Source organism: Parus major, chromosome 8, assembly GCF_001522545.3.
Source record: "Parus major isolate Abel chromosome 8, Parus_major1.1, whole genome shotgun sequence".
NCBI lineage: Eukaryota > Metazoa > Chordata > Aves > Passeriformes > Paridae > Parus > Parus major.
In genome coordinates this window covers 5,618,904-5,748,051 of record NC_031777.1, presented here as the reverse complement: position 1 = coordinate 5,748,051, position 129,148 = coordinate 5,618,904, and the positions used below count along the sequence as shown (strand labels likewise).

The 129,148-nt window shown below is 43.2% G+C and overlaps 1 protein-coding gene across 2 annotated transcripts; it reads left to right on the top strand.

Moving 5' to 3' along the window:
- Nucleotides 1-9,780: 9,780 nt before the first annotated feature.
- PLA2G4A (phospholipase A2 group IVA) lies at nt 9,781-80,978 on the top strand. 2 transcript variants are annotated; one of them, XM_015636328.2, is made up of 19 exons: nt 9,781-9,859; nt 25,859-25,961; nt 26,114-26,252; nt 32,574-32,655; nt 46,777-46,925; nt 49,389-49,502; nt 51,920-51,957; nt 53,688-53,826; nt 58,814-58,950; nt 62,397-62,619; nt 63,253-63,367; nt 65,374-65,511; nt 66,458-66,550; nt 67,896-67,967; nt 69,722-69,973; nt 75,075-75,259; nt 78,138-78,333; nt 78,536-78,693; nt 79,516-80,978. In XM_015636328.2, the coding sequence occupies exons 3-19, from the start codon at nt 26,220-26,222 to the stop codon at nt 79,645-79,647; spliced, it is 2,256 nt and encodes a 751-aa protein (XP_015491814.1). In that variant the 5' UTR covers nt 9,781-9,859; nt 25,859-25,961; nt 26,114-26,219; the 3' UTR covers nt 79,648-80,978. The 2 variants fall into 2 exon arrangements, with proteins under 2 accessions (XP_015491814.1, XP_015491815.1); XM_015636329.3 differs by lacking the exon at nt 9,781-9,859 and adding an exon at nt 9,977-10,083.
- The last annotated feature ends 48,170 nt before the right edge of the window (nt 80,979-129,148 follow it).

The following is a 129,148-nucleotide window of genomic DNA, read 5'->3' as shown; positions in this document are numbered from 1 at the left end:
CCAGGGGTTTGTGAAGCAAAGCCTTTGTCCCATCCCTTCCCGTCCGGGCCGAGCCGCCATTACCGCGTGCTCCCCGAGCCCGCGCCACAGCGCCCCCTGCAGCCGCGGGGGAATCATCGCCCCCGCCCCGCCCGCCGGGAGCAGCAGCGCCCCTGCCGGCCGTGCCCGGAACTGCACCCAGGGGAAAGTGCCTGCGGCCGAGAAGGGTCACTGGGTTCCTGCTCTGTTTGGTGGTAATGACGGAGTTGTTTGCTTTATTGTACATACCTGTAAAGAACTGCTATTCCTAGCCTCATATCTTTGCCTGGAAACCTTTTAATTTCAAAATTATAGTAACTGGGAGGGAAGGTGGTTATATTTTTCATTCCAAGGGAGGCTCCTGCCTTCCTTAGTAGACACCTGTCTTTCGAACCAAGACAGTGGGTGATATTCCTAAAGGGAAAACAGAAATCAGAGGCCTTGAGAACCACACTGGAGAGGTGGAGTATGGGTGAAAAAGGCAGAAGAACTTGTTTGGTGACCTTTACCCCTCAGTAGTGTTATAATAAATTCTAAGGAAACACATAGGAAATTGGATGTTTGTAGCAAGTAATGGCCTGGAAGAACAGCCTGCAGCCTTAGGCAAAGCTGAAAACCAAAGACGTAGCAAATTAATCATTAAGCATGGTAATGGTTTGTTTTCAACAGTTTATTATAAGAAATGTAGTTTTTTATTGTCAGATACTCATGCTTTAGGATTTTCTGCTGCTTAGGCTTAGGATGGTTTACACACAGAAAATGCAGAAACAATTTGGTCTTGGAAAAATGAGTGTGCTAATGAGAATCAATTCCCCGATGGAAATGATCCCGCAGGATTCAGAACAAATAGAGAAGGTGGCCATTTGTGACCCATTTCAGACCAGCCTTTAAGCGTACAATTAAAATTAAGTGTATGTTTATATTTCTTTGACGTCAGTCGGACTTCAACAGGGCTTTAGTGATGTCCTAACTAGAGAAGCTTCCATCACCTCATAGTTCTGCTGATTTAAACCTGGACTGAAACAGATGTCCTTAAAGCCGCCATGCATTTTTATGTGATGTTCAATCCCACTGGTAAATGTGTACACAATAGAATAAAAACGCAGTGCCAAGTCGTATTCAGAACCAGAGCTGGCTGCAGGATTGATGGCAAGATTTTATACAGCTTTGTAACAATTTGTCTCTACAGGAAGCATTGTTTGGGAGTGTAAAGGGAGAGGTCTCATTAGGGAAAAGGCAGCAGGGAATCTTTTTATATTCCTTGAATGAGGTGCCATCCCTCAAGTGGAAAGGGAAGAGGTGGCCAGCAAGGAAAAAAGGGTTTGTTCTGATAAGCAAAGTACTGTAATAAGCTCTGTGTGCTTGGCATAAGATGAGAGGGGATCCTGATGTAAACTGTGCTGAACCTGCTCTCAGGGCTGGTTTGCTGTGCCTGCTTGCTGAGGTCTGGGTATTGACAAGGATTGGTGAATGCTAGTAATGGTTTATGCTGCTTCAGTGTTTAAAAAAAAAGGCAAGCAGAGCAAAAGGAGAAAGATTGGGGTCTGCAGGCCCAGGAGTGGAGGGTGCAGCTGCAGGAGAGGGCCCTACTCTGCAGTCGGCATTGTTTCACCAGGATAGCTGGGTGGAATTCCTCCAAACAAAAAGCGTAACAAAGAAAAGAGAAATTCTACAAATGTTTCAAGCACAAGAACTGTTCTCCTAATGTTCTGCATCCTGACTATTTCTAACAATCTGCATACCTGGGTACCTTGTTACCATGATGGTTCTTCTCCGGGATCTTTATGAAATTACCAATACTATCTGTGAGCTGTTTTTCTCATGTGTTTTGTTCACTTGCCTACTTCTGCAAGTGTCACAGGACTGTGTCCTTCTGCCACTAGCAGGCTGGTTTGTCATACTGAAACATTCCTTTGTCACATACTGACAAAAATACAGTTTATGTTTCAATCTGTGTGTATTTTTTCTTCAGCTGTTTCACTTGGCATCTCCACAGGAGTAAGCCCTGTTGGACTTATGGTAAATACAGTTACGCCCCTTGACAGAATGTATTTTGGGAATATCCTGAGATGTAAAGAAGCATAATCATTGAGGACTAAGCTGTTGCACCCATTTAGTCATTAATATAAAGGATTATGCTCTATCAAATAATAACATCGTCTACTAATTCCTGTTTAAGGTTTGTTTTCTCTTTGGCAAATTGCTGTGTATTCTTTTCCAGTAGATAGTGATACCTGTAAGGGGTGAGTAGATAAGGTATGAATCATTGGGTCAGACAATATCCTGAGTGGGCCCACAGATGATCATGGAGTCCAACCCCTGGCCCTGCACAGACACCCCAACAATCCCACCCTGTCCATCCCTGGGAGCATTGTCCAAATACTCCTGGAGCTCTGGCAGCCTTGGGGCCGTGTCCATTCCCTGGGGAGCCTGGGCAGTGCCCACCACCCTCTGGGGGAAGAACCTTTCTCTGATCTCCAGCCTGACCCTCCTGTTCTGGTGTTCTGCACTCTGATCTTTGGTTCTCCCCCAAGGCAATGGGTGAGACAGAGATGGAGTTTAAAGGCAGGATGGTGGAGAGAAGCCCTCTCAGAAGAGACACTGCTTGTGGGGAAGAAGCCTCCTTTTTCACAGAATCATAGGGATCTCCTCAATTTTCTTATGTAACAAAAACCCATATCCTGGCAGGGTCCAGTTAATTACTGTGAGAGTTAAGAGTAAAAATCCCAAGGCACAGCTCATGTTTAGGAATCATTCACCAGAGATTTTAATTCCTTAGGAATTTTGCTGCCTTAGACCCCCGCCACCCCCCAGACCGCTCTGTCCCAGCACAGAGCATGAGTCCCTGGAGCTACAGATCAGGGATTACAGGGCTGAAAGCCTTTCCTTGCCTCATACTGCTTTGAGCAGCAGCACCAGGGATGCCAGGCTGGGGTCAGAAGACCCCAAAAGTTTAAGAGAATGGGGGAAGATATAGGAAAATTACCCAGAATATTTCTGTAACTCAACATTGTGAAAAAAAGCCTATTTGGATAGTCAGTTCCTGAGACACAAAATGCACATTTTTTCTTGCTGTATTGGAATGCTAAGGTTTGTCTGTAGAGCTGTAAAAAAATCCTTCTCCATGCACCATATATCTATCATCTGTTCTGTGTCGATTCTCTATGTGATGGTGGCTTTGAATATTTTCAGGTATTAGTTCTGTTTCTTAGCTTCTACTTGCAAAATGATGTGTCAGATTGTTATTCTGGGGAGACTTATGGCTTGCTACTGGGCAGGGTGGTGTGGGTGTTTGCTTCATCCTAATGTTTTCCAGCTATTTCTGGGAGCAGATGTCTTTAATCACAAGGATCCTCTACTTCAGAAATAAATAACGGAAATATTCATCACTGAGTAGAATTGACTGCCAAGGATCAATCTGATAAGGAACAGCAACTTACAAATTCAGTTGTCAGTGAGAAATCTTTAGATTTGCTCTTACTCCAGCATGCCTTTGACCATTTATAAGATAGAGAAAAGATTTCATAGTTTCTCAGGGAGACATGTGCAAGTCTGTACAATACCTGAGAAATCAGCTGGCTCCTGATTTCCTTGTTTTTATTAGTATATTAAGGCAAACATGTTTAACTTCCAGCTGACTTATTCCATCAAACAAAAAACAAGTGTGAAAAAAATAAAATTTCCTCATTCTGCAGATGTAAAAAATTGTTCACTTTTCTGTGTATTCTGCAAATTTGGACTCAATTCTTCCTGAAACAGCAGGTTGGGAGATTGCTCCACAAAAAGACTTATTTTTGATTATTTGATGCTTGGTACCAGACTGAATATGTATTTTGAGGTTCTTCTGCTCTAGAAGTACTTTGAAAATTCAAATTCAGCCTCAGCACACAAAAATTCCTTTTTTTCCTCTGATGGAAAAGGACTGAGGGTCCATAACTCCTACTGGTTATTACTGGTCTTATTTGAGTTTAACTTGTTTTACAGAGTGTTTCTTTGTGGTTAGGGAATGTTTTTATGTGCTTTGCCTTTGTCATAATAATATAATAGATTTAGGGCATTAGAGAATAAGGTTTCCTGATAGTCAAAAACTTTGATGGTATCTAGGAACTTTCCTGAATAATAGGACATATTTAAAATAAACCCAACCCTCTGCCTTGTGTTGTGTCTCATATCAGCCTTTGATGTTGGGTTTTCATGTCTAACTTAGTTTATGGGTTTGAGACAGACAAATTAACAGTCAGGAGAATGAGGAAAAGATAACCTAAAGAGATGAAGAGATGTTTATCAACAGAAGATGCAAAACTCAGCAGCATTTCTCCAGAGTTTCTCATTGTTCTGTCACACCTGGAGTTTTGCACTGCTCCTGGATTTCCATTAAAATTTCTGATGTGGAACCTAGTCTCTCCTGGTCACAACAGAGCTCAGATTGATTTTAGTTAACAGAGAAGCCGAAGAGTAATGGCTGTATGGAAAGAAAAGGAAGGCATTAGAACAGAAATGGCCTCATTTGAGAGAGGAAATGTACAAGTTACCCTTTAAGTGGAGTGTTGTCTTTGAAGAGCCTGAATGAACCATAAAACCAGTGACCCATGATGTTAATAAGAGAGTGTGAGTGTGATGGTGCCATTACTCTCCAAAGGGCAAACAAGGTTGTCCAAACACCTTCAGTTATTTAATAAAAATATATCTCCTCAAAAGTATAACTTCAATATAGTCTCTGGGTTCCTCTCAGTTTTCTTGCACTTCTTAGGAGTGGGGTTGACTTATTTTCTTTTGATTTATGTATTGATCACAAGGTCTTCATTAGTTACTGATTTTGAGTTTGAATTTCAAACTGAATTCTATTTCTTGTAGCTATTGGCACATATAAAGAGAAAAGTTTGCACTGACTTTTTCTCTAATAATGGTTACAGGACAGGGCTGAGACTTCTGGACCTGTGAGTCCTCACTTCTTCCCGGGGAACATAAAATTATATCTATAAATATGTGATAACCATATGATTTTTTCAAGGGGAAATCAAAGGGAAACAGCTGGCCACAATTGTCAACAAGGTACTGGGCAAGAAGACAGGTGGGAAATGACAGTGAGGACAACAGATCTTCAGAATAATGAGATTCATGCCATTCATGTTCTTAAAATGTTTGGGGTTTTTGTCTATTGCCTCTTTTGGTGACTGATTTTTGTTTAGACTAAGGCCATTTTATTCATATCCATAATGTAAATGGTATTCCTGGGTAGAATTTAATAAAATATTTGATCCTGTACTGATCTGATTTAAAATATCCTAGTATAAATAGGATCACTCTCGGTATAAAATTATTCTAATTTGTTGAAAAGTCACAAGTCAAAGTCACATGAAAAGCCAGTTTCCTGTCAAGGAAAGCTGGGTATATCAAGCCCTGGGCAATCTGGTATGACCCAGAGCTGTCTCTCCTTTGAGTTGGATAGGAGCCACTTGAGGTCCTTTTCAGCCAGTTCTCCTGTGATCCTGTCATTTCATGAGGCCAGACACCCTAGATACAATAGCAGGCAATTATAGGCACTGACTTCTCCCTTAATATGAAGGTTACCCCCGACATGCTGCACTTCAGGCACTCCGGGGATATTTCAGGATCACAGGATTGTGACCAAAACCTTATGTTATTTTAGTCCTTTATGTTTGTTTCCATAAGTGGCATGGGTAACTTGCCACAGCCCCAGAAAGTCACCTTGTAGGTGGAAGCAGGGAGAGAAGGAAGGAGAGGGATATCAAAGAATCACACATGATTGAGAACTCCCTTCAGAAGTCCCTTGTGGTGAAAAGTTTTCTCATTCACAGTGGAAAGTCTTCCAGAATTATTACTTATTTTTTATGTCATAGGGGAAATATTTCTATGTGGGAGTGGGGAAGTAAGGGCAGAGGCAAATTGGCTTGGAGGAAAAGCCATTTTTCTGCAGCCCTCACATATCAGATAAATGGTCTTAAGGAGCAAAGTAGAAAAAAGGAATGCATTTTCTCTGCCAGATGTCAATGATAGAAGGCACCAGCTTGAAAATCCTGCTCTAGGCAGAGCCCCAGCTAAACCATATCAGGTTATGCAATGGATAAGCAAATGGCTATTTTTCGCTAGGAGAAATCTTAATAGCAAGTTCACAGTTGCCCCCCTCACCTCATGGTGCTATGGATAATGATTTTCACCAAAGGAGGAGAGATATTTTATCTTGACAAGAGCAAATGTCAGCCTTCCATGGAACACCTCATGTTTTGTAAGCCTGATCAAAGAGTGATTTTTCTCTGATACATGGTGAAATGTCTGGAAGAAAATAGTTGGTTTGTGTGAAGCATCTGACAAAATACCCTTTTTTGTTTACTTAATTGCGTGTTTGTCCTGCTATTCCCACTCTCCCTTTACATGGTTTGCCTGAAGCTATGCCCTTGAGAACACACTAAGAGTGCCCCTGTAATTTGGCACGGCTTTCCTTGAAGTTCTGCTTCAGGAGGGACCTCTGTGTGCTCGGTGCCTCTAAAGGCCCTTTTCCACACCCTGTCATTGCCTCACCGCAGGGCTCATTTCCACTGCGGAGCAGCCGCAGGAAGGGAGGGAAGCCGAGGGGGCAGCGCAAGGTCTGGGGGCTCCGGCAGCCCTCGACACACACACGGCAGGCGGACAGGTCAGGGACACTGCAGCAGGCAGCTCTTAGCGAGCTGAAATACCCTGAAATTCCAAAAACAAACTCCACATAAGAGACAAGGGGAAGAGGTTTCTTAACCCATTCCAAGGTTAGTTGATGAGGCGCCCCACAATGCAGGACCTGCATTGTGTGGGGAAGAATGAAGGCTGGAGGAAGGCAGCTACTAAACTTCATTTGTCACAGGGAAAATAAATAAATCATGAAACCCTACCCATAATTTCCTTGAAGAAACAGCATTAAGACCAAAAATAATTATACAAAATAACAAGAACAGTCACAATGTATAAAAAAAGCTTTTTATTTCTCCTTGCGTCAACAAGAAGGGAAGAGGAATTCTTGACTTTTAGTTACTCAGCTCCTTATCAGGAGTCTGAGTTGTTTCCTTGACCGGGAAGAAATCAGAGTTTTGTTAACAAAACTAACTCTGGGAGTTCTAATGGAAATACTGGAGTTCCCCTGTTTGCTGGGGGCTGTGTTTATTCCGGCATTTGCTATCTGTAAAACCACAAAAACTATAGCCCCTGGGAATTGCACTTTGGAGAGATTTAAAATGCCGAGAAAGAGAGTCAGAGATAAGCCCTGGGTTTGCAGATGCCCCCTCTTTAGCAGAGTTCAGGGGCAGATGATCAAGCCTGTCAGCAGCACGTGGCTCCACACAAGCCTGTGGCTGGAGCAGTACTGTGCCAGGGAGAAGGTGGAGCAGGAGGTCCCCCAGGAATGTGGCTCACATTTGCCCTGGACACTCACAGGCACCTCTGAGTGCTGGGAACTCTGCTTCTCTTGTGCTCAGCAGGGCAACTCTTGGGCACTTCAAATAAGTACATTTGGAAGATTTAGAGCACAGATAAGGGGGTTGGACCTTCAGCCTAGTTGGTCAATCCCTAGTCAAAGGGGAAAGGGTAACTAACTTGATGAGAACAATTTTATTCATGCTTTTGTCATCTCTACATGTCTCCAGACCAATACTTAGCTTGTCTGACACATTTCAGAGTCCTTTCCTACCAAGAGACGAGGGAGGTGGTCTTCAGACAGTGGTTGATGTGGAAGACAAAAGGACCCAAATAACAGCACCATTATTCCAAAATTCGCTGCATTTTTCTGGTTAATGTTCCCTCAAATGGCACATTGAGGATGTGGAGGAGGAGGCTGCCACATCAAACAGGCACTTTCTGAGCTGGCAGTCCTAGGCTGGTTTTCTAAACATACACTTGCCCTTCTTTGTGACAACACTTACAGGGCAGCTCTTCCCTACCCTGCTTTTTTCCCTCACAAATGAGACAGACCACTAGGTCATCAGTAGTGGCCAGAGTGGCTCAGCCCCTCAGTGCATCACAGCAGGGGACCAGTAAGATAATGGAGAAAATGAGGTTTTTGGCTTGCTTTGTGTGGAGGACTGGCTTGCTGTCCTCTAATTGTGGCTACTGCTTTGCCAGACACTTAACTTTATTAATACAATGTGAATGCCACCTACGTGCCCCTCGCTTGTAGAACAGTATCCTTTGGTTTGCTGCGCTTTGAGGAGGTCTTGGTTGAGTCATTTAAGCTTTTTCTTCCCCTCTTCATCTTTGCTTTTTTATGACCGCATTTTTCAAAGAAGTGAGTTCCAGTTTAGGCACTGAGTTTGTGCAAAGCCCCATTGTTAAAATGGGTCTTTGGAAAGAGCTTGATGTCAATGTTGAAGTGAAACTCAGTCTTGTCTTTTGGTGTGTCTGGAGAAGAACTGATATCTTTGAGAGGTCATGTTAAGAGTGCAGGTTGTGGGTGAGCAGCAGCTGAGGTTTGAGCCTGTCAGACTCTCCCACTGACTCACTGTGAACTCCAAAAGCACAGATGGGAAATACTTTTTTGGGTGTTAATCAAAGGATCATAACTTATGGAATAGTTTGGGTTAGAAGGGACCCTAAAGCCCATCCAGTGCTACCCCTGCCATGGGCAAGGACACATTCTGCTATCCCAGGGTGCTCCAAGCCCCATCCAGCCTGGCCTTGGACACTTCCAGGGATCCAGGGGCAGCCACAGCTTCTCTGGGCACCCTGTGCCAGGGCCTCTCCACCCTCACAGGGAACAATTATTTTTTAATCTAAACCTGCCCTCCTTCAATTTAAAGCCCACACCCTGTTTAGCAGGAAACAATGCAGCAAGTAGTACAATACAAATTAGAAATACATTTTCCCATTTCAGTGTATTTCAAAACCCTTCAATTTTAAATCTACTATAGCAAAACAGAAAAAATGTGAATGAATGGAAGGGAAATCTAAGGTCTTCTTTAATCATCATGAAGGGCAAAAGTGATAGCATTAATAATGACTTAAAATTCCACTTTTTAGATGGAAATCTAAAGGGGAATGGGTGATCACACAACACCTTGATGGACCTGGCCGAGGCTCACGGCAGAGTCACCGCTGTTTCAACACCCACCGTTTCAAAACGAAGTCTGTAAGTGAAAGTGTTGCACGTGCAAATGTTCGCGAGTACTTGCAGGGAATGAAAGTGTTTTGTGGTCACACCTGCTGAATCAAGCACCTTGAGGAAGGCATGTTCCCACAGTAACACCCACCGAGGCCGCCACAGCAAGGGGTATATAAAGCAAGGGACATCTTAATGCAAATTCCATTTATTTGATTGCTATTTTCTGCCATATCAGTCGCTGACTCCGGCTCCGGCCAAGCGCTGCCCGCCCGCCTCTCTCCTCACGGCAGTGTCCGGGGCTCCTCCGTCCCCTCGGCCCGGTCACCGCAGCTCCCAGAGGGACAGAGCCGCCGCAGCCCTGCCGCTGTCCCCTCACACACCCGCTGTGTCCCCTCACAGCCGCTGTCCCCTCACACACCCGCTGTGTCACTCATGCCCCCTGTGCCCCCTCACGGCCCTGCCCCCTCACAGCCGCTGTCTCCTCACACAGCCGCTGTGCCCCCACATTACCGCTGTGCCCCCTCTCATAGCCGCTGTCCCTCTCATGCTCCCTGTCCCTTCTCACAGCCGCTGTCCCCCTCACACCCCTTGTCCCCCGTACGCCCCCTATCCCCCTCACAGCTACTGTCCCCTACAGCCCCGGCCGGCGCCTGGATCCTCCTTAAGAGGCGGTGGCGGCGCGGGCCCCTCCCCGCCCGGAGCGTGGAGTCGCCCGCGGCTGGAACGGGAGCGGGACGCGCCCGGCGGAGCCCGGCAGCCGTAAGCGCAGGGTGGGAACGGGGGTCACCGGGGCCGGGCGCGGCTGGAGCGGCCGTAGGGGCGGGCGAGGAGCGGCAGCGGCGCCGGGGCCGGCGCGGAGCCGCCCCCGCGGCGGGACAGGACGGTCCGGCTCGGGGGCGGCGGAGCCCCCAAGAGGAGCAGTCCCTGCGCGGACACCCCCGGCCGCGCCGGTCCCGCTCGCTCCAAGGCGAGGGCTCCGAGAGGTACGGGGGAGGCAGCGCGGGGAGAGCAGGGTGGGAGCGGGACCGCGGGGTCCCTGCACAGGTCCCGCAGCTCCATCCCCAGCCGGGGCGGGGGTGCGTGCTCGGACCCTGTCCCCGCGGCTAGCACTGGCACGGGCACCGGCGGTGAAGATGTCGGCCGTGGGAGCTGTGGGGAAGTGCGGCAAGGTGGCTGCAGAGAGAACATACCACAAAGAGTGTGCGAGAGCAGCTTTTTCTCATGGGTCTGATGTGAGAGAAATGTCGAAGAGTTCCTGGTCATGGCCTTTAGCAGGTTTCTGTTCAGTTACATTGGTGTGATCACGGACCAAAATCAAGGAATGCTTTGGGTTGGAAAAGACCCTAAAGCCCATCCTGTCACACCCACTGCCACCTTCCACTATCCCAGGTTGCTCCAAGCCCCGTTCAACCTGCCCTGGAACAGCCTGGTTTTCATGGGGCTCCCTGTGCCTCTTTGGGACCAGGCTCCCACACTTACAGGTGCAGGGTAATTTGCTCTGTCCGGCCTCTGGCCAGTCCTGCTGCACCGGCACAGAAGTTGCTGCCTCAGTGGTGGGACCAATTCCTGTGCTGGTGGTCGTGCTCCCCCCAGCAGCTCAGGGGTTTGCACTGGGGAGCTGGTGTGAGTTGGAGCTGCTGGGCCTGTGTGATCCCTGCCCAGAGCTTGTCCGCAGGCACCTTGTGCCTTCCCTTTGGGGAAAATCCCTTCCACTGCCTGAATTGCTGAGTGTGGAATTTCCCATATGGGTGCTGGGATGCAGACTCCCGGTTTAAGCTTCCAACCCCTGGGCAGGAGCAGTGGTGTGGTAGGACCTGTAACTGCAGTGGATGTTCCTGGCAGAAGATGCTATTCTGTACCTCAGTGGGGTGAAATACATGTGAAGCTATTGATACATAGGATCAGCTGCTTTGTGGTTACCAAGAGCTGTTCAGCCTGCTAAGGATTCTAAACAGGAAGCATGAATCTAAAACTGATGTGCTTATTTTATTTTCTTTTTGTTAGTGAGAGGTTTCCAATATTTAGTGTGGAGATAAATGCTCTTCTAGCACTGTTGTCTCTCCAAATCTTCATGTTGGCCCTGTCTACTTTTCTGCACTCTCTTGTTCCCCTATAGCAGGGATCCATAACAAAAGCAAAATGCAAATATTGATTTATGCTTGAATCACATAAATTAATCTCTTTCTGCATGACCAGTCAATCTTCACTGGAAAAACACCAGTTTTTTGACTCTTGGCACCAAGTGCTGTTTATGACTTGTTTTTCTTAAAAAAATTACAAAAAAAAGCCAAAAAAAAAAAAAGAAAAGGTAAAAAAGAAAAGTTATCCAATGCTGCTGTGTCACTAGGGTTGCATACTTGATTTCAGCTTAACTTGACTATGTTCCATTGAACATTGTTATCATAAGTATAATTTTTATGGCACTTTGAATAGATTACTTTTGCCACTTGGCCTGAAACAGCTAGAATGGGAAATATTTCAGGTTTTGCAATAGTTTTTCCCCCTTCAGTTCATGAATTTTCATCCTACAAAGGGGAAAATCACCAGCATGGGGTGAACACTGAGTATTTCCCTCAGAGGTATTCCTGCAAAGCCATTGAGCAAACTTCACTGACACTTTGGATAACCTCAGTTCTTCCTGACAATGCCAAGGGCTGAACCCAGTGCAATGCAGAAATTACCTCCTGGGTGCACACTGCTGCAGGAATAATGGGAATGGCTCTGCTGGAGTGTTTGAATTAATGTGCAATATTCAGGGATATGGGAACCTTGGTGACTTCTATGTGGGTTGGAGTAGGACAGTGTTGGCAGTGGAACTGGAGACTTGGGAACTTTGAATTCAAATCACATGATGTTAATTGAATGGCTTTGGATGGAGAATTCCAGGGATAGCAGCAAGTAGCATCCAGTGAAGGAAGTGTCTCCCCCTTGTACTCAGAAGTTCAAGTACATGAAAACTAACTACAAAATATGAGAAAATACTTAGTTTTCCATGGGAGATTTCTAGCTTGAGAGGTAAAAGCCCTGAGTATGGTATGGTCTGTGGTGAATTTGGAGTTGAGAGATTAAATTCCAATTTACTTTTTACCTGGCACATAATACTGCTGTGGAACAGTCTCCCTATCCTTCAGGGCATGCATCCTCTGTATCTGTGGAAGGGGAGTGTCCTTGAGGGAGCAAAACTGAATTCTTAACTAACTGTTTAGTTGACACTGATGGGCAAGTATGTGTCAAAAATATTGGTGTCTTGGAATCTGGACATCATTTAAGCAATTAAAGCAGGTCCTTCCTGGAAGGAAGCTAGGGATTCAGCTTCCAGTTAAAGCCTGGGGCCCACTCATGAGACACTTTTAAACTGTGTTTGCAACTGGTCTGGCTTTATTTCATTTGTTTCTTTCTAAACAGAAGCTCCACATAATTTGTGGAAGAATTTGTCTTTGATTTGATGGGCAAGAGCAGCAGGATCTTGCTGCAAGATGATGAACTCTTGTCTGTGTTTGCTGTGGCACTGTGATATAACTGTGTCTTTCTCAGTAATCTGAAAAACAAATCCCAGAACCTGCCTTGGTAATGGAAATTACCTCATCACTGCCCTAGGTTATAACAACGTGATGTAGTAACAGAATACTTTCAAAAGAATTCTTCCTTTTTTAAAAAGAAGAAAAAAGCAGACCCTCACTACCTTGGTATTCAGACTTTCCTGAGAGTTTTCATTTACTGTTTACCTCAGAGAGATGACCCAAATTTCCTGACTGTACCAATTTCCAGTAGCCTGTGTGTCAACGTCTGGAGCAGAGTTACTCAGCCCATGAGGCAGGGATGGGAGGTGGGCTCTAGGACAGGGGAAAGTGGTCCCCAAAACAAGACCAAACTAAGCACCAAAAGCTTTCCAATATTTTATTTTATTTTTTAAAACAGATTGGGAGGAAAGCAAAAGGAACTAGTGAACATTTAAACTTTAATTTTTTTTAAATTAAAAATATTGTGGCAATACTGCAAGTGAGAATTCATGGACATTTTTGAGAAATACCAATTAGTTCTCCAGCTTGAACACATTGTGGAGGTGTCCAAGGCCTGGTTGGATGGGGCTTGGAGCAACCTGGGCAGGTGGAAGGTGTCCCTGCCCATGGCAGGGGTGGAACTGGATGGGCTTTAAGGTCCCTTCCAACCCAGATCACTCTGGGTTTCTGTGGTATTATATAGAATGACACAGCTCCTATAAAAAAGAAGCCCACAGTGTTGGTGAGGGGAAAATATCAGCCATATATTGATAGATGTACAGATTTGATTAATTTTCTCATGGGTTTATTATGGGTTGTCAGCAGTGGTGCTTCCTCAGCCGGTGCTGGTCCTGTCTGGACAGCTGGCCAGGGGACACTGCAGCTTTTCTCTCAGAACGTTTTCTTTTCCCAGAGAGTGGGCTGTGGGGATTACACTTCCATCTCAGCTCATGCTTTTGCTGTGTGCTGGTAATTCCAAGACTCTCAGCATGTAGGGAAGGATGTTTTTGGGATCTGGCCTGAGTACAGCTAGTGTAGGAGTCAGTGTGGGAGTGTCCCAGACTCTTTAAGTGATCCCTGGAGGAAAAACAGGTGTTTCCATGATAAAGTCCATGTGATTCCAAACAGATATTCCCCCAGAGCACAGAGATGATGTGCTGGGAGTGCCCTTTGCTCTGTGCAAGGGGCACAGTATCTTGGGGTTGATGTCAGAGCTGGAGTGAGTGGTGCCTGTGGTGTCTCTGAGCACTGGGCTGCTGTCCAGGCTGCACAGCTCTGTTGGCAAGTCCTCCTTAATTGTGATGTTTAACCTCCTTCCAGATGAATGGTAGCACTGGTAACTTGGAGAGAAGGATACAGAGCTGTTTTTTCTCCTGATAATAACATTACTTCAGCTTAGAATGCTGAACGTGTATTTTTCAAAATGTAGCTAAGCCTGCAAACAAAAATCTTTGTCTTTCCATCTTTCCAGCTTCCCAAAATATGCAAGTTTAGGAAGGAGACACAAAATACAGGGTCAAAAGCTTCCATACACACAAGTTCTGAACTATTTGAGGTGTATCAGTCACATCTGGTTTTTTGCAGTTACCCGATAATAAAGCTGACTCATCTTTGATATTCATCTGGTATTTTCTTTAGAATGATTTCAGCATAAATCAGTAAGACTATAATTTGTTTTCCTACTAGTATTATCAGTGCTCATATCCTTTGCCAAGATGTGTAGGAATGTGCAATTCTACAATAAATTATCCTTTTACATAAAGGTCCTTATTTTCTGTAAGTGGCAGTTCCAGTCACCAAGGGATTGCATTTTATTAAACATGCATGAAGGACAGGACAGGACTGATAAGTGGAATATTGGGACAGATGGAGCTGATGGAGTAAGAATTGAATGTCCAGGTTGTCTCATTCCATCTGCTCCATGGCCTTTGCCAGACCAATAAGTAGAAAGATTTGGCCTTACAATTTTGGTTTGAAGTTACTTTTGATTTGATGGTGCTTTCCCCTCACCCTCAGCCCCATTACCATTTCTGTTTCTCAAGGGTGGGGATTATAAATAGGGTTTAATTACTAAAACTGTGTTTCTCATTCATTTAACTTACTGCACTGTCAAGTGGATGCTAAAAATAAATGCCCCCAAGCAGAGGTTTCATTTTGTCCCATTTCAGGGGAAACAGAACCTGTGGATGACTGCACTGAACAGAGAGCAGCTCTGGCTGTGGCATGCACCATCACTTTGCATGTTCCATCCCAAAAACTGTGCCTTCGGACCTCACATGCAAAACTGGAGCTCTATGCAAAGCCAGCAGCTGCTGCCTGATCTGGCAGTCCTGGAAGAAGCAATGTAAAACTGCCTTTTGGGGAGAAGGTGGTTCTAAACCTCTGGAATGGGACTAAACAGAAACTTTCTGGTTGATACTCTTGTGTTCTGGTTTTCAAAACTAGCCTATAATTGAGAATTATAAAAGACTTTTGAGGCACATCTGTACTTTAATTTGATCAGTATGGGTATGTGTTTAAGTCAACATTCCAATAGTGGTCATCTCTTGTCGTAGACAATTTCTATAAAATGCATAACTAACTATTCATGTGCTGCTGTTCTGTTTGAATCTTTTTCCTCCTTAATCCAAGCAGAATGGATAATGAGTTTCTAACCATAGAACATAGTGCTGAATGTAACAGCCCTTTACCTCCTGATAAAGGCAGGACTCTAATTTTCACAAACCTGGTGTTTTTGGACTGTTGTATTGTGAAGAAAAAGTAGTTTTCCCTCTGTAACCAAAGCCCTACAGCTGTGACTTAAGGACAGTGCTGGTGAAAAACCTGACATAAATGGGAACAGGAGCTTGTACAGCTTCTGGGAAGCAGCTCCTGGCTTTCCCTAAATCTCAAGTATTTTTATGGGTGTATGTTTGTTTCAGTGACGATACTTTCAGACTCCCTGCTTTTTCCCAGCACTGTAAGATCCCCATAGGGAGCTGCTGTGAAGCCTGTGCTAATGGTAATGAGAACCAGCTCTTTGCTAATGGCAAAGCTTGCCAACATCTTGCATTTCTCTGGCATTTTCCACTTGGAACAGCACATGTCCATACAGGCTTTCTTGGTGAGTGATTGCATTCACCTGGGACATGCTTCCAAGGGTTATTTTGCTTTTTATACTTAAATTCCTTTTTCCAAGAATTCCAAATGCATTAACTCAGTGTGCTATTCAATGAGCTCTTCAACTTCCCTGTGGCCTGGAGAATGCAGGTTAAATTTTTATAAGGGTGTTTTTGATATAGAGAAAATTATATTGGATATTAGGAAGAAATCCTTCCATGTGAGCATAGGAAGGCCCTGGCACAGGGTGCCCAGGGAAGCTGTGGCTGCCCCGTCCCTGGAAGTGACCAAGGCCAGGTTGAACAGGGCTGACTTGGAGCCACCTGGGATAGTGGAAGATGCCTCTGCCCGTGGCAGGGGTGGGTGGCACTGGATGGGCTTCAAGGTCACTTCAAACCTTCTATGATTCTGTGAAATTAAATAGCTTCTTTTGAGGCATTAAGTCAAATATGAATCAAAATCACGATCTGAAAGGAATGGTGTGGGCCAAGGCCATCTTCTCCATCTGAGAGTGACCTTTCGTGGCTACTTAGTGGCTCTTTCCATTTAAGTGCTGTTTTGAGTAAAAGTGGGGTTAAGCTCTCCCCCAAACAGTTTTATTTAAACTGATGTAGTTCTCTTCTGACAACCTCATGCTTTGGCAAGTTGACATTTTCTTTATAAAAAATCTTTTTGGAAAGTGCTCAAACACCTGCACTATGTGATCTCTGCCCTGTAACGTGTCAGTCATTTCCCTTTCACCCCAGAGACAACATGTCCATGGGTGTTTAATATGCTGAGAGAGAGTCTGAGTTGGCAAGGGAGGTAGTAAGCCCTCAGTGTCTTAAGAAATAGTTAAATTAGAAACTTAGGTAGTTTGGTAAGAGAGTAGTCATAGTTGATTAAGTTTCCTGAACCAATCCTCTGTGCCTCAGAGAGAAGCATGAAAGTCCCCCTTGTGTCCCAGATTTTGCAAAGCTCTTTTAACAAGGGGATATGTAAATTTGGGGATTCTTCCTCCCTTTGACTGCTGTCCTTTTACTTTTGAAATTATTGTTTGCAGCTCCTTAGTAACTGAGAGTTACTGTATCACACTCCTGAAGTTGCTGTGTTTTTTATGGGTTTTGTTACTTCTCTGGTTTTTTTTCTGCTTTGTGTATCCACTGATGGAATTAACCTCCTGGTACTGGTAGAATCACCAGTACCAGGTGAAGAGAATTAAAGAGAAATTATTTTATTTTTTTTTTATTACGATAGAGAAAATTTTCCAAGAATTGTATAAAGATGTTATTTTCAGTTTTAATCCATCTCCAAAGCTTTAGTTGGGAATGTTGGGCATTCATTTGTAGTGGCTTCAGTCCTTCCCTTTATCTTCTCAGGGTCTGTGTGTCTTGTGGATAACAGTTATCTAAAAATGAAGTGGCACCTGATACAAAGCTTTCTTCCTAAATCAGCAGGGGTGGCACTGTAGATCGTGCTACAGCTTGGCGTTTTAACTGTTGGCACTCTGACTCTGTCTGAAATGGTGAGGCAGAAAACTGAAGCCCTTGGGAAAGAGCAGGAGCAGGAACTTGTCTGTGGGGCAGGGCTGGCAGAACTGGCCAGGGAACAGAGAACTTGGGGAAGTTGTGAGAGCCACAGCACAGGAAGAGGAAGGAGCTCAGGCAGTGGCAGTGAGGCACCGCTCCCAGTGTGGTCTCTGAGCAGGAAGGTGCCACTGCTTGCCCTCTCCAACAGGACAGGAGGGTGGAGGAGAGCTCAGCCAAGTCTTTCAGAGAAAATCAAACCCCCTGTGCAAATGCTTTGCCAAGATGAAGCTGCCTTCAAACACAAGCTGGCAGCTCAGGAGCTGCTTGGTCCTGAGAGGCTGTGGCTGCCCCATCCCTGGAAATCTCCCAAGACCAGTGTGGATAGGACTTGGAGCAACCTGGGATAGTGAGTGGCATCCCTGTGGGTGGAAGGAGATAGTGTTTAAGGCCCATTCGAATCCAGATCAGTCTGGGATTCTGTGTAACAGCTCAGATCCACGGCTGAAGGTCTGCTTGGCCAGTGGCTTGGCTGTGAGGAGCCAGGTGGGGTTTGCTCCAGGTCTGGCTTTGTTCAGCATGCAAGGGCTGGATACAAGACAAAGATCACTGTTATAGAAGTACTTAATCTTTCCTCTCAAAAATATAATGTATGTGTTGGGCATGTCTATGTTTGTGTCTGTGTGTAAAACATATATTTATGTTACTTACTCAGACTCCAGCTTGTCAATAGCCATGAAATATTTCCATATAAATTTTACTCTCAGCATATAAAGAGGCTGAAAAATGTCAGCGTCAGAAGTTTGTTCATGACTACTTTTACTAGAAAGTCCAGACAGATTTCCTTGAGTCACTCCAACTTTGTCATGCTTTAAATGCTGTGACCATAGAGACCAAAGGAAGTGCTGCACAATTGTCCCCTTGGCTGCAGACAGTGACCAGAGCTAGTGTTTGGAGTGAAGAGCTCAAAACCAGAAAGTTGAGTCACATTGTGCAGACATGACGAGTGGGAGATGACAAAACACACCTTGTGTGTGCAACCCTTCCTCCAGCCTGGCAGTGCCAGCAGCCTGGCTGGGGCTACAGCCTGTGCCAAAATACCAGGAAATCCTGAAAACTAATACCAATTAAACTGAAAAAGAATGAAAAATACATTGGAAGGAAATATTTACCTTATGTTCAGCTAAATTTGTTTTACCTGCATTATCTGACCAGAAGCTAGCTGTTAAATTTTACCAGCTTGTTCCATTTTTGGCTGTTTTTGTTGGGTTTTTGTGTGAAACCACTGTTTTGCTGTATTACAGGACTGTCAGCTGCAGTTGAAGCCTGAGTGCATCAGGCACCTTTACATGTTGGATTCTTCCCCCAAAACCCCACAAACACTTAAATAAAAGCTTACTCTAATGTTTTCCCTAGAGTTTTTGTTTTTAAACCATTCCTACTTTCCCTTTGCAGGGAAGCAAAAGAAGGGGAATGAAGGCATAGATAAATTAAAGATATGTAAGAACCAAACCCTCATGATTTTAATAAAATCTTTAAAAGGCATTGGCCCAGAAACACTTAGAAGTTGTCTGAGCTAGGTGCTGTCCCCAAGGGACAGGAATGGATTTGGAATGAGATTTTTGGAGGCTGATTATAGAGCTCTAAATCATGCAGCAACAGTTCTTTCCATGGTACCAGTGAGGCATCTGGGAAGGGGATCCTGAGGTTTTGGCAGGCAGCAGCTCTTAACCACAGTGCAGCAGAGCAAGTGGAAAGTTTTGCCAATGCTCCAGGTAAGAAAGAAATGCAGCGGAGGTTTTTTCCTTCTTTTCCCCCCTTCACAGAAACATTAAAGGAATATAGTCAACAAAAAGCTCTGCCCAGTCAGGTGTTGTAATTGAGATGTCTATCGCTTAATTTTAGGAGTTCTTGCATAACTGTTTGGATTTCTGGCAAGACTTCGGAAGCTGCCACTGGCAGTGAGGTTTTCCATTTTAGAGAGCCTGGCACTGGGTACTTGGGGCACCCAGTATCTTGAAATTTGAAAGTGAGCCTTAAACTGTGCTTCCAAAGTGAAAATACCTTTAAACAAATAACTGACAAACATCCCTGGAAGTGTCCAAGGCCAGGATGGACAGGGCTGGGAGCAACCTGGGATACTGGGAGGTGTCCCTGCCCATGAAAAGGGGTGGCACTGGATGACCTTCAAGGTCCCTTCCAACTCACATCATTCCAGGATTATATGATGGAAGGTTCGTTTGTGGAATAACTAGGTTCCAAATTACTACTGGATAGAAATGTTGGGCACTTTTCCATCTTCTTTTCCTAATTGCACTGTGCTCATAGTAAATTACCTGCAGGTATGATCTTGAAATGACACAAGTAATAGGTGGACTTGAGTAGTGCATTCTAATTGTTTTAGGTCTGTATCCTAATAATTATTTTTCAAGCAACTTCCATCAGATTTTTCACATTTCTCTTTGTTTCTTGGCTTTCTCGCTGGAAAACAAGTGAGCTGCTTCCTATGTAAGCCTGACCTACTCAGTGGTGATTCCTGGTCAGCTGCCTGAGGTTTTTTGATGAATTTTGAGACTCTGCCATCTAAACTCTCTGCCTTGTGGCTTTGATTTCTGTAGCAAAGGATAGTGATTGTTGCCATTTTTAAAGTGTATTCTTGGCATCTCTCAACTGACTTTGTTTTTCCCTCTCAAGGCTGTTTTTTATTTCCAGTGCAATTTCAGTTGAAGTAAAATATGATGTTGAAGAAGAGTTATTTAAAGGTATTAACTCAAGGGGCTCTTTCGTTCCTTGAATAAATGAACTCCTTTACTCTTTTGCTCAGTTTCACATTGAAGTCCTCCTGTGAATTTGTCATACAGTGAGTTCACTTATGGTGACATGGGTTTTTCTCATAACCTCACAGGCTGTTGCAGCAAGTGATTCTTGTTAGAGCTCCTTTGTGTAAGCAGGATAATTGTAACATAAACCATTGTGCCCTGAATCAATTGCCTCAGACTTGCAGATGCTGTCTATGGGGAAACTACAGCATGTGACTGGGTTTTCAGTCCAGGGAACTTCCATGGCCAACGTGACACAGGTGTGGGTATTCAGGCAGAGATGCTTCCAGCCTCTTGAATATTCCTGGTGGGGAGGTCATTCCTTGCAGAATGTAAGATAGGGGAGATGTTTTGAATCCAGCCTAATTCAAGTTTATTAAAGGACCATGTCTGATGCCCCTGATTAACCAAGTCTTGCCTCCTGTAACATAGAGCATTATTCCATGTGTATGGAATATATGAAGTGTATGGAGTGTATCCAGTGTATCTGTGGCCTAATAATTTTTCTTCCTCACTTTGGGCCTCTGAAGTAGTCTTCAGCAGTAGAAAAGGTGAAACTTTACACTGGTGGTGATTGTTGGGACTTTTCCGGAGTTTCAGTCCTGCTAGAGTGTTTTACAGCCCTCCTTCCACTGTTGCTGTGTCACCTGTATTTTCAGTAACTGCTTATAGGCTGACAAGTCATCTTTAAAAAAAATTTCCTATCTTTTCATCTATTACCTCCCCTATAGCAGGAAGTCAAGTCATAAAATCTCCTGTCTAGCTATGCTATGTCATCTTCCTTGATAAGCTTCACCCCATGGTGTCCTCTGAAAATGTGGCACAAAGGTTGAACTTTTTGTCCTTTTGCTCAGAATCCTTTCTCCCACCCGTGCTTCCTTAGCAAGGTGTGGGGAGAGCAGTCATAGAACTACAGAATCATTGCAGTTGGAAAAGGCTTGTAACCGATTCCTACCTTGTTACAAGCCCAGAGCACTTCCCTGGTCACCTCCAGGGATGGGGACTCCACTATGGACAGTCTGTTCCAATGTCTGACAACCTTTTCTATGAGGAAGTTCCTCCTGATGTCCAACCTCACAACTTGAGGCCACTCCCTCTCATCCTGTTCCTTGGGAGCAGAGCCTGACCCAGCCCCCCCAGCTGCCTCCTCCTGTCAGGGAATTGTGCAGAGCCAGAAGGTCCCCCCTGAGCCTCCTTTTCTCCAGGCTGAGCCCCTTTCCCAACTCCCTCAGCTGCTCCTGGGGCTCCAGACCCTTCCCCAGCTCTGTTCCCTTCCCGGGACCCGCTCCAGCCCCTCAAGGTATGTCTGGTCATGAAGGCCTGGAACTGGGCAGAGAACTCAAGGTCCCTCAGCTGTGCCAGCACAGGGGGCAGCCACTGCCCTGGGCCTGTGGCCACATCAAGGCTGGGACAGCCCAGGGCCCATTGGCCCCTGGTCCACCTAGGCTCATTTTTAAGTTCTGTCTCCAACACCCCCAGGGTCTTGTCCAGCTTTCCAGCCACTCTTCCCCTCAGCCTGGTGCTGCAGGGGGTTGGGGTGACCCAAGGCCAGGACCCAGCACTTGTCCTTGTTGATCCTCATCCCTTTGGGCTTGGCCCATGGGTCTACTTGGCACATCAGCAGAACACCTACTTTTCCTTTTGTGGTGGAAGTGGAGTGATGGGTGCTCTACATGGAGTCAGAGGCTCCTTGTGTGGGAAGCCCTAAATTAAAAAATAACATTACAGTGATTTTCCAGGATGCTAGGCAAAGTCATGTAGAAACAGTATTTGTTATTTCTGTTATACAATCACAGGATCAATCTAACCAAATAAAATGCTGTAATCTGATTTGATAGAAATGGAGGGTGACATTCATACAAAAAGCCTGAGTCATTACTTAGCTTATTCTCTACCTCTTACTTTTCTCCTAATAGATTGAAAGTTAATGACTGTGCTGGTGAATCACACTTATTATTTTAAAAATTGTTCGTGTCTTTGATTTTTTTAAGAAGAATTGGACAGCTTGATATAAACAATCTCCATCTAATGATTTTTCTTACACTCGTGAAGACGTATTCTGGTGATGATATTGTGCTGTGTTTACTCATTTTCAGGTCTTTTCCACTCAGTGAGACTAACTCTGGAGTAAGCTTGTGCTCAGCATGGGAAATATCTCATTATTCTTTTCTTTTGACATATCCTGTACAAATGAATTATCTGTAGGAATGTACTAAGAATGAAAATGTTCCAGTAATATTCTCTGATTGTGTATGTGTGTGTAGCTTTTTTTTGTGAGTTACTCTGTTACAGTTGGTCTTCCAAGACAATAATCCCTTCTCTGCTTCAGTCTGTCACCTCAAGTGAGTATGAGCTGAGATCACAGAAGACCCTTGACTCGAGGAGTGATCCAGCTATCCACTGATAGCTCGGTATTGATAGTGTTTGAAGCTGTGCCTAGCAATGAAACACCCTTGTTCACTTTTGGGTGAAAGTGAGATTTGGGCACTTAGGGAAAGGCTGGCTCTCCATGACAATGCTGAGATTTATGGCAGCTGGAGAAAGGGAAAGGCTGGCTCTCCATGATGGGGCCGGGCTAAACTGTGGTCTGTTTGCTGTGTGATTTGTAAATTTGGACATTGACCAATAAAACAATGAGAATCAGAGGGTCATGGAATGATTTGGATTGGAAGGGACTTTAATGCCCATCCAGTGGCACTCCCTGCCGTGGGTAGGGATACTTTCCTAGGTTGCTCCAAGCCCTATCCAATCTAGCCTTCAACACTTCCAGGGATCCAGGGGCAGCCACAGCTTCTTGGGGCACCCTGTGCCAGGGCCCCATCACCGTCAGAGGGAAGAATATCTTCTGTATGTCAAACCTAAATTTTCCCTCAGTCAGTTTGAAGCCATTCCCTCTTGCTCGTGTCACTATAATTCCTGACGCAGAGTCCCCCTCTGGCTTCCTTGTAGGCTCCTTCGCATCCTGAAAAGCTGCTGGAAGGTCTCCACACAACCCTCTGTTCTCCAGTTCACTTAATCTCTTCTTTGATTACCTATGATATACAGTTAAACGATCTGGCCAGCTTAGTTAATTTTGGTAGTGCTGCCTGTGAGGTGCTTTTCCTTTAGGAAGGAATGCTGTCAGCCCTGACAACAACATAGTTACAGATGGTGTGATACCACCAGATATCAGGGAAACAAAACAATCTGTGTTGGGAATATCAAAGTGTCCTTGAAGATATGTTTAGAGGCACTGCTTCCCCTGCCAAGGGGAGGCCCCCTGCCAAGGGCAGGGCTCACCAACCCCAGCTCAAATGCAGGATTTTGTATGTGCTTGTGATACAGCCCTGAATTAGTTAGGATCAGCCTGGGGAAGAGGAGGCTGAAGGCAGAGCTCACTGGCGGCTGCAGCTTCTCCTGAAGGGACAGCTCCAATCTCTGCTCCCTGTGGCTGGGGACAGGACCCAGGGAATGGTTGCAGCTGGGCCAGAGGAAGGTTTTCCTGGATACAGGAAAAGCTTCTTTCCCCAGAGGGTGATCAGGCACTGATCAGACTGCCCAGGGAATGGGCATGCCCCCAAGGCTGCCAGAGCTTCAGGATCATTTTGGCCAACTCTCTCAGGGATGCATAGGGTGGGATTGTTGGGGTGCCAGTGCAGAGCCAGGGATCAGACTGGATGATCCTTGGGGGTTTCTTCCCACTCAGGACATTCTGTGATTCCATGAAGACTTTTCCATTCGGCCATGTGGAATGAACAGTGTGTAGTGGAGGTATTAAGCAAAATAATTTTGGGATCACAGCTCTATTTGCTGCAGATGTTTGCAGTAAACATTTTTCAAGACTTTCTTCACTGCTCTTGATGAATGTAATCAGGATTTCTTGGTAGTGCTGTTTTTGGCTCCTCTGCCACACTACGATTTTTACATGTAGAAATCTTTGTGTGCTTTACCCAAACTCTATTGTAATGTAGTACGAGCTTCCAGAGGGTGTGGTGTAATTAACTGATTTGAATTAAATCCACTGTAAGGGATTAAGTATTCAAGTAACTTAAACGTCTGCTTTTTCTTGAGGTGTCCTGCTGGTACTGGGATGAGCATGGATAGCTGTCCCTCTGCCAGCCCTGGGCCCCTGAAATGGCACCTGGGCCTGTGCTTGGGTACTTGCCTGTGGTTATCACATCCCGAGAGACTCTGATTAACACAGCAAGCCAGGAGCTCCCATGTGGAGTAACATGATATGGGCAGGGCTGGGATGTGCAATGCTGATGGTTGGAGCTGTGTGGGAACCTGGGCTCCAAGGCTTTGTGTATGAGGTCGCCTTGCTCCCTGGCTCTGCTGTCCCTGCTGAGAGCACTGCCTGTCGCCTGCACTCTGCGTGGGTGTTGGGATGCAGTTGTTGATGACGTGGTTGCATTTTTGTCCATCTGCATGATCTTTGCCTCATCCAGCATGGAGGACAGATGGCGCCTGGGGACTTATCCTGGCCCTGTAGCCGAAGAGACTGTTGTCTGCAGCATCACAAATGCGCTTCCTGCAGATGTTGAAACAAATGAGGTGGGGGGTTGTAGGGAGACAAGCATGATCTCATGTCTGAACCAGCTAAGGGATCATCTGGGGAACTGGAACTCTGCCTTTAGGATGCAGGACATTAACTCAAACCTGGCTTTTCATCCTGGGTCTAACCTGTTCTCTTATTTCCCCAGACAGAGAAGTATCCTTGGCTTGGTTTTGTGTATCCTCTTAAAGTGAGCGTGGTAGTTGGCTGTGCACTTAGGCAAAATGAGTATTTTCTTGTTTTACAAATTTACTCTCCATTATGGTGATTGGGTAGCTCCTCTTGTTCCCTTTCCTGGATTGCCTTCCAAGATGGCAGCAGTTCCTCCAGAAATTATATAGCTGGACACCTTTACCATGATTCTCCAATGGTGAAGTCTTTCTTATTCACATTTCCTCAGATAAAAATTAATAAATAAACCCAGGATGATTCCTAGCCTCAAACCATAATTAGGTCTGACTGTAAAGAATAGTCAGGCATGACCAGGGAAGTGATGGAATTTCTGTCTCCGGAAGTGTTCAGAAAACATGTGGGATATGGTGCATTTGGACATGGTTTAATGATGAACCTGGCAGTGCTGTTAATGGATGGACTTGATGATCTTGGAGGGCTTATCCAGCCTTAATGATTCATTAACTAAAGAAAGAACATTGTAATGTTCTAGTGATCGTAATGAAACTAAATTTTTATTTTCATGCCTTCCTGAGTTTCTCAAGAACAAAGGTTTGGGAGTGACATAAATCATTGTTTAGGGCTCATCCTGCTATTTCAGAATTTAGCATTAGGAATCATTCCCTTCAGACCAAACCCCACACAGTGCTTCACATCTTTTCACTTTGGATTAGATCACATTAGATCTGCTAATGGTTCAGGTCTGACCATGGTCCAGCTGGATCTGAGAACTGATCCTGTCCAGCAGTTCCCAGGGTTTTTAGAGATGCAGAAAGGAATAATGTCTGTTACTTTGGTAGTTGAAAGCAGTTCTGATTTTGAAGGCCTCTGGTGGCCCCTGATCTTCACAGAGTGCTCAGAAAGCAGTCGCCTATGGAGAGCCTGTTGAAGAGACATGAAGTCCTGGTTTTCAGTTTGCCCCTCTAAGCTTCTGGAACATTTCCAGACAGCCAGGGTTGGCTGGGAGGTTACATACAGCTGCAGCTGGAATTCCCTTTCAGGATTTACAGAGGGCAGTATTGCTGCTCCTGCAGAGCTCACAATCATAACTAGGATTGTAATGCATGGAAGCATAAACACTACAATTTACAGGATAAATGTAATTCCTCATTTCTTTTGTTTATCTGTAGAGCTGCTAGAAACACTGGGATGACTGGAATTTAAGATACTTGATTCCTGCTCTTACCTGGAAGTAGAGGAAATAAGCACGAGAAATTTTTCCAGCTCAGGCAGGTAAATACCTTTATCTCCATAGCTTATGTGAAATTAAGTTCTTGGTTAACAAATGAATTGTGGAAGCCTTCATAATGAGTAGGAATTTATTTGCTCTGTAAAATACAGTTTAAAAGGAACAGATTAATTTTATCTTCTTCTTTATTTATTAGTTAAAGGACCTTTCATACGGAGCTCTGTTCTGAAAAAAGGGGAAGTCTCTCCTGTGTGGGATTGAAATACATACTTGGCAGTTGCCTTGAATAAACTAAGGCAAAAATGTCTATCATAGATCCTTATCAACACATTGTGGTAAGTAGCAGCACTGCATCTCTGATATACATTGTCTTGTATAATGACCTCCCTGCTGGAAGTTACTCCAATGTTATGTGCTTATTTAGAGTTGTTACTATTTCCTTCACGAAGTGGTTGGTGTGTCTAGCTTTCTTCTTTACAGTGCAGTTTTGGGGGGTGGGGACAGATTTGTACTCTTTTTCTTTTCATTAGTATGAATAGAGGGGCAAGCTGACAATTTGGGATATTTAGATCTTAAAGTGGTGTATATCACTAATGTTGGTTCAAAGAGAATCCTCAAAATATATCATGCAAGCTCTGAGTGAGATGATCTGTGCTACTCAGCAGCACACTGTTCCCCTGCTCTTTTCCTTCTGCTTTATTCCAGTTTTCAAGCTGCATCCTTGTCCCAGCTGTCACACCTTTGGGATGGCAGTGAGCCAATGGATCCCACTAAATGAGCAAAAATCCGGTTCAATACAAAAAAAGACAAAGTTTTCTTAGGAAAAAATCTTCCCTGTGAGGGTGGAAAGGCCCTGGCACAGGGTGCCCAGAGAAGCTGTGGCTGCCCCTGGATCCCTGGCAGTGTCCAAGGCCAGGCTGGACAGGGCTTGGAGCAACCTGGGATTGTGGAAGGTGTTCCTGCCCAGGAGAGGGGGTGAAGGGGTGCCACTGAATGAGCTTTAAGATCCTCCCAGCCCAAACCATTCTGGGATTCCATGGAAGGGTTAGAAAATCCATTCTATGCTGTTGGAGCTGCCCCAAGGGGAGAGTGAGCTCAGCCTGTGAAAGTGTAGAAATAGGAACAAGGGAAGCAGGAGGGAAATGGGAGCAGAGCTGCCCTTTGGCAAGCCTGTGGCTCATCAGCCCCTGAATGCAGCTGTGCTGGAAGTGAGTTTCCAAAGCAAACACTGTAATGGCAATTCCTGCCCAAGCCGAAATGTGGAGCCACACAGGGGGTGTTCCTGTCAGGGGCTTCTTGTAACAGTGCCAGGCTGACAGCAAGCAGCAGTGAGATGTCCCCAGAGATAGCTGCCACATACTTGTCACAGTGTTTTACTTTCACATGGCTAAAAATACTCCCTCTGCTTCCTAGAAGTGATCTCTTATCAACCCTGTGGTTTTTGCCCCATGTACTCACATCCTCCATGGCAGTGTGCAGCCAGAAGATGTCAAACTGGCTTTTACTCCCTCCCCAGTCCTGTGAACTGCTGAGAGGGAGGACAAACCTCAGGGTGATTTCTGTGTTAAAACAATACTGACTTAATTCCTTTCAGCATCAGTGCCCTCTCCTGGATGGATTGCTTGGAATGATGATGTACTTTTATGAGAGGTCTCTGAGGCACTTGGTTATATTTTATTAAGTCACTTACATAAAAGGACTTTTTGATGCCAATAATCAACAAAATGGAGCTGACCTACATATACAATACAACAAATAAAAAGTGTTTTTAGTAAATGTAGTTACAACTCCCTAGGAATGCTGAACTGTTGCTGTGGGAATGTTGCTAATTCCAGAATCAACACTGTTTGTGCAAGAGCTGATCCTTTAATTGCTTAGAAAGTGAATGGAAATCTTTGAAGGTTTTTAATTTGAAAACTGAAATCCTGTGAAAAGTTTTACTGAAATTTGGAACAGTCATGGGCAGCAAGCTTACATCAATGCAAAAATCTTGGATATAAATGATATTTGGTATTAAATTACTCAAAAAGATTCTGCATTTTCCAGAAATCCTTGTGCTGATTGTTGTGTATTTTCTGATTTTTTTTTTCTCATTTTATGAAAGACTCTGAGGTATAAATTAAGATGTTCAGAAACCTTGTGCAGATACAGACAGAACTTACTATTACAAAAATGCAAATAATTGAAATGTGTAATACATCTTCATTTATTTTGATATGGGGGATAAATATTATAGCAATGGAAAAAAAGCACTTCAAGATAAAATTTGTGTATGGGCAAAAAAGTTTGTCTTAATTGTAATACCCTGTGAAAGAAGAGCATGAACTCCATTAAATCGATTACTTAAGTAAACAGGCAAATATTTTCATTTGTCCAGCCCCATTGTTAGCTCAAGTGTCCTTAACATGAAGGAAGTAAACTCGTTTAATATTTGTGCAGTCTGCCTGTGCCAGAGCTTCCTGACTGCTTGGCACACAGAATGCCAATGTCCTGGTGGAGCTCTGCTCCGTGATTCAGCATTCTGGAATATGACAAATGTGATATTGAACACATGCAAATCCCTGCCTTTCTGGGCACGTCTGGAAGGGCAGCAGGCAAAACCCTCCCGTAATGTTACGGGAGATTGCTGGGTCCCAGCCCCTGGTGGGAAGGGGGTGGTATTTGTGTGCTCACAAATGTAGGGATATCTAAAAGAGAGCAAAGCAGATAATTAGGGAAATTTTACTAAGGGAAAGGAAAGCATTCAAAGGTGAGAGGAACAAAGGAGGCAGGGAGAGCTAAGGTGAGGTGTGAAAACAGGAGATGCTGAACCATGGCAATTCCAGTCATGAAAAACCTTGTGGATTGAACAGTGAACACTATCCATTCGAGTTTCCATAACTCAGAATATTCTGACATATTCTGACAGGGCACAGTGAAAACTTTTTGGTTCTTCTTTTCTCTCTCAATTTATGGAGAAAGAGGAAATGAAATGAAAGATGTGTAAAGCAAGATCACTTTGGATGGTGTATTTTAGTTTCTTAAATCCATAGAATCCCATAATGGATTGAGTTGGATGGGACCTTAAATCCCATCCCACCTCACTGCCATGGGCAGGGACAACTTGCACTGGAGTTAATTCTGAGTTTTTGAAATTTTTAACCTGTCCTAGATTTTTAAAGGAATGTAGATGTTGCTCCTCTCAGTGTTGCAATGTTGAAGTGATTTATTTGCCATCATCTGTTTTTCAGAAGTACTTGAGGAATTTGTACAGATTTTTATCAAGACTTAAGGTGAACATAAGTCACTTGAAAAAAGGCAACTTAGTCATCTAAACTAGTAAGGGCTGGATTTGTAAAGCATTCAGAGTCAATACATTTCTCATGGTGTTTTCAGGGGACTTCTTCAGAACTCCTTCTGAAAAACTAATAAAAGAAATTCTTCTGAAATATGGACATTTAGGCCTTTTGATCTCCTCAGAAACTGGACTCTAAGTGGAAAATTGCCTTAATTTCCGCTTGCACTTAATTTGCATGAAAAACATTTATTTTAGTGTAAGAAGAGATCTAGACTTTCAAGCTTCCTGTGTGTATCTGTGTATTTATTTTTCTTCTACTGAGAAGGAGATTGTTTATTTCAGTAGTGACAAATTTCCTCCAAGTGTATAACTATGGCCAAATATTAATAACTGTGTATAATTGTAATCCTCAGTGTGTTGTTTTGGGTGAGGCACAGGGAAAGAAGATACTGCTTTACTGTTTTGCCAGGCCTCTGTGTTCTCACATGTCTTTCAGAGGATCCCAGTCCTAAACCAGACTTAATTTTCCTGGCAGTACAACAGCTGGAATGATGGGGGTTGTTGCTTAAGTCAATAAAAAGCAATTTTTGCAATGGCATTAGAAAAACAGTTATCAGCTTGTAATAGAAATAGTGGCGATCTCTGTACTGCCGGGAGGAGAGCAAGGTAAGTGATGACTTGGCCTTGCTTTGATGCTAGGCATATGAATTTAGGCATACGAGTTTAGGCATATGGGAGATGCAAGCAAATTGCTTCACAGAGTGCTTGTTGTCAGGAAGTATGGTGTAGTATCCCCCTTTTCCGGCCAGAGCTGTGGGACATAAGAATTGCACTTGAATTTCACCTATCAGGTGAGAACTAAACCCAGCACGCCCACGTCCCATCTTTGTTGCTCAATTATAGCTCCTCTTCACTGTAAAATGCTCATGATCTCTGATTTGTGGTCTCCAGGGAGGACAAGCTCTTTCTTGACAGCTGAGAAAAAGGAAGAGGGTGGTGTGTTTGGACTTTGGGGTGTTTCTTTTAATTACAAGGTTGGATATGACAAAGGAAATGCTTCAGTCTGTATGAAGAAACTGAGGCCAGTTGTGAAACCAACTTCATCAATCTGACATAGTTGGGAGATAATATAATAGGGAGATAATAAAGCAGCTTTGAGCATTTTCAGACAGCAAACTGAAAATAGGGGGCAGTGAGCGCAGGTAGGCTCTGGAGAGTCATAGCTTGTAAAAGTTCTTGGGGCAGGGTAAATGACAGAGCTGGGATGACTTTACATAGTTGTGTTCCCAACCCTTCACAGATACCCATGAAAATCCCCATTTACCCTGCTGTGGAGGAAGACTCCCGACTTCTTTTTGCCCTGTGGCAGGGGCAGAAATTTGTTCAGGGAGAAGTCACATCCTCCTTCCTGTTCATCCTTCTTGGAAGCTGCAGTGCAGAAGGTGATGGATGTCACTCAGTCATTGGGATGTCTCATGTGAGCCCATGGAAGGCTGTTGAATAGGTGTTGCTCCTTAGGAACTCTGGGTTCCCAAAGCTGAACCCTCTCTGCTGGGTCTGATGCTTTCCAGGTGATCAACATCCCACTGGGAGTATCCAGAAGAGTCTGAATTCCCCTTTTCCTGTGGTTACTGAACCACTTGCTGTGCCATGATGGTTTCAGTAAACTACATTGCCACAGTTTCCACCTGCCCACTTATTTGGTCTTGGATCCAGATAACTCCTATGGCTGTCAGGGGAAAATTCCAGAGACAGATAGACAGTCCTGGCTGGAGCCTCCAGCAGCTGGCACGGCGTGGGGGTGATTACAGTCAGATAAAGCTGATAAACTCGGTGTCTGGGTCAGGTAGTGGCTGCAGTGAAGTCACCCCCTGTATCACTGTGGACATTTTCTCCTGGATCTTTTGCCATGGGGATGTGGCTGTGCCTATGGCCTTGCCTCGGGCTTCTGCAGGAGTTGTGTCGGTATCACTGGAGGTGCTTTTTAATGAGTCCTGACTCAAATGCCACTTAAGCACTCACAAGTCACTTTTGCTGTCTTTAGAAGATTAGTTTTTTTTTTGTTTGGTTGGTTTTTTTTTTGTTTGGTTTTTTTTTTTTTGTGGAAGTGGTTTGTATCCTACAAGACATTAACTTTTTTCTTTATTCATATGAGAGGGATCCAGTTTGGCTCAGGTCTCTGGGTGTGAGCTGTAGACACAAAATAAGGAGGCTTGGCTGAAACAACCAGTTCTGAAAAGAAAAAAGAAAAAGGAAAAAAAAAAAAAAAGCATCCAGATGAAAAAATAGCAGGAAAGCACCAGTCAGAGCCTGAATAAGCATGTCCCATAGCAAGGGTATGGTCTATGATTTTAAATGAATTTCAGTGAATTTCCTGATTGTGCCCTTCTCTCTAGTTGTTTTGGTCCCAGTGACTGATTGGCTGTGTTTATTTTAGTGCACTTAACAAGGTTGGCGGATGGTTAGGAAAAGATAGAAAGTATACAATTGTGTGAGACCTGATCCTTGCTCGAATTCCTCACATTTCCTCCCAATCTCTGTGTCCCTGTAAAGCCAAGTATTGGCTGCCCTGCAGTCTGCACTGGTGATTCTCAGTGGTATCCAGCTGGTTGGTCAAACTCGGGGCTATGTAGATAAAGCAACAATACAGCTGAGTTGGTGACCTCTTTTTATTAAGGCTTTTACATTTTGTTTCTTAATTTCACATCTTGTCCTACTTCCCCAGTTTGTTGAGGACACACCTGCTCCTAGGGAGGCAGCTCCTGCTGTGTGTTTGGGCTTTGCAGGAAACAAGAACCTCTAGAAAGTGCATGAAGTGTGCTGGTAGCTGTTTCAACAGCTTGCTTTGCACCTTCCTTACATTGTATTGAGGCTGCTTTCACACTGAATATTGATGTGTACTAGAAGGTACCGCATTAACTCTTCCCCTTGCTTTTGCAGTGTGCATTTATCTGCTCCAGAATACAGACTTTGAAGTAATTCCTGCTATTCTTTTTAGCAGGGAAGGCAATTAGCAAGACAAGCTGTAAAATACCCTGTTTTTATTTTTCCCTTGCTGAGTACAGCAAGGGAAAAATAAAAGTCAATGGTTCCTGCCTGACTAAATGCCTCAGAGCAGGTTCTGTGGTGAGGGGGAGTGTTGTTGGTTGAGATTAGTAGGTGTGGCTGCAGGAAAATCCAGCAGCCCCAGTGCAGGTACCTCTTGGTAAAGCTCCAGGGTGCAGTTCAGCTTTAGGATGCTCTATCCAGTATGAGTTTCCCTTACGTTTTGACTGGGTGACTTCTCTCTCTCTGATTTTGGACAAAATGAAACCTTATTTTGATAAATAGGTTTTTTTTGGTTCTGGAGCTTAATCATCTCTCACTCTCTGACTTTTAGGTGGAACACCAATACTCACACATATTCACTGTGACAGTAAGGAAAGCCACAAATGTCACCAAAGGAGCCATTGGTGACATGCGTGAGTATCTCTCTTACTATTTTGCCTTTCTTCTATAAGTCTGTTGCTGTGGGCAGGGGGAGATGGTGAATCATTTTGCATTAAATGGTTGTTAGTGGGCTGGTGGTGGGTTTCTGTCTGTCTTGTTTAAAGCCAGGGCAGCGTCCCCATGTCACTGCTCACTCTCACTCAGGGAGCAGATCTGCCGCTCCTTCTTTCCATTGATCCAGAAGGGCTTAGTGAGTTGTAAACGATTTGCCTACAAGCCAGCAACACCTACAATTAGCTTTTTGGCTCGGTCAGAAGTGCTGTCTGAGTGCAGTGAAACTGGAAATTGCTGCCACCTCACAGGGCTGTGGTTTGGTGGGGAAAAGAAAGAGCCCAGAGCTCTGCTGAGTCAGTGCAGAAAGCAAAAAAAAAAATGTAAGGCCATTAAGTAAAAAAAAACACTCAAATGGGTCAGCAGATCTTGTGGTGGGGAGATGGATGACACCAGCACTTCTTCCTCTTTCTGGGAGGCTGCTGGGCCTCTGGACTTTGCAGCTGAAGAGGAAACCACTAGGAAGAACAACTCTGATCTTCTCTTAAGGAGGGAAGAGGGAGAGACTATTGCCTGAATTTGCAGAAAGAATATTTCTGCTTCCTTGGGTCTCTCTGCTTTGCAGCCAGGCCATCTTTCCCTTTTCCCAGTTCTCCCTGAGGCTTGCAGGCTGAGACAGGGAGGATGAGTGTGAACCTTGCCTCCTGCTCTCCCATCAAGCTGACTGGACATACAAGTGTTTCCCAACTCCTGGAAACTACTTTTGTGTCAAACTATAGCAGTTGCTCTGACCCAGTTTTGCTTCAGGCGTTTTTTGTAATTGAAGTCTACTGTTGATGCTAAAATTGCAGGAGGGTTACTAGAGAGGGGGATATTCAACAGCCACTAGTACAAGGAAAGAGAGGGGAGCCCTGGCAAAGGGGAAAAGAGGGAATTGGGAGTCTATCATCCCCTGTGGGGTAAGGGTCACACAGAGAAGATGCAGTGGGGTGTGTGTATACAGATATATGTAATTTCATATATATGGTGGTCTTTAGATAAGAAGACCTCAGGAAAAGTGCTGTAAGAGTGGAACAAGGAACTCATGAGTCTGTATGTGTAAGAAGATGAGTTAAATGGAAATATATGGGTTCTACACAGGTTCTTGGATACAGGTGTCTGTCATGAGACAGTGTGGACAACATGGGCAGGGAAAAAAGGGAGGCTGAATCGATATGATATTAAAGGGAGTATGAAAAGGGTGATGAAAGCCAGAAGATCATGGCAGCTTTGTGCACCAGAGCAAATATGGCCCTATAGTATAAACTTCAAATATTACCTATCAATATAATTGTATTTTTTTCCTAGGAAAAAAATCCTCTTATCTTAGCAAGTCATCAAAATCAAGAAGCTGCTCAGGAAGAACATTTTATTTTGATAAAACCTGCCAGAGTAATGCTGTAGGACCACTGAAACCTGCATGGCTTCTTGTCTGAGGAGGCTGCCAGAGCTTAGTAATCTGAGTCACCCCTATCTCTGGGTGATCTTCCAAGGACTCAGGGCTGGTCCTTGGGGTCCTGGCAAATCCCCCAAAGCAAGAAAAACAGATTGTTGGTTTTTTTGTTTTTTTGTGTTTTTTTTTTTTTATTTTGGAAAAATTAAAAGTGTTTTTATTCCCTGTCATGGGAGCCTGGCAGCTACTTGATCAAATGAATGATTGTGTTAATTACTGTGGGGAGGTGCTTGAAGCTGTGAGTGTGGAACGACATTACAGTTGATTGTGCCAACCTATACATATATATATTTGTTTTATTTGATTTGCCAAAAATTGAACTTGTTGAGGGAATTGCTGAATTTTTGCATCAGGTTTTCTGTTTCAAGGACAGGAAGATGGCTGTGACAGACCATGTGTGATCCCTGTTTGGGGTGGGTGCCTGAATTTCATTTGCCTCATGGACACTCCCAAGCTGTTGACTCTTCTGGGGGATTGCCCTTAATTTTTTCTGTTGTTGTTGTTCCAGGTTATGAACCAGAAGTGCTCTGGGAAGAAGAGGGTTACTTTTATATTGTGGAGTGGTAGAGGCCTGGGGGAACATGAGGGATTTTGTTTGTTTTGATGTTCTTTTTTCCCTATCAGCCTTTCCAAGACTTTCTGGAACAGCTCTGAGAGATTGGAGCAAATCTAAGTTTATGAAATATGCTGAAGTGCTTTGTGTGATATTTTTTATCTGGGGGCTCTGAACTCTACCTGTCCTGAAGGAGTTTTAGCTGGCAGGTCTGGTGTGTGTGGTGCCCCACAAAAGGGGTGGCATGGAGGCAGTAACTCTGAATGGCAGTGTAAATGTTTGTGTCATCCTCAGGCCATTTTGTCATTCTGTGAATCCTTGTGTGGGGATGATAAATGAGATTTCCTGTAAGAACTCACCACCTTGGATGGTGGGGAGGGGGGCAAAAGAAGTTTGAGGGCAGACCCCTTCTTTCCCAGCAGTTCATTCAAGTCCCTTCTTATTTCAGATGTCTGCCCATTTACTGTTGCCTCTGTAGAAGTCCTTCCTTTACTGGTGTCACTTGTTTCAGTTTTAGTGTCCCTGTCTGGGTGACTCCCATGTCCTGGATACTGTATTGTCAACATCCAGGTGATGCAGCTGCAGCTTAACAAAGGTTTAAATCCTGGTTTAGAGGCTGCTGCTCTGGTAGGTGTGCTCAGCTTCTTTCCAGGCTGGAAGGTTCGTGAGCTGAGTAAGTGCAGCAGATGGGAGCTGGGTGACCTTGGCTGGCTGCTCTGACACTCCCTCTGTCAACAAGACAGGGAGAGAACATGACGAAAGGGTTAGCATGAGGACAGGGACAGCTCTCACCTCTTACCCACATAGGAAAACGGGCTCAGTTTGAGGAAATGACTGCAATTTGCCAGTTAATTGTATCACAGTAGGATAGTCAGAAATAAAGCTAAACCTACCTCCTACTTCACACCTTTCCTTCTTTCCTGCTGCATCCCTCTACCAGCTATCAATGGGATTGGAGTCAGCCAATGCACCCTGCTGAATTGGCAGAACCACAGTTCAATGAAAAAGAAGACAAAACAATGTATTAGGAAGAGATTGTTCCCTGTGGTGGGGGGGACAGGCCCTGGCACAGGGTGCCCAGAGAAGCTGTGGCTGCCCCTGGATCCCTGGAAGTGTCTGAGGCCAGGCTGGACAGGGCTTGGAGCAGCCTGGGATAAGGGAGGGCATCCCTGTCCATGGCAGGGAGAGCTTTACAGTCCCTTTAAACCCAAACCATTCTAGGATTCCATGCCCCTGCTGCTCAAAACCTGCTACATAAAGCTATTACAAGATGAAAAATCAGACAACTTGCATGGCTTTGGCGAGGATTTCATTATCTTAATTGTTTAGCTTGCTGCTGATTGCAGACCTTGTAAAATCACTTCTCTTGACTGGACGTCTTGAAGGAGAACTTGCCTCTGGCACAGTGAGTTCCTATATAGTAGATGTGTAGTTTTGAGTCTACTCAGATGCCACTCAAACTGTAGAGCCTTTCCTTACTTCCATGATAGTACAAGAACTGCTAGGAAAAAAGACCAGAGGCCCAAACTGCAGCATTGTGGAAGAGAAGTGCTTGCAAACTGGGTCTCCTTTCCATAGCATCTCTCCCCTTCTGGACTTTTAGGGATCTTGGTGGAAAACTGGGTCAGAGGAAGCATTGTAAAATTTGTCTTCTATCTTTAAACGTGTATTTAAGTGTACTGGCTTTCACAACAAATGGTGGCATCTACAGAGAAAACCAGTTGTGTGACTCTGCTCTTAACAATCACTCATCTTGCTTAATCGTGTTTGGGATTTGCAGCTTTTCCTTGCTTCATCTTCTTTTGCTGCTGTGGTAATGAACAGTGTCATTCTGGGTAATTTGAGGAAAAAATTCCCTTCTTAAAGATGTTTAAAGTTTGGTAGCTCACAGCACTGGTACTCAGCTTCTCTCCCAGTTGCTGTCCACCCTGTTTGAATCAAGGATGCATTTCTACTGCTCTTAAACTGCTCAGATAAACAAGTGCTGGGAGCAGTGCAGTCTCCAGAGCTCAACTCTGGTTGCAAAACTTGTCTAAATAGAGCTGGGAGGCAGCTCTTGGGTGCTTCTTGGCATGGTCAGTCCATGTCACTGCAGCCAGCTGTGGACATCCTCTCAAGTTCAAGAGATGCCCTTCCTCATTTCTTCCTGCATCTCCAAAGAAAACTGGGATGGGAACACACCTTTACCTGTCTGGCCTTGGCTCTGGGATCTGGGAATGAGGAAGGGATGTCCAACATGCTCTGTTTGTTCCTCACACCCCCGTGCCCTGGGGCTGTTCCCCATGAGCCAGAGCTCCTGGGGTTCAAGCTGGCTTGGTTAAACCCAAGTCACAGCAGTCCAGGCAGATGTGAGCGGGGGTTTTAAACCTGGCCTAGCTGAAAGGAAGGAGTTGGTGATTTGTTTGCTTGTATTATGGTTTGTGTTACAGCAGCTCATTCAGGACTCTGGAGTTCAGCTCTGTTCTCTGGAGTACAGCTGGCCAGTCCTGCACCCTGAATTAGCTACAGCACACTTACCTGTTGGAGTGCCATCAGATAAGGCTCTTTGTGCAAGGCCCTGGAGCAGGTCCTGATTTTTGCAAGGGAAAAACAAACTAAGCAGCTCCCCTTTTCCAGCCTAACATCTTAGGAAAAGTAGGTCAGAATGACCAATCCTCCACATCCTACAAGCTGCATGTGCAAGTCTTCATGTGGGTGAAATATGGATCCATGAAAGATGGATAAAAGAAAAAATCTTAAATTACCTATGTTGCTAACAACTGTTCAAGATGTCTGCTGTAGATCTCAGTCTAGCACTGAGGCAACCAATTGCTAGATTTCAGTTTCCTTGGCACACCCAGTATCCTTTCCGTTTTGTAGGGATATCCACTACTGGGAAGTGGAAGTCATGTTGGAAACATGCTCCAACAGTGAAACTGATCCAGATAATACTGCTCTTCCCAGCTGCAAAAATATAATTTTGATGAGAAATTCTGTCTGCAAGTGCTTGCTATGGAGTTACTGAAGGGAGGACTTTCAGTTAGTATTTCTGTGAGAGGTTCATGAAAACTTGTTCCAATCCTAGAGGAAGCTCACCCATGACTGCATTATGCCATGATGGTGACATGGAGCACTGCTGGCTCAGGCCTGGGATCCATCTTGTGTGGCTGGAGAACCCCCTGTCCCTGCTCCAGGCCCTGCCAGACTGTGACCAGCCCATGAGCTTCGTGGTGGCTGGGAGCTGCTCCTGTTCCATGTGCTATCCTGTCTCCAGGCAGAGCTTCCTGGTGGGTCTCCCCTCCAGGGCCTGTGGACAGCACTGTTCCTCCAGCTTAAGCCTTTCAATCCCTCCATTTAGGAGGAGGCTCCCTCTGTTTATGCCATTTGTCCCCTGTGACAATTTGACTTCTTGCTTTTGATTCTTTTCCCTCTCATTCCCTGTCCTAGGAGTGCTTTGAAGTTGTGTTAGGGTTGGGCTAATGCCTGATCCAAGGGAGAATTGGGAAGAACATCAGTGATGGTGAGATGTAAAGGAAAAATATGAACAGGGTAAGAATGTGATGCTTCCCACTTGATCCTGTCCTCTCCTCAGCTGCCTTCAGTGAGACTCCTTGAGATGGATATGCCTTTGGGGGGGGTAATCAGCTATCACTGAATTTCTCTTCCCGAAAATTCACTGTTTTTCCTTTAATCCACATAGGTCTTCTCATCCACAGATCCTTGGGTAAGGAGTTCTGCAGGTTTCTGCCTGAAGGAGACTTTTAATTAGTTTTGAAAATATTACTTTAAAAGCATGAGCTGGGGACTCAGAGCTGGGGTCAGTTTGGGGTGCTTCACAACAAGAGAGATACTGAGAAGCTGGAGCCAAGGAAGGGAATGGAGCTGGGGAAGGGTATGATGTCTCAGGAGTGGCTGAGGGGGCTGGGAAAGGGGCTCAGCCTGGAGAAAAGGAGGCTCAGGGGGGACCTTCTGGCTCTGCACAACTCCCTGAAAGGAGGGGACAGCCAGGGTGGGTCAGGCTCTGCTCCCAGGGAACAGGGATAGGAGGAGAGGGAAAGGTCTCAGACTGTGTGAGGGGAGGCTCAGGTTGGACATCAGGAGGAATTTCTTCCTGGAAAGGGTGGTCAGACATTGTCAGGGCAGTGGTGGAGTGTTACTGCTGAGGATGAATAGATCACGCCAACACAGGTCGAGGTGTGGTGAAAGAAAAAGAGCAGAGTTTATTTTTCCTCCCAGGATTTATAGGCTTGTGACCATGGCCAGGGATTGGATGGGCAGGATAACACTTTCTCACTGCACTGGCCATGAGAGATGCCCATCACAAGACGTGTAACAGAAAGAATGTACACATATCTATGTTTACAGTTACTGTCCTGGGAAAGTCCTTAGAAAACCATGTTAGCAAGCTCAGAAGTTGAGTTTTCAGGGCGACAGTGGAGGCCACAGCCCTAGAGGTGTTCAAAAGCTATATTCATGTGGCACCTGGGGACAAGGTTTAGTGGTGAACATGGTGGTAATGCTGGGCTGATATTTGAGCTTGATGGTCTTGGGAGATCTTTTCCAACCTCACCCATTCTGTGATTCATCATCTGAGTACTGCCTTCTGTTTTGATTCCAACTGTCCCACAGATCCATCTGTACCAAAGAAAAGCTCTTACAACTCAAGAATGTTCATTTATGTATTTCTGACTGCATGTGTTCTGAAAGGGAGGGAGAAAATGATCAGCCTTCCTCACATTTGCCACCACAGGAACGAACATGTTTGTTCAAACATGAAGGATGGTTTTTAGTGACAGGCTTTATCAAAGCATCCAGCCAAGAGTGTTACAGGGTAGTTGAAATCCAGGGAATGTGTGCTCAGTGCTGGGTGTTTGAAGCATTCCTGACAGTTGTCTGAATTAAAAAGTCAAGGGAAGAGACTCTTCTCCCTTGCAGGCCCTGAGGCTGCACTTCAGCAATATGGGAAATCAAGCTCAGGGGCCGCTGGGAGAGTCCCAAAACCTCTAAAGCCCCCTGATAACAAACACAGACCCAGTGTAAACTTGCTTTCCCAATTCAGAAAACGCTGCCAGTGTAAATCTGTATTAGTAGAGTTTATGCCAGACTGGGAGTAATCTGTACTCCATCAGATAGCATAAATGTGGACTAAAAATCATACTGCGGGTTTGGAGTAATTCAGCAGGAATGATGACATACCTGTACTTGCTGCAGACCAAATTAGCCTGTTCAGGTCTGGCATTTCCATGGACCCACAGTCAGAGCTGAGCCAGGCCTCCTTCTGTCTTTCTCATGTCTTTGGTGGTGGACTGTCATGGTTTGATGCTGGCCAAATGCCAGGCACCCACCAAAGTCACTCACTCACCCTCACCTGCCACAGGTGGGCAAAGAAAAATTTAATGAAGGGTTCATGAGTTGAGATGAGGACCAGGAGAAAACACTCCAAGGCCAAAACAGACTCGGCTTAGAAAGACAAAGTGAATTTATTACTAGCAGAATCAGAGGAGGAAAATGAGAAGTAAAATAAACCCTTAAAACACCTTTTATTACCCAGCCCCTCCCTCCTTCCCACCGACAGCACAGGGAGACAGGGCCTGTGGGTTTTGGTCAGTTCATCACTGAGATTTTCTTCCCCTGCTCAGGGAGTGGAGTCCTTCCCCTGAGAGACCGTGGGGTCTCTCCCACAGGAGACAGTTCTCTGTGAACTTCTCCAGCATGGGTGCACTCTCAAGGCAGCAGCCACAGCACACCGCCCATAATGTGAGTCCCTCACACGGCAGACAGCCCTCCCAAAACTGCTGCAACTCAACTCTCTCTTTCCACAGGGTGCAGCCCTCCAAGGACAGGCTGATCCAGCCTGGAAGCAGGGCCCTTTCTCCACCAGGTCTCCCACTGGATCACATCCTCCTCCAGGCATCCATCCACTCCTGTGTGAGTGTTGCCCCGAAAATTAAGCCTTCTGATAATGTTTTCATAGTTTTAGTTACTTTCCCATGAAAGTTCAATAAGCATAAGTTGTTTGTCACATTCCTTCTAAGAAACATCTTTTGATGGATGTTTCTCATGACTAGTGTGCTTGGAAAAGTGGTAACTTAGTTATCCAATCCCTGATCATTGTTGAGAATCTATAAATACTGGAGTCAGAGAATAAAGGTGACTTTTTCTGTTCTGACACTGAGAGGTATTCGTGTAAATCATTTCGTGTCCTCTAGTGACACGTGAGCACCTACCCTATGGGCTGCAGGTGGATCCACATGGGCTGTGGATGGATCTCTGCATCCCTGTGGATCTCCATTCGCTGTGGCTGTATCTCTGCATCGCTATGGACCTCCATGGGATGTGGGTGGATCTCTGCGTCCCCCGTGGATCCCCAGGGGCTGCAGGGGCACAGCTGCTTCTCCATGGTCTCATCACAGTCTGCAGCACTTCTTGGCTCTGGCACCTGGAGCTCCTCCTCCCTCTCCTTCTCCACTTCACATGTTCTCACCTTCTCCTCTTCTCTGACTAGGAAAAAAGCTGTGCCCCGCTTTGTTTTGATTGTTTTCTTAAATACACACAGAATAATCACAGAGGCATTAACAGCCTCTCTCATTGGCCCAGTTTTGGCCAGCAGCATGTCCATCTTCAAAGCCATCAGGGATTGACTCTGCCAGACATGGTGGAAGCTTCCAGCAGCTTCCCACAGAAACCACCTCTGTGGCCCCCCTGCTACCAAAACCCAGACTGTGCAAAACCAACATGTGGAGTAAGATATCTCACTGGTTTAACAGTGAGAACTAGGCATTTAAATTCATTAAAAAAAAAAACAACTAAACCCCTTAGACTCTGGCACACTACTAGAAAAATGTTATTTTGCTTAATGCTTCAGTCACTTTTCAGTGTGTGTCTGCAAATGGGTGTGTACAGATAACCTAGAGAAGGCAGTGTTTCTTTGTCCTAGGCACTTCTACAAATGTGGTTGGACCAAAAGCTGACTTGTTTGGGGTTTTTTTGCCCTTTCAAGACTGAAGCAATGGTGTCCCACATCAGTGAACTGGGTGATAGTGCAGTGCCTGTGCTGGGAGCTGGTTCTTCCCTCCACTGAGGTAACTCCAGAGATGAAAAAAGCACTGTCATAAAAGGCACAAATAGTTTTTAATGAAGGTGTTACCTAATCCCAGGATTTCTCAAAGCATAGCTGCTTCTTCAGAGCTGCCTTACTTCCCTTGGAGTCACCTTCCGCTCATGAAATCTGGCACTGCATCACCCCTTTGCAAAATCCCCAAAGCCACTAGCCCTGACATTCCCTGTGGTGCCTTAAACACAAGCAGCAGTGAGTACTTCTGGGGTTTTTAGGTTGCTGTGGCCTTCTGGCAGGTCTCCTGGCATCTGCATTACTGCTAGACTATAGATTTGTCTGGAGCATCTCAAGATCTGTTCCTTGATTGGAGGGACAGTTATTGATAAGTACAGGTTTTAAGAATTCCCTTTTTAAAATCTGAAAAATCACATGAAACTGGGAAAACCCATGAATTTAAAATTCACTGCTTTCTCCAGACCATGGCAGAGACACCAACTCATATTTCTGTGCCACTGTGCCCCATAAAATTTACAGTTTGAATAGAAATTCTGTCTTTATTTAGCTTCCTTCCCCTTCGAGGAAAGAGAGGTCATCTAGCAATTCCCCTTATTGACTTGACCTCAGCCAGACTGCTCAGCTGTATGTGCTAAACAAGTTGTACTGGGGTGCAGCAAGCCAAAAAAATGGTGGGAAATACACAAAGACAGTCATTTGGGATCAAATAAGTTTTTATCAATGGGATTGCTCTTAATGGTGGATAATTCAAGGGTTATTACAACTTTTTATTTTGAGATAGTCATGTATCTATGTCAGTATTATATTTGAACAGGCTTTCTATAGTTTCTTTTTGTTAATTATACTGTTGAAGTAATTGAAATTGGAATGACTGAAATATAAATCATGTATCTGAAATATTAATCATAGTAATATGGAGGCCTGATGACAGCCATCTCACCAGACTAATAACATAAGATCAAATGGTTTCCAGTCATTGCAGAAAATTTTACAGGTTTCCCTAATAGCCAGATTGCTTAAAGCATTACTCATTTTTCACTGTGAAAATGTTTGACCCTAATTACTGTCCACTGTGTGTTTCACTTGGTGATTCATAATGTAATTTAAAGGGAGAATCCTATAGCCATGACTTAACCAGGAGGTAAATCAAGTGAGGAAAAGTCAATGAATCCTTACTTTCTACCTCTCAGCCATTCCTAAAGTAGCAGTTTAAAAACATCGATGTGAATGCTGACTTTGCTCTCATTTTTGGATGTGTGTCTTCAACTCCTGGAGCTTTGGGTGGGGGGCCATAAATCTGAATTATCACCAACATTTTGTTAAATACCCGAGACTTCATCTGCCTTCAAGCTGCTAATTGCAGGACCCTCGTTAGCATCAGTGCTGAAAGCCTTAATTCTGTTTTTTAGTGTGTAGGTAAGGTTTGAGAAACTTGTGCTTGATCGTTGGTTCAGCATGCCTTGTTTCTGAGAAATGGTGATGGAGTGGCAGCACTTGCATAAGGAACACCCCGAGCAGGGCTGAGCTGCAGAGAAACTCTTTCCTCAGAAATGTCCTGAGGACAATTGCAAATTCCCGCAGGTGGCTGCTGCTGAGGATGCTGTGCTTGGTATCTCAGGCAAATGCTGCAACAAAAGACCAGTTCCCCAGCAGGGCTGCCCCAGCACAAAATCCTTAAGGCTGGAAAAGGCCTTTAGGATCATCAGATTCAGAGATAATTCTCAGACATAGATTATTGTCTTGTTGTGATTGAACATCAGCTTTTGACCCATACATCATAATGATTCTTCCTTTTAAAATCAAAATATAGATGGTAGCTTTCCAGTGCCTGAAGGGGCTCCAGGAGAGCAGGAGAGGAATGTGTGACAAGGGTCTGGAGAGACAGGACAACAGTGAATGGCTTCCCACTGCCAGAGGGCAGGGTTAGATGGGATACTGGGGAGGAATCCTTCCCTGTGAGGGTGGGGAGGTCCTGGCATGGGGTGCCCAGAGAAGCTGTGGCTGCCCCTGGATGCCTGGCAGTGTCCAAAGCCAGGCTGGACAAGTCTTGGGGCAAGCTGGGATAGTGGAAGGTCTTCCTGCCCATGGCAGGGGATGGCACTGGATGGGCTTTAATGTTACTCCCTACCCAAACCATTCTGGGGTTCTGTGATGACGGTGGTGATCGAGCTATTTTTAGTTATGTTTTCAGCTTAGTTTAGTTTTTTTAACATTACCTGGCAAATCAATTAGCAGAAGGCCAGGCAGGAATAAAAACACCCATGCTGAGAGTGCATGCTGTCTGTTTAATGTACATTTGCTAACTTCAGTGTTTTGAAATACATTAAATGAATACTTCTGTGTTATTTGTCAGGTTGCTGGTAGTTCTTGGTCCCCATCCAAGGAGTGAGGTTTTGATTAATATATCTTAAAGAAGTATTTAGTATCGCTTATAGCAATATCTTAATCAGAGCAAGCAAGTCAGTCTTCCTGTATATTTTCTCTTCATCTAAAAAGGAAGTTAATAATAGATTCTCATTTTCTTAGCTGAAAATAGCTCCAAATAAACTTTGAAACATGAAAGGGCAGGTGATTAAATACTTGCCCTGGGTTAAAAAGCTAATAAAGAGATGGAGTGAGGTGATTTGGCAATACTGAACTACCAAGACTGATTTTTCCAAGTTTAGTTAATCCATGCCTTGGTTTTAGTTTTTGTTTCAACACTTACCAGGGTTTGCCTGATAGGAATTTAGTAAAGGAACTGCATGTCAGAGGTCTGGGGTTTCTACATGCTTTGGGTAGGAAACCATTTGCTGTTTTTATTGATAAGAAAAATCAGTTTTTTGTAACAGAGTTGGGACTGATCACAGCATGATTAGAATGGAGAGGGAGGCATTGATGTTTTCCTCAGAATTCTGATCAGCTATCAGGATTTTGTCTAAAATCCATGTTTTTGTAGGCAACTTCATTCTCTTGGCAGAGCAAGACTGGGTGTTTATTGCCAAATCGTCCTGGATATCAAGACTTTGCAAATGAGACCTTGTCACTTGATGGATTTTTAGTTTCAAAGAGCCTTGTTTCTCTTGATTTTTTGTGGCAGAGCTTTGTGTAATAGTTGAAAGGAACTTATGGAAAAGTAGGCAGGTTGGAACATCTGCCTGTGAGGAAAGACTTGGGGCTTGATCCCCCAGTTCCCCTGCCCATAAGAAAGAGACAAGATCAGACATAATTCCTCAGGAGCTAATAAAGGTTGCTATTTAAAGGCTTTCCACACTGATCCCCAGCTTTAAATACCTGCTTCTTTGTTATTCAAGGAGCACTGAGACCACCTCAATGGAGCAACTAGCTTAACCCCACAGGTATCGAGCACAGTGGAAAACTACTTGAGAACTTGGATTAGGATAACACTGAATAGGATTTCCCAGGGACGCATTCGGAACCTTGTGACTGGTTTCCAAAAGCCTTTTGTTTGGTTGTTGGTCAGGGTTTTTTTTCCAAAAGACATTTGATTTGATTTGAAATTATCCAACTTCTTTGTTTTCCTCTTTTCTTTCTTCTCCCAGCAGGCGGGAGAAGTGGTTCTGGGCCTCAAGAATCTCATTGATAAGGTCTTATTGAACTCCCAGTTTCTAAAATTTGCCTTTATTGAAAAAAGGTATCTTTAGACTTAAAATGTGTGCAAGGGAGAATGTTTGGACTTGTTTTTCCTTATGATAGGATTTAATCTCTTTCCAAAAGAGGCCTTTAAGGAATTGTTTGTGGTGGGTATTGGTTTGCTTTATAATGTTTCACTAAAGCAGAGGACAAACTTGGAGGAGAGGATTCAGCTTCCTCCTGAGGAACAGCTGTGGTCTCAGCTCACTCTGGCCAGGGACAGGACCTGGGGAATGGCTGGAGCTGAGGCAGGGCAGGGTCAGGCCAGAGATAAGGGAAAGGTTCTTCCCCCAGAGGGTGGTGGGCACTGCCCAGGCTCCCCAGGGAATGGACACGGCCCCAAGGCTGCCAGAGCTCCAGGAGTGTTTGGACAATGCTCCCAGGGATGGACAGGGTGAGATTGTTGGGATGTCTGTGCAGGGCCAGGAATTGGACTGATGATCCCTGTGGATCCCTTCCAGCTCACGATATTCTGTGATGCCATGTTTCAGTGTTGGAAGATGTGGGTGTTTTACCACAGCAGAGCAGGAGGCTTTTCATGATCCATCACAACCGCAGAAATAACCTCCCCTGCTCTCCTGGGAAGCATCTGGGCCCTGGCCCCGTTTGACACAAACACACCCCCTCTGCCCCCCGCCATTGTACAGAAAACCCCTGCATGCTTTAACTTGTTAGAAAGTGCATTTTTAGGGCTACATTCTGTGCTCTCAGGAATGGCTATTTTTAGACACATACAATGGGATATCCCAATGTTTCCTTTTCTCCCCCGGTAATTTGTATCAGCTGCAGTTGCCATATCTCTGCTTTCAGTCAGGGTTCTTCTGTGTAAATAAGGTCCTGATCCTGTGGTGACTCCCCAGAGCTGTGATAATGGCAGTGTTTCAGAGCTGCGTGCTCCTTATGCTGTGTGCAGCACTGCAGTGCTGTGACTGATTTCCTCAATCACTCCCAAACCAGCAAAGGGTGAAAGAGGATCCAAAACCCACAGAAAACTGCTTGTTTTCATTGTTTTGTGGAATACTTGCTACTGCGACATGAGCCAAAGCCATTAAAGGCTAGAAAGAGAGGAGGAAGATAAAGCTTTTAAAAACACCACTGCCTGACAGATGTTTTCGTATTACCAATAAACTTGACTCAGTCCCTATGCCATTCTGTTTACTCAAGGCTTCCCCCTTCCCTCCTAAAAGCCTAATGTTTCTGTTGTGGAAATTATTGGAATAATTGTATCATTCCTGTCATTACATTTGTGTAATTTATAGAGTTGGATATCTTTCTGTCCCTGACCATGAGGGGATCTGGTTTCACACAATTATATCAATTATTCCAGCCCTAGCTGAAGTTTTCCCTTGCCTGACCTGTATTCTACTCCACAGTTGACACTCCAGATCCCTACGTGGAGTTGTTCATCCCCACTGCCCCCGACTGCAGGAAGAGAACTAAGCACTTCAACAACGACATCAACCCCGTGTGGAATGAGACCTTTGAGTTCATTCTGGACCCCAATCTGGAGAATATTCTGGAGGTAAATCCCATGGCTGGGCTGGGAGATAAAGGGTAGAATAACAGTGGCTTACACATGTGTGGCATCTGATGTTTCAGGATCACCCCTTTGTTTAAAATGTTAAACCTGGTTTTAGCCATGGTCCTAAGCAAGAGGTGTTGGACAAATTGAATTATTCAAGGGGTAGCCTGAAGAGTCATTACAAGATATGCCTGTGAGTCATCTCTTGGACAGCTCCTGAGGGATAGAAGCTTGTTATCCCTCACATCAGCTGTGGAGTACTCCCTGCTTCCTACCCTGATTCAGCTCTTACCGACAGGGAATATGTGGGGCTTAAGTCAAGTGCCCATGGAGACAAAGCAAAAGGCTGATTCTGCTGTGTCCTCCTCACCTGGAGCCCACCCAGGGCTCTTCTGGGGACCATTTAATATGCAGCCTTGTTGGCCAGGCCACTGTTCAGTCTCAGTGGGTTAAACTTCTCCGGACTGTGTACAAGAGCTGAATGTTAGGTCTAAGTGTTTTCTGAGTGGGCATGACAAGGATTTAAGGTTAGCTCGGGTTCTTTTTGAGCTCTGTTCTTCATAGAGGATGGCTCTGCCATCTGCTGTCTTCTGACCAAAGATTACAGAGTTCAGTCTAAATTGGCCAACTGGGACACAGGCTGAGCTTGTGACCATCAGGCCTTGGGTCACAATGAAAGGGAATTGTGCTTCCTACAAGGTCCCTTTGTTCCTGGAGAAGGCTTTTGCCAGTTTGAGCATTACATGCATGGTTTGCTTGTTGGATCATGAGGAACTATCCCATGTATCCTGCACTAGAGACAAAAGATATTAAGGACTAATTCAGGAAAATTATTTCCTGGGTATCACTTCCCTGAGCCTGGTCCTCTGGTGCCATTCCTGGGTTTCCTGGAGCAGAGCCTGGGCCCTGCTCTCAGCTCCCTCACACTTAGGCAGCTTCCCTAGGAATGTTTGAATTTGTTGAGGACAAAATTTGGTTCAAGGGTTTTGAAAAGGATAAAACTACTACAGTCACAGACACAGCAAGATGGATTATAGGTAGAAGTGTATCTTTACAGTAACTAAAGGCTGTTGCTGGTTCTGAGATAGTGCAATAAAATTCCTTGAAAATTGCCTGCAAAGAGTAGATGACAACATTTAATAATGGTTAATTGTGGACCTGGTATTGTAGGTAAGAACCTTTGCATTCTGCAATGGAGTGCAGTGTAAACTCCCCACCCAAACCCTCTGTGAATTCTGAAGCTCAGACTCCACAATCCTTGTGACTCCTTGGATTGTTTTAATCTGCAGCTTTAACCCAAGTGCAGTTTTCCCTCTGAAGTGTAAGCAGCTCTTCAAAATCCCACTAGGAAGGTTTTACTTTTGGTTTTAAGAGACAGCACTCAGAGATTGCAGGAATGGGCATAAAGTCCTGCAAGGAAACAGAGCAGTGTAAATACCATTAAAATAATGAGCTCTGTCCTAAAATAAAGAGAATTAATAATTTCAAAGTGTTGCTTGTGGCACAGGATGAAGAAGATTCTTTATAGCTGAGAAGAGGCTGATCCCAGATGTTAATTATTCAGTGCTAATTATTCAAGTGAATGTATCTTGATTCCTTTTGTTTTCTGCAAAAGATACAGTCCAAGCCACAAACATGTGATATTTTAGAAGATATAATGCCACAAAGTAAAAAAAAAACCCACGTAAGTCAAATGAATTTGGATATCTCATTTAATAAAAACCGTGTAAATGATAATTTGAAATTCTGAATATCTTACTTGAGGACTTGGAAATCTGCCACTGGGGAAAAAAGTCTGCTAAACATAGATCCACATGGATTAGAGCAAAAGCATGGAATGGTGCTCTGCCATATCCACATCCATCTTTGGATATTATCACATTTTGGTGAGGTCTCTGCTCCAACATGGAGGGTATGAGAAGAGACTTGAAGGTCTGGCTGGATACAGAGAGCAGCTTTGTATAAATTGGAATGCTGCACACTTTGCCAAATCACTGCTGTAACAATCTTTGTCTGTAGAGTCCAGGCTGAGGCTGGGGTATGTGGATTCCATCTTCTCTGAAAAGTTGCTGGAATTTTTTTGGCCTATCACAGAGTTATACAAGTTTCTCCATCGGGAAATTTTGCTGACTGCAAATTTGAAGATACTATGTTTTATATGTAGAATTTGAAGGTATTAGAAAGATGGTGAGATTTGCTGCCAGAAGGGTGCTGGGATGAAAATCCTGTTGTGAATAATCCTGGTGTACTCCTGCAGTTCAGTTCCTTCAAGTGCCACCTCCACTGCCCATGTGCTTATCCTGGTTTAAAAGAAATGTTAGTTGGCACTGGGCATTGGTTGGGTGGGGCCAGACCCATTCTTTTTCCATATAATTTTTTTTTTTTGTTGTTTGAGGCATAGGCTTGATGGAATTAAAAAGGGATTTCTTGCAGTAGAATTGAATATCCAGATATCTCTTCCAGGTTACTCTCATGGATGCCAACTATGTTATGGACGAGACTCTTGGCACATCCACATTTCCCATCTCTTCTCTGAAGCTGGGAGAGAAGAAGGAGGTCCAGTTAACTTTCAATGATGTAAGTTGGACATTCATGACTGCCCAGGTCAGAAGTTTTCTGAGCATTTACTGTTGCCCATGGATAAACACAGATTCTAAAAACACTTTTAAGCCTTAATTATTTATCTTCTTTCAACCCTGCTGAGAGGAGAATTAAGCAAAACAGCACCACTGAATGCCTTGGTGTCCCTGCTGGAAGAATCCTCTTTAAAAGTCTAGTTTGGAACTTTCTCTGCCTAGAGCAGTTTCTTCAACTTTAGTGTAGTTTAGTTTCATGGTCTGAGTTAGTGTGAAGTTACTCAGAGTTTACTGGTCAGTGCATTACCCCTTCTGCTGCTGCCTGTGGCTTCCAGAAAGCTGAAGGAATTACTTTATTATTGTATGTTTCACTTTCTGTAAGTGGCTTGTTGTAACACAGCCCTGGTTAACATGCAATGATGCAGTAATTGGATTATTCCCTTTAAACACGTCTGCAAACCAGATGGAATCACTTGAACAGGGCTTGTCTGCCTGCACTGTAACTGCTGGAAACTGTTGTTAAATCTGGGTGGATTTGAGTTTATTCTGCACATATTAAAATCGATAAATACTATCTGCATTTCTGGTTTGGACTATAGTTTATTGTATGATCCAAGATCTTGATTTGTCACCAGTCTGCTGTTCTCCATGTGATACAACTTTAAAAGTGTAATTACAGCAAATAACTGGTTAAGAGCCTATTTATTGGAGACCAGAGAGTTTCATATGTGAGGTTTAGCATTTGATTTGGCACAGCCTTAGGGCAGTTGGAATTTTGATACCCTCCATTATTTTTCCTTTTTAAAATAACAGCATTTTTTGAAGTTTCTGCATATTTATTTCATTAAGTGTTTCAGTAACTCTTGGGCTTCCAGAGCATGGGCTAAGAGCAGGTCTTGGTTCTGTCAGGTGTGAGGTGGGGCAGTGAGAAAGAACTGATGAATACATTTTGCAAACACAGTTCACAAAACTCATTTCATTAATACAAGGCCTTGCCTTGCTTGAACTTCTCATCAGTGCTCAACAAAGCTTGGTAGAGAGTCACAGGGGAAAAAAACACTGCAAAAAAGGCAAATATACTCTGAAATTTATAAGCGCATAATTAAGGGGAGATGAAATGATGTTGAGCCTGTTGTAGGCAATGTATACATAGCACGTATTCCTGAAATGTCTGTGTAAGTCTGTATAAGGTATAGAATATGCCATGATATCTCCTTGTTGGAATGCTTCCCTCCAAGGGTTTATTTCATGTGCATACATTTTTCTAAGCATTGGATCACTGCATGGTTTCTGGAGTGCTTTCTAAATTAGTAATACCAGGTGTGGAATAATGTAATTGCTTCCCTGCCTTTGAAGTGCTTCCTCAGTGACTCTTCACTCTGTTTCTTCATGTCCTCCCTTTGTTGTTTCTTTGCCTGTTCTTTTTCCCCCCACCTTGCTCATGCCCTACCTCATTTGCAATTCCCTCATTTGCATTTCAGGATTTGGGTCTGCATGTGGGAGTCAGAGGCAGCTTTGCATCCCAGATCCTTCACTGCTATCTGAAGGTCAAGCAGACATTCAGTCAGGGGTATTGTGGCTCCATCCTTGGTGCTCACATGCTCCAAGTAAGGAGGAGAATCTGGTTTTACAGAGAGGACAATCTGTATCTGTCACTCCTCCAGGGCTGCACCATCAAAGCCATTGCACAGAGAGAGGGTGAAAATACCTCTCTGTTCTGTCTTAGTTCCGCAGCCAGTACTCCTGGATTGTGCCTGACAAGGAATTAGTGCTTTAATCATAATCTTTTAACTTCTCGCTTGCATGCAACCCTCTCAGTGCACTGTGAAAGGCAGGGGAGACCAACCTAGCTTGTGGCTAGGGAGTTCAGTGTGGTTGGCAAGTGAAGCCATTGTGCAGTGACATTTATTGCATTTTCCAGCAAGTTGTAAGCAATCACCCTTCCTGATTGCTCATTAAGGCATGTTTATCAGTGAAGAGATACTTGGTGGCTCCTGTGGAACACAGAGCAGCAATTCTCTCACACAGGTGGCACTTAGATGTGGTCTCCTGGTTCTCCTGCCAGCCATGAGTGGGTGAAGAGAATCAGATCCCCTCAGGATAGAGATGAGTTGCACTGTCAGAAAAGGATTAGCAGTGCAAGAAAGGCAAGACAGTAGGATCTGAGGAATGAAAGTCAGCACTTACCAACATTTTCCACTGTATTCAGTGCTAATGGTGTATTTTGTATTTTGCTTTAAAAAAAAATCCACAGAAAAGAATCTCATACACATGTGCCAAAAATATCCTCCTTTTTTAAAAAAAGTGAAGATGAAAGTAAGAGAGAAAAGTTCTGACAGTAGAAGTTGATGTTCCAGGTGTGTTTGTGGGTCTTCCCTCTCTAAGTGCTGTAACCATAATTAACTATTTCTTGTTTAGGTCACAGAAATGTCTTTGGAATTGTCTCTGGAAGTATGGTGAGTATCTTATATATATTTTTTTTTAAAGGGTGAAAATATACCAGCAGGAAAGGATTTTATTTTATTTTTTTTATTTTAAACTGTTTATTAAAAACTTCATAGAATCACAAAATATCCTAAATTGGAAGGGATCCACAACGATCATCAAAGTCCAACTCCTGACCCTGCACAGGACACCCCAAGAGTCCCATCCTGCTGGATTTTTCAAAAAACATGTGAAGTAGAGTGCAAAAATTCCTTGTTGTAGCATAGAAATACCAGATACTGTAAAAGTGAGGAAATTTTACAGCTTTGGTTTATTTTCATGTTGTAATTCTGTTATTGACTAAACACCCTTACTGGGACTAAGAGGTGTGACCCTTCCAAATGTTTGCAGGAATGAGGCCATCCCATGGAGATCTTGCAGCCTGGTTTATATGAAGGCCTTTTCTTCTCAAGGGCTTTTTTTCTAAAAAACTCACAGACCTCACTTGGGTGCAGCTTCATCCTTACTGTTTTACCTTCTCTGGGAACTTGCCCCCCCACATGAACTTTCAGCTGCTGTTACAGAGCTGTCCCTAAAATGTATTTAAATATAAATACCACACAGTGGATCTAGGTGAAGATTTAGGGCCAGGAGTTCCTCATGTAAAAGCTAAGCAGATGCCTACCTTTATTTGTCTCTTTTTTTTCCCCTCTCTAGCTGTCTTTCTCCCTCATTCTTCACCTATCCTGGTGAAAGACTAAAAATCTCATTGAGGCATAATCAGAACAATACATTTCAAGTCTAAAAATGTTTTTCTGAGTGCAAGCAATTTAAGGAATCATTTTTTGTCTGTACCTATAAATAGGAACAATGAGCACTGTAAAAGTCAAATTATTTCCTGATTACTCTGGAGGCTGACAAACATCCCCCAGGGATAATTTCTGCTCATCATGTTGTACAAGGAAAATGTATTTGTGGGTGGTCCTTGAGACCACCCTGAACGAGTTAGGCTTTGTACATTACAAACGTTTTGTATCTCTGACATTAAATAAACAGAAGATGCTTGGCTGTGTCTTCTTAGGCTTTGAAATGTAAAGGATCTTATCAAGTTCTGCTGTTAGTCCCTGATATCCATGCAGATTGTGGATATCTTCATGGAACATTGCTTCTTGGGAGTCTTTTCTCCCCTTTTCTTAATCCTATATTTTATTACATGTTAGGTTGTTTTAAAAATCTGGGGAATTATTATCTGAGTCTAAATGGATCCATTTCACCATTGTGTGTTTTTCAGTGGGTACCAGGGTGGATTTGTCCACTCCCCGTCTCTGCTGTCCATGGAAAGTGGCAGCTGAAGTTGTACATTTATTCAAGTACAGTGCTGAGATCCTTACACAGCCTTGTGTACATGTTTTGTACCGCAATGTGGGGAAAAATACAGAGAAAAGGGCTTAGTTTTTCCTGTGGTATGCCAGTATGATCTGTGCTGTAGACTTATAATTGTATGTGATTAGAGAACTTACTTGCTGTATTTATTTATTTGCTTTTAATGCATTCTGTATATAAATGCTTGTCTTAAAGACACGCTGGACTTTGCCTCCATCACTTCAGAGCTGATGGATGGTGTCACATGAAAAATACAATTTCATTTCATTTTATGTAAGTGGGTGAGTATTTTCTGTTTGTGCCTGCTCATTTCCCAGTGACGTTTGTGATCCTGTTTGGAATTGAGCCTCTTGTGACAGCCTGTCCCTTTTCCAAACAGCTCCTCAACAGACCTGCGGTTCAGTATGGCCCTGTGCGATGAGGAGAAGAGGTTCCGGCAGCAGCGCAGAGACAACATCATGCACAGCATCAAATCATTTCTAGGGGAGAACAGCCAGAACCTGACCACTTCCCGTGATGTAAGTTCGGAGAGTTTCCATCAGGATTAGCATCCCCTTTGGAATCCTTCATTTGTCTGTGAGAGGAAAGAATGAGGCATGCAAGGTGGAAGGGTTTGATACAGAAAGATTGTAGATTATAAAAATTCTTTTCCTTCTATGAAGATGCAATATTTAGCCTAGAGAGTAATTTTTCTTGGTTCTAAATTTATAAATTAAAGTTTCTGACTGGGGGAACCTATAAAAAGAGATATTTAGATTAGATACTAGGAAGAAATTCTTCCCTGTGAGGGTGGTGAGGCCCTGGCACAGGTTGCCCAGGAAAGCTGTGGCTGCCCCACCCCTGGAAATGTCCAAGACCAGTTTGGATGGGGCTTGGAGCAGCCTGGGATAGTGGAAAATGTCCTTAGGATGACAATGGATGAGTTTTGATGTCCCTTCCAACCAAATTATTCTGGGGTTCTGTGATTCATTGGCCCCTTGAACAAACTGCTCCAGTTTTTCCCCTTGAATCCCAGGCTTGGTTAAGGTGTTGGCTCTGAGGGGAGATTGCCATCTGAAAAGTGCCTCAGGGTGTGTGAAATACCTGCTGAATCCTGCAGTAGCTCTGGGCACTCACCAAGCACAGAATGTGCCCCTGCATGCCCAGTACCCATCCTGTGCTCTGTGACCTTCTTCTCTGAAAGGCTAGGCAGGAAATGAGCTGGTTTAAATTTAGAGTCAGCCTGGAAATGAGTTTATTTCTTTCCTTCCTTCTTTTTCTCCTTTTAACTGGATTAGTGTTATGAAGTTTTATTTCTCTGAAACATGAGGAAGTGTAGCTTTCCTTGACTTGCTGGTGCTTTGAACTAGGCCAAGAGGAAGGGATGCCAGCAGATCTGAGTGGGCTGATGGTGCCTTGGGTCGTATCACAGAATCAGGGAATGGTTTGGGTGGGAAGGGACTGTAAGGATCATCCAGTTCCACCCCCTGCCATGGGCAGGGACACCTTCCTCTAGCCTAGGTTGCTCCAAGCCCCATTCACCCTGGCCTTGGACACTTCTAGGGATCCAGAGGCAGCCACAGCTTCTCTGGTTACCCTGTGCCAAGGCCTCACACCACAGTGAGGAAGGGGCCCAGATCCTACTGAGCTTTTCAGTGATTTCATAAAGCACTGCTTTATTTAGAGTTAATTAAGAATCCACTTAGTACAGATCTACTAATTTTGTTGTAGCAACAGCGATTTTTGTTGTTGAAGCTCTTCCTTCCTTGCCCCTTCCCTCTCCTGTGCTGCTTCGAGAACTGTGACAGGAGAATTTTGTGCCTGTGGGGGTCTCAAGCAATGAACAGTCCATGAATTAATTTGGGTTGATTCCTTCATTGGCATTTATTCCTTTTGTGCGTTTTTAGTATAAAGAGAACGTGACAGTCTTCTGCAACCAGCACTGAAGAATATCTTACATTTCCATGAAGTTTTGAGCGGGTTGTAAATGTTTTATTGTTGTGTACTTTGGAACTATGTCTTGTTTTGTGAGTGTTCTTCTGTGAACTTTCTGAGAAACATGAAAGAATTTAACAAGTATTGCACATATTTTAATTGGACTGAGATAAATTGTGTGTATTGTGAAGGAACATTTTCAAGGTTTCTTAATTTTCAGATCAGTTATTTTAATCTTAACACATGCAGATCTTATCAGAGTAGGAATCTGTCAGTGTGACATTGGTGTGACCTAGAGCAGAATAGGATCTTCCTCAGAAAGGATGTGGATATTCTGCCAAGCTCCATTTGGAACTGGAGTGATAATCAGTGCCTCAGGTCTCAGTTCCATGTAGGTGGTATCTGTGCATGAATTATTACAAATGGTAGCTAAGATCTCTTATTCTTTGTGTCATCATCTTCCCTTGGTATCCCTCACTGACTCCAATACTGAAATTTTATCAGTGAAATTGCATCTTCCCAGACAGTAACTGTAGGTATCCTCCCATTCTTCGTATGTCAAATGTGTATTTCTAAGCTGACTTGTCAGAATTTTTATCTATTTCTAGCAATGAAAAAACCCTTTTTGTTCAAATTCAGCTGTAGTTTTACTTTTATTGCTACAGATGGAAGATATCAGGAGGATTTAAGGGTTGTTTGAAGTCTTAACGTGAAGCTGGGAGACATTGAGTAGTCTTAGCTGTCTGTGGGCCTTGTTTAATCTTGGACAAGTCACATACTCAAAGTTCACCCAGGTTGCTTCATCTGTGAGTAGCTTGTGCTTTGCAGGGATGTTGAGAGACTGCTACCTCTGAATTCATTACACATGTCTGGATGGGGAAGTGAGTAGTTCCAAATTTCCTAACTTAATCCTGAGGCACATTCTGGAAACACAGAGGTAGAGATTTCTTGTACTTCTGTTCTTGCTCAGTTTATTTTTAAAATTTTTGCTGCTTCAAGCAATTTTCCAAAAATACCATAATCTTCTAAAGAAAGCATATAGTTCTCTATGACTGGATTTGCAGAACATGTTTTTATTAATCACTTGTGTGCCCTATGGCATTCTTTTTCCACCACAGGTATTCAGATTTTGTGCACTGTGTTTCCAGGGCATTTGGATAAAGGCATCTACACTACTCATTCCCAAAACAAGATTTAGTGTGGTTTAGTTTTTTCTTGCCTGATTACTGGAAGATATGATTAAGAACCTTTTAGTTTGAGTGAACTCATGTGCTATTGTTTCTGTACAAAGGATTTGGGGCTCAATAGAGGAATGTGCAGCCCTTGGTAGCCTCTTTTATCTGTTCTTCATCAGGATATGGTTTCTTGGTTCTTGGCTCTGGGTGCTCTGGCTGAAGTTCCTTCCCCTCTTCCCTGCCTCTGCCCTATTTATCCCATAGAGCAAATTGCAGGATTGATGTAGTTCATTTTGATTTTTACTGTTTTGTGGCCTTAAATATGTCAGAAACTGAATTGGAGCTAAAAAGCTGGTTTAACAAAACCTTCCTGCTTCCTCTGCAGAGCAGGAGAGGACTCTGAACCTGCCTCACTTGATTTATGCTGCAGCTCAACTTCTTTTGAAATAAATTAGTGGAAATATGTAGTAGGCGCTTCTCTTCAGTTATTTTTTGTCATATTTTTAAAGCTTTATTTATTTATTGTGCAATGCCCACGTGTGCTGGGGAGGCCCAGCCTGGAGAAAAGGAGGCTCAGGGAGGACCTTCTGGCTCTGCACAACTCCCTGACAGGAGGGGACAGCCAAGGGGGTCGGGCTCTGCTCCCAAAAAATAGGGACAGGGTGAGAGGGAACAGCCTTGAGCTGTGCCAGGCAAGGGTCCAGTTGGATGTTTGGGAAAATTTCTTCATGGAAAGGGGTGCAAAGCATTGGAAAGGGCTGCTCAGGGCAGTGGTGGAATTATCATCCCTGGAGGTGTTCAAAAATGTGTGGATGTGGCACCTGGGGACAAGGTTTAGTGGTGAACACGGTGGTGGTGCTGGGCTGATGGTTGGACTTGATGATCTTGGTCTCCATAGCAGATTCCTCTGCCTCCTGAGGGACACTCCCATTTTCCCTTGTGCCAGTGCACTGATGAGTGGAGCAGTGGTGCTCTGGAAGTGTTCTCACATACCTTCTCCAGGCTTGCATCTGCAGGTGACATCTCAATCCTGTTGGGATGTGTCTGCTCAGGCTGAATGGGCAGTGCTCCTGACTAGTTTTCAAAGCCTCCCCATGTTATTAAAGGAGTGATTACTGACATGGCTCTTCCTTCAAAGCAGCTGCTCCATTTTTGGGGTGTTGGCTTAACAAAACATATCCCAAATCCTTCCCTGGGCTGTGTCATTTTTGGGATAGATCTCTATCTCTGGAGCTGCATGATGAATGCAGGGCCAGGGAATACCTGTGGTTTCTGTAACTAAAGCTGAACATTTATGAAGGAGGTAACAAAATAATCTCACTGCATCAAGAATAAGCAGTTTTGGGGAGTGGAAGCCTCAAGAAACATCGTGAGTGCCTTGGTCATTGTTCACGGGCATTTCCTTGTAACAGTCAGTCCTCAGGTGAGTTTCATGGCTTGGAGCATGGAGTCTGCAGAAATAACAGGACTGTCTAGTCACATGAATCCTTTTCTTGTCAGTAATCCTATCTATTGGCACCTGAAATTGCCTTTCAGGGAGATTTTTGACAGATTAACAGTTTGATCAGATAGGGGCTTTCTGCACAGCTGTGTGATTCTTCTTATGCTCAGTAACAACCAAGAGATAGTTCCTTTGTCACCATGGAACAGTGGAAAATCCTCCTGGGTTTTGGAAACTGGGAACCAGATGAGCCCTTTACTTAGGTTAAAACATATGATGGTGGGAGCAAAGGAATTTTTATTTTATTTTGTTTTCTTTTTGGATACCTGGGGAAGCTGTGCAGTTGAGGGGAACAGCCTGGATGTCAGGGCTGGGCAGTAAGGAGGAGAAAAGTGTAAAATAAACCCCTGTGGACACAATTTTAACCTGATGCCACAATAAACATATCTGGTTCTGCTCACTTCTCTCTTGGTGGCTGAGCAGTTGTCCAGATCCTCATGAATTCCCATTACCTCTTCGTTAGTTTTTGCAAAGTAGTGATAAAATTGATACCGTCTTCATGTTATGTAGTAATACTGTATGTTTTTATTATTAAACCTGTTTTTAAACTCCAGTCAAAATATTATTTGTCTCTGTTCTGTTTCTCATTAGTAAATTTTACTGCCTTTGGCTCTGTCACAATGATATGAATTGGATTAAAGTTTGTGTTTAGGTTGCTTTAAAAATATTTGTGGTCTTGAAATTAAATAGCTCATTTAATAACTAAATTTAATATCTCCTCTATTTTGGATTGTGGATAAGAAGGACAGACATCCTAAAGAAATTCTGAGTGTATTTTTGTTTAGAAATCTTGCTATAAGTGGTGACTTCTTCAAATAAATTCTAATTCTTCTTGGAGTGTCCAGGGGTTGGACTGGGTGCTCCCAGGCTGTGTCCCTTGTCACGGATGTGGTTGTGTTGCTCTCATCCCTGCAGGTGCCGGTGATTGCTGTGCTGGGCTCGGGAGGGGGTTTCCGGGCCATGGTGGGCTTTGCTGGAGTCATGAAAGCACTTTTTGAGTCAGGAGTCCTGGACTGTGCCACGTACATTGCTGGGCTCTCTGGATCTACCTGGTAAGGCCTTCCTCTTGGTTATCTTCAGCTTCCCTGCAGCAAGATCTGAAGGAATTGTCACAAGAGCTGACTTATTTCTTTGGTTGTAATTCACAGCACATTTTACACATCCAAATCTGCTGGGGGAGGTGTTTTGGATGCCCCAAAGGGCAAGGACAGCTCAGGCTCCAGGTGCTCTTCCAGGAGCTTTGAGAACAGGAATGGATGAAAAGATGTGCCAACATACGTACCCATATTTCTATATCAACACTAATGTGTGTTGTTTTATTTTCCTGATGAAATGTGAAAACCAAAAAAAAAAATCCCTTGTGATTTGAAGCTGATGACTCAATGAGCCCACAATGCTTTGGGAGGACTTTCAGAGCTCCTCAAAATCACTGAAAGATCTTTTGCTCTGTTTTACACTCGGTGTAAAATCCTAGTGTATTTACTGCAAATGTCTGGGGCCTGCCTGCCACCCTGCAGGGCATCCCATAGTGGATTACCCACTGCCTCAGTTCCACTGGCACTGTTTAATTTAGACAGTACATCAGGTTCTAAAATAGCCTTGAGGAGCAGGCACAGGTATTGATGGGGGAGATCTTACTGTTATCTTCAGTTCCTAATAAGTTTCTAATACCTGTGAAGAAAAGAGATTCTTTTTGGAGATGCCCAGAGAAAGGACAAGGAGTAATTGGATTAACTGTTAGGGAAACTATGTTGCAGTGAGAGTGGCCAAGCACTGTAATGTGTTGAGCCATCCTCACCTGAGTAGGCTGGGGATGGTGTCATCCTCTCAGTCTGACTCAGGCAGTGCTCATGTGAAAGCTGAACTTGACTGAGCACAGCCCTGAGCAGCCTCATCTGACTTAGGCTGGCTCTGCCTTGAGCAGGAGGCCGGAGCAGAGACCTCCAGGATCCTTTCAGACTCACGGGTGAAATTATTCAAATGTTTCAATTCTTTGAGAGAAAAAGACTTGTAATATAAATGAGCATGGAATCTGCCTTGGATTGAGTTTTATCACCTGGTTTAGGTGTAAGGAAGCACATGAATTTTAATTTCACACTCTAACCCCGAAGTTCACTATTGAAGGAGATAATGGTCAGTTCTGTTCCTTGTATGGATTTTTTTGTCAATTATTTCTCATGTGTGAAGCTTGATTCCGCCCTCCCAGACTAGAGGGAAGCTTTCAGAATGCCAGGATGTTTTGAAGTGCCAGAAGTGTCTGTGAACTAGATAGATTCCTCCTTTAGACTGGACTATTAACGGTTGGAACCTGTGTTTTCTATCACTGGTGGTGGGGGCAGATTTATCACTGTCCATTGAGAGAGATGGATGGACTTGTGTCACAGCTGTGAAGAGCAGAAGGTGGATGAAGAGTGGTGGAATAGTGCAATGTGGTGTTAAAACATTCCCTGTGTTTCTAGGGAAGGGTTTGCAATCCCTGCTCAGGACAAATGTCACTCTGCTGGCTATGAGGTCTCTTTTGGGGAAAACCCAGGGGTGAATACATAGTTGATCTAATGTAAACCTACAAAATCTGAGTTAAAATAGCAAGATTATCTGAACTGCTTCAGTCAGAAACAGATTGGAGACAGCTGTGTTTGAACAAATTTGCTTTTACTTTCTGATGTCATCCTTCAGTCTTTCCTTGCTTGATGAATAAATAAATAAATGTACACTTTGGCACTCCCTTTCTTTTTCTTTTTCATGCAGTCTGTCACTTGGGAATAATTCTCTTTTCTTCCTGAAGGGTGGAGAATTCCTTTCCTGGCAGGAGAGGCAGGTTTTTACTTGTCCCCTCAGCTGCATGCGTAGCCTTGGAGCAATGCTTTTCTGCCATCTTGCTTCAACCTTGTACTGACTTCTCCAGCTGCATTCTCCTTTCCTGTGCCCAGGAACTGACGTGGAGCCTGTGGATAGAGTCCTGGCAGCCCATGTGGGACGGGGTTAGTTCTGCTATCAGAGAAATGGCTGGGCATGACCTCAGGACCAGGCTGGCACTGTGTGTGTCTCAGAGCTGTGCCTGGAATAAGGGATGTGTACCTGAGCCAGGTCACTGGGTAAATAATAGTAAATGAGCCTCTCATAGATTAGAAGGGCATGTCTTGAGTCTTGGTGTGGCCTAACCCAAGCAAGTGGAAGCCAGGGCTGCCAGCACGTGTGTCTGAGCTTGATTTGCAGTAAAACTTAACTTGTTTCTCTGTAACAAACTCATGATTTGCCTCTTCCACATCCTCACAGTCAACTAACTCGCTGCAAAGGTTGTAGTTTCTGTGCTTCAGTTTATTATGGAAACATCATATCCTGGAAAGTGGGTCCATATTGAGGCCAGAATCCCCTCAGCCCAGGGCTGAGCCCTCAGCATGGGTGGCAGGAAAGGGTTTGGGATTCTGCCCCTCTGCCCTGTTCAGGTGAGATGCCACCTGCAGAGCTGCCCCAGCCCTGGGGCTCAGCACAGGAAGGATGTGGAGATGCTGGAGAGAGTCCAGAGGAGGCATCAGGATGATCAGAGGGATGGAGCAGCTCTGCTGGGAGGAAAGGCTGGGAGAGCTGGGATTGTTCACCTGGAGAGGAGGAGCTTTGGGTTGACCTCACTGTGACCATGCAGTGCCTGAAGGAGCCAACAGAAAAGATGGAGAGAGACAATTTCAAAGGGATGGAGTGGTAGGACAATGGGAAATGGCTTCCCAGTGGCAGAGAGTAGATTTAGTTGGGATATTGGGAAGAAATTCTTTTCTGTGAAGGTGGTGAGGCCCTGGCACAGTGGCTGCCCCTGGATCCCTGGAAGTGTCTAAGACCAGGTTGGATGGGACTTGGAGCACCCCGGGCTAGTGGAGCATGTTCCTGGAGTGGCTCTTGAGGGGCTTTAAGGTCCCTTTCAACCCAAACCATTCTGGGATTCTGTGATACACTGAGATATTTTAGGAATTTCTCAGTAGTGATAATGAAAAAAGACTGGATGTGGCACTCATTGCCATGGTCTAGTTGTGGTGTCAGGGCATGGGTTGGACTCAACGATCTTGGAGATCTCTTCCAGCCTAGTAATTCTGTTGAATTCTGCTGTTGGAAACTGGAGGGCAGAGAGGTCCCTCTTAGAGGGAGAGAACTGCATGTGTCATAGGACTTCCAGTCTGCCAAACAGCTATGCTAACTGGAGAAACTCCTTTCAGTTTAGGATGTTCTGTTATCCCTTAAACTGAAAAATGAGGACTCTAAATAATTTACTTCATACACATTATGGAAAATGCATCTTGAGTTTTTGATACTATGCATATATTTAGAACAAATTGCTCAGCTTTCTGGGCTTTGAGAAAAAGGAAATGATAATTTCCTGTATAAATGGAGAGTTAATTAACCTGATTTAATAAGTAACTGTGTCAACTCATTTATGAGCATTTTGTAGCTTTCAGGCCGCTGACACCACAGCAGGTTTGAAGCTCACAGAGCCTGTTTGCCATTGCAGGTATATGTCAACTCTGTATTCCCACCCGGATTTCCCAGCCAAGGGCCCAAAGGAGATCAATGAGGAGCTGATGAACTCTGTGAGCCACAACCCCCTGCTACTGCTCACCCCTCAAAAGGTCAAGCGCTACATCGAGGCTCTGTGGAACAAGAAGAGCTCAGGGCAGCCTGTCACCTTCACAGACATCTTTGGGATGCTCATAGGGGAAACGCTGATCCATGATGTGAGTGCTCACTTTTGATGCTGTTAAAGCTGTCAAACTCTTGTATAATTCCCACTGTTACTATTTTTTTGAAATTACCTAAGTGACATTTAATAAAGGGTGCACATTTTACTATAAGAAACAGCATTTGCTTAAAAAAGTCCTAATTTCAACATGAAAGATCCCCTTGATTTTTTTGAAAAAAAGACAACAGGAGAGCTTCATACTGTTGTATTCTATAATTGAAAATTCCTAATTGGCTGAATCAGGCACAAAGACTTCCAGTTCTAATGACTCAGGTGAGCAGCAGTTGGATTTGATCTTGTGGCAAGATTGAAATGTGTCAATAGATTTGCAGATGTGTTTTATACACTTCTGTCCCCCATGAGTGTACACTGATAGTGGGTTTTACACAATTTAAAACTGAAAAAGACACAACACAGCTTTTAGTGGCAGATGTATATAATTCTGTTGCTGAAGGGCTGTTAATGTTTGTGTGAGGTTGTTGAAAGTCCCTGTTCACCAGGGGATGAAAAAAATGCACAGATGTTTAATTTAAATTAGAACCTGACACATTAGTGAAAAACTTTATATAAATGTATCAGCAGGCCTTTACAGGATGTGTTTGGGACCAATGTCTTTCTTTTCCTGCAGAGGATGGACACCACTCTGAGCAATATGAAAGAGAAGGTCAGTAATGCCCAGTGTGCTCTGCCACTCTTCACCTGTCTACATGTCAAACCAGATGTCTCAGAGCTGATGTTTGCAGGTGTGTTCTCAATCTGTGTTGAGTCACTTGTGGCAAGGAGAGAGGTGTGTGGCTGGTTAAAAACCCTTTTTTTTTTAATGCACCTGAGAATAATTGCATCTGACTTCTGGGAATCGGACAGTGATAAGAAGTTACTCAGGGATGGGTGATCACGTATTCAGGTAGGAGTGCCGAGCCAAAGAGAAACCTGGTGACTCCAACAGGGAAAAGATGTTTAAATTAGTATGTCAAACAGGGAAAGGAAGATGTCTCAGTCACCTTCTCTTTTAGAGAAGGGTGAAATGAACAGTTAGACTCAATGATCTTGGAGGCCTTTACCAACTTTAATGGTTTTGTGATTAAAACTGGACAAACAAATAATGCCTCTTTTTCACTTCTTGCCCAGTGTGAAGTGCTGTTGGTAACACAGAAAATCCCTTTTACTTGTATTTATTAGATAGGTTTTAATCCCCTCTGGTAACTTCAGTTGAGAGTGGGTCCAGTTGTGGAAGATGTTATACAAAGATAAGGATGTGTGTATCTATATATAGTTATATACAAGAGTGGAATGGGAAGTGCCAGGTGGTTTGCCTCAGGTTTATACATCATTGTATTTCCTAAAATAGTTATTTGGAGATGTTGCTGTCAAAGTTTTGTTGGAAATGAAAATGAGGAATTGTAAATTAGGCTATTTCATGGGAAAATGTGTCTTGAACTTTGCTACTTAGGAAACTGGTACCTTTTTGTTTGAAAATAGGAATATTTTGGGTTTTAGATGAACTACTTAATTCTATTTCTCAGTTCAGGTTTGCTGTCACTCTGTTTCTGAATACATATATGTTAATTCATGTTTACACAGATAAAAGGAAATATGAAATTCCTGAACTTGGTCTTTAGAGGAATTTCCTTCTGTTCCAGTGAATGTGAAGATTTGTGGGTGATATTTGGAAAATAGGATGTTGTGTTTGACTTAACTCAGCAGATAAGCAGATAAGCATTACCCTGTGAAATTAAACTCCCAGCAGTCATGATTAAATCTTTCCTTTTCAGGACAAGTGTTCACCTCCTGCCCCACATGTCAGCAGGAATATCCTGAGGGTGGATGGCATTCCATGACATGTGGGGATGTTTCAAAGCTGTCTCTTTTGCTGTTCTTTTTCAGAATTCCTTCTGATTTATTTCCAATCAAATCAATCCCTGCTAAAAATAGGGAAGGTGAAATAGATGAATGAGTGAAATGCTAAAAAGAGAAGATATGTTTTGTTTGTTATTTGCTTCCTTTTTGAACTCTCTGATGGAAGCAACTCCACTGGTATCAAAAAAAGTGTTTCCAAGTCAGCTAAGACTGAGTCAGCTAAGGCCATTTTCAAAGGCCTGCATCAATAGAATGCAAATCACTTCTGATATTTTCTGCTAAGATCAGAAAATGCATTTGAACATTTTACTCCATATTTTTCTTGAGCTCTTTGTTCAATAAAATAGACTTTTAAAGATCTTTGGCAATGTTTGAATTGATAAGTTTATCAGCTGCCTCTCACCTTTGCCTTTTGATATTGGATTTCCCAGGAAACTTTAGTTTTGGGTAGAATCCAAATGTCTCTGCTAGAATATTTCACAACCCTTGGCATATTCAATGATTGGTTTTGTGCCACCTCTGTCACTGCTCTCCATATTTTTAGTGGAATTGCATTGAAGGAAAGGCAGCTTGGAGCTGAGACCCACATGTGGCAGGGAATCATGCTGAAGCAGGGGATGAAAACCAGACGTCACTGTGTGTTCCTCATTTGTGATCTCCCCTTTTATACCTCTGCTTTTCCAACCTCATTCTTTTCACCGAAGTTTACTGTGGTAAGAGAGAATGAGGATTCTTTCCCTGCTGATCAAATCACTGACCTTGATTTGATATTCCTAATGGTTATTTGGCTTCCCATTTCACTAAGTTTTCTTTGCATTTCTGTGTTTTCCTTCTCTGTTTCTATTCAGGCTAAGATTTCTGACTGAGCACAGTTTTGTTTCTGACTTTGCAGACTGGGTGGAATTCAGTCCATATGAAATTGGAATGGCCAAGTATGGTACTTTCATGTCTCCTGATTTGTTTGGAAGCAAGTTTTTTATGGGGACAGTGGTGAAGAAATACGCCGAAAATCCCTTGCATTTCCTGATGGGTGAGTATGTGACAGAAAGAGGCTTAAAAATACAAGCAATTTCAGTAGTTCATGGACTTTAAATGCAGTCACACAAAATGTGAGACAAGAAGTTGGCGCTCCCCTGGAGAGCTTCATCATAGGCCAGGCACTTTCCCTCACAGTGAGAAAAGTGTCTCTCCCAGAAACCCTTTGGTGTTACATGTTAAACTGTTGCACCCCACAGGCGTTCTTCCCCATCACTCCATCCTGTTACATATCCAAGTTTTCCCCGCCCCTCTCCTATCCTATATAAACCCTAGTTTTTCCCCATTTGAGTGGAGCTTCTGTGCTAGCCCCCTTTGCAGAGGGCCCTGTACTAATAAAGGCTGATCTCTCTGTGGAATTGCTAGCCAGAGCTCTAGCTAGAGAGCTCTAGTCCTTTCTTCCCTGCGTCGCCTGGGAGAGAGCTGCTGCCGAGCCGGACACCTTTTGCAAGGCCAGGAGAAGGACGTGCCTGTGCCTCTGAGAGCCGTCCTTCTCAGGACGCATTTTCAGGAAGGTCGTGACACCCCAACATCCACCCTGCTGCGGCAAGTGGCGCCCAACGTGGGGCACTCAAACAGTCCCTGAAGAAGTGTCCGCCTGTTAGTTCTCACTGTGGTGTGTGCCGCTGTTGGAGCTGCCACCCCCTGAGGAGAACCCCTTGCGTTTTAGCTAGGGGCAATCTGAAAGGAGCTCTCAGTTCGTTGGAAGACATTAATTTCAAAGATTTCAGAGATATGTATGGATTTGCATTGTTTATTTGTTTCTTATTTCCATGGGTTTCTGTTCTGATTTGGACATCTGAGCTTATGACTTGGCCTGCTCCAAACTCAGAGGCGTGTTCAGAGGGCAAACAACTGCTTAAATAGTGCTTATTAAAATACATGGAGTTCATTTTCCTTTTGCCAAGCACCATTCACTGTTTTTTTTTTTCCTCTTTCAGGTGTCTGGGGCAGTGCATTTTCAATCTTATTTAACAGAGTCCTTGGTGTCTCCAATTCTCAGAATAAAGGGCCCACCATGGAAGAAGAACTAGGTACCATTAGTAAATAATTCCATTATGCAGAGAAATTACTAGGAAGATTCTCCCTCTGTGAAAGGATGGCACTGCTGGTAGTCATTTAAGAATGTGGAATTAATTACCTTTAGTTGCTGGCACTGCTGGATGCTACTGATGTGGGGAATGAGCGTTGGGAACTTTCTTTCAATTTTGTTTCTGGTCAGTCATAACTGCTGAAAGTCACATGCATCTATCCAGCTCTTTTCTGGTAGTTAATAGAATCCTATCTTTATGTTGTGTAATTTTTGGAGAGCAGAAGCTGACAAGCATTTGATAGTTACTTGTGTAGTCTCTTGACATTGGGCTGTGTTATTAAAGGGATTAGCAGAAAGCACCTGAACGTTCTTATCTCTGGGTTGTTAAATTGCTCCATTCTAATCAAAGCCTGTTGGTGTCTGATCCTTTGCTTGCAAATTGATTGCAAATTTAGTTTCACTCCTGGCACACAAATGGCAAGATGACTGTAAAGAAACAGATGTGGCTTGGTTTGGATGGACTTTATCAAATTTTATTTGAGAATGTAGTTAATGATTAAAGGGTTTTTATGTTTTTGTTTCCTATTGAGAAGGCAGCATTACAGGGGAAGATCTGACCAATAAATAAATTGTCCTAGACAGCCAGATCTTTCTGAAGAGCAAGAAGAGAAAATGTAGATTGAGATAGTTTTTAAATAATAACCTCTGTCTGCCTCCTAATGGATAGAATTCAGCTGTTTGATAATCTCTTCTTTATGGGTAAGAATGAGACCTTCAGGTTCCTATTTCTGATACAACCCATGAGTGTTAACACCTCCTCACAGAGGATCCCTATCAATAAATGTGATCATGGAAAAGTCTGCTTTTGAAAGATAGTGAGACATAAAATGTTATCTGTCATCTGTGACTCGTTTCACATATAATTTAAAAAATATTCTTTGAAGTGGGATCAGATGTAAAAATACTCACATGACTTGAACCACAGTTTGGACCAGAGCTGGAGATATCCCAGTGCCACCCTGGCACCACTGTAATGTTTTCCTAGTTCAATAAGAGCTACTGAGAGGACAGAAACTAAACATCTACATTTTAATGAAGGTGAATAAGGTGTGTCAGGTATATGATGTAGAGGGGAGTGGGAGGTACTGTTTTAGGGTTACATTTTCTTTTTCAGCCCAAAAATTGCAGGTTAAATCCAATACCTGCTGCTCACATTCTAATGTCCACAGCTCTATTTTCTATTACAAAGATGATGAAAATTTTATGACTCAGATTGTTTTGAAATTCTTAACTGTTCTGCCAGTTAAACCCCAGAAGTTTAAAGGAATTTATATTTCTTTCAACAGAAAATATTAGGCTAAAGCACCTTGTGAGCAACGACAGCTCAGACAGTGAAGATGAATCACAGCATCCAAAAGGTAAGAAAATGCTCAGATTTCATTTCATCATTTCCTTTTTCCATCAGCTGTGGTGTGCCTCAGCAAAATAGAGAACAAAAGACCCCAGGAGGCTCCGGGCTTCACTTCATGTCTCCTGCTCAAGCTAATCATCAGGTGATTTTCTCACACGTGTCTGGAATTCCACATAAATGTGGAAACACCAAAAACGTTGTTTGCTGGGCCAGAGCTCTCCAGAAGTCCGTTTCCAGGAAACTGCTGAGCTCAGAGGCACCTAGGAATTGCTGCCAGCCCCCTAAACCAACACTATCCATTGTTTTCAAGGGTTTCCTGATCCAATATTTACCTGAGAATGGTTTAATGTGTATTTCCAACATTCACAGGTGTCTTCTAGGACCTTTACAAATGCCATCTGATACAGGAAATTCCTCATGCATGGCACAATGTTTGTAACAATGCCCAAATCCAGGTGCCCAGAAGAGGCACAACCAAAAGGGAATGTTGGGCAGTGGGAAGAAAAGTTTATTTACAATTATCTCTAATTACCTAAAGTACCTGGAGATTTCTGGTGTCTTAGTCAGCTTTCTGTATTTGATGATATTTTTGGGATGATTTTCACCTGCAAAAATCTGGTTTTATTTTTAACAAGTGGAACAAAGATGGGAATGCAGCTGTTTATGATTTCAGTATCTACAGAAGAAAAGAAAATCCTGTGTGGTGAGACAGTGAATTATGTCATTAGCTCAGCTCAGTGATTGCCTCTTCAAGTCCCCTTATGTGTAAAACCGTAGGTGGTACCAGGTTTTGTGTTTATTTGTGGATTTCCTGTTTAGACACTACAGCCAGCACCAAACACACTTCTCTCCTAGTTTGTAGCCATAGTGAACAACCAACAAATCTGGGACTGTAAACACTTGGAAATCCTTCTCACTTCATAGAATGTTATTGGAGAGATGTTGGACTTCTCTGATGCTTGTTTTCTCTCTACTTATATAAAGCTCAGCTCTTATAAAGCTTGGGTTAAAGAGGCAAGTTAAAAGCTGGATTTAAAGTATGAAGGTTGAGTCTGAATTATTTTCTTATCCAAAACACCCCAAAAAGTCAAGTTTTGACAGGTAAATGAATGCAGGGTGGTGCCAGTCCAGGTAATTTTTACTGCAAGCTCCAACTGCTGACATCTAAGTCTGGATCTTTCATTGTACTCTCTAGTTAATTAAAGCCATATATTAATTGTAGTTTACAGTTTACTGTAATGATAATGTCAGGTATTTTATAATTCCTATGCTATAACATTATCTTTTATGCAGACTAACTCTGCTTTCTTGAGGAAAGCTGGATTTGTAATAGGCAGGAAAGATGGAGAAGGCTGTCAATGTACATCTAGATGAATTTATGTCTACATCAAGTGTGGATCATATTAGCTCAGGTCTGTCCCTGAGCCCGGCAGAGCTTACAGAGAAAGCCCTCAGACTAATTAAGTCTTGCTCAGGTCATCTAATATTCCCAGTCTATTTTCCTGATGAACACATCCACACTATTGTGGTGTAAATGAAAGGTTTCACAGGGCTGTGAAGTTGAAAGAATGGATTCTCTGCACTCCTCTGAAATCACTGTGGCAAAGCTCCATCATCCAGCCCCTGGCTTGTTGAAAGAAGTTTTGTATTTTCGAAAGTCCTTTATTTTATAGCCCTGAAATGCTGAGGTAACACTTTCTATGTTTAAATACCTGTTTATATAAATGTTTCAATGCTGGGTGTTTTCTATTTTGTGTGCAGGCACTGAGGGCGCTGAGGCAAAGCGGGAGTGCCGGGAGAGGCTGCAGGAGAGCAGCCAGGAGAGCTGGGTGCAGCGCATGCTGATGGCCCTGGTGGGGGACAGCGCCCTGTTCAACACGCGCGAGGGCCGTGCTGGCAAGGTGCACAACTTCATGCTGGGGCTCAACCTCAACAGCTGCTACCCCCTTTCCCCTCTGGCAGAGCTGCTTACCCAGGAGTCCCTGGAAGAGGAGGAGCCAGCAGCAGTCGCAGGTCAGTTCCCAGAACACTGGTGCTGTGTTTGGTTTTTAATTAAGCCAGAGGCAGCCAGCAGTTCCTGGCGTGGTAACATCACACCAGGAGGGTCACAACAGCACCATGGGGACTGTAGAGCTTATGAGGGGACTGGGAGGCTCAAAGGGCATCACACAGTGACTTCTGTCTGCTCCCTGCCCTGTCCCTTGACACAGCATGTGAAACAGCCACTAGAGGGACAGTGGCTCTTCGTTTGGCAGAAGGGGTCCAAACTGCTTTTCTGTATGGTGCCCTTTGTTACATCCACTTTCTCACTGTCTTTGTCTTCTCAAAGGGTATCCAGGTTTTTCCTTGGTTCTTAATAATTCTAAGCCTGCTGGTGGAAATTAAATCTTTCCTTGTTCTCCTGCAGGGCTTCCCTGTTGCAAAACCTTTTTAGCTCATCTGCTGTCTTTGTCTTTTGAAAAACCCCTGGAGGCAACACACTTCTTCACTTGTAGGATCGCAGAATCAGTGAATTTTAGAAGGGATCCACCAGGATCATGGAGTCCAACCACTGGCCCTGCCCAGACACCCCAACAGTCCCACCCTGTGCATCCCTGAGAGTGTTGTCCAAAAGCTCCTGGAGCTCTGGCAGTCTTGCGTCTGTCATTCACAGTCATTCACAGGGGAACCTGGCCACTCTCTAGAGGAAGAACCTTTCCCTAAGCTGCAGCCTGACCCTGCCCTGACACAGCTGATAGATTCTTACTTTGCTGACACCATGTTCTTCCCAGTGTGAATCCACCTGACAAACCACTCCCATTCCATGGTCCCTGATATGCAGGTGCATCCACATTTCATATTGGCTTAAGCAAGAGTGCAGATAGATGATAAGAATTTCAAAAAAATATGCATTTGCAAAAGAAGTTCAAAGTCTTCCCCTACTCCATGAGGGATGTGGTGTGTGGGACAGTAGCTGTGAAGAATAATTGCATTAGGTTAGGATTTTGGAGCCTTTGCCTTAGTGTTCACTGCAATCTGCTCAGTGAAAGGTAGTTCATTTCTTAGTGTTCTTCTGGCACTGGAAGTGTCCAAGACCAGGCTGGACAGAGCTGGGAGCAGCCTGGGATAGTGGAAGGCATCTCTGCCCATGGCAGGGGTGGCACTGAGCAGTTTCAAGGTCCCTTCCATCCCATCCCATCCCATCCCATCCCATCCCATCCCATCCCATCCCATCCCATCCCATCCCATCCCATCCCATGATTCTGTGATCCATCAAGCAAAGAACAACTACAGCTCTCTGAAGGGGGTGTTCCTTCCAGGATGTTCCTCACAGCACAGTCCTACCAACCATCCCTGGTGACAGCACATTCTCCTCAGCACTCATTTCCTATTCAGGGGAAGGAGATTGTCCCAACCCCTCATTAAACAACAGTAAATACCAGATGTCATTTAAAAGCTTAAGTAGCAGCCATACTCTAATGTGTATTTGTTAATGTAACAAATCCCTTGCAGGGCTTGAAGAGTAATTTCCATCTGGATTCCACTTTCTAAATATTTCTGTCATCTCAGAGGTGTTTACAACTGGGTAGTCTTAATATTTATAGTACTTAGAAAAAGAGGCAGGAAAGTGGGTAGGAAATTTATGGTTGGAAAAAATGACAGTTGATGAGAATTTTGCATAATTAAGACACGTGGATAGTCTTCTGAATGAACTATCAACTTCCTGGGATTTGATTTAGATGGAAACAAAATGCTGGTTTGACAGAGCACCTCTGACACAATTACTTAGGATTGCCTGAAACTTCTGTGGGTTAACATGGGAAAAGTTTGATATGACTGCAGTTTTTTGCTGTTAGCCAGAGCCCACATTCATAAACCTGCAGTAACAACTCAGATCTGACAACTGTGAGTGGTTGCAGTATAGTCAAGAATAGTTAAAATCCCCTTGAAATGTCAGTAGTTAAAATAAAATGTAGTCATTCAGTAATGTGATGAGTATCCACATTTTAGTGCTGTGAGTTTTCCTAATACATGGAAGAGCTGAGGAGCCCAGAGGCACAGATAAAAGGAGACTGTGGTGTAAAATTTAAATCCTTAGATTACTGTGGCACTGCATGCATTTAAGTTGTGCATATTTATTCCTAACACTGGCAGTTTACCTGTCAGCTTGAGTGCAGAGAGAAGTCCATATTGCTTTAAGACTTACTCTCCTTTATTTCCAGACACTCCAAAGGAGAAATAAGTGAATCAAAAAGGATATCAATAATACTTTCCATCTCCAGTTGTCCCAAACCCTCTGCAGAGGATGAACTGTGGCTGACCTGAGGCAATCTTACAGTCATTACTGAGGATTGAATTTAGGCTCTGCAGTGCCTGCAGCAGAGATCCCAGCTGTTTGGTCTGGAAGTAAAACCCTTGGCTTTGCTTTTCCACAGATTCTATTTGTGGAGATAATGCTAAGCATTTTCTTATTTCATCAGGAATGATTTCATTGTGAACTCAGAGTTGTTCTGTTTCTTTTCTTGGTGTTACAACACACCAGAACAATTTGAGAAGATGCCAAGTGCATAACAATGGGGAAAAATAACCCCTAATCTCTGCTTCCTTATTTCAGTATTTATGGAAACAGTTGTAGTAGAAGGACGTCAGTAGCAAATGCCCTTCTCCTCATTTCACTGGAGCTGCCATCTGTGGAAGATGTGGTCTCTAGGACATGCCCTCTTTATGATTTCCTAACAAATATCTGTCTGTGTATCCCATTGCTGGGACTGAGCTGGCTAAACATAGAGCTGGACTAGTAAACACAGACCCACAGATTTGTTACGTCTGGAAAAGACCTTTAAGATCATCATATCCAACCATCAACCCAGCACTGCCACTAAATCCTGTCCTCAACTGCCACATCCTCCCATTTTCTCCCAGCTTGCTGTTTGATGGGCTGAAAGGTGCTGGAATAGGAATGCATCTTTCCTAAAAGGCTGAAAATTCATGTTCCAGGTTGGGATTCCGGGATTCTATAAAGACTGTGATTACTGAAACCCACTTAGATGGCTGTTATAAATTTATTGACAATATTAAGATGTTTTCTCCGTTAAAATATAGTGATTTTATTTTGATAAATTTGCTTATAAGGTCATATGGACTGTAAGCAATAGGATTCATCTCGTTCTTCAGTGTTGGGAGGAAGTTTGTGTGGCAGTAATAATAATCCCATCACAAACACTGTTATAGATGATGCTGTTCTTGATTAAAGGATCTTTGAAATTTATTTTTTGTAACTTAAGAAAAGACAAAACCTGAACAAATATATTTTTGCAATTCCTTAGAAGTTCTAGTGAGAGCAAGGGTTAAATTATGTTTAACATGTCTTTGAACAAGAAGAAGAAAACCAAATTGGTCTACGTGTGCTAAAGTGAACTGTAGTCAGTGTGGGTTTTTTACTGTTTTTTTTAAATTGTGATGAATTTGATAAATACTGATATATTTTCATTCATTTATGCTAATTCATGATTATTAAATATATCTGCTTCTAAAATAGGTTTATAAACACACATAGCCCTTTAGCAATAGGCAATGATTTAGAAATGTTCTTTCCTTTAGAAATCAAGGCAAATAGTAGGGAAATGGTGCCTCATTACTTAGAAAAAGGTCCTCTTGTAAATAGCAACAGAAAAAAAAAAAGGAATTTGTTTTAAGATTTTGTTTGTTGCTCACAACATGATGTTCCTGAAATGACAGGGACAAGAGTAAGAATTATTTTTGATGGATTTTATTTGCTTAAAAAATACCTTTTTTTTCCCCTTTTCAGATTACTATCATTGTCAATAAGTAGGTGCCAGGAAATTCAATTGTAGCAGAAATAATTATATTTTTCTATCCAGCATTCCTTACATTACACTGCCCTCTACAGATATGAGCATTAGATCTTTGTTAAAAAGCAAAACCATGCACTGGAAATATTTGTAAGGCCTGGAACAAGAAAAGACTGTGAGGGGAAAAGTTTTAAGTACAGCAGGGATAGTTTAGTAGTATCCACAGACTTTCATTTTCTGGTATCCATAGTGTGTGAAGACACACAGGAAAAATGATTGGTTTTTCCTGAGCTGCACCCAAGGGAATGTTTGAGTTAGAGGAAACATCAGGTAGGGCTTAGAGAGAAGAGCAGTGGATACCACACTGGCACAGCACCAGCAGCAAGTGGCTGACAGGGAATTCTGTCCAGTGCCTAAGTTATAGATATGGGTCACTAATTCTTTTTGTTCCTGGGAGACTGATGAGTGTGAGGTCATTAGGTCTGGTGCAGGTTTGAAAACAAGACCTGATAGTCCCAATTTAATGAGCAGAACCAGACACGGACGAGAGTCATGGGAGGGCAGAGCCACATTAAGGATTTTTGGACAAATTTGGGAGAGCTGGGAATAATGTGGGGTTGGGAGGGAACCTAGGAGAATAGGTTTGGGCAGGTGTTATAGGACACTGAGGGAACCACAGAATATTAGGGTTGGAAGATCTCTGGAGATCACCCAGACCAGCCCCCTGCCCAGGCAGGGTTACCCAGAGCAGGTGACACAGGGGCACATCCAGGTGGGTTTGGGATGTTTCCAGAGAGTTCTGTGCCCTTCCTGGGCGGCTGTTCCAGGGCTCTGCACCCTTCAAGGAAAGGAGTTCTTCCTTGTGTTGAGGTGGAACTTGTGCTTTGGTTTATGGCCATTGCTCCTCATCCTGTCACTGGCACCACTGAACAGAGTCTGGGACCATCTTGTGACACCCCTGATGTCTCTGAATATCCCATAAACTTTTTCCTTTGTGTATTGATTGTTTGGGATGATGAAGTGAGGGTGGGAGGGCTGGGATCAAACCTGGGTGTTTGTCCCTTTTGGTTCACCTCAAGCCACCTCTGGGTCTGCCTCTTGCACTTGGCCTCCTGAGGGCCCTTCTAGTTCTGGCTTTTCACCTCATTTTCCAGTTTTTAAGAGTTTTAGTTACACTTGAATTCATGGTGTGTTTACCTGGGATACACTCTGCAGTTCAAATTCCATGCTCTCTCCAGAACTAAGGGAGACACTGGAAAGCTCATGAGAGCCTCAGTTCTTAAGTCAGATGTCCCTGCTTGGTTTTCCTGTGTTCCATGCAGATCCTGATGAGTTTGAGAGGATCTATGAGCCCCTGGATGTGAAGAGCAAGAAGATCCACATCGTGGACAGTGGGCTGACCTTTAACCTGCCCTACCCCCTCATCCTAAGGCCCCAAAGAGGAGTGGATCTCATCATCTCCTTTGATTTCTCAGCCAGGCCCAGTGACTCCAGCCCTCCTTTCAAAGTAAGTGACACAGGCCCTTCCTTTCCTGGGTTCAGGAGTTTAAGGTGACTCAGTTCTATCCCACATGGTCCCAGAAAGGCCTACAGCTTTTTGTATCTACAGCTCTGGAATATTTCTTTCCACATCAAGGCAGAATATTGCCCTGTGCCTCAGTTCCTGTTTACATGCCTTCCATGAGGCAACTGGCACAAAGAGGGATAATGACATTCCTTTGAAGCAGGAGCTTGGTTGTTTTTATGGAAGTTTTGCTTTGGCACTGATTGCAGAGTTTTATTTTCTGTCAGAATTAAACAATTAAGTCATTTTCCCTGCTGTACTCTCCCTCTGCCCAGCTGCTGTCCTCTGTGTGCTGTGATGTAAATGGATGCTTTCATGTCATCATCTTGCAGAAATGCATCATCTCAGGATTGCTAAATAACCTTTGGGAATCAGTGCTAACTGTTCATTTACATCTCACCAGGATAATCCCAGCACTGGTTTAAGTGGGACTCTTAAATCCATCCAGAACAGAGCAAAGCAGCAACAGGAAAACAGGGAGCAAGTGCCATGGCTGCCATGCAGAGGTGCAGAAAGCACAGCTGTCAGTCTGTATAACCTGCAGGTCACAGAGCTCCAACTGATCCCAAAGCCTTTACATGGATCATTCTGGAAACAAACATGGATCATTTTGGAAACAGTTACAGAAAAACTAGCACTTCAGAGACTTCTGTGAGGTTCTCACTTTGTGCTGTGGTTTAGTGGGCATGGCAGGATTTGGTGGATCTGTGTGATCTTGGAGGTGTTTTTGAATGTTAGTGATTCTACCATCCTCAAAAATGAGGCTTTATTTATTTCAAACCCAAATGGATTTTTAAAATAATTTTTAAGGGAACTCAGGAAACATTCCTGTTTGAGAAACAACTGGCATTCCTTGTTGCTTTACAGATTAATTTCAGTTAGAACAAACAGAAAATTCTTTTCCTTCACCTGCCATGGAGTGACAAAACCCCCAGAAAAACATTAGAAAATAACAGCAGTAGCAAAATGAGTTTGAGATGAGTGCTGCCAACTGTAAAGCCAAATTACAGGAGAATAAAATGGAGAAATTTCTGTAATCTCTAGGTCTCTTGGGGCTACTGTAGAGAATAGAGCACTGAGAAGACTTCTAGTGCTTGAGATCCTTTGTTTTCACTTAAATGACTGAATCCCAGAGTCTGTTTTCCTTTAATATTCTATTTGCATAAGAATGTATCTCCTTTTTTTGTGAAGTATTTGCCCCAGCAGCCAAATTTGCTGATACAGCACTGCTATTGTCTCTGAAACATCTTTTTCCTCCCTTTTTTAACATTCCACAGGTGGAGTCTGTGCAAAAGGCTGTATATGGTCACCCCTGCTACCCTTAGCGTTCTGTCTTTGTCAGCTGCAATTTTCTGAGTTGTTTTGGGGAACATAGATTTATTAGCAGTCAGGTGGCATCCTGAAGGTTTTTCTCTAAACTGTGATTTTCAAAAGGCAAAAGATTCCTTAACCCAGTAAAAAATGGTGGGAAAATTAGATGGTGCCTCAGGTTTTCCAGAAGCCTTTGTTGAAGGGAATGGTCCATTGTTTACGGAGCACAAGTAGATGTGTGCTGAGTCAGACACAGGTGTATTCCTGAGGCAGAGGACAGGAACAGGAACCAGTTCTGTCCCATTGATGCATTGCAAAGGGAAAATGCCACTTTAGAAGTGGGTCTGTATCTATGGTAGCACTCTAATATTTTACTCCATTGGGAAATTAGCCAGCTGAACTCAATGACTCGAGCCTTGGTTTACCATTTTACACCCACTATCTCCTAATCTCTTGCGTATCCAAAACAGTCGTCCAAAGAAGGGTCCTATTTCATTTAAAACCAAGATTAAAGATGTTTGACCTTCCCTCTCCTCCCTCTCACACACCCTCATTACATGCTTTTGACTCATTATTTACAAATTATCTTGTTTACTGAGTTGTCACGAGGAAAAAGTAGCCTGTTTTCCAGAGCTCTTCACACAGTGTGCTTTGAGAGGCTGCTGTGTGCGGGGATTGACTCTGAGTACAACAATGTGTAGCCTGATGTTTAGGATCTCTCAGTGGTTGCCACAGCACTGGTACTGCTTTGCAAAGTAAAATTATGGATGGCTTTTCCCTCACTGTCAACTCTGTAAATTCACCCCCAGGTTTCTGGGGCAGACCACATTCCTTCCTGTGACTCATGTGGCAGGTGGTAGAGCCTGGGCAGGGTGAGTGAGGTGATCAGTTGGTCTTGTTGGGTCATCTGCACTGAGATGGACTTGATTAGTCCTGAGAACTACAGGATGGTTTGGTCTGGAAGGGATGTTAACCTCATCCCACCCCTGCCATGGGCAGGGACACCTTCCACTAGCCCAGGGTGCTCCAAGCCCCATCCAACCTGGCCTTGAACACTCCCAGGGATGGGGCAGCCACAGCTTCTCTGGTCAACCTGTACCAGGGCCTAACCACCCTCACAGGGAAGGATTTCTTCCCAATATCCCATCTAGCCCTGCCCTCTGCCAGTGGGAAGCCATTCCACCCTCGTCCTGTCACTCCATCCCTCGTAAACAGTCTCTCTCCATGTTTCCTGTTGGCTCCTTCAGGCCCTGGAAGGCCACAGTGAGGTCACCCCAAAGCTTCACCTCTCCAGGCTGAACAATCCTAGCTCTCGCAGCCTTTCCTCCCAGCAGAGCTGTTCCACCCCTCTGATCATCCTGGTGGCTCCTCTGGGCTCCCTCCATGTCTTCCTGTGTTGGAGACTTCATAATTTATGGATTACATTAACCAGCCCACATGATCCCTGTCTCTGCAAACCTCTTGACTTTGCAGTGGAAGCTTTTATGCACCTGCATCTTTCTCTTTCCAGGAAATCCTGCTGGCTGAAAAATGGGCCAAAATGAACAAGCTTCCTTTCCCCAAGATAGACCCCAACGTGTTTGACCGGGAGGGCATGAAAGAGTGCTATGTTTTCAAACCAAAGGACACCTCCTCGGAGAAGGACTGTCCAACCATCATCCACTTTGTGCTGGCCAACATCAACTTCAGGAAGTACAAAGCTCCAGGTGAGCTCACAAGTCCTGATGCTGAATCCATCTGTTCCTCTGGAATCACTTGATGGTTATATACTAGGAATGTTTTGCCTCTGAAACAACTCAAGCTTTGTCTGCAGTCCTTAGAGAAATAATTCAAAGGAACCGTTAAAAATAAGGTAATAAATCCTCAGCCCTAGCATTTGGATGGAATTTTTGTGTTTGTCCTGTGCAGGCGTTCCCAGAGAAACACAAGAAGAGAAGGATTTTGCAGACTTTGATATTTTTGATGATCCAGATACACCTTTCTCTACCTTCAACTTCCAGTATCCTAATGAGGCTTTCAAAAGGCTCCATGACCTCATGGAGTTCAACACCCTAAATAACATGGATGTAAGTATGGGGGGTTAAAGGGCCTGGATTGTTACAGGGAGATGAGTGGGTGATGTAAGTAAAGCCCTAAATCTGCCCTACAGAAGGTACAGGGTTTTGCCTCAGTGTTTGCCTGATTTTCTTAGTTCTTGGTTCTCGGTTCTTGCCTTAGTTTTGCCATTTTACCATCCAAAGCCACTGAAGATTAACTGAGCAAAGGTGACTTAAAGATGTAAACATGATGTGCAGGATTTTATACTTGGGTATTTTGTCTAATTGAACAAAAAGGACACTACAAGTTTTCTCTGAAGGAAATTTCTTTATCAGCTAACTCAGTAACAGTTATTTGTAATTGATAATTGGCAAAACATGACATCATGATCCCAACATCTGCGGAGTGACAAGTGTAATTATCATCCCAGATAAAATATGGGGGTTTTAATCAATATTGTGAAGAAAAATTGTTACGTCAGCACAAAGGAAATAAAAGTGAAGATTTAATTGTTCTCAACATAATTACTTTCTACATTCTTGAAATATGGATTTTCTTAGTGCTTGGATTTACCCTTCTGAGTTTCACTGGGGTTTTTTAAATACTGTGTATTTCCATGTGATTTCTTTACTGTTAGTGGCCTCCCTCATATTTTTATTAACCACATTAAAATCAGTGTTTTATACACTCAAGAAATACTGTTTGTACTAAAACTCATCAATCCCTTTGCTCAGTGATGGAGCAGAGCTAAAAGTGGGAGCAGCTGCTGTTAACAGGAGAAGGGGCTGTTCCTGCCCATTGCAAAGTGGTTCAAATGTGACTTTTCCTGCTGGCTCTGTTGTTCCCTGCAGGTGATCAAGGAGGCGATGATGGAAAGCATCGAGTACAGGAAGCAGAACCCCTCACGCTGCTCTGTGTCCCTCAGCAGTGTGGAGGCCAGGAGGTTCTTCAACAAGAGCAACCTCAACAACAACCACATGTAGAGGCTGTACCTGGCCCTGCCCCACCCAGAAACTGTTCCTGCCTTTGGAACTGGAGTCAAAAGGACTTGAGTGAAGTGTCCCTGCTCCTCACAGGGCTGTGCAACACTCCTGAACATGTCTTCTTGCGAATGTTCACGTTCCAATAGCAGTTTGTAATGCTTTTTTTAAGAACTAAAAACATTTCAGTAGGCTGAGATCCTAGTTTTTAAAACTGTGGACTTAGTTGGAGATCATTGGGTTCAGTGTCTTTTTGTTTTCTTACAAAACTGTAAACACTGGTTTCTTTTGGGGGGGGTAATTGATTTTTAATTGATGTTAACTGGGCATAGCTTCAAGGATAAGATGGAATTAGGAAAAAAAATTGAAATCTACTTTACTGCTATATGAGAATGTCTGTACTGCTCAGCAAAAACTAAACCTCTGATATTTTCTTTTTCTTATTTAATTCTCAAAATTACATTGCTTGAACTCTTGAGCTACTGGCAACCATGTGTTAAATTATTGTCAGTTTGTGTATTTCTGACCTGAATGTTTCTTCATAAATTGACAGTGATTTTGAATTTGAGCATGATTAAAACAACACATTTCTACAAAGGGACAGTGGCAATGTGTACTGGGGATTGGTAAAATGTGCCCAGGTAAGAATGTGAAGCCTTAAGGGCTATTTAAAAAATATATTCTTAGTACTTTGAATAATGAAAGACTGTGCATAGACAGAGATTATTTTAGTACCATCTCAACCAGTATTGCTGTAACTCTACAAATGCACAGAAAATGCAGCTGCACCTCTGAAAACTTTAATTGCTAAAATCAGTAAATCTTTGGAAAGGGAAATAATTACAATGCATTTATTTTAACAGCCACTGCACCTAAGAATTGTGGAATGGTTGGGGTGGAAGGGACCTTAAAATTGATTTCATTCCACCCACTGCCATGGGCAGGGGCACCTCCACCAGCCTAGGTTGATCCAAGTCTACATGCAAAGTTCTGTGGTTAAATAACATTTCCTGTATTATCAATAAGTTTTATTTCTGTTTGAGTTAGTGCATGTTTAAAATCATCAAGAGAGAAAATAGAAGTAACTTATCTTAGTGCTGCATAATTTAAACATTTTTCATAAATTCTGGAATACAGAAAGGAAATGGTACCATTTATTATTGTAATATTTTCTTTTAAATGTCATCTTTCCTTTTGGTAATGTAATATTTGTATTTTTTATTTTATAATATGTACCTACTCTGTTTTATGGAAGAGTTTTATCATGCTTTATACAGTTTATATTATCACAGTATTACCAGATGATAAAAAATAAAACTATATTTGTCACCTGCTGTTTTCAGACAGTTTTATTATGATAATTTGTGGGCTATTTTCAGTTCTTCTGTGAAGAGATGTGGAGCAGCTTGATGGTGTGGGGCAACTCACAAGACTGACAGTGCAAAGGGTGAGTCTTTGCTGCCTTTAATCTTGGATTCCTTACAAAGCAGGAAAGTTCCTTAGACATTATTTAAAATAATGTGGAGGGAGAATAATAGTGCAGGAAAAACCCTCTTCTGACACACAATCTGACACCAACCACATGTAGTTTTCCCATACCTAAAAATGTAATCCTTTGTTTCTCATTTTCCCTCCCTTTAATGCAGGTTCTTCTGCTTTCTGTGTACAGTATTTTTTTCCAACTCAGTGTGTGGTCCATAGGAGGCAGAAAAAGGTGGATTTAGAGAATTAATTATTTTGGGCTTCAAACATTACTGTAGGGGTAGTACATGGAAGATCCTTCATGCCTGAAGGACATGGAAGTATCACCCTGCACTGGTGAAGATGGTGTAGCCTTAGGGGTGAGCTCAGGTCCTGGGAAACATCTCTGGTATGGTCTGAAAACCAGCTCTGGTGGGCTCTGGAATCAGCTCTGGTGGGCCCTGGAAACAGCTCTGGTCTGCTCTGGAGAGCAGCTCTGCTGGGCTCTGGGACACCTAGCACTGAGCATGGCCTTGAGCTTCTCTTCTTGGGGACCTTGGGGGAGGCTGCAGCACCAGGATGGGCATTGGAAATCTGCCTGCCTTTTCCTTTACCAGCAGAAGGGAATGCTCAGAATAAACCCCACTGACCCGGGGAGCATTGGAGCTGCAGAGCAGTGACCTCAGCATATTTGTATTGGTGAGAAGAAAATCCATTTTGTCAGGGAATGGGGCTGCAGCCAATGCCCTTTCCTGTTCCCCTGGGCATGCTTTATCTGTGGGATGAAATCTGAGCACTGAGGGTGAGTGATCACCTGCAGAGCTGTTCCTACGGAGCACACAGAGCTGGTTTTCCAGGAGAGCTGCTTGTGCATAGGAGTGGATGTGGAATCAAATGTCAGTTGTGCAACTACTTGTGTTGACATAACAGGTTTTGCTCCGGTGCTCACTGGAAGCAAAGCCAAGCAGACGTTTCCTGGAGCTGTAAATTCACCCCTCACTGGCTCCTGGCACCTGGGATGGACAGGTTTGTGAGGGATGTGACTCATGCAGGAGGTTACACAGGGCCCTTCTCGTGCAGGGTGGAAGGCAGGGGCTGTGAGGGTTCCCTGGAATTCCCCATGGCAACACAAACACAGCACTGCTGTGCATGCGAGGAGCAGGCACTGAGGCAAAGCAAGGACACGGCAACTCCTTAACCTTTAGACAACCAAACCCCACAGGACTGGGCCCAACAGAAACAGGAATTCTTATGTGTCTGTGTAACCCATGAGTGCCAAGCCCCACAGACCTGAAATTAGAGAACAAAGACCGAGCCAAAACAGTCCTGATTTAATTAAGTTTTGTCAAGAGATGTTTGGGAGAAGAACTCCCAAAGCAGGCAGCCATGAACTTGGAGAGACCCATGTGGTAGGAGGGACCTGGATCTCAGGGGTGCCAGAAACACAGCCAGGTCTGAGAAAGACATGGGGGAAAATGGGGCACTGAAAGGGCAACCCCAGCTGTGATGGAGTCACTAGTGCTGGGTCTGATGTCTGCAGAGGAAACTTTCTGCAGCACCTGGGGCTTCCCAGCCACTCCATCTTCACCTGGAGCCAGCAGCCCATTTGTGAGGCTGTCCCGAGGCCTGTCAGAAGAACCTGAGGGAATTTAAAGTCAAACCAGCTTTATACTTAAATATTTTGTCTTTAATCAGTACAATGCTCTTCCAGTGTGTCCTCCTCACAGGCTGTGGCCAAACTGCCCACAGAAACCTGGGAACCTTGAGGTGGTTTTGGCCTTTGTATCCCTCTCAAATTCTCATCCAGAGACAATTCTCACTTGTTTTAGGCAAGTCAAAACTGAGCAGGGGAAAATAGGCAGCTCTGGGGTTATTTGGGAGTGAAACTGTAACTTCTGGCATTGAAGAATAAACTGCACTGGTAAAGATACACCTCCCATCCCTGGAAGTGTCCAAGGCCAGGTCAGACAGGGCTTGGACAACTTGGGATAGTGGAAGGGGATGGCACTGGATGGGCTTTAAGGTTTCTCCCAAGCCAAACCATTCCATGATTTTATGATTCTAAAGTTATATAATTTTTGGTGCCATTTTGTAATTTAGCTGCATTTCTGCTCGTCACCCAACTTTTTGGATGGATGGCTGGGCCAGCACTGACAGCATGGGACACGGGAATTGTGCCAGGCAGTCTGTAAGTTCTGGGATGAGGAGAATGTAGAAGATACCCTCCACATCCCGATGGTGCTTAACACCTTCCAGACACTTTCTCACAGCTTGTTTAAGGCATGTGCTGGAAAATACAGACCAGAATTAACACCATGGCTTTAAAAGAAATTGAGGCAAGTGTTTGGCCAGCGTGTTTGGTAAGCAAAGACACTGATGCTTTGCAGCTGTGGATTCAATGCAAATCCTGGTTCGGTTTTACCAAAACCCAGGGATTTGTCTGAGGGCATTTCTGTGTGACTCAGCCCCTGCTTCTGGCACTAATAATCCCTGGATGCTGCCAGCACAGCGAGAGACAGCCTGGAGGGCTGGGGTCTGGTCTGTGATGAGAAGGTCCCTCTGCTCCTCCGTGGGGCTCTTGCTGTTGGCTGTGGACTGTGGGATGAGGGATGGGAGCAGAGGCTGAAAGGAGGGAGGTTTGCATCCAAATGTGTGCCATGGGCAGTCTCAGAGTTTGCTTAGGATGTCCCTTTACAACGCGGGGAGGAAGCTCTTTTGAACTGATGCTTTTTTGACTTTGCAGAAATCCAGAAGTCAGTAATGCTGTTTGACTCTCATTTGCTGTTCCTCCCTCAGCTTCAAGCCTCTTTTAACGCCTTGTTTAAAACCATGTTTTAAACTCATTTTTAGGTAAAGAAATTGATTCCAAGGTGATACAGAGCAGGTTTCGATACCCCACCAGACCAAAGGACTTTTTCTGATGTTACCTCTGTGTCTTTTCTGTCTCTTTTTTCAAGAGCTGCCAGAAAATAAATGAGAGAATAATTTGACATCTGAAATCCACTGTGTCTTTATTACTCACTTCCTTTTCTTTTATTTTGGGATATTGTGATCATAGAATCTTTAAGATTGGGAAAGACCTAACAGAGAATCAAGTCCAACCATCAGTCCAGCTCCACCACCAGGTTTAGCAGTAAACCTTGTCCCTAGGTGCCAGATCCACATGTTTTTTGAACACCTTCAAGGACTGTGACTCCACCACACTTCATGACATGGCTGTGAGCTGGGATAGCTGGGATAGCTGGAAGATCCAGCAGCAGGTGTGGGGTTGTGTGAGGGAGCAGTGTTTCAGTACACTGAATTGAGGTACAGGAAATACAATCTCCTAGATTAACACAGGTATTTATACGGTTAAATGTATACATTTAATATTTATGTTCAATTTATGAACTGTCATTGCTCAAGACCAAACCCACCCCACTTTTCCTCTCACCCCTGGGGCCAGTGCATGTTTCTAGCTAAAGGAAGTATTTAAAGTATCAAAGATGATTGTCCTGCTGTTTGGTCCCTGTCATGAAAGGGCAGCAGTGTTGGGGTTGGTCTTTGTGCTTGTAAATTATTTAGTCCCAGTGGCAAGGAGGGTGAGTTGTGCAAGCAGCAAAATGTGATGAGAGTGACCTAAATTTAATAAAATGGCTAAAATCGGTGAGGATGTGAAAAGCAGGTGAACACTGAGGGATACTCAGTTGCCTGTTGGGGGCTTTAGGCACTCCCAGGGTGAGAAAGCCTCTGTCTTGAAGGCTGCAGCCTCTGGAGTTTTGTACAGTACACATTTTAATCTAGATGTTTTTCTTCCAGGCAGTGATAACTGCCCACAATATAAGTCAAATTCCTATCAATCTGAGTGAAAATTTGAAGGTACAGCGTTTAATCTAACACTGAGTTTTGTACTAAACCTAACCATCCTTCTGCTATGAGTTCTACCTCTGCCCAACCAAGGCAGTTCTGACATCTTGTAACCCAGGACAAGAGCAGTCTTTAATCAGTGTCTCATAATTTTCCCTTTCTATCTAATGTTTTGTTTTAGAACTTGTTTTTGGTGCACTGATTTAAAAGGATTTAGCAGGAGAGATCTGGACTGGACCAATGGCATGCCTGATACACAGAGTAGAAAACAGATCAGCAAATATCATAGAATCACACCTGGGTTTGGTTGGAAGGGACCTTAAATTTCATCCAGTTCCATCGGCAGGGACACCTTCCACTACCCCAGGTTGCTCCAAGCCCCATCCAGTCTGGCCTTGGACACTTCCAGGGATCCAGGGGCAGCCACAGCTTCTCTGGGCACCCTGTGCCAGGGTCTCCCGATGGTCACAGGGAACAATTCTTTCCCAATATCTAATCTAGTGTTGGTGGAGCTGATTGAAATGAAATAAACCCACCAGACTCTGTTTGATTCCTTAAATAGATGTTGACAAGAAGGAGGGGATGCCTGAAAGGGCAAGGTCCAAAACCAGCAGCCCCTTCTGTGTGTGTAACTGGAAGAGTGAGGCCAGAGCTCCTCCTGTGAAAATACAGCAGGGGCCAAGCTGGACAAACATGCCCTGGGAGTTGTGCACAGGAAAGTTACTCCCTTGAGCCTGGCATATGGATCTGAAGGCAATTTGCTATTTGAAGTTTGGGTTCCTTTCAAACCAGAATGAGGAGTTGGAGCCCTGCAGCTGCACCATGTCTGAACAGCTGAATTTGGTGAAGTTTGAAAGATTCATTCCAACGTAAAATTCCAGCATTTGTGTTCTACAGTGTGACCAAAGCCAACTCTTCTGCTCTGTTGTGTAATGTAATAAATGTCAGGTTGACAAATTCAACTCCATTGAAATGTTTTTTTATAACATGGTGTTGTAAGATGCACTTAACAAAAATTTGTTGGCTTAAAGGATGCCATTGAATTACTGTTCTTGGAAATGGCAAATCCTTACAGTGGAAAACAGCCCTTGCTCATATTTTCCCAGTTCCCTGTGTGGTAGGACACCGAGGAAAACTCTTACAAAACAAAGACCTTGGTGTTATGAATCCACAGGTAATAGCCAAGCAACGGTATTTTGCCGTCTAAACAAACATAGGGTGTTTAGGAAAAATAAAAATTACGTGAAGATCCAGCCTTTGCTTCCCAGAAGGAGGAGGACACAGCGCTCGAGTGAATCCCAGACGGTTTGGTTCCCTGGTGTCCCCATGTCTCCAGTCCCCCTCGCTGCTGTGGGCTGAAGGTCTTTGGCAGAGCGATGTGACCCGGAGAGGGAAGGGCAGTGCCGGCAGCCAGGGGCAGCTCCCTGCAAAACCTGGGCACCTCCAGCCTCCCTCAGCCCGCAGAGGGGAGAAAACCCTTGGCCAGGATAGCATCAAGTGCTAAATGCTGTGATGTACGAGGCCAGTAAATGGGGATTTAATGACTATTGACATTCTTCCTGTATGCACAAACAGCTTTTTGCAGGACATTAACACCAGGTGCCTCTGAGCAACCAGGCTGTCCCTCAGGGAACCTCTGGCACCGAATGAGTGGCTCAGGGACAACACAGTCGGTACTTCAAGCTGCAAAAAAGGTGATTAACCTTGGAACAAAAATCATTTCAGTAGAAAACTGGACAGGTTTCAGTCGTCCCTTACAGGAAGGCTTGGCTGCCCATTTGTCATCAGATTTTCCTCAGCAATCTTACCCCAAAACTTGATTTTCTCTACTTGTCAGTGGTAAAGCAGGAAAAATAATTTAAAGTATTTTCTTTTTGCCTCAGAATTCTGTACATGGATACAAGACGTTCATGACTGAATAGTTGAGCAGCTTTATGTTTTTGGATTCTCTACGTAAGTGTAAGGAAAACACGGACAAAGCACTCTCAGTGCCTGTGAGCACTGAGTCCCTCAGGTTAACCCAGCCCCCTCCACCTGTGAGTGCTGTTCAAGACTCTAAGTTTAGTTAGTTAGTGCACGGTTAATTGCCAAGTGATTTACATATCAACACACCTCCTTCATAGGGCTGTAGCTATTAAAGCTTTTGCCAGCCCATAGTTCACATTATGAACAAGGACAAATAAAAGGAACATATACCTCTGCTTCTAAAAGTAGGAAAATCGAGATTTCCAATGATTTTGGGGTGCTGACAAACCAAGGGAGACCTGGTGGCCTTTCTCTTATTCAGCAGGAATTGCAGGAGTTAGTGAGCGCCTGGGAGGGACCTTGGCACTGTGGCTGGGAATTGTAGTGTGGGATCCTCACGTGTCTCTCGTATTTTGCTCAGTGCCTTATTGGTTTTCTTGCCTTTAGGTATTTTCAGCTGTAAAGACCTAACAGCTAAGTAGCTCATAAATTATTATGTATCACTCTGAGAAGGCAAGAAAAAAATGAGACTCTTTGGTTTGGTTTAATTTTAAACTATAAGACTTTTTGATGCAGATAAACACATACATTTATTTATAGCAGCTGTTCTTTAGAGACAACAGAGCAAACATAACATTCAAGGTGTGTCAGATTTAGCAGCAAATTTTGGAAGAATCAATGACTTTTTGTGAGCTCTGAGCTGTATCTTGGGTAATGTTTTCTGGGTCCGCTTTACTGCAGTACTTCAGTTGCTGCGGTTGACATTCCATACGTTCATCCATAAAAACCACAGAATGGTTTGGGTGGAAAGGCACATTTAGGCTCATCTTGTTCCAACCCTCTCCCATGGGCAAGGACTCCTTCCAGTGGATAAGATCTGTTGGTTTGCTATTTTAAGAGGAGGACTCAGATGTAGTGTAGATCATTTACCTGTGCTGATAGTATGATTGAAGGTTTGATCTCAACTCTTTGTTTGTTTTTTTTTAATCAGGAGCAAAAATTACTGCCACTATTTCCTAAACTTGTTTACTCTTCTCTCCCATCTTTATTTCCCCTGCTTTGGGTCCTGTGAAAGCCCTGAAAGTCACAAGGGGAAATCTCAGATTAAACACTTTCTGTGTCAGAATTCCACAGTGAGGGGACTCACACAGAGGCAGGGTTGGGGGAAGAGCACTGGCACAGGGTGCCCAGAGAAGCTGTGGCTGCCCCTGGATCCCTGGAAGTGTCCAAGGCCAGGTTGGATGGGGCTTGGAGCAACCTGGGATTGTGGAAGTTGTCCCTGCCCATGGCAGGGCTGGAACAGGGTCCTTCCAGCCCAAATCAGTCTGGGATTCTATGAAGAATGGGAGGAATGGAAGCACTAAGAAAAGAGAAGAAATTTCAGCATTTCTTCCCCACATTGCCATGGACATCCCTAACAGCCTGATATCCATCAAAACACCAGTGGAAATCATCCAGCCTTTTTCTGTAGCCTCTGGCTGGCAGCACTTCCAAGCTGCCCAACCCTTCAGCCAAACAGGAGAATTAATGAGCCATGAGGTTCTTCCCACAGCATCGTGCATGGCATTGTTTTAAATCTCCAACCCTGAACTAAGCAAACTCTTCATTCCTTCTCAGTTAATATTTACCTGCAAAATGAGGCTGGATTATTTCACAGGTTATTTTGTAATCGTTACCTGCTTTATTTTGTTTTCCTGACAACGAATCACAGAATTCTGAGGTTGGAAGACACTCAAATATTGTATCAAACTATGGCTCAGATCCATGGGCAATGTGATTAAGGACAGTTGTGCAGAATCTGAATTTTTATCCAGAGCAACCTCTCTCCAATTAGTGGCTAAATTTGTTTTGGAATTCAACAAATAACTCCACAATGAGAATAGTTTTTTAGGAACTCAAGGAACTTTTCAGAATTGTGTAAAAACTACTAAGAAATATCTCTTTGGAAATCAAGGAAACTTTCAGAACTACAAAAAATATCTCCAAAAGTCATGAATTTCTAACAGTGAGAAATGTTAACAATTAATTTAACACTTCCTTGGTTTAGAATTAATACAGGATATGTTTCTTTGATGTGAGAAGAAAAAAAAGGTTCTGGAGAATGTTTTGTTGGCACTCTGAAATGGACATGAATGTAAATTTTCAATGACAGTTCCTTCCAGCACTAAGCCAACCCTGGTTAGTGGCACTGTGGAAATGGGGTGGTTTCAGTGGGCACAAAATTGGTGGAGTGGCTCAGCAGTCCAACATTTTTTCCCTGTTTCCCCCTTGTAAGTTCTGTTAGACCCTGTGTTTGCAGCAATGCTCCTATTTTGTTCCTTGTCTCCTAAACAAAATGTTTAATTGAAGTTTTGTCCAGGTGACCCTCCCAAAAGTGTTCAGTTGTCCCCATACATTGTTTCTAAATTTGAATAACAATAATTATTAGGCAGATCTAGCAGCATAGGGAGGGAAATATGTGATTCCAGGCACCACACAGACTTTTCATTCTAGCAGGTGAAGTGTTTAAATTCAAATATCATTTTTTGGGGAGTACTTTGAAGAAATTTGTTTGCCTGTTGCTCTGCTTGGCACTGACAAGAAATGGTGTAAATAAATAGAGAGCATGCAGTGGGCTGTGTAAGAGGTTCATTTTCCATAAAAATCTGATGGAGGAGACAGAGAGTGCTCTTCTTCAGGAACTTTTGCTACAGATTGAAATGTAGGAGACACAAAAAGCAGTAGCATTTCCCACTGATTGTCTGCAGATCAAGCAAGTTGCAAAGGCAGCTGGAGGTGACTTCAGTCAAATAGAAGTGTGCTGAAAGGAATGGGGAAGGTAATGGGCTTTTGATGTACATATATATATATATATATATATATATATATATATATATATATATGAAAGACTCCCTCGTTCTGTGAAATTCAGCCACGTTGTGAAGCTGCACAGGGAGGATAAAGACATTCTCTGGTTTGCAGGATTGCCAGGGAAACCAGCCCCTTGCTGGCAGAGGGGCTCCTGTGCCCACGCTGCTGTCACTGGTGAGGGAAGGGGCCCGTGGAGGCTGCTGCCATCCTGCTGCTCCCTGGAGAGCAATCCAAGGGTGGGAACAGGGAGAATGTGTGCACCACATTCAGGGGAAAAGCCTGAGCCAGGGATGGAAATGGTGCCTGGGAATCACTGCTCTGCTGCTCTGAAGGGAAATGGTTTCATTTAAACACCTGCAGCACTCCTCATGGAACCAGGGCTTGGAGCAGGTGGATCCAGCCTGCAGTGTGGAACCTCCAGGGCTCTTCTCCCTTCAAGAGGCAGAAGAGGCTCCACTGGGGTCAGTGCAGAACAGAAACTCAGAGTTTTCTCAAAAGTACCTTAAAATATTGGTAGTGCCCTCCACAACTTTTTTTTTTTTTTTTTTTTTTTTTTTTTTTTTTTTTTTGAGGAGAGAGCTGTGAGGAATCATGGAGTCATGGAATCCCAGGCTGTTTTGGATTGGAAGGGACTTCAAAGTTCCTCCCATTCCATCCCCCTGCCATGGGCAGGGACATCTTCCACTGCATCAGGTTGCTCAGGGTACAAATCCAGACAAATACATTTTACTAAAGTGATTAGAAGCTTACTTAACTTTGGCTTCTTTCCTTTGATAAAAACATGGGGTGGGTTTATAGAATGTTTTCCTTGCTGCCAATTGTTATGTCCTTCATCAGTATTCAGAAAGGCTTGAATAGATCAGCAATAGAAAACTCAGCCCGTAAGTTATAAACTCAGCACACAGTCAGTGATTGGGTACTCTGAAGTAGTCTTATCAATTTGTCAAAGTGTAAATATTTTTCCTCTTTTTTTTTTGTAAAAGAAATCTATTTTTAAATGTATACAATGTCTTGCCTCAGTGATCTCTTTGTAGTGAATTTCAGTGACAAACCAGATTTCCCCCTGCTCTTTTTATTTCCTCTTTCAATCTGTTGCTGATCATAACCTTGTGTTTGTAACATGAAAGATCAAGATATGATAGACTTGCACTTTGAAGTTTCTGCCCAATTTGACTAATTTCTTCAGTAAAAGGTTTGTTTTTCTTCATTCGGTAGTTTGTGCTCAAAACATGGATATTGAATATTCACTTCTCACTTTAAACCCAAGTAATTTTAGCTTAAGGACACCGGAAAACACAGTAGGGACTTTTACTATGGAATTTTGCAATTCACTGCATTACAGTGCTTCTGTAAAGGATGTAGAAAACTGAAGCTGAGGCCAGGAGAAGGAGTCAAGGGTCTGTCTGGAATAAATTGATAGCAAAGATGTGGAGAAAGAACAAATTGCTGATTTGGTGTGCACGCAGCTGCAGCAACCTGAGCTTGGTGCTTGGAGCATGAGGAGCCCTGAAAACTGGAAATGGAGGTTGATTCTCATTTTGTTCAGTTTCTATAACTGTCCTTATGTGTCTTTTCCACCTGCCTTCCTCACCCTGATGCTGCAGGACCGTGCTGGGCACTGCCCCAACACAAACCAGTCCCACGGGCAGCATCTCCTGGTTTCTGGGCGCCACCTCTTGGTGCTGGGATGGCTCCTCCGTTTGGTGCTGAACATGGGCCCGAGGGATGGGCTGTGCCCGGATTTCTGTTCTTTTCCGAGGAAAGCCATGGATGTGAGGGACAGCAGCTCTTCTGAAAAGTCCCTGCGGCAGCAACTGGAAGTTCAGTACCGCCACCCAAGGAAAAGAGAAATACCTGCACCTCTGAAACCAGTTCCAAACCTGCCCTTGTGAATGACATGGTTGTGACCTGAAGTGGATTTTAGTGTTTTGGGTCAGATCAGGACTCTCTGGTTGGGTTTTGTTGCTGTTTTACTCCTTATTATTGTTTTTGTGGGTATTTTTATTCTGCATGAGTAACCCATGCCAGATCTTCCAGAGAAACCCACTATATCCCATAGGGAGACAGTGGTGTGAAGTGGAAACATCACAGGATGAGGTTCAGCATTCTGTTCATTAACTCACACAAGCACAGGTGCATTTCTCCACTGCCTCTTCAGTCATCCACACAGGCTCTTGCACAACTGATTAAAGTTTCAATAATGGATGAAGAGAATGCATTTTGGATCCTTTGTTGTTCTCGGGGAGGTGGATTTCCCGGGATGGTGCCTGCAGGAGGGGTTTAGGGACTGGTCTGCCAGATCCGGGGGGCTTGCAGGGAGCAGCCCGAGCAGATGGGAATGGCTTTCTTCAGGATCCCGCTTGGATGAGAGCTCATTCCTGAGCTCCCTGGGGCTCTAGTGGCTCCTGAGAGCATGAGTCAAAGAACTGCAGATGGAGTGGGATGGAAGGTGAGGGTTTTAGCTTGAAATAAGCCCTGTGCCCTGTGCCTGAGCATCACTGCGTTCAGGCACTCATCCCTCCTCTTGCCATGAGCCTTCCCACCAGAGCACTTCGCCTTCCCCTGCTCCCAACCCTGATGGACTTCACTGGCTAATTAATAATTGCCAGCACCCTTAGAGCTGCTAATGAATAAATATTCACCTTGCAGCCTGCCTGGAGCCATGAAGAGGATCTGGAGGGGAAGGAGTTAAATACTGCTGTTTTTCCCAACAGGGATTTGTTACACAACACCCTCAGATGATTTACGGTCTGTCTCTGGTCCTACTACCCAGGATTAACTGATTTAACCATTCAAGTGGGATAAAATGATAAAACTGAAAAGTAGTCCATGGATTTCAGCAACAAGGGTGCTCTTTAAAATTTATTTTATTTTATTTTATTTTATTTTAGTTTAGTTTAGTTTAGTTTAGTTTAGTTTAGTTTATCCAAAACAACAAAACAACCCTGCCTTTTGCAATGGATGGGGCCTGGACATTTTTTATATTCTTCTTTATTTGCAGTTTGGCTCTACCAAAGCCAACATTACTTACCAGGAGGTGGAGAGGGAACAGTGCTACAATCTGGGTCTGTGGGACAGCTTGGAAAAGCACAAGGATATTCCCTCATTTTAGCACATCTTAAACAGGTATTAAGAAATTGTTAACAAGAAGCAATAAAGGTTTTAAAGGAATGGAGGGGGGTCCACGAGTATTTAAAAAGCAGGCTGGAAAGTGCAGGTGGTGAAGTCAAAGCAGAAAGTAACTAGATCAAGCTGCACCAGTGGAAATCTGGTGTAAATGTTCTCTCCCCTCCCCATACAAGGAAGAAGTTTTTACTGGGAGGATGGTGTGGCCCTGGCACAGGTTGATCAGAGAAACTTGCTTTCTGTGGCTTTCTTTTTCCCCCTTTCAGAAGACAATCAGCAGAACTCTGCTCAGTTCCACTTGGAGTCAAAGTGAACATTAGGAAGGAAAGGAACTGGAAATGGCTTCTGAGTGGTCAATCGTTGGCTTTCATTATTGGATTAACTAGGACAGCAACCCCAGAAGGGCAGGAGCAAAACACTGGAGATCAAAGTTCCAGGATTTATTTTAATTTTTAATGAATATTTTTTTAAATGAAAATGTGGTGATCTGGGTTCTCCCTGCTCCCCATTTCCCCCCCATCCAAACACAGGATTTTGACTCAATGCTCTTACAGGTCCTTTCCAGCCTTAATGATTCCATGATTATAAGTGCATAATGACAACTATCAGATCAATAACATTTTATTACTTTCTGCTATCCCAGACATAATTCAAGGACCCAGCTTTGTTCCATGAATCTGAAATTGTTGTGAATGGGTTAGGCTTGGAGTTGAATACCGAGGTGGGAATTGCAGACTCATTTCCAGCACCAGAAAGGAGCTCACAGGGATCATTACTCACCTTGTTTACCCTACAGGCCACCCTGAGGCTTTGTGTCATTGCCCATTTTCCATATGGAATCCCAGTGCCTGGTGTTCTCCTTGGCTGGCTGGTGCAGGCAAAGCTGGGAGGCTCAGGGACATCAATCAGGCCACCCAGATACTCACAAGGCTTCTAACACTGCACTATATTTCTGAGTATTTGAGTTTATCCTCCTCCGGCTGCCGTGTGTTAAGCAGTAAAACTGGAATTATTCCATCAAATCTCCTTGGTTTATTCTTTGCCTATAATATGGCCAGGTTTTCCTGTGTCTGGAGCAATAGACAAGGGGAAAAAAAGGAAAACAAGTAGAAACTGAGTTTTCTGAAAAATAAAATTAGTGGTTCCTATTTTCTCTCCTGTTTGGTAGGACCCTGGAAACAAGCTGGAGTAAAATCTCTAATTATAACAGTTTTATCTGGAGAAAAATGAATGAATGAAAAATATTTCATTTGAAATAGAAATTTCACATAAATTTGACAAATATGGGATATGGAAGTGTCCAGGTTGGATGGGTCTTGAAACAACCTGGGACAGTGGAAAGTGTCAGGGAGTGGCACTGGGTGAGCTCTGAGGTCCCTTCCAACCCAAACCGTTCTGGGATTCTGTGTGACGTCTGTCGAGCAAATGGGAGTCAAGGCACAGACTGAGGAAATAATAATGTGGGATTTTGGGAAGTGTGGGTGCATGTTTGGGGCTGAAAAGAGACTGAAATCTTCTACTCTTTTATTCCTAGGAGGAGTCAGGAAATCTGCAAATGGCTCAAGGGACAATTCGAGTGATGGGTGCTCTGACCTTGCAAAGCTGGATTTTGAAGGCAGTATCCCAAGAGGTCAGTATGTGTTTGTACGTCCAAAATGCTCTGAAAATGCAATGAATTCCCCTTTGTAATCTCACCCTCAGCTTTTGACCCCGGTCATTGTTTAATACAAGCAGTAAATGAGAGGAGATTAGCACTGAAAGAGACTGAATAGTCCAAGAGAGCAGTAAGGAACAAACAGAGTTAGTCTAAAATCTGTCTTTTGTGGGTAGTGTGGGCTCTTAACGTTTTTGTTTCACGTTTTTTTTCTTTGAGGGGAGGGAGTCAGGGAGATGGAGGTGGGACCGATGCTGATGTGTCACCTCGGGTCCAGCAAGCCTTCCCTGAGTGCTGGGACAGAGAGGCTGTCGGATAAATTCTCACTGCACCTTTATGGTGCTAAATTGGTCTTTTAGCTGAAGAGATTTTAGACTCTTCTCGAGATCATATCTGTCTCTGAAGGTAGAGGAGTAAAATGTGACACTGCTGTCCCTCAGGGCTGCAAGCATTTCAGCTGGAGAGCTCTGGAAATGAAGTCAGAGGGCCCTGAAATGAAGTGCTGGGGAATTTTGCTTTCGAGGCTGCATTATCCTGGTCTGCATGAACTACCTGAGGTGATGATAGAAAGGTTTCCTGCTTTCCCATGGGATGGGGTGGTGGAAGAGCTCTGCAGGAACAGATTTACTTGCAATTTGCTGGCTTAGCACACTGCCGCACACAATTTATATTTTTCTGTGGGAGCCAGGAGCATGTGCAGCCTCTTCCCAGGGCCTCTTGCTCTCCAGGCAGTCTTTAACCTCTGTGCTGTTACTGACCCCTTTTTGGGGCTCCTCAGAAGTTCCCCAGGCCCACCACATTTGTACATCACACCCAGCTGACAGCTCTCTGTCCTGCAGTGTCCCTGGCATGGCTGGTTGCTATTTCTGAATGCTGCTTCAAGCTCATGCCCTGCAGTAAAATTTTAGTGGGAAACTTAATGAGGTGGGTTTTTTTCACCTCTGGGAATTATTTTCTTTGAAAAGCACGTATTCACAGCTACTCCAATGTATTTTCAGAGGTGGCAGGAGGAGAGTAGAGGCAAGGGAAAGGCACCCAATATGTTTTGAGCTGATGGGAAAACCAAACCACGGTGGTTTGACCTTTCCAAAAATGAGAAACTATCAAGAAGCAACAAATCTCTCCATCAATTTGATCCCTGGCAAAATCAGCCCCCAATTCCTGATGTATTTAAGAGTTAGGCTAAGACACCACAGGTGGGATCCAGTTTTCAGGAGAAGCTGCTGGAAGCTGTTAATCTTACAAAAACACATGTGGAGGAGGTACCAGCCCTCTTGGACTTGATATTCCTTTGTCACAGCTGGAAATTTTCTATCAGGAGCTGGAGCAAACCCTGAAGTGGTCAATAACAACCATTTGAGAGAAGGAATAAATGAGCCCAAATCTGAGAGCCCTGCAGAATTTACCCCAGAGAGTGTGAGTTATTTAGGTTTAGTTATTTAGCTCTTTAAACAGTATTTCAAATAACCATTAATTCCATTTAGTTGGGAGTTTCAGAGGGTGATTGTGAGTGAGGAGAAAGAATTTCTTACAAAAAAAAAAAGAAAAAAAAAGAAGGAAAATCAAGAGCTCCTCGTACTTTGTTTCACTTGCACATGAATCCATGTGAATTACTCGGCCTCCTGATCCCTGCTCTGCTGGAGTGGATCATTTGACACCGTGGAGAAGGGATCTTTGTGGAAATAACTTGTGCTGATGACTTATTAGCACTCAAAAATAGGAGAACATAGCAGTGAGACCCCAGAATGTTACTGGAAGCTACAGAGGGCCTGTGGGGCTTGTAAACACCTGCAAGGAGTGGAAACAGAATCCTTCAGGGATGCAACAAGGACACTGATAAAGCTGATTAGGGAATAACAAAGGGAACAAAGAACAAGAGTCCAGCATACAGTGACTGCCCATAAGAAAGGAAAACTGGATACAGCATGTGATTTATGCATAAATGAGGAAAAAGCAAGTAAGCAAACCATTCAGATAGCCACAGACTGGAGAAGAAATTCCATTAACAGCATCAGAATCCTCCTGGTGAGGAAGGTGGGATGTTAAGGACAGTGAAGGGACATTCAGGCTCAATAAGTAGAAAGGGGGAACTCCTAGAAAAAGGGGGAGATGTGAGAAAGTTCTGCATGTCCAGGTTGTAACCACCCCATCATTGCAAAAGGGCTGAGCCAGTTGGATGCTTGGCACCCCAAGTGTTTGTATCTTTGCAATTGGACTAAAGTCCTGGGCTGGACTATGCTTTAATTAACCTGTTAACAAATTATTGTCTCTGCATGTAAATTGTGTTCCTTTGGCTCAGGTGGGTTAACAAGGAGCTGATGAGGTCATCTGCCCTCTAAAGTCTGGGTGCAACAATAATGTAGGATGGCTAAGGGCTTTTCTGTGCCCTTCCAGAAAGAACAGAAGTGGCTCCTTGGGCAGAAGTTGTGGTAACAGCTGCACAAGGTGTTAGGTTTAGGTGGAGTTCCAGTAAAGGAAGAGAGAGAGATTGATTGATATCTGCATGGATTTTTGCTGCTGCTTGTTTTGCAGCTGGGGGTGGAGGGGGGAGTGGGAGAAATGAGCTCTGATTTTAGTAAATGTGTAATGATATAGGAAAGGAGGAGAAGGCGCACTTCCAAAGCTTGTGCTGGATGTCTTCTAGCACAGGGACATTCAGACAAGGTTCCAAACCAGCCAAGGCTGTTGGCTTTGTTTAGTTTTCAGACAATTGTTACAAGAGCTGATGCTTTTCAATCCCTTCTCATCAGAGATGAGGCTTCAGGTGGTTGAGCCAGGTGACCAGTCCTCTGCCATTGCTGGCTGCTGATTTCAACAGAATGGAGAAATAAAATTCACCCTCACAGACTTCCAGACTGGTTTGAATTGGGGGTGATCTTAAAACTTACCTTGTTCCACCCCTGCCATTTTGGGGACACCTTCCACTCTTCCTTCCTGCAGACTCTCATCTTTCCTCACCTGCTGTGGGATTTGTGGGATATGTGTGTCTGTGTGTGTGTGTTATTAATTTACCTCTTTGGTCAGCAGAGATGCCATAATATCCCATTTAAATTTGGCAAAGTGGGATTTGACTGGGGCTGTTAAGCAGCTCTAAGAACAATGTGGGGGGCGGGGGGAATAAAGGAACGCCCTTACTTTCTCCCTTAATCTGTTCCCATTCCCGAGGATGTTTTCCCTGCTCTGGAAGTTCTCCCCACATCCTCTAGATGCTACTCGTGCTCTGCAGGAGCTGGAATTCCTGAGCAAACCCCCGAGACGAGCGTGTGGAGCTCCTTCTGTGCCAAACCCAGCACCAGCCACCTCCCTCCCCTCTCCTAATTCGTTTTCTCGATTGTTCCTGTCACATTGGGAATTTACAAAATTGTCACTTAAGAGGAGAAAGTGACAATTTCCCTCGGAATCTTGTGGTTGCAGGGACCTCTCTCACCCTTTTCCCGAGCATATTAAATGCACCCAGTGCAAGGCTTTGGAGAGCAAAACAGCAAATAGTAAGGCTGCCCATTTTAACCCTTCCTCGAGTCTGAGTTCAGTCCTGTGAGGAATTTCTAATGAGCTTTACACTCTGTGTTATTAGTTCAGGGATTAAAGGAATGTGTTGTGAAGTTTGCCATTAATTTTAATTTTGGGTTCTCATGTTTTTACCTGCTGTTGTTCTGTTATATTAGCACATAGGAAAATGTCTTTTTAAAGAGAATTTGTGTGTCTTTGTGTCTCTTCTGTTGTGTTTTTGCCCAACCACTCTCTGGGGGAAGAACCTTTTTCTGATATCCAGCCTAACCCTCCTCTGACACTGCTCCAGCCATTCCCATGCTCAGATTAATTGTAAAACTGAGCTTGATCTCACAGGCTTGACTTCTACTCTTTTTATTTCCACTTCACTGGGACTGGGAGACCTTCAGCCAAACATCCCAGTGCAGAAAGTCTGGAGGAGGTTTTCAATCCACAATCACACTGAGAGGTCCAGGGAAGGTAAAACTATACATATATCCTGCTGAATGGCCCCAAAATTGCCTCTGGCTGTCTGCAGTTTCAGCAGGGTGATGTTGCAGGGGTTACCCATAAATCACAAATCAATGGCAAACTGGAACTGAAGATGAGGGAGCAACGACAGCTTCTGGGAATTTACAGAGAAATCCTGGCCTTCACAGAGTTAAGATATTTAAATCCCAGGTTGCATTTCTGTGCCAGGGCTTTGCTGGGTGGCCTCAGCCTCTCCTTGCCTCTCCAGTCTGACTTTAACTTCCCCTCCTTGTCTGTGCCTCCAGTGACCAGGGAGAAGGGCTCAGCTCAGTGTGGCATGAGTGTTAATTAGTGATAGATCACTTAAGCTGTGGAAGAGCTGCTTGTGTGTGGTTTGGGGTGTTATTTTCAAAGGTCAGGAAAGAAAAGAGCAGCAAACCCTCCATCTCAGAGGGGATGCTGTTTCAAAGTGACTTTGGACAAAAGCAACAAAATTCTCCCTCAGTACCCACAACTACATAGGTGTGGTGTAAAACCTCTGGTCACATGAAAATGTTTTCACAGGAAAAATGCAACTTTTTCAAAGCATCCCCATGGCTTCAGCTCTGAGTTATTCCAGTTACTTCTGCATGCAGCATTTTAAAATGTTTATATACAATCTAGTTAATATGAAGCCCTTCATAAATTTTAACTGTCTGTGGGAACAGCTCAATAAATTTCTTGACCCAGCCAATTGTGTCTCTTGTAGGAAGTATTTAATGTCTGTTAGGAGCCCCAGGCAGGTGGGATTTGGCAGATTCATGGTTGGCTGTCAACAAGCAAAGGGAGCAGCCTGGGAGTGCTTTTCCTGCCCCAGACCAGGTTGTACAGGGTCTGCCTGAGGTTCCTGGGGCTCACAGAGAAGGGGACCAAGATCATGGTGAACTGCTGCTAAAATGTGGGGTCTGTTTCCTAGGGCTCATGGACATCAAAGCTTGGACATCCCTGCTCTAGTAGAAAGTATCCCTGGATAGCTGGATGAGCTTTAAGGTCGTTTCCAATCCAAACCCCTCTGGCACTTTGTGGAGACCCATGTTGCAGCTATCTCTTCTCCCTGGAAGGTTTTAACTCAGGCCTCCAAGAACAGGAGGTTCCCCAGAAGGCTGTTTCTTTCTTGCTGCCTGAAGCACAACTTCCCTTGGGGGTCAGTATGGATATTAGCTGATGATCCCCACTCCAGTGGTGTCAAAGGCATTCATTTCTTAAATTAATTTCAAAAGCACAGAGAAATTCTCATGCCAAACAATTCTGCTGGGTCACCAGCCCCAGATAATTCATATTTGCTGAGGTGAGGGAGGTGCTGAGCATGATCCTGCTGCACAGAGCTCTTCCTGGTCCCACCCTGCAGTATTGTGTTCCAAGACTTTCCTATCCTTTCTCACAACTCAGCAAAACAGGAATGTGGACAGATTTCTCTTCTTACATGTTGTGTTTGCACAACACTTGGTTGTGTGCCCTGTCCCAGCTTAAATGTGCAAAGTGTTGAAAACCCTTCATTTTTCTCTCCTTGCCAGATACTAGTTTCTATTTTTGCTATCTTGCTGAGAATCCAATGCTCTTCCAAGTGCTCCTGGGGAAAAAAAAAACTATGCAGAAGTGCTGGATCTCATCCCATCCCCAGTCATCTACTCCCTTAAGCAGATCATGAAAGAAAGAAAACAGAGTAGTTCAGAGATGATTTTTATATCAGAAGCAATTTCCTTGTCTGCTCCAAAGTGCTGACTGCACCATGCACATGGTCCCTGCACACCCTGGGACCAGCACCTGCAGCTGCTGGACTGCCCCAAACACCCCAATTGTTCCCAGAAGAATAAAATGAACAATTTTGGAGAGTGCCCTGGGGATGCAGGCTGTTAGCCTTTTTCATATTGTTGTGCTTTTGCTTTTACTGAGGCTTTTCCTGGTTGTGGCTGTTCCAAATGATCCCAGAAGGGATTTTACACAGGGTGTAAATACAATCTGATGGGTGAGGACTTTGGTAGTTTGGAAGGGTATGCTTTCATGTAGGTGTTTTGCAGGTTTAATTTTCATTTGGTTTGGTTTGGTTTGTGTCAGGAACTGGAATTGGATGGGGATTTCATTGCTACAGATGGTGCCTTGACAGAAATCTTTGGTCTAATACAAATGGAACAGAAATTTCAAATGATGCCCACAGGCTCAGGAGAAGAGAATCCAGATCAGTAATGCAGCAGGTGTTGGCCATTTGTAATTCCTGCTTCCCCATTTGGGCAATATCAAGCAGCCCTTCAGTGCTGGGACTTGTGCAGCTTTGGCTCTGATGTATTGATGTCAGCAATACCTTTTATTTTTCCCTGAAACACAATGTCTGTTCATGTGATTCAACCAGGGTTCAAACTGAGTGCCAGCCAAGGCTTTGTTAACTTTTTTTGCCCATCCTTTGGGAACAGCTCAATTTGCACCTGAAATGAGCATGCTGAGCTTTCCTGAGCCTCTACCTAGGATAATCCTGATTTAAAAGCCCTGTCTGCAAACTTCAGCAGCCCTTGGCTCTGGTATTTAGAAACCAGAGTATTTATGGAGTATTTTGATGGTCTTGGTCAGCTTGGTGTTTTTCCTCCTTGAGAATTAAAGGGAAAGTTTGAGGATAATGATCAGTCTTGTGTTTTCCTAGTATTGTACCACAGTAAAATTTCCAAAGGAAAGGAAACATCTATCTTGGTGCCTTGCTGGAGTTTATTTTAGATGGTACTGGTTGTACATTTGCAAACATCAGGTTTTAGCTATGCCACATTTTTGGTATGGAAGAATGGAATTTTTTAAAGCAAGATTCACCCCATGGCAGAAAATATTTACTCAAAGTTGACCATAACGGGATAATAATGCAAAGTTTCTGAACTTTGTGTTTTTTTAAAAAGTCAGTCTATGCCAACAATTCTTCCTAACCTGATGTATATACAAAACATCTTTCATTTAAAAATAAAAAGCATATGAGGAAAAATTCTTACCATTTAGTTTAATTTAAAACTATAAAAAAAGGGTAGAACATATTTGTTAAAAAGAAAACAGGAAAAGGGGGTTTAAAAACTAGATATTAAGCATTCTGGGATCATTTGAAAAAGACAGCACCAAAACTGTTAAAATGCATGAATCTCGTCTTCTACCTTGTTTTTTTTTTTTGTTAGTTTGTTTGTTTTTGGTTTTTGGTGGTTTTTGTTTGATGACTGTTCTTGTATCTTGGAACCTTTCCATAGGTTTATTGGCTAAAATTGAGTAGTCCAGTGCCTCATTCCTCATTTTGGTGCTTTCGATGCAGAACTCCAGGATTCAGGACAAGGTCCTGGCCTGCTCACGTGTGATGTGTGTGCTGTGGCTTTATGGGCAGGTTTCAGCCTTTTCCCAAAACTTCACTGGAGGGGAGTGTTTGTGTGTCACAGTTGTCTGAGTGGTTTCCATCCAAACTGCCTCATTAGCTGAAATTCAATTTAACTGACTTTCAGGCTTTTGCTGCCTGCCTGCAGCTGGGAGGTCCTTCCTGGTCAGACCCCCATGTCTCTTGGAGGGATAATCCTCTAAAATTTACCTGGAATATGCTCATGAATTCTGGTTGTTCTCGGTCTTGCCAAACTGCCTGTCCCCCCATTTGTCACCTCTGCATGGATGCAGTCCTGTGAGACACAGGGAATTTCTTCTCTCTGCTTTCCAGTCATCACTTGCCACACAGAAATTTTTCTTTAGGCAGTAACTGCAACTTGGAAACTTGGATTTTATTGCAGATATCACAGAATCACTAGTTTGGGTTGGAAGTACCTTCAAGATTATCTTATTCCACCCCTGTCATGGGCAGGTGAGAGGTCCTTCTCAGAAGGGAATCTTCCATTGTCCCAGGTTGCACCAAGCCCCATCCAGCCTGGCTTGGAACTGTATAAACCACCTGTATATATGGAACTGTATAAAACCAGATCATGGTGGGTGGAGAGATGTTTTCTGAGCTCTGAGTGGAGCAGCACCCATAGGGGAGCTCAGTACAAAAGGATCAATCATTGGAATGTAAACTTTGAAATAAAAGCAGAATGTTGCTTTAGGTCTCACAGAAACAAAAATTCCCTGAAAGCAGCAAAGGAGAGCGTGAAGTTGACACCAGCTCCTGTTGGTGTGGACGCAGTATTCACTCTGTGATTCTTGCTTGGTTTTTATTATTCTTGTTATTTATTATTCAGAGGGGATTATGCAAATGGATCCATCAGCATTTTAACACAGATCCAGCTGAACTGCTGGAAAAGAGCACCCTCAAACCTTTGAACCAAGAAAGGAGTTTTCCTCACCACTTGCCCCATCTTGTGGTATCTGCTCTTGGCAAATTACTTTGCACAAAGGTGGACAGGAGATAGCGTCTGATATTGGAAGTTGGAATAGAGCTCTTTTCCCCAAGCTGTGTTCCCAAAGCTCCTTCTTCAGTTTGGGAACACTTCACTTATCCTTAAATGCTTGATGTACAGCTGAGAGATGAATTGAAAGCCTCAGTGTATTTTTTGGTTCCTTGTTGGAACCTTGTTCCTTCCTTGGTTGATGTGAAAAAAAAACCTGCTAGGGATGACATAGACTGGCCAAAGGACTTGTCTGAGAATTACAAAGCTGCAGACAAAAATATTCTTCTGTCTCTTGAGGTTTAACTTCTCCTCCCAAGGTGGGGAGGAGGATTGGGAAGAAAAAGCAGTTTTGTGACTGAAACAAAATAAAATATAATAATAATTGTAGTGAAAAGGAGAAAGACAGAGGAAAGGAACAAGAAAGATGAGTGGTGCCCAATATCTAGATCCCCCAGCAGTGATCGTTCCCTCCCAGTCAGCTCCCCCAGTTTATGCACTGGGCACGGCATTCCATGGTTTGGAATATCCCCCTGGCCAGTTATGGGTCAGCTGTCTGGGCTGTGATCCTGGCTTCCTGTGCATCTCCCCAAGGAAAACTGCACAATCCACCCCAGTTTTGGGAAGGAGAATAAATAATACATTGGCAGATACACAGCACAGGGACCTGTATATAATTTTAATGAGTGTGGAGCTGGAATTTTAGTGCTGTTTTTCCATTAGACCTCTGCACATACTGTGAAACAGGTGAGGGATTGTGCAGAGAGTGGGCCACTAAAGGAATGCAGTTATATGATCTTGGAGGGCTTTTCCAACTTTGATGATTCTGAGCTGCTGTCTTGCAAATCAGAGTGAAATTGCTTTCTATAGTTTGGAAAAGTTGTGTGTATGAATTCCTAACTCTGTGTCAATCAACTCAACCCAAAGCATTGAGCTGGCCTTTATTTCCATAACCAAGAAGCATTTTTTGTGGAGAGACCAAGACTTTAGAAATGCTACAGCATCACTGTGACAAGAAAAAAAACTGCACTTTTAAAACACAGTGTCTCAGAGGATGAAAGTTAACATTCCTGAGGGGAGGGGTGGGATTGGCAGCACACACAGAGCTGATGCTGTTCAAAGTGTTTGAACCCTGTCAGGGTTTCAGATGTGACTCAAGAAAGGACAGCAGAGCTGACCTACATCCCTTTGAGTTTAAGGATGTTGATGAAGAGTTTAGATAAATGAGGATAAATCTCCTTTAATCTGCCAGCGGGTTATTTGATTTTTTTATGTTTTAAGAAAAATTCCTTCTCTCTTTGCTCTGACTGCTAAAACTAAGTTGCCTGAGAAACACAGAAACCAAAACTGTTCCGTGCATCCCTGGTGCTCACTTGGTGATCCAACAAAATAATGTGCTCCCAGGAAAAGCAGCTATTTGCTGTGTGGCTGGATTTATTTTGCTGGGTGTTAAAATCTGCAGAGCTGCAAGATAAAAAAACTTGGAGAAATGCTTCAGTTTAAAACCTTCAGTTTAGCATGGTTTTTATCTCACCCTAAGTATGAGGGTCTTAACAGCCCCATTTTCCTTTGTATTACAAGTTCTTTTCTATGGTTAATCTCCTTCCAGTTCCTCAACAGTTGATTAACCTTCCGTTTTTGTTTTTTTTTTTCTTTTTTTTTTCCTAAATGAGAGGGAGGAAAATCAATATAAAAACTTGATAGCTCAAATTAATTTTTATTTTTGGAGAAGCTTTAAAACCCTCAGTAAACGAGGCTATAGGTTGAGGCTGAGTACCAGCCTGTCCTTGCCATGCTTTATTTTTAGAAGCTCCTGTTCTGGGCTTTGCCATTTGTGCCTCAGATCTGATCTAATTGTTGAAGACAAAGAACTGCTTTGGCAGCCTCTCCCAGGGATAATCTCTTATGCTGAGAAAATCTTTAGACTTAATTAAGACAGTTTTATCATTCCTGTGAACTTGCAGAGTGGCACAAAAAGGCCCTATTAATGCTCAGAAAGTCTCTCTATTCTAATCCAGTAATATTAAGCAGAGGTTTATTTCAATGAAGGTAACAACCCTCTCCAAGTGGGACTTGTTTTGCACAGAGCTGTGGATCATTCCTTTATCTCCTCTAGAGATGTAACTTGAAAACTTACTCTACAAATAATTATTTTTACACCTTGAAAGTGGTGCTAAACTCAAGACCCCGATTGAGCTGTCATCAGGTGAGTATAAATATCCTCCGAGTTTACCTCTTATAAGGCCTTTTTATTTTTATAACTGTTTAACAAGAAATGTAAAATTATGCATCTGATCAAAGAAAGCCCCCTGATGTTTTATGCAACATGCCTCCCTTTGACTAGAACAAAAAATAGATCTGAGAGTACTTTAATCTGTTGAAAGCAGAACTGTACTTACAGTAAGCGTCAGATCTCGATTGTTTGAAGTGACTTAGGATTCTCTCATCTGACTTGACATTGTTTTACTTCATTGTTCGTGTATTCAAGATAAAAGAAAGTCATTACTATTTTAAAGTTAACACAAAGAAAGTAGTCATGATCAACAGCAAAGGTTCCCAGCTCCTTGTCTGTGGGTTTTGGGGATGCTGTTTGTGCGTGACTCCGTGTACGCTCCTTATGTACAGTTATGTATTTATGTTGAATTACTAGTGCTCTACATTGTGGTACTAAAGAGCTGGAGGACAGTGCTGTATAAACAACAAAAAGACTCCTTCAGTCTTCCCTTTGGTTTGCAAATTTGGGCTTGGATTCTTGATGGAAGATTAGTACTGTTTTCTGGTGGAGTTTACACACTGGTTGAACACAAAGTTTTCAGTAAAAGGGAAAAGTGTGTGAGCTTGCTTTTGGCTTGAGACTGCTCATCACTTCCTCTCCAATTATCAGAGTCTATTTTACTGGTTCTCAAACAGAGGAATTTGGAGGATTTGCTTTCACCTTGATATCCAGCAGCTCACTGGCACAGTGTGCCCAGAGAAGCTGTAGCTGCCCATCCCTGGGAGTGTCTGACGACAGGGTGGATGGGGCTTGGAGCAACCTGGGCTAGTGGAAGGTGTTCCTGCCCATGACACAGGGTGTAACAAGAGATTTAAGGTCCCTTCCAACCCAAGCCTTTCTGGGATTCAAGTACAACTCCCATCCTGGATAGCATCAGGCTTTAGCAGATGGTTTTGCCAGAGGGGAGCAATGGAAATGGCATGGATGTGTTGCACTCCTGAGAGGAGGCTGAGCGTGGCTGGGGCTTGGCTCCATCCCATTAATGTTCCCCTGCCATGGGCCCTGGGGAATGGCTGTGTACTGCCTGTAAGGCACTGCTGCACCTCCTGCTTTTCAGATTACAGATTTCTTACAGTTTTGGGTCATGGTTGAAACAGATACGCCACCCATAACGTTGGGAAGTTCAGCTCCTGCTTTTTGAGACTCTCCCGTTCCTACTCCCTCCTTTTCTCCATCATTCCTTCATTCCAACCAGTCATTTCATCCTGAAGAAAGACTTCTGGATAAATCATTCCTTGAAACTCATTTGCTCTCCAGCAGTAAAAAGTTCTGACCACAAATGATCTGCAAAGAAGAAAGATGTTTTGCCAAACCCCTCCCCATTTGCTCTGCTGTATGTTTACTCCTTAGTCTGTGTCTTAGGATCCATTGAGCATAGACCACAACAGTCTGTGGGGTTTGTGCCAGCCCAATACCTCTGTATTGTACCCCTACACTGCCTCCTGTTCCATGACAGCAGCTTCCTTTGTGAACAAGAACTCGTTCATATCCAGTCTTTGGGCCATCCCACTCTGGCTGCTGCAGGTATCAAAGGGAAAGACCTGCCAAGGACTTGCCAACCCACCACAACCAAAATCAGCTTTAGGTATTCCAGCAGTTTTGTTCCAGGGCTTTGCTAAATTACGGATGTTGGACAGGTAACAGAGAAGTGGTGGAAGGGTGAAATATTCTTCAGCTGCACAATTAGAATAAAACCAGAACAAATGAAGACCAGTAAAGTTTCTGTCCCTGAATCTTGTACCTGGCTCATCCTGTGGGTTCTGCCATTGCTTTTTTTTGTCTACTTGAGCTGTTCTTGCATGGGGCTTTTAACATGAGAATTCTTCCCAATCAGGAAGTAATTATAATCATAGACTGAAATATTTAATGGAACAACAATCACAGTTTTATTTATTTTTTATTGCAGCCTATGTTTCTCTCCTGAGTTTTGGAAGATGTTGCTGCTTCCTCTTCAATCACAGGAAGGAATGAACCATGACACTTCTTTTTAACGAAAATGCTGATCTAGTGTAATCTTTGTAGAGCTAAATGAAAAGTGTCTAAGGCTGACTTGGTTGAGTACATTTATGGTTTAGCCTGTGGAGTGCTGATTTAGTGTTGGTGAGAAGTTTGATATATTTTTTCATGTTGAGGCTGATTTTCAAGAGCAGGGAAAACTTGGCCTGCTTGGTATTTGGTAGGATGGTTTTATATGGTAAGAAAATCCAACTGTTGAGCAGTGACACATGTCTGTTAGGGCTGTTTAAAAGGATCCTTTCCTGCCAAAAGGGAAGCAATGCTCAGGTTTGTCTTTATGGAAGGGAATGGATCATCCAAGATGATGTTTGGGATTTTTTTTAAGGTACTCCACTGTGGTTCCTGTTTGTATTCTTCTTTAGTTATTATTTTGTATTTTTATGGAGGACAATATCCTTTTCCCTGACCACCCTTTCCATGGAGAAACTTCTCCCAGTGTCCAACCTGAGCCTCCCCTGGCACAGCCTGAGGCCGTTCCCTCTCCTCCTGTCCCTGTTCCCTGGGAGCAGATCCAGATTCCCCCCGGCTGTCCCCTCCTGTCAGGGAGTTATGCAGAGCCAGAAGTGCCTCTAACAATGACACCAAATCTCTAAACAAGGCAGTCTCCATAAGATGTCCTTAGATGATTTGAAAAGAGAATATTTAAGTGCCTGGCAGGAGCTGATTTTCTGCTGTTTGCAGTAAAGTGCTTGAACACATGACTGCAGCAGTCCTTTCTCAGGGCCCAATGTGCAGAGTGCTGTTAAATACAGAATTTTACTTGGCTTAGTGGCTCACAGAGAGTGGGTTTTCAATAAACAAAACACTTCCCATGATAATGGTGCAGCGCACACACTGTGCCAAAGGACTCCAAATAATGTGTGGTTGGCTTGAGGAAACTGCGATTTGTAAAGAGCAGAACAGTGCTGCTTTTAATGCAGGTACCCAGCATCATTGAGACTGGCTAGACTCTCCTCAAATACGTGATTTCATAGCCCATTATCAAATAGTAACTGGGAAGGTGAAGAAAAAGGGTATGTTTTGTTGGTTGAAATTTCAAAGCTTTCACACTTAAAAAGTTAACAAGGGTGAACTACAGATTTAGAAGCCTTAGAAGTGTTTTAAGAAATGACCAGTAAATCCAGTGCAACAAGGAGAAAAATCCCTCCTGCATGTTCAAACCCTTCCCTTCCCCACATTCAGCATATTTCTATTTAGAAACTGTTTTTGGTGTGTTTCAAACACTTTCTGAATTGATTTAAGCTAATTGCAACAAGTTGGGGTTGTACCTTTAAAGGAACACACAGGTTTTAGTCTTTTTTTATTTATCCAAGACATCTCCTTGAACTTAAACTTCCTCATGCAAATAGGTATGTGGTGAGACTTTAGCCTTTCCGAATTAAGAGAAACTTGTATTTCCAATTTTTCAGTTCAAGTAGTTTTACCTTGCTTCAGGTGATTTCAGTTTTTGCCTCCGCATTGCAAATATAATGATAACAGTTTTCCTTCCTTTTGGTTCTTTGCCCTTCTCTTCTCCTATATTAAATTCTGCTGGCACACATTTTGTCATTGGTGTGTGTTGTCAGGGCAGCTTCTCCACTGGAGGTGGTTGGAAGGAACTGGAATGAGACAGAGCCAGACTGGGTCCCTCGAGAGTCATTTCCTGAACTCTGTGCTTTCAGTCAATGATGCAAAGTTATGATAATCTGGCTCTTCAGAGGGGAACAGAATCCCACCACCTCCTTGAAGATTTTCCCTGCCTGAAAAGATATGTCATATAGGCAACATAGCCCTGGAACATCTTTTCCCCCTCATTTGGTAAATAATGAAAAAATCTCTCCCCTTCCTTCCTGAAATTTCAAGTTATGTGTTTTTTCATCCTATAAATCTCTTGGATGATGTGATTGTTGCCAGCTAGAATGAGACAAGCTCTTGTACATCCTTGTTTTTCTCCCTATCATAGCATAATTTTTTCCAGATGTATGCCAACATCCTTTTAAGACATTATTTTCTGCCTCTTATTTCCAGCTGTTGTTCCAGGTGGCCTTAAAACATTCCTGTTCACACACATGTTCTTTTAGAATCACAGAATAATAAAATTATTAAGGTGAGAAACCTCTCAGATCATCCAGTCCAAGCAATCTTTCCATTCTTCTCAATCCTGAGGATTGAAATTACATCAGTGGGGATAAAAATATATGTTTTGCTGTAAGTATGTGTGTTATATATGTAAAAATTACATAGATAAATATTATATTGCACAGGAGACTTTTGAACTGCACGGCTTTAGCCATAAGTCATAATGTAGCCAATTATTACCAGTTTTTCTCATTGCAGCTAAACAAGTTCAAAACAAGAACTGCAAGAAAGGAGAAGTGCCTTCTGTTTGGACAGGTTCAGCCAATTTCAGGAAAGTTTCTTTCACTTTCTTTCACTGACCCTACTCCAGCAGCTGTTACTGGCAAAGATGTATTTTTAAATGCCCATATTAAATATATAAATATACATGGCACGTATTTGTCATTGCTTCCCTCTCACGTGAGGTTCTGCTCTGGTATCTGCTGCTCTCATGCAGTAAATTATTTTTCTGCTCCAGATTAACACAGCTGCAACACTCACATCAGGATATGCCCCTGGCACTATCTGTATTCCTGGATCAGGGTGGTGATAAACAGTGAGAGTTTTGTGGAGCACAGTGCCCATTCTCCAGCTGGAATATAGATAATATCACTAAAAATACACAATACTTCATGTTGGTTTGCCCTGGGAAGATGCTTTGTTGCAAATGAGGTAGAGGGGACTCTGATGGGATTAATAGGTCTATGGATGATGCACACTCAACAGAAGGTTGTGCCAAACTCTGTCCCTTCTGTCTGAGATCCCCCATCTTTGCAGTTGGCTGTTGTCCTGCTCTGAAATGGCCCTTCCTCTGCACCCCTTTTGTGTGTGGTGATTTCATGGGATGGAAATCCCCTGAGTGACCTTGAGTTGTGTTCTCTCCAGGTCAGACTAAGGACTTGAGGATCCTCATCACTCTTTCCTTGCAGGTCCAGGTAATCCCACAGGAGTCTGGCCAAACTCCATAAAGCTCCATGGAAGCAGACTGGGACACTTCACTGAGGTGAGGCTGAAACTGGACTGAGAGGATCCTCTGTGTCTGTAACAGTGAACCAATTCCACTATTTCCAAGGTCCTTTGTGCTCCACCCATGCTCATATTTGAAATGTCTATTCAGAATCCCTTCAGATCCAGCAAAGCAAAACAAACAAACAAACTCCCCTCCACAAAAAAACCCACACCAAAAAACCACACGAACCAAAACCACCACAACAAAAAACAAACAACCCCTCCACAAAACAAACAAAAATAAAAACCAAAAAACCTGAACATGTTACTTTTGAAATTCCAGCAGTCCAGCTTGTACAATGTCCTGAAGTCCTGAATTTGTCATATTTGCTGTATATTCGCTCCATCCTTGCTCTGATGTGATCCTATTGAGGTACCATTAGCAGAGCAAGGATGTAAGATGGTTTTCCTGAGGGGATGTCAGAAGGATAAAGGGAATACACAAGGGAGGGGAGATTTTTTCCTAAAGAGAAGCTGCATTTTCATCCCACCTTTCAATTAATTTCAACTAACATATAAAAAAATGTAAGGTAAAATAAAGAGGGAAAAATACTTTTTACAAACCACCTTAAGTCTAAATTTAGAGCCTTTTATATCAGGTAACATAAAGTACAAGTGAACGGCAAAGTAGCAGCAAATCCCTAGAGCATGCTCATATTCCATGTTTTATTAAAAAGATACGATGCAAACAAGCATCTGATTAATGATTAGTGGATGTGATTTGCATTTGTAAAAAAAAAAACAAAAAAAACACCTTTACACAATTCTAGATGGCAAATAATTATAAAAATTAAGTTTTAGGGCTGCAACAACATAAAGGCACCCCAGTGTAGATATGAAAATGCTGTCTTCATTGGGTTGTCAGCCACAGCCCAAGCTTCACTTCCCTGTTTGGTTCTTCCTCGTGTTCAAAAGGTTGGGAATTCCAGAAAAATCCAACTACCCCACTTGTAAGGAAAAGATACAAATATAGGTCAGGACCCAGTTTAGCCAAAAGATGGTGCTAATGTATTTATGGTTAGAGCCAAAACCAAGCAGGGAAAACACAAAATTCACCATGCTGTGCTGCATTTTAAATAATGAATGAGCATTTTTATTTATGGTAAGCCAAGGTGAATGTAAACAATTTAATTTGTACGGATAACATTCAGCTTCTCTAAATGGATTATTAGATATTAGCAGCTTGGTGGGATATTTCAGAGCTAAAGAGTATAAATGAAAATATACTTGGATGCTAACCTTTAAATTTCACAATTATATAGCAATTCCTGAGACTGGCCTCTCTTCTCAGAAAAAAAAAAAAAAGTGATTGAAACTGCACAGAAAGTAGCAGAAATTTATAAGTAGGATATAGACAAACTGTACTTTCTGCCTAAACAGATTTTCATGTTTACTTTGTTTTGTAGTAGTTTAGATTTGACTTCATCCCTGAGATGCAACATAGTTTTGGAAATCCTGCTAAGCTCCACATTTCTAGAAGACAATACTCCCCCATAACACTGGAGAAGAACACTGGCACTTATTGGCAGAGTTGCAGCCTCTGAAATTCACTGTGGATTCAAATTTTTCCTGTGTCCTCCAAGAATTCTGCTGTCAAGTCCTAGAGGAAGAAGTGTTGGTGCATGTTCACTGTGCCACTTCTCTGCATCCCCTCCCTGAGTTATTCCCATCACAGGTCCTTCAGCCTCTCAAAATGGCACTCCACATGCACATTTTACTTTTTGATTCACCAGATACAATAAATTTAAGCAAAATATAATCCCGGGGAAATACTCCTCCCCTCTCATACCCTGCACTGAGGTTCCAGATTTTTCTTCCTTGTTCTTACTTTTGATGAACAGGAGCTGGTGCAGAGCTTCACTGCTGATAGGAAGAATAGGGAAATCTTTTATGGAAAACAAATCTTCCATATCCTTTTACCCATTTTGGGGGGTATCCTTCCTGCCTGTGTGGGCAGTGCCCATCAGACCATTCAGAAGTTGTGCCTTGCATTGTTGAGTTTGGCCTTTGATTTTCAAGGTAATGGTTTAATCCATAGGAGGTGACTTCCCAACCTTGTTTTTTTTCCCATTGCTTTTGTTGGCTAGGTGGTGTCAGCATCTTCTTAGACATGGTTGCCCTACTTTTTTTACTTGAGAAGAGGGAAAACCCAACACTTTCAAATTTCCTGGTGCCTCCCTCTCAGCAGGAATGTAACCCCCCGAGCTGGTCAGCAGTTACATGGAATAAAAAATAATGAATCATTTTCCAAAAATTTGGTAGCATCAGTCCAGTTTTTGCTTGATTATTGCTTCCACGCCAGGTTTTAATTAATAGTTGCATTTTTGACAGGGAAGAAGGGCAGACAAACAGTCTTGAATTGTCTGAGCCTTTAAGGATGAAGAGGGTCACATAGACTGAGTTGTAGTAGTGACTCACAACTTTCTGAGATTTCTGGCCTCAGAGCAGAAGTTCTGTGAATATAGCAGGAGGGCTAATTGCTAAATTTGAGCTAAATTAATATATATCTATGTAATGCACCTGTGTTTTCCTGCAAATCTGTGCTAAGCCAAGCTGACCAGGCTCAGGAGGTGATAATCTTACACCCTGACTTTCACTTTCCCCCTGGAGGTGTGGCCTCAATTGTTATTTCTGTTTTGTTTGCTTTGCAACCTTGTCAGTCTTTAATTGCAACATCTGATGATAAATATAGCCAAAAATGCTTCTACAGCTTCATATTAGGTTTTGGTTTTTTTGTCGAATGCACAAGAAACTGCCTCAGCATCTCTATCCCTGTCAGTGTTATTAATGGAAGGAAGAATTTGTATGGAACAAACTTTGGCTTTTCCTCATTATGCCCCAAAGGAATTGTTATCACAAATGGGCAACAGAAAAGATATTGAGCATCAGGAAATAAAATGTGAAGGGATATCTCAGGTTTTAAGACTTGTACATTGCAGAGTTTAAAAATATTAATGAACATATTCTTCCTGACTGTAAAGGGTAGAAATTTCTCCATCTGACTTCTCATAGACCATGTCAAATGCTTACAATAGAAAATGAACATAAATTCTAAAGCAGTTTGGAAACTGAAAAGATTGATTTTCTTTATATACGTGGAATTTTTTGGGGATAAAGAAGCCAGATGCTATAAATATGCACCCCTAGAAATGGTATACATTGTTTTCTTGTGATGGCATTTTCAACAACTGCAAAACTAATGCAGAATGATATATGGAATTTAAATCCAAGGGCGTTAATTAGGCTCTTCAAATGAAATGGCTGACTAAACCAAACTAAACAAATTGAAGATTGACTAATCTTCAATTCCACCTCAGGACATTCAACCACTTCATTTAAATATTCATATGTTTGAAAAATATACACATGACTGCCTAAGTTGTTTTTGTTTTTTTTTTTTTTTAATTTCTGTAGGTGTCTGACAAGTTTCTGGTTGCTACCTTCAGATTTCTTTCACCAGAAATGCAGGAATTTTCCTGAGTTTGTGTTCTACCTAGTTTCTTTATGATTTATGAGGGAGGAGTGAATTGGTTTTTCTTTCCCTGTATGCTGAAGCTCCCCTTGCTGCCTCTCTGCAGCCTGATCTGCTACAGAAAGACGATCTGGGCCTGCTTTGCACAAATGAGATAGAATAGCAGGAAATCCAGGTGGGAAATGAGCAATGTATATGCACTGAGAGCCATTTACACAGGCTTATAAGCAGTACTGAGCCCTGTGTTTTAGGTTGTGTTTAAGCTGATTTAGGGCATACAAATGGTGACAGTTTGTGCCCAGAGACTTTTGTTGGTTTTCAGAGATGACTGTAAATGCAGAGCTGATTTAGGACCAAAGCTGTGGACACACACAGAGCATTTTTGCATCCTTGACATTTTTATGATCTTTTAAAGTCAGGTGAATTATGTGCCCTGAGTAAGAAGGGGGTGAAATCGTAACCAAAAACTGATAAAATGACATTCTGACACTTTTATCAGACACAAGTCAATCAGGACAGTGGTCAAAGCTACCAGAGCTCCAGGAGCCTGTGGACAATGCTCAGGGAAGCACAGGATGGGATTGTTGGAGTGTCTGGCAGGGCCTGGGTTCAGAGTGGATGGTTCCTGTGGGTGCTCTCCAGCCCAGGATATTCTGTGATTCAATATCTCCTGAGCATTACCACCTTGTCTAGAACCCCATCTTATTCCCAGCTTATTTCTGAGCTCTGATGAGTTCCCAGAGGCCATGAGCTGCTCTGTGTCCCATCCACCCCAGCACGGTTCTGTCTTTATAGACAGAACCCACAACCTCCAAAAGGATGCAGCTGCACAAGAGCAGTGTTCCTGTCTCAGATTGTTTTATGCTGCAGTTAATCACTAACAATAAAAGGAGATGCACTTCTCCTCATTTAGTCCAAGGACTAGAGAGTAAGGCAGCACCAAATGTGCAACAGCTCCCTGAGAAGTCCATGGATGAACACCATGTGTTGAGGTGATTTAGGAACAGTGATTTAGGAACAGTGTGGTGAACAGCATGGCTAGCTGCAATCAGTTAAGGAAAAGAAAAAAATTAACTTGTACCTCCACCACTGAAGGCAGCCACAGTTTAATGGAGCTCCAGGGCAGCTATGGAAGTGCTGCTTTTATTGGAAACCATTTCAGATTCTGGGTTTTGTGCTAAGTTTTGTGAATATGAAGTAACTCTTCAGGATTTTTAAGAAGTTTAATAGGGAATAAAATAAGAGACAAAAGTCCAGCGCTGGGGTGCTCCTGGCAAACAGTCAAAGAACACACCAATAGTCTCTGATAGTGTTATGAATATGAATATTCATAAGGTGCATACATAATTCACACATTCTTGTGAACCGTTTGATGCTATGGGAATTCTTCTGTTTGGTTTCTTCATACTCTGGTTTATATGCATGACATCCTGTGTGTCAAGTTAATGTATTTTATCCCTTCTTGTGTCTCCATCCTGTGGGTTTACGTCCTCTGATAAGGATTTAATATACCCTCCTTAAATTTAACATGGTATTTTTTCTAATTGTCCTCTGGTGCTCTGGTTTGTATTGCGGTTATCTTATCACTTGGAGAATTCAGTCAGTGGAGAAGGGGGGGTTAACATCATTCCTTTACATAGAATTTATTTATTCTTCGTTGTTTTTTTTTTTTACATAGAGGTATTTTAACATCCAGTGTTTAGTTAAGGCCTACAATATCATATATTCACTATGCTACTATTTATATAAATGATATGGTGCATACATAAACTAACAGATTATACTATAAAGCAGTTAAAAGGAAATATAAATTGTACCATATCAAAATCTTTGTGATTAATAATAGGTGAATGTTGCCGCTGAAGATGAATAGATCACACCAACACAGGTCGAGGTATGGTGAAAAGAAGAGAAAGTTTATTTTTCCCTCCAGGATTTATAGGCTTGTGACCATGGCCAGGGATTGGATGGGCAGGATAACACTTTCTCACTGCACTGGCCATGAGAGATGCCCATCACAAGACGTGTAACAGAAAGAATGTACACATATCTATGTTTACAGTTACTGTCCTGGAAAAGTCTTTAGAAAACTATGTTAGCAAGCTCAGAAGCTGAGTTTTCAGGGAGACAGGTGAAAGCTAATACATAAATGCAAAAGCCAGTATTATATTGTCATCTATAACAGTTTGATGCCAGCAGTGGCTAAAGAGGAGGTGTGAAACAGCGCTGCCATCCAGATGAATGTTTCAAATTGCTCTTGCTGGTGGTTGTTTGGTTTCTCCTGCTCTTTTTCTTTTGTGCATCTCCATACACTTTACTGAACTGTGTGTGATGAAGAGATTTTAAAGGTGTTATTGGAATTTAAACGTTCCTTCTGCTTAGCAAGATGAGAAAGCTAGTCTTCCCCACCATACTAGGAGAGGTCTCTGCACAGGGATGTTCAGGAGCTACCAGACAGGGTAAAGGGTACTTCAAATTATTTGAGGATTTCTTTTATTTATTTTCTTTCCTTGCTCCACCAGAGTGCCCCTGAATGGCCTATCTTGTGCCTTTGCCTCTACCCACAGACACCCCACGCTTCTCAGAGCTATGACATCCCAAGTACTCCCTGCAGTGGAGTCCAGCTCCCTCCCCGTGGTCCCTGCCTGCTTTCCTGGTGACCTGTGCCCACCCCTCCCTGCAGCTGGGCAGCTCCCACCCTGTCTCTGGTGGAAATGCCATAGCTCAGCACAGTGGAGCTGCAGTTCCTCCTGCCCCCTTCCCAGGCTGTGACCACCTGAGTATTGCTTTGTCCTACCCTGAAATCCCTCCAGTCTCTCCTGCTCCTGCTGCTCTGCCTCCTTTTGATCTGTGAGTGCCAGCTCTGCAGCGAGAGCTGCAGTGGCCATGGCCGTGCTGGGAGGGACAGCTGCTTTCTGGCAGCCTGGAGTTGTTATATTGAGCCCAGTCAAAACAAAATGAAACAGTAATTAAGATTTATGAAATAATTGTCTCACAAAAGCCTACAAAAGAAGAGGAGAAGTGATAATAAAAAGACTGAAAGAAAAAGAATTGCTTGTTGCTGGGACAACTGAAAATGTAGCAGCAGGTAAGGCTGTTGCTGATGGGCTGAAAATCTGAAATTTAAATGTTCTCTCTGCTTTCAGCAAGTGTCACGAATGAATTTTTCTGCATGCCTGACCTGTTTTGTAGTCGCCTGGCATGGGATTGTGACTTGCATGTAGCTTCATTTGCTAATGCAAACCCCAGTGTTGGTAATGCCTGACTGAGTGATGCTTCACTGCCCTTCTCGGGCTCCTGTTGGAGTGAAACACTGACTAAGATGATCTGAGCTCCTCTGTTGCTACATGAATCCATGTGCAACTGGGCTACTTTCAATTATAGAATAGTGAAAGCTTTGAATTCCTGCTCCAGACGAGTTATTAACGTCGGTATCACACTGTGATAAAACCACATTTTTAATCTTGCAGTACTTAAGGTACATAAAGCATCACTGCTGCTTGAGATTTACTGGCTTCCCACTGCTCAGGTTCACTTTGTCAGCAGCAGAGGAAAGTCAGCTTTGAGCTTGCAGGTAAAATTGAAAGAACTGGAAGAAGTTGTTGTTCAAAGCTCTTCTGTGGGTGAGGAGAAAGTTACAGAGAAAGTACAAATTGTCTGCTTTGCTTAATTAAAAACAAAACAAAAAACCCAAAAAAAAACCCAAAAAACCAAAACAACACCTGCCCTTCAAATTTCAAAAACATATGGGAACTATAGAAACATCGGTAATGGTTAAGAAATTATTAAATCTTATCTCTTCACCAGCTGAAGTTATCTTTGGTTCCTGTGGATGAAATTTAGACCTTAATGGCAAATTCTTTCCCAGGAAATACGGAAGGAGAAACAGAGCTTATATCTAAAACTGTTATAGTCTGGGTAAAGGAGAGCTGAGCTGAGGTTGGGCACACTCACAGCAGCAGCCTGTAAAACTTCAGTTTTGGATTATCCAGCTTGTGCTCATGCTCTTAAAGCTCTTCCTGTTTTCCCTTACTCCAAAGGCTTTCTGTCAATGCTCTTGTTTTTTGCTGGAGAAAGCTTTAGCTGACCCTTTTGGGGGGTTTTGCAGAGCAGAACATGAGATGGAGCTGCACAGCAGATTAAATTGTGGGCTCCTCTGCTAGCAGCAGCTCAAGGCTTTAGCTCAGGGAACATGTGATTGCACCAAATTCCCTGCTTCTGCTTCCCACTTGAACACCTGTGGGCACAGGGTTAATATTCCAGTGGATAACTGGGTATTTCAGCACCAGCACCTCACTATTTATTAGTAGCATTTTATGAAATGATTCAATTTCATCACTTCCACATTCCTTTTTTTTTTGACAGCCAGTGTTAAAGTCAGACTTTGCTGGTGTAAATAGGCATTAAAACTGCTTTAATTACTCTGCTTTACCCCAGTGGAGGCTGCTGGGACTTTGGCAGCTTCTCTTCAGTGCAACCTAATTACTTTTACACAGGCAACAATTTTCTCTTCACAAACCACCTGACCTTGTCAGGCGGGTTCATTGTTGATCACAATCTGCTCCCCAAACTTCCAGCTCCTTCGAAAAAGGTGATTATAAGCACAACTTTCTATGCAGGAGCTAATTTGAGTTTTCCCTGGCTTGCAAAGGAAGGATGATTCCTACCAGGCAATGCAGGGAGAATTGGACACTGGGACATTGCAGCTAAAATAAATTTACTCACAAAGCTGACAGAATTTCAGAATTTTGGTACAAGTTGTAACAACCTTCAAATATCTCAGCTATTTTCCACAGGTTTTAAAATTTATATATTGTTTTATGCAAATTGCCATCCATTTAATGGACGGACTTGTGGGCTGTGAATGTTTTTAGAGCTAGTTTGCTGTAGTAAGCTGGTGTCACACTACTACAGGTTTTCAGAATATTTTGTCTAAAGCAGACACATCTGGAAGAAACAGACGACCAGGATCTACAGAAGTGCAGAAAAACATCAGAAAACAAAAGAGAGAGAGGTTTTACTATGACCACAGTATGACTCCAGCTTTTATCTTTGCAAAGAGATAATATATTTACAACATCACATTGTCTTTCCTTTGAGAGAGTTTCAAAAATGCCTGAGGAGTGTTCCTACAGTCTGATAACTCTAATTATCAAACTCTACTCAAAATTAACCTGGGCTGCTCTTGAGCCTTTTTGGCTGCCTGAGGCTTTTTAATATCCAGTTTAGAGAGTACTGTGGGTGCACAGCAGCAACGTGTTGAGAAATGGGAGCAGGAGCTCTGTGGCTCCATCACATTCCTTGGAAAAATGTCTTCTATCCTGTTCATGTGGGACATCCTGGTTCATTTGCATGTTTTGGGATATAAAGGGTGACCTGAGCAGCTTGTAAAGGATGGTTTAAATCAAATGGTTGAGAGATGCAGGAAGAGGGAAAATGGGGTTTCTTCATTCCCTGTGTTGAAGAGGAGGAAGGAGGAAGGGCTGGATGGAGAGACAGGGAAAGCTTTGGAGAGCTCAGCTTCAAAACTGAACTCAGTTTTCCAGAGTATAATATTTTAATCAATAGTATTGTTGGGTGCTTCCTATGAGCAGCTGCACACATCTGTCTACCCTTTAGGGAGTCACATTCCTTCCACACTTCCACACTTCCACAGTGACTGGCTGTGTCATTGTAGTGTTCCAAAAATTAAGTACCCCACAGGCAGTTTAGTTTGCTTATTCCTGCATTCCAGGCAAGCTAATATTAATTATAGCTGGGCTCTTGTTAAATACTGAGCGGAAAATTTGTAAATTGTAAGTGTCAGGGGCCTCTAAATTTGCCACAGCTCCCCAGTATTGATTTGGGAAGCCCCATGATAAACATTTTGTCTTGCAGAAAGGAAGCAGCTTGTCAACTCTTTGCCTCACATGTGGGACAGGTAATGCTTATTCTATGCACAGGCTGCCAAGTTGAATTTTAATTTATATGGTGGAGGGAACACTGTGGGTGCCGTCCACTGTGGCCAGCAGCAAGGATAGGGCACCAGGAAGATCAGCAGGAAGCGTGGACGCTGCACTGGGGACACAAGAGAGAAGGATGGGCAAAGCAGCCACTTGAACTCATGTTGCCGCTCTGTGCCGGGACGTTTCCCTGGAGGAGCATGACACGGCTGTGCGGAGCAGCACCACCTGCTCGTGCTGGAATGTCCCTTCCAGAGGACATCCTGTGGCTGAGCGGAGCAGCACCACCTGCCCGTGCTGGGATGTCCCTTCCAGAGGATATCCCGTGGCTGAGCGGAGCAGCACCACCTGCTCGTGCTGGGATGTCCCTTCCAGAGGACATCCCGTGGCTGAGCGGAGCAGTACTGCCGGCTCGTGCTGGGGTGTCTCTTCTGCACTGACAGTGGATCTCACCGATTGCACCAAAACCGCACCCAGCCACTGTGAAGATCCACCTTGCTGCTGTGAAGCTGTGCCTAGCTGCCTAGCTGCTTCTAGCTGGCTGTGCCTAGCTGCTTCTAGCTGGCACTGCAAAGAAGTGCCTAACTGCTGTGGAATGAGTGTGCCCCAGCTGCCATTTGAACAGCTTGTGCTGGAATCGCATGCACCGTGCATCACCATGGATGTGCTCATACTGCCTTATCCTGGAGCTGATTGGCTAGACTGCAAAACTGCACTTATGACAGCCTGGATTGGATGCACATGCCTGTTGTTGTGACTGCTGCAACCTGTGGGCAGAGCCTGGGGACATGCCTTCATGCAGAAGTCAAGCTTATGTTAAACCCAGAAGTGCTGGTGAATCAGAGATCTCTAAAGCTGATGCTGCTGTGCATGCACCACCACCACTACCGGAATCAAAGCAGCCCCTGGTATATATACTGACCAGCAACCCAACACACATCCATGGAGATAGCCAGAGTCATCATCCCCTCACCAAACCCAGAGAGAACACAGCCATAGCTGCACTGCTGATGGCTACTCCTGATTTAGTGTCTGGAGACAGGTGAAGTGAGTGGCTGTCATGCGTGGGGATTATAGACAGCAGAAAAAACTGATGTGTCCATGTCAGACAACTGGAAGCCTGAGGTCAGAACAATTGAAGTGTACCCTGTGCTGAGAGGCAGCAGAACCATGCCTGCTAAGTACACACCTTTGCAATGGCCAGTTCTTTCTGAATTACGCCAACTTGTTGCCAAGTATGGATTGGGGTCCCCTGCTGTTGCTAACTTGCCATGATTTTTAACCACCCAAGAAGTAACACCATTTGACATCAAGCAGTTAGCAAAATTAATTTATACTCCAATTCAATATATGCTTTTCAAGTCAACTTGGAAAAGCAGTGCAATTTCCATCCTACTGGCATTATTGGGCAGTGGGATACTCAGTGGTTTGAGCCTTTGCATATTTTAGAATGGATGTTCTTGCCCCACTGACCAAAAAAGACAATCCCTATCATCTTTGAGTTAATCATTCAATTAATCATTAAATGTTGTTAACAATGCTTGCAATTGTGTGCAAAAGATCCTTCAAAAATCATCTTGCCTGTGACACAAGAAGAATTTGAATGGTGCTATGCCAAAAGCATTCTTACAAAGTGCTCTACAAAATTTCTCAGGGCAAATTGATTACTACCTACCAAGTCATACACTTCTGCAAATGAATAAGCCCACTGAACTATTCCTAAAACCCTTGAACAGTTGAACACCCTTTAAAGGAATTACTGTATTTACTGATGGGTCTGGGAAAACAGGAAAAGCCATTGTAACATGGAAAGAAGAAGACTGGCAAACATTGGAATGATATGAGAAAGGGTCACCTCAGTTACTGGAGCTATGTGCCATAGCCATGGTTTTTCAGAGTTTTCCCCAGTTCTTTGAGTATAGTCACTGACTCTGAATACATTGCAGACTTCACACAAAAATTGGACCGAAGATTGTTAAAGGAAGTTAACAATGCACAGTTATTTGGCTTACTAAAAACTTTATAGCACACCATCCAGGCCCGAACTTGCCCTTATTACGCCCTTCATATTGGAAGTTACACAAATCTCCCAGGTTTTATTACAGAAGGAAATGCACAGGCAGATCACCTGGCTGGCCCCACCTGGACTGCACCACAGCTAGATATGCTGGCTCAGGCAAAGGCATCAGATGCCTTCTTTCACCAAGGCATTCAAACCCTACAGAGACAGTTTATGCTTTCCAACACAGAGGCTCGCCACATAGTAAACATGTGTGCTGATTGCCAGGGCTACACTGCTCCATTACAAATGGGAGTTAATATCTGTGGATTAAAAGCTTTACAGATCTGGCAAACTGATGTCAAGCATATTCCAAAATTTGGAAAATTAAAATATGTGCATGTGTCAATCGATACCTTTTCTTTTTCCATATGAGTATCAGTACACTCGGGAGAAAAGCAGGGATGACATTGCATATTGGTGATTAACCTTTGCTGCTCTGGGTATCCCTCATAATATCAAAACAGATAATGGATCTGCATACATATCACAAAAAACTAGACAATTTCTACAACTCTGGGGTGTGTCCCACCAAACTGGTATTCCCCCATCAATCAACTGGACAAGCCATTGTAGAAAGAGCACATGGCACTTAAAATGCATTTTAGAGAAACAAAAAGGGGGAACGTGTGGTGAAACACCACAGAGTAGAGTGGCTAAGGCTGTATACACATTAAATCACTTAACAGTACCGTAAAATTCACAAAACACAGTGATCTTAAATAATTTCTTGTCACTGCAGTCATCTGGTGATGCCCTACCACCCAAACCTAATTACAAAATTCATTATGACAAACAAATGGGGAGGTCCATGGGACCTCATTACATGGGGACATGGATACACGTGTGTTTTGACAGACTCAGGGACACAGTAGATACCAGCTGGATGTGTCTGCCCTGCTCTATGCTCTGCTCGGAATCAGAGACAACATCTTCCCGAAAAGCCTCCAGTAGATGGTGTAGAGCAGTGATTTTAACACTTACACAACTGCCACTAAGAAGATCCGGGACCTTTGCAATGATAATTTATTTAAAGACTTTTATCTACTTAAAGACACAAATATATATAAGAACTTAAGGGTTTATAAAACCAAACTGAGATGTGTTGTTTTCCCTGTTAAATGTTTCCCACGGTTTTAAAGTTAAAATGCTCCTTGTTCATAATGTTAAGCTGTAAAATTAAGTTAATAAGCCTGCTGCATGCCACTTTGAGATTTTACATCACTAGTAATCCCATTTGATAGCTCCTGTTACACCACCAATTATACCATGAGACACATCACCAGCTGAAAGGGGCTGGAGCTGTTGTGTGAAAAAGTCAAAGTTTTTTATTGATGTCATCAAGACTATTCCATACATAGTAGTACCATGTTGTCACTCTGTCTCCAAGGGCCCTTCAGACATGATGACAGATACTGTTTCTATATTTAAAAACAAAAAGGGGAAATTCTTGTGGTGGCCTGAAGGCCTGAAGATTATAATTTATCCTAATTTTATAACATAAATTATTACGTAAGTATCTCAATTATATAATTTGACCATTATGGACTGTTGGATAGCGGGCCCAGGCCACTGGGGACATGAGCAGCTATTGGCTGGGTGGCCAGGTGACAACTGGCTCAACCAATGGGGACTGACCACGTGGACAATGATCTATTTAACGAAGTGAGCACTCAATAAGGTTGGCTGTGGTGCATAAACATCGGAGTGTTTTGTTGCATTCCTGCCTCCACCATCAGCCACATTGCCAGTGGCATCCAGCCTGGCATTAGCCAGCAACAACCCCCCCTGAAGATCTGCTAAAGGCTGGAAGGGCTGAATAAGAAGGGATGCTGAGCAGGGTGTGATAAGTCTCTCCTGCAATGGAATCACAAAGAGAGTAGCTACAGGAAATCAGGAATTTCCCTCCTGTCCTGGGATAAAAGTGTCTCTAACAGCAGAAATTTCCTCATAGCCTTTGCTTTCTTTCTAGTCCCACAGTGGGGATGGCTGGGTATAGTTTCAATCTGTTATTAGGAGGTTTTAAGAAAACTAGAGTTTCTTGGGAAAACTCCCTTCTGGCTTTCTTCTGAAATGAGAGCAGCAATGATAATAATCCCCCAAAATTTTATTTATTTTCTGTTTTCATTTATTGCTACTTTGTCCAAGCCAACTTTTTTATCAGTGCTCCGAGCAAAAGCAATGATGCCAGTAAATCATGGAACATTTCCCCTGCTCTAGGTGTTCTAGGGAGGATGGAAGTGCTATTGCCCTGCACAACATCCCTGCTGAGGATTCAAAGGCTGATCTCCCCCCACCCTCCCTGTGTGAGGGTAGGACATCCTCTCCAGCCTTCCCAGACATGAGTTAAATAAGGAACTGAACTAAGATCCCCTCAAGCAGGTGACTTGCTCTCCTCTCCTGGTGGGAAGAAGGTTAATGAGCTCCTGTGCTAAGTACAGAAACACTCTCCAAACCTCCCAGAGCTGTGGGAAGGGCTGCTCGAAGTAGATGCTCTCACAATACCTGAGGGATGAAGGGCTTGGGCTGGAAATGGACATCTTGGCTTTAAAGGCTTGGGCTTTCTTGGCTCCCTAAATTGTCCCTGAGCTCCAGGCACAGAGCAGCTGCCCTGCCAGGTTTGTGTCTCCTTTTGGCAGTGAGTGCATCTGTTACATTCCTTCTTTCACCTCTGGCTCCAGAGAGGGGTTTTGGGGGGGCTCATTTATCCTTTTTGGTTGTTGGTGTTAAATCCTCCTGTCCTGGCACTGACTGTGGAGCTCCTGACTTGAGTTTTCTTATGTTGCTACTTCAGAAGAAATACAAATGCCTGGAGAGAGTCTTAAATCTGGCTGGTACAGAGTGCCGAGCTCCTCAGCCTCCTTTTTAAAGACAGTGAAAGCTGTCATTTGTGTTAAAATCAAGAGGGATGTGAATCTCCAGGTTTCAGTAAATAATTTCCGTCATTTGGTCTCTGACTTCTGCATTTGTGCTTCTCTGAAACTTACTAAACACGTCTGAAAAATAGCAGGGAAAGCAGCACACCACAGGTCACAGTAAATGATGTTTATATTGTCTAGACTAGGAGAGGCAATAAATTAGTCTGGGCTACTCACATCAGGGAGACTTTAGATGACATTGAATATCTGAGTGTCTCTCTGTGGGGACAAGGTGTGCCGATGCATTTCCTAACTTTTATCTAATTTTGAATGAAAAGGAATGGAAGTGTGTGATGTTTATCAGCAAATTAGAACATGGATAGACAAATAACCTTGGTCTGGAGAAGGAGTGCATGGCCTCGTGTTGGTGATGGGGAAGAAATACATTTTCTGGTTTGTCACAATTCTCATGGGACCTTTCCTGAAATACTAAATGAGCCCATCTTCTATCTTTTATAGTAGCCACAAAGCACTCAGTAAATGTGGGGTTTTTTTCTGGCTTAGCTTTAACTGAAGCTTTTGTGGTTTTCCAGAGCAGATCAGATTGGGTGGCATTGCCCTTTTTACTATTCCCACTCACTCAGAGTGTCATCCCATCTGTAGGATTAGCACAGGCATGATCTTGCTAACATCTGAAAAATTGGTTTGTTGTTTTTTTGGGGTTTTTTCCCCTAAACATGGACTATGGAAACCACACATAGAAAAGACACAGAAAGAAGACATAAAAAATCTGTGACTTGCCCAAAACCAACTGGTATTCTGGAGCCTGCAGGTGTTCCCAGAATCCTTTGTATAATGAGTAACTCTTCTTTTTGTATAATATTTTCCTAAAGTAAATTGAGGACTCCTTATTATCTTCCTGCAGTGTGTAGACAGAGCCATACTTTTGCAAGTTCTCCTCCTGGCTTTGGGAAGTATGCAGGACCAACCTGAGCTAGATCTTTTAATCCTCAGTCTGGGATTTTGGGAACTTGCCTGGGAAAATGAATTGTGACACAATTAGTCTGTGTAACCTTTTCCATTCCTTGGTAGAGGGTCTTAAATTGTATTTTGAGTGAGAAAAAGATGTGAATATACCCTTGTTTCGGAAAGAAAGGAAAGGATTGAGTGCTTCAATCCTTGGAAATTGCTTATTACAGAGGACAGCTCCTGATTTATTTTGTGTGTAGGTGATATGTGTTTGTAAAGTTTTATTACCCAGTTCAGGCTCATTAAAGTGCCTTCTGGAGGTGTCACTTCTGAGAAGGGAGCAGGAGGGATGGAGGACAGAAAGGCCTCCTGCCTTCAAGCACTCTTTTACTCCAAGTCCCATTACTCATGTTAAATCCTAGCTCTCCAACATTTATCTTGTAAAATGTCCCATATTTTTCTAAAATTATTAGATTGACTAAAGAAATAGAGACCTATTTTATATGATGACACCTTGTGAAATTAAAGTTGACAGGTGATAGACTTTGTCTGGAGAGGCACTTTAGGGAGAAAAGTAATCAATGGAGAAAGTTCTAGTGAAATGTTAGCATAAGAATGAGTGGTTTCAAATAGCCTGCTCATAAATTCCATCTGGACTTCAGAAGTTTGCTCACAGATAGAGGAAATGAGGTTCTGGAATGACTTTCCAATAATAATGGGAAAAGCAATCAAGCGAGTTGTGAAGATGAAGTAAGTTTTGTGTAGGTAACTGTGCTATAAAATTATAATCTCATTCATTCCCTGAGAACTTTCTCATGGGCCTGTGTTTTCTGTCCTAGGGGAAATTCCCCAGTGGGCAGGACTGGGGCTCTGTTGGCAAAATGGCATTCTCTAAAGACTCTTATTTCTCTGAAATTTCATAAAAAACTGCTCCTAGGCTTTCAAGAGTCTTTACATATAAAAAGTGGGTTGGGGTGGCCCTGGCTGGCTGCTCTCTTACACCCCACTCCTCAACACATCCCATTGTTTATGTGTTGGTGGAGAAGATGGGATGCAATTAGTTTATTCTTCTGCCATTGTGCCTTGAAGTGTAGAAAAAAATTCTTTTGTTTTTGAGCATTTCTAACTTTCTTCACAGCTGGCATCTCTAAAGGCCTCTGAGAGATGTAAACAGCAACATTCCCATTTTCCACATGAAAATAAACCTTGCCACCTTGGTTGGAAATAATTTTCTAATTAATGGCTCCCTGATTTTCTCTTTTCCTTAGAAGCTGTGGTATTCCTGTGGATAACAGCACTTTTGTTGTTGTTAGGCTCTATTGGGTTATTTTTCCCTAGTGAGTGTCTCTTTTGATTTAACTGTATATACTTAGGGAGAACAATATGGAGAAGATAAATGGAAGTGCACAGAAAATATTCATTAAAAATATAGGTCCTTGCCTCACTTGCCACAGAAGAGCAAGATGTAAGATTGTTTTTCTTTAGATCCTCTCCTCACAGCCCATTAGCAACTCCTTATCTTTTTTCTTATTAAACTCTGTATTTCTTTCCCAAAAGTCAGCAATGTGTTTAATGAGTGAAAACATTATCTTTTAAAGGTCACCCCACTCTCATTGATTTGACTGTTGATTGCACTTGAGCTTGTACCTTTAATTCACATTAACCCCATTTGTTTTTAATTAAGCCATGTCTTTTGAGCAAAAACAGTCCATCACTGCTGTCAACAGGTAAATTTTGCTCTTTAATACTGCGTCTTGTATTTTAGTTTAACAGCAATGAAGCTTTGAGAAAGATTTACTTAGACTATAGATTTTTAAGCAGGAAGGCAAATTGTCTCACAATTTGCCATGGTCCAATTTAATCTAATAGTTTTCAAAGTGAATTCTAATAGAAACAACTCACTCACTCACAGACCCAGCTGTATATTTACATGTATTTCCCTGGTATTCAGTGTGCACCAGTTAGCATTTCTGTTTATTAACACTGACCCTATCCTGTAAGGACCCTTTCAGAACTGATGGGCTCCCTCTTCCTTTCTTCCCATCAGAAAAGCCCTTTGCTAGTGGGGTTCACAAAATACTGCTTTGGCTCATCAAACACAAGTTTGATATATGGGTTGTAGTGCTTAAAAAACAGAAAACAAACAAACAAACAAAAACCCTTAAGACCCACAGATTTTAGGGGTAAACCCTGTGTTTGTCATCAACTTACTTAATTTTTCCTGTTTTCTGAAATGCTTGAAAGAAGAGAACAAGGAGAAGTTGTCTGGGATGAATTAGCAGCAGCTCTCTGAATTAGCAGCATAGCAATTTTGGATGATCTTGTGCCAGGATGTGTTAATGATGAAAACATTGTTATCTTTAATTCCATTAAAGATTTTAAGTTTTCTGGCTGGTTTGGATGATAACTATCATTGTATTGGAATTGTTTCCTTAATAATGGCAGGAATAATATGGCATTTCTTTTCTATCCACATTGGTTTGGGTGCCACCAACACCATGCACTGAATCACAGAACCTCAGGATGGTTTGGGATGGAAAAGACCTTAAAGCCCACCCAGTGCTACCTCCTGCCACGGGCAGGGACACCTTCCACTATTCCAGGGTCCAGCCTGGCCTTGGGCACTTCCAGAGATCCAAGGGAAGTCAGAGCTTCCCTGGGCAACCTGTGCCAGGGCCTCCCCACCCTCGAAGGGAAGAATTTCTCCCCAGTATTCCATCTAATCCTGCCCTCTGGCAGTGGAAACCATTTCCCCATGTCCCATCCCACTCCAGCCCATTTTAAACTGTTTATTTGTATTGTTTGTTTCTTGTTAATCACATAATGCTGATTCCTTGCATAGAGCACAATTTCTGTGCAAAGAAACCAAGCAAGAAAATGTAATCCTGTCTAAAATTCAGAAGTGAAAGGGCAATAAGTGTCTTGGAGTGTATTAAAACATTTCAGATGATATTTGGCAGCTGAAGGCATACAGATTCCTAAATCTTTCTGAATTAGTAGTGATTAGTAAATATTATACATGCATTTCTAGAGCTTTTGCCTTTTCTTTTAAGCCACTTCTGTGTTCTGACAGCACAAGTGGAAATTGTGGCAGTTGTGACTGGAATGCTGGTAACTGAAGCAGGCTCTTTGAGGCAGTGGGATTCACTAGCTGGTTTTGCTTGAGCTGTATAATATCATTAGTATTACATGTACACTTACACAATTAATTTGCTTTGCTTTTCACAAGACAGAACAGAATTTCATACATATTTATTTTTTTGCTCCTTTAGTTGTTATTTCTTGGCAATGGAGTAAAATTTGCCTACGGAGTAAAACCCTTTCCTTCTAATAGGGGGTTCTGCTCAAAACATCTACATTTTTTGTTAATTTATGTATTCCCTCCTCCTCCTTGCCTCCTTGCTGGACCTTTTGGTAATAGAGTCTTGTTTTTTTCTATTGGTTCTTGGGAAACTATTGAAAAGGAAGACAACAATAGTAATCAAACTGAATTTATAGCAAAGCTCTGGCTTTTAGCTCACAATTGATACAGAAATTGGGCCCAATTCATTATAAAATATAGGCACATATAAGTTAAATTTC

Excerpts from the sequence above, each read along its gene's own strand:
- PLA2G4A (XM_015636328.2), top strand. The coding sequence starts at position 26,220 with ATGTCTATCATAGATCCTTATCAACACATTGTG. Across the intron at positions 26,253-32,573 it reads ATCCTTATCAACACATTGTG|GTGGAACACCAATACTCACA; the intron begins GTAAGTAGCAGC and ends TCTGACTTTTAG. Across the intron at positions 63,368-65,373 it reads CTCAGAGCTGATGTTTGCAG|ACTGGGTGGAATTCAGTCCA; the intron begins GTGTGTTCTCAA and ends CTGACTTTGCAG.